The sequence below is a fragment of the Halichoeres trimaculatus genome, unplaced genomic scaffold (genome assembly GCF_033239565.1).
Source record: "Halichoeres trimaculatus isolate MK-OKI-2021-1 unplaced genomic scaffold, fHalTri1.1 fHalTri1_scaffold_10, whole genome shotgun sequence".
Classification (NCBI taxonomy): domain Eukaryota; kingdom Metazoa; phylum Chordata; class Actinopteri; order Labriformes; family Labridae; genus Halichoeres; species Halichoeres trimaculatus.
In genome coordinates, this window is record NW_027437187.1 from 26,671,453 (window position 1) to 26,815,631 (window position 144,179).

The 144,179-nt window shown below is 40.6% G+C and overlaps 6 protein-coding genes across 9 annotated transcripts; 3 read left to right on the forward strand and 3 right to left on the reverse strand.

The window, feature by feature from the left end:
• The first annotated feature begins 2,064 nt into the window (after positions 1-2,064).
• On the forward strand, positions 2,065-41,478 carry LOC141796513 (A-type voltage-gated potassium channel KCND2-like). Of its 2 annotated transcripts, XM_074677678.1 has the most exons (7): positions 2,065-2,508; positions 2,764-3,945; positions 34,953-35,115; positions 35,585-35,683; positions 36,624-36,722; positions 37,738-37,958; positions 39,851-41,478. In XM_074677678.1, the coding sequence occupies exons 2-7, from the start codon at positions 2,834-2,836 to the stop codon at positions 40,026-40,028; spliced, it is 1,872 nt and encodes a 623-aa protein (XP_074533779.1). In that variant the 5' UTR covers positions 2,065-2,508; positions 2,764-2,833; the 3' UTR covers positions 40,029-41,478. The 2 variants fall into 2 exon arrangements, with proteins under 2 accessions (XP_074533779.1, XP_074533780.1); XM_074677679.1 differs by lacking the exon at positions 35,585-35,683.
• A 281-nt stretch (positions 41,479-41,759) lies between these two features.
• Positions 41,760-43,941, reverse strand: LOC141796248 (uncharacterized). The gene is made up of 2 exons (XM_074677238.1): positions 42,397-43,941; positions 41,760-42,077 (listed from the first exon to the last, which is right to left on the reverse strand). Exons 1-2 carry the CDS (start codon positions 43,939-43,941, stop codon positions 41,922-41,924), a joined length of 1,701 nt encoding a protein of 566 aa, XP_074533339.1. The 3' UTR covers positions 41,760-41,921.
• A 3,805-nt stretch (positions 43,942-47,746) lies between these two features.
• LOC141796514 (parapinopsin-like) lies at positions 47,747-50,230 on the reverse strand. The gene is made up of 4 exons (XM_074677680.1): positions 49,852-50,230; positions 48,982-49,310; positions 48,644-48,889; positions 47,747-47,905 (listed from the first exon to the last, which is right to left on the reverse strand). Exons 1-4 carry the CDS (start codon positions 50,207-50,209, stop codon positions 47,747-47,749), a joined length of 1,092 nt encoding a protein of 363 aa, XP_074533781.1. The 5' UTR covers positions 50,210-50,230.
• A 530-nt stretch (positions 50,231-50,760) lies between these two features.
• On the reverse strand, positions 50,761-61,111 carry nt5dc3 (5'-nucleotidase domain containing 3). Its single transcript, XM_074677830.1, has 14 exons — positions 60,697-61,111; positions 59,170-59,354; positions 58,889-58,963; positions 58,736-58,791; positions 58,492-58,582; positions 58,262-58,399; positions 57,322-57,382; positions 57,037-57,139; positions 55,545-55,646; positions 55,314-55,395; positions 55,113-55,199; positions 52,214-52,354; positions 52,068-52,132; positions 50,761-51,977 (listed from the first exon to the last, which is right to left on the reverse strand). The coding sequence occupies exons 1-14, from the start codon at positions 60,980-60,982 to the stop codon at positions 51,710-51,712; spliced, it is 1,740 nt and encodes a 579-aa protein (XP_074533931.1). The 5' UTR covers positions 60,983-61,111; the 3' UTR covers positions 50,761-51,709.
• Positions 61,112-62,647: 1,536 nt separating this feature from the next.
• Positions 62,648-80,383, forward strand: hsp90b1 (heat shock protein 90, beta (grp94), member 1). Of its 2 annotated transcripts, XM_074677829.1 has the most exons (28): positions 62,648-62,813; positions 63,280-63,382; positions 63,669-63,810; positions 65,192-65,308; positions 65,405-65,736; positions 65,835-65,946; positions 66,068-66,196; positions 66,310-66,426; positions 66,523-66,660; positions 66,743-66,820; positions 66,927-66,992; positions 67,211-67,480; positions 67,567-67,812; positions 67,905-68,041; positions 68,138-68,216; positions 68,329-68,488; positions 68,707-68,771; positions 72,215-72,521; positions 73,443-73,478; positions 75,201-75,253; positions 75,379-75,462; positions 75,675-75,781; positions 75,901-76,054; positions 78,230-78,331; positions 78,418-78,492; positions 78,591-78,659; positions 78,749-78,884; positions 79,027-80,383. In XM_074677829.1, exons 1-28 carry the CDS (start codon positions 62,765-62,767, stop codon positions 79,164-79,166), a joined length of 3,603 nt encoding a protein of 1,200 aa, XP_074533930.1. In that variant the 5' UTR covers positions 62,648-62,764; the 3' UTR covers positions 79,167-80,383. The 2 variants fall into 2 exon arrangements, with proteins under 2 accessions (XP_074533930.1, XP_074533928.1); XM_074677827.1 differs by lacking the exons at positions 72,215-72,521; positions 73,443-73,478; positions 75,201-75,253; ... (6 more) ...; positions 78,749-78,884; positions 79,027-80,383 and adding an exon at positions 68,876-69,154 and having other exon boundaries at positions 62,653-62,813; positions 68,329-68,484; positions 68,676-68,777.
• A 432-nt stretch (positions 80,384-80,815) lies between these two features.
• hbp1 (HMG-box transcription factor 1) lies at positions 80,816-88,667 on the forward strand. Of its 2 annotated transcripts, none has more exons than XM_074677693.1 (11): positions 80,816-80,872; positions 82,142-82,300; positions 82,381-82,561; positions 83,125-83,245; positions 83,408-83,522; positions 84,142-84,260; positions 84,651-84,807; positions 84,916-85,060; positions 86,347-86,634; positions 87,512-87,653; positions 87,738-88,667. In XM_074677693.1, exons 2-11 carry the CDS (start codon positions 82,228-82,230, stop codon positions 87,753-87,755), a joined length of 1,359 nt encoding a protein of 452 aa, XP_074533794.1. In that variant the 5' UTR covers positions 80,816-80,872; positions 82,142-82,227; the 3' UTR covers positions 87,756-88,667. The 2 variants fall into 2 exon arrangements, with proteins under 2 accessions (XP_074533794.1, XP_074533795.1); XM_074677694.1 differs by lacking the exon at positions 80,816-80,872 and adding an exon at positions 81,866-81,885.
• Positions 88,668-144,179: the final 55,512 nt, after the last annotated feature.

Below are 144,179 nucleotides of genomic sequence, written 5' to 3' on the forward strand. Positions count from 1 at the left end.
AATTGATATGTAAGGAGTGAAAAACAAACATGCCATGTTTTTTTATTGTTATTTTCAGACCCAGTCTTATTTTCTTATGCAAATACCACCATGTTTTGCTCATCATACATTTGTGACAAATTGCTGTGCTCTGTGTAAATTACAGGATATGTGAACGCTAAATAACCACTCTGACTACCTTTTCAAGTGAAAACAGGGGCTATCTGTGCTCTGACAAGCTTTGCAGCTAGACTGGCAGCCCACTCAGCTGGGAGGCCTGCGTTTGGTGCCATTTGGCAACCGCTGGAATATTTAAATGCCCTGATGAATACATAGCCCCTGGGCCTGACTGCTCAAACAGAGTGTGCTCTGACATGCTCAGCATACACTAATGGGACTTCTGACAGTCCCGCGCATTCATCTTACAAAAAGTCTGCATCGTGCCAGAGGCGGAGGGAGGGTGTGGATGAGCTCTGGCTGAAGATCAGGGACGCAAAAGGGCACAACAGGTCTGACTGGTGCCACATTGAATGTGTTCATCGGCTGCTGCTTTTTCAGAGATGCCCTGATGCTGTTTTTCTTTCTCATACGTGACTTGAGTTTTGTTACAGAAAACAACTTTCATACACGTACAATAAAATAATTGTATATTTTTTTATGTATATATGTTTTTGTACAGTAAAAAAAGTGGTTGCTTACATATTGCTGCCTTGCATCCTGCTTGCAGCACACTCATGTTTATATTTGTGCTGACATTTTTATCCCATAATTTATATAAATTCAGTTGATATTTTAAATGGTTTCATGGTTATGATATAAGATGTCTAAATGGACAGCCATAAACACATCTCTTTTTTCTCTAAGCAGTAAGAGGCTGGTGTGACACTGATACACTTGCTTTTTGCAGCCCAGCATTTTGTTTTAAAACTGATTCTTGCTTTAAGAGAATTCTTACATTTACTGTCAAGCTGCCTTGAGATACACCATTTACTTTTACTTGTGGCAAATTTCGGTACATTGCTTCAGAAAAGAGCAACAGCTGGGTTGACATTTCTGGGGAGAATGAATCTACACCTCATTTCGTCGGGGGCCAGGACTCTGAGTTAATGGTCAAAGAAACGGTCCATTTTCTCGAAGCTCAGCAGCTGTGTGTGCTTAAGCATGACTCTGACCCCCTTGTGTGCTTAACTAAAGCTAGAGAAGATTTACAGCGGAAAGACCACTGCGTAAAACATGCCAGGAAACTAACCGGCACGCACACGGAGGCACGACAAAGTGACATCCGCAGGGATGTTGGATGCTGCGGTGCTGTCCATGGTGCTGAAAGTGAATAAAATGAAGGGAAGGCTGCTCCGGGTGGGGGTGAGAACGTGCTCCGTGCTTTATGCCCTAATACATAAATCTACTGATATGGTCCACGATGTATCACATGCCTCACAGTGGTCGCAGCTGTCTCTAATCCCCTTTGAGATGTCAGTGTTGTGTTATAGAGCACAAGAGACATTTCATTGATTATGGTTATTTTGGAAAATGTCAGTACGGCGGGCTAGTCCAATGATGTTGACCTTTTAAGCTGTGTAACTCCGCTGAAACGGCTTCACAGAACGGTGCAATCCAGGAAACATTATTGATCACGATTTGTAGCAGATCTTAAATCGTATATTTACTTCTCCTCAAAACCCGTTTGAGTGGCAACGATCAATAGATTTTGTCTGGAAACAGCGCGCATGGTTATCTTAAAAGGGGTTTTAACACGTAAGGCAAACATTAAAATCGCTCAAAACTCTCCAAACTGAGTGGGATTAACGGCTTAAAATCTCTGTATTATGGGTTATTAAAATAAAAAAGATGAAAACTTTACAGGACTTTGTCATTGGGAATGTGTTTATTAGGACCCTTATTGATGATGCTTTGTGGATCATGTGAATCATGCGCACAATATTGTCTTTTTTGGCAAAGTAATGGTCAGGGTTCAGCCGGAGCAGACACACAAACATACGCGTTAACTTGAGCTTTTTGAGATGCCGCCTACTTAGAGCACCGTTACGCATTGATTAGTCCCCCACAGTGAAGCAGCAGCGGAATTTCTGGGTGCAGATAGGACCACTCCTCTCTCTGCATATGATTTTTCCATCCCTCTCCCTCTCTCTCCTCTCTCCACAGTCGGGGCACAGTGGTGGTGAGGAGGGGGGAGGGTGGTCTTGCAGTCGACGAGAGGAACAGGAGTTTATTGAGGAGTAGCTGCAACGAGAGAGAAAAAACGCATGCAACTGAGCGCCGCTGCCTTGCGGATGGAGAAGAGAGAGAGGGAGAGGGGAGGAAAGATCGCGCTCGGACGAATGACCACTCTGTGCTGAGAGAAACTACCGCCTGAATTGTTTAACTTGTTGATGCGACGTATTTCTGCCGTTTCTCCTCTACCGTGAGGCTGCGGTGGCTGATAAATGGGAGGCAGAATCGCAAGTGTTCTCTTCCGAGGATTTTATGAAACTCACCCTGGATGCAGTTTAAATAGCAGCCTTCACTAAGGTGGGTGGTTTTTAATTTTTTACTGACAGAAAATTATCCTCGTGTGTTGATAGCAGACGCTTTTTTGACATTCAATTCATATTCTGCCGCAAAGTAGGCTTCCATAATAACTGAGAAAAAGGCTCGAGAGTGGCACTCAACAGTGCTATGCGCAGTGTCAGCACAACTAAATAGATTCTCGTGTTTTCAATCACAATCTGGAAAGCCATAGGTGACCATCAGTGTCTCTATGTGGTGCTTTTTCCTCCCCTGCAGATGCGATTCATCTCTGAGCCGTAGCACTGTGAGAACCGGACCAGGGTTGTATTAAACACTTCAGGTCAGCATGGCAGCAGGTGTAGCGGCATGGCTCCCGTTCGCCCGAGCGGCAGCCATAGGATGGATGCCCGTGGCGAGCACCCCGATGCCCATCCCTCCCCAAGAAAAGAGGAAAGCCCAGGACGGACTCATCATCCTGAACGTGAGCGGGACCAAGTTTCAGACGTGGCGGACCACTTTGGAGAGGTACCCGGACACTTTATTGGGGAGCACAGAGAGAGACTTCTTCTTCCACGAGGAGACAAATGAGTACTTTTTTGATCGTGACCCTGACATCTTTAGACATATCCTGAATTTTTACCGCACGGGGAAACTACACTATCCGCGCCAAGAATGCATATCTGCGTACGACGAGGAGCTGGCTTTCTTCGGTATTATCCCTGAGATCATTGGAGACTGCTGTTATGAGGAGTACAAGGACCGAAGGCGCGAAAATGCAGAGAGGCTTCAAGACGATGAGGACAATGACATGAACAATGACGTAACGCCGGTGAACCTGACGTACCGGGAGTTTCTGTGGCGGGCTTTTGAAAACCCTCACACCAGCACCTTAGCTCTGGTCTTCTACTACGTCACAGGCTTCTTCATCGCCATATCAGTGATGGCCAACGTGGTGGAGACGGTCCCATGCGGGTCGCTGCCCAACAGGTCGAAGGAGATTTCCTGTGGAGACCGTTACGCACTAGCTTTCTTTTGTTTGGACACGGCGTGCGTCATGATTTTCACTGTCGAGTATCTCCTGCGTTTGATCGCAGCTCCAAGCCGCTACAAGTTCATGAAAAGTGTGATGAGCGTCATTGACGTTGTCGCCATCATGCCTTACTACATCGGCCTGGTCATGACAGACAATGACCAGGTGAGCGGGGCTTTCGTCACGCTCAGAGTCTTCCGGGTCTTTCGGATTTTCAAGTTCTCTCGGCACTCTGCAGGACTGCGCATCCTGGGCTACACTTTGAAGAGCTGCGCCTCCGAGCTGGGCTTCCTCCTCTTCTCCCTCACCATGGCTATCATTATCTTTGCAACGGTCATGTTTTATGCAGAAAAAGGCTCTACAGCCAGCAAGTTCACCAGTATACCTGCTGCGTTTTGGTACACCATTGTCACCATGACAACACTGGGGTAGGTGGCTTTATAAAGTCCATAAAAACATATGGGTTTTTCCTAACCTAAACCACAGTCTTTATTTGGTTCACAGCGCTCATGAAACACATGCATTTTATCACAGCAACAAGTCAGGTTGTCACATGTTCAATCACAGAAGCACTAGGAACAAACAAGGTCTTATATTTTTAGATCTTTATGAGAAGTAAATAGGTAAGCTCCCTAAGCAACAGGGGCTAATTGTCACTTGGCCACAGGTGTGCTTTCATCGGGCACATTGAGCGCTGTTCAGCCGACTAAAGGTCAGGAAGATTCAGTTTTATAGAGGCGTGTGTGCACCACTCACTGCCATGTTCACTGCCTATCAATGAGCCTGCACCACACAGGCAGCCTTTGAGGTCGGGCCTCTTCCCTGCCTGTTTTCAAGGGTCTCTGTTTGAGCTGCTCTTTTGGAAAGGTTACTGCAATGGACAGACACACTCTGACCAATCAGGAAACACTGGAGGTATGTTCAAAAAAATAAAATAGAAAAAAAAACCCTCATAGGAGACCTTTAGGAGCAGAAAAGCAAACAATACACAGGCTAAACTGAAGCATGAGGGGATATTACATTCAGCTGCTACACACAAACACACACACCTTTCACCCCCCTCTCCTCTCTACTGCTCATCCACTCTCTTTCCCCTCCTTCAACGAGCTACTGTAAATATTTGAACGCTAATTTCATGCTCATGAACAACCTCAGCTGTACTTTGTGCTGATGTAGCATAAAATAATTAAACGTGGTTAAGACGATTACATCAAATTAATTTGTATTGATGAGCTCACTCAGCCGCTCAGCTGCTTGTCGTGGGTTATTATTAGTATTGTTATTATTACTGCTTTTCATTCCAGCTCAGCATTCTGGGCTTGAGTGCTTTCCAAGGTGCTGAAAAGTTGTGCAAATGAGTCCACTGGCATGTATTAGGGTTATGTATTTCACACATTAAAGGTGCAGTGTGTAGTGGCGGCATTTAGCAGAGCAGACTGAGCATAGTATGTTAAAACTATTGGAGTAAATTTGTTTTTGTTCACTTAGAATGAGACTTCTATGTCTACATGAAGCAGGTCCCTTCCAAGAAGACCAGCATCTTTCAGTGACATCTTTCTACAGTTTTACTGCAGAATACTGGAAACGTACACATTTTTACATTTGATTAGTGGCAGCATCAAATGCACCATTTAGACGACAGAGAAAAAAAGGAGTAGTTTTTGTTGTGCGCAAAAGACATTGAATTGCTAGACGCTTCTGATGGTGAAAACTACACAACTAACGTATCGTATAATTATGCATTCAGAGAGCTTCTAGTCCTCAGAGGTAACCATCGCTTCACCAGTGGGGGGGATGAGCAGGAGAGCGTTTCAGTCTGACATCTGACTGCGAGATATCGTTAAATGTTTCCATTTCTGTTGTTTGCTGTCGAGAGCGAGGTTTTATGTTCAACAGTTGCAACATGTTATATTTCCAATCCTGCAGAATCCTGTGGCATGTGTTCTGTATTCACTGCTGCACAAACAAGGTTAAACAGCTAATGTTAGTCCTCATGCCCTCCTCTACACTGATGACACACAAACGAGGTTCTGTTGAAATAATGTTGTTTTTCATTAGAAGTCAAAACAGCACACATCAAACATTTGGGAAACAAATCGCCTTTAGCTGTGTGCAGTCAGTGTGTGTGCTCCTCCGCGTGTCTGCATGTGTGTTTGTGCTCTGTTATACATGCATACATATGTGGGCTTGAGACGTGAGCACACTGTGAATACAGAGATTAAACGCGTGCTCTTCTACATTAACTTTGGTTGAGCAGGATTGTCTTTTCTTCATACGCACAAACTGAGTGATATTCTTGACTTTTCATGTGCTTCATACCCTCCCTCTTGTTTGTCTGCCTTCATATCTGCATTGATGCAGCCTCACTGCACCTGTTTCAGCTCTGCAGGCAACATATGTTTCATCCCTATTTCTGTGATTTTTATTTTTATTTGTTTTCACCACGACACCCTCCCTCTGTTTGGCGTCACGTTACGCATGAAGCAGGGTTAGTAGATTTCCTGTCTTCTCAGTGGCATACAGAGCTTCCCTCAGCAGTCATTCAATACCAGTCGAACCAGCACTCACGCGCAAAATGACCAATAAGGGCATAATTGGTAATATGCATGATGTAGTGAAGCTGCCACCTCAAAACTAATGCTGCATTGACTCTGCTTTCCATTTGGGTTTACATCACAGATGAAAGATGATTTGTGTGAGAGGGTACATTATTTATCTTTTGGGAGCAACAAAGATATTGCTGCATTCAGCTCGGAATCCCCTTTTTGTGTTGCTCAGGATTGATTTGAAAAAGATGTTCTGCCGCACAAGAACAGAACTGAAGCGTCCTTGGTAATGGGGACATTTCTGTCACTCTATTGTGAACCATGACAGCCTGGCTGACAGATTTGCAACCTAAACTGTAGCCTTGCAGTGGTGCAGGATGCTGCAGAGTAGACCACCGGAGGAGAGGCTGAATACCCATCACTGAGAGACAGAGTAGTCTCCTTCTCATGATCCATCTTTGTCCTCAGGTGTGGTTTAAAAAACATACCTCACACACACAGCAGAGCTGATTTGAAGCTGTCATTTTGCACCGAGCACACTAAAGTGCCGTTGTGCTCTCGTCCTGTAACCTTCAGGTTCTTATCTGATCGAGGAAAATGAGCTATTCTGGTTTGTTTCGGAACCCAGCGTGCAGAAAAATGGATCCTCATCCAACAAATAGTTATTTGAGTCACATTTGAAAGAGGTAGTCTTTTTCTTGGCTTGCAAATAAGCTCTTTAAAGCCCAACTCGGCGCTGCAGACTGAAACCTCAATTTGGAGCGTTTGAAAGCGTTTGATTTCAGTCTGATAGTCAATGATGCTTTTTCCTGCATGGTATCATGATGCGTTTCCACTACATATATTTTCAATTTCCCTGCCTCACACCCTGTGGAAGTAAAGACAGAGGCATTCGTTCCCTCCCCTGCTGATGGCCCATTGATTGTGCTTAAGCAGACGTGCAGACATTGGGGGAGCAGGGGCTCCTGTTCAGAGGCACTTGGCAGGCAGCCTGAATGAAAAGGAAGGGTGCCTGGAGACCAACGGAGAATCAATAGCTCTGTGCAGCTGCGTGTCACACCTCTGTGTGTCTACCGCTCTGTGCCACCAAACACAGGACGAGACCCACTTATCCCTCCTTTTTTATTGAGGCTAATCTCTGCGGCTGCTTTTGGATAGAGGACGCTGCCTCCAAAGAATTGAGTGACTGAGGTTAAAATATGTCATATTAATCTGCGCTGTGATTTGCAACCTCATTGAAAGATGCACAAACTTGAGGGAGTATAATTCAGTGACTTGATTCAATATTGTGCATTTAAGGCCGCAATGGATTCCAATTTAAAGATAGCGTTGCACTTTATTAGGCTGGAATCAGATGCTGCAGTGTTTTCTTGCCTTTGTTTTCTCTAGATGATCCTCACAGTCAGGGTGAATTAGCAGCAGAGGGAGTTTTTGGTGCTTCAGATCTTTTAAGTGATTTAAGGTGTAATGGAGTGCACTGCTGAGAGCAGCTGTGAAAACGGTGGAAGTCAAGCGCAACCCACCAGGGAAAGAGGAGTGGGGAGAACAAGGTTTAGTGTGGCGTGGACACACACACGTTCCCCTGGACACAAACACACATTACCTTTGGTAGACACTAAGGCCTCAGACGCCCATGCTCTCACTTTCCTCCCGCTCCTCTTATCAATACCCTCCTTTCAGCAGCTGCCCCCAGGTGATGTTACGAGGAATTATCGTTCTAATTACTGATTTGTCGTGACAACTACTCGGTGCATTGCCCTCGGTGCGGCACAACGCAGCTGTAGATTGAACCCACTCAACAGATGCAGTATTTATCACCATGTCGTTTGTCTGTGCTCCAGCTCCACCCACCAAATACGGCTGGAAAAGGCTTGACAAGTGAGCCCTATAAACCTCTCCAGTTAGGATTTATAAGACAGAGGAGGCAAGGTTAACAGACAGGAGGGTCACTGTAGGGCCCATAAACTAGCACAAGTATAACCATTATCATGCTTGCGACTTCTGACACCTCCACCCCATGGCAATCACGGAGTACAATGCAAAGTGTCGCCTCTGTGGATCGTTGTGTTGCAGATCAAAGCTTTTTGAAGTCCAAACCCTTTGCTGCATGTCAGATATAATTGAAAGACACAGGAACAATCTGGAGGGCCTCGACTGTATCTGTACCCAGAAGATAACAAATGCGTTCTTGATGATATACTCCTCATGTGCAGGGAGAAGTAAGCACGCCCCTGGCAGGCATTGCAGAGGATTTTCACTTCTTGTATTTTTTTCTTCATCTGAGCATGACAGTCATCAAGAACATTTGGTGTGTTTGATTATGAACTGCAATGGGTGTAATTTCTGTGTTCACTAGAATACATTACACCACTTGGCATTGTGTATGTTATGCACATTATGAAAATCAGCAATCCATTATGAGAGATGTGATGTATGACTGTGTGAAGCAGAAGTGGCTGCTGTGAGATGTGTAGGCTGCCATTAGCCTGCAGGCTCGCAGCGCCCCTCCAGGTGCTTTATTGGTGAGGAGAGGTGATGCTAATACGGGGCTGGTATAATGGTCCTGAAGTGACAGGTGACTTAATGAGGGGAACCTGGCACTGAAATGTGTTGAGTGTGAGCTCCCGTCTGCCCATGCAAATGTCTGTGAAATGGAGAAGTGAGAGTGAGGGGCAGGAAACAGGCAGCCTTCTTCAGGGGGAGATTAAGATCATTGTAAAAGACAGGATCAGTGTGGAAAAAACACGGAGACGTTTTTTTTTAATTCCCTCTAAATTGAAAATACGCAAGCTTGGCATTTTCTTTATTCTCTTTGTTTTCATCTCAGTGGAACGGCTTCACACCAGCAGAGAGAGATTTAAAAGGGTGATGTGGAGGTGTGGGATGAATGATTGAAAACATTTTATAGGCTTTCATATACCTCAGATTTATGACATCATATTTGTGTTCTTCAGGAACTTCAAAAGCTTTCATTTGCTCTTAAATTACATTTTAATGACAGACTTTTTTATTGTTAGATTAAACAGTGTCGAGGAGGAAATGTATTTGTGGTCAGTGAACCCTGAAGTGAAAACAGATCATGTGCAGCTGCTAGGTTGATGTGAGGATACTGTGTGTGTGAACTGACTCTTAAAGCAGGCATGCGTCACTGCGGATGGTCAGATTGATAAATAATCTATATGGCAAGGACAAATTGGCTGTCCTTCTTTTTGATTCGATTTCTCTGACAACCCCAGTCTTCGAGGCAGCACCAACAACACTCATTCCACGCACGGGCTTTTCATTAATTCACTTTGAATGTGCTGCATTAAGCAGGGAAATAGACTAGCATGTTCTGCTCTTGGGCCTGTGTAGCGTAGTGTGAGGACATAAAATATGGCATCAGTGTTTTTCTCTGCTCAGCACTTTTTATCTCCTACTTTGTATTGCGGGCAACAAACAAGATTAATGGAATTTCCCAGAACAAGATTAAAGTTAGTCTGAATGAATGCAGCATCACCGCATTAGGAAATAAGGAGATATGTGAGAAAAACCATCACCTCGATTTCATTGTTGTTAGAAAGCATTTGCTCTCCCTGACACTGCTTCCATCCAATCTACCAGCACAGAAACCCTGAGCCAGCTCCAGTCCATGAATGCAACGAGGAAATGTAGAACTCTTTGTGACGCTGTCCTATCCTGAAGGTTGATATGTTGTAAAAGATATCAGATGTAGAGTGTGTGATGAGATCAAATAGTGTGAAAATGATGAAGCCGGGCCCAACAGCTATCTCCTCCTATAGCCCTGCACAGCCTATTTACATACTCAGCATTTACATACAGATGGAAACTGCTTGTCTGGTCATGGGGATTGGTATTCAGACACACATAATGCCTCCTCATCACTTTGTAGAGATGTATCCAACAGTATTCAGAATAGATTCTTTTCACTTTAGTCCTCTAATTTACATTGTAAATGGAACAAAATCTACCGAGGTATCATGTTTGAATTACATTAAGAGTTTTGTGCCAAAAGAAAACATGATTTTAGGATCATTAACTCCATGTCTCACTTATTATGCTGAACATTAGGCTCTACTTAAACCAATTCTATTATTATACCTCTGTTTACAACAGCTCAAAGATTAAGGTGATTAAAGATCCTCCTCTATAGGCTGACAGTTCGCTGTAACAGTTTTGCTCAGGATGCAAAAAGAATATTTTGTACAATATAGACTTAGTTGAGCTGAACTCTGTGTATATCATAAACACATTTTCATGTGCATTTTGGAATGTATATTATAAGAACAGCTGAGGGTAGGAAAGGCTAAGATTTAGTGGCCAAGGATACATAAGTATCAATTCCTTAAGCCTAAAACTCTAACAAAAATTACCACCACAGCCAAAAATGCAACACATCATGTTCAAGCCTTTACCCGGTGTCGTCATACTAAGCTTACTCACTTGATTAATGCCACAAGTTCATTTGTGTTCCGTAAAACCCCATGTATCTGATAAACCCTCTTTAGTCCTGAAATAGCATTACAGCACTTTCCATTTTATTTGGTGATGATGTTAGGTGTAGCTACTGCCGCTTTGAAGTTTTCAACAAGTAATTTTTGTGACTTCACTGCAAAAAACTGAAATCTTATCAAGTGTTTTGTCTTGTTTTCAGAAGAAAATGTCTTTTTAGACTTAATGTGAGCCACATTCACCTGAAAAGTCCAGAAAACTGTCTTGTTTCAAGTCATTTAAAGACAAAAATGAGGTCTGAAATGCTTGTGACAAGTAAATAAAATCTGCCAATGTTCCAAGAGAAAAGTAACTTGTTGCAAATTTTCTTGCCAAGTTTTCTTCAATTGGTAGATTTTTTTTACTTGTTACAAGCAATTAAGACCTAATTTTGTCTTTAAATGCATCTGGACTGATCAGGTGAATGTGGCTCATTCGAGTATATAACAAGATAATTTAACTTAAAATAAGACAAAAACACTTGATAAGATTTTCTTTTTTCCAGTGTTTCAGGTGACTTCAACAATTTATTTTGTTAAAACTTGCCCCCCTGTGTATGTAGTTGTGTATCCCCTATCACCCATAGACATTATAATAAATAGACATTGTCTGTGATGTCATCTATCTGTTTCTGATACAGAGTTTTGAAGTGTGTTGTTGTCAGCATCCCTGTTACACTGGAAAAAAATCGAAATCTTACCAAGCGTTTTTGTCTTATTTTCAGTAGAAAATGTTTATTTATTCTTGATATGAGCCACATTCACCTGACCAGTCCAGAAAAATGTCTTGTTTCAAGTTATTCAAAGGCAAAAATTAGGTCTGAATTGCTTGTAACGAGTAAACGAAATCTGCCAATGGAACAAGAGAAAAGTTACTTTTATTGAGACATTATTCTAGTTTTAGCAAATTTTCAAGCATTTTTTTCTTGTTCCATTGGCAGATTAGTTTTACTTGTTACAAGCAATTCAGACCTTGTTTTTGTCTTTAAATAACTTGAAACAAGACATTTTTTTGGACAGACCAGTTGAATGTGGCTCATATCAAGAATAATAAGACAATTTTTCTTAAAGTAAGGCAAAAACACTTCATAAGATTTCAGTTTTTTGCAGTGTAAAATACTGAACTCAAGAAGTGGCTTTTGAGTGTCCTCATTAAAAACTACAGGTTGTCTTCTGCTTGTCTATGCCAGGTCGTCAAACTCGTAATCTTGTTCTATTAGAGAAATGAGCCATTCAAACTGAAATATTTTTTATACCAGGCTGTAAACACGTTTATATCTGATGTAAAAATAGTCTTTTTTTGTCTTGGAGTGTTTATGGTTTCCAGTACTTCTGGAGCCAGCCTCAAGCGGACACTCAACAAACTGCAGTTTTTAGCACTTCTTCATCCACTTAATTTTCCTCTCTGGAGGATGCTGCTTGGTATCGCTACCTACTATGTAGAAATTTGTAGACTCATAAAAAAAGCAAATAAAAGCAACCTATTAGAGCTAGTTCTACTTTGTAAACTCACACTGTCAAGTAATGATAAAACACGCCCATTAACAGCAAACTCATTCATTACCCAGATATACATTGTGCATCCCTAATAGGAAATAGTTGGATACTTAAAGAGACTAGATGGTTTTAAAATTAGTTAAAAGACTATCATAAATACAGATTTATATCATCTGCAGTAATTCCAGAGTTTTTCTTTCACCCTGGGTTTCTTTTTGTTTCTTAAATGTCACTGCAGTGAAGATCTTTGTTTTCTTGTGTTGCACCTCTTTGGATTTCATTGTCAGCCCATTTAGCCAGAAAAAAAAACAATGAGTTATTTTTACACTCCAGTTACTGTACAGATTAAAAAGCTAGATATGCAGTGTTGCAGCAATTAGAGGTGCTTGGAGGCACTTTTTGTTTCTTTTGGACACAGACAGGATCGCTTACATAATATCTGTGCAAGGCCAAGCAAAGCAGCTGCTGCTGGCTCTTCATTCTCTCCTAATATGACTTATTTTTAATTTCTCTTAATTGGTTTGAAGTCAGAGTTGTCTGATTTGTATTCATTTGTTTGGTGTATAGAATAATCTCTTTGCAAGGAAGCAGATAAACAATTTCTTTTGGATCTGCTCTTTTAAATGTGCTGAGCTCTTTCAGCCACTGAACTACCCTCTTAGTCAGAGATCTTCACATTCTTTCAGTGGTTTTTCTGCTGCGCTGTGTCACTTCATGTTCACTTACAGTCAGATCTCACAGCGAGTAGAACATTGTCACACTCAGCAGACATTAAAATAGTCAAGAACAGGCTCTGAAAGTTTCCTTCCACTCACTTGTTTGAATTTTCATAGTGAGGTTTTTTTTTCTTTCTGCAAGGTCAGAGAGCTAATTAATATCTCCACATAGTGTGGAAGCAACAGAGGGATAAAATGATACCCATAATTCCCACACGGTCACATTAGCATTGTGAGAAAATTCTCTGTAATGAAATGTAGCCCAAACATATGTGAGTCAGCGGCCTTGCACTTGTTACTTTTAACGTAGCACCGAGGCTAATCAGCATACAAACAACAGGCTGTAGTGTGTTGTCATGAGGAGCAGCTACATTTACCCTACACTGGCTTGTAATGAATGCTGAGTGAGGAAGAAACACTTCTTTTATTTTTAGATGCCCTTTTTGTGAGCCTGGTGCTCATTACGCAGCATTTCCCAGACATAAACCAGTGTTTGCACCTTTTTTTATTGACGTTAAAGTTATGTTTTAAGCATCGGTGAAGGTGAGCGGAAGGTGATGATAGTCCCACCAGCTCAATGTGAGGAGTTTAGGGAGGGTTATATTACTTATTGCGCTATTTATTCCTCAAGCACATGGGACAGCATTGCAAACACAACATCTTGAAATGGTACCAGCTTTTATAATGCCAGAGCACGAGTATCCCTCCCCCTGACATTTGTCTCTTTATCAAAAATGCCCCTCAGCCAACAAGCCAACATCTGTGATCAGCAGAGATTCAGAGATTATCGCCAACAGCAATCATCAGTCTGCTCTGCGAACAAAACAGAAAAGAATTCAAAGAGGGATGTAACTTCTGCTGGCTGACACCTCGTCTGAAGAGTGATGGGATATCACTGCAGATGCGGCTTTAAGAAGAAAGTTGTGCTGTTTTTAAAGCCTCTCAGCAAAACACGAACTAGGCTGAAATGAAAGAAATCCATTAACCTGACAGTTACCCTACATTTGAAGTACCTGCGCTTTAACACCGTGTAGCATGCATTTATTTCACTATGGCACACTTTTTGATGATATAGTAATGTGTAATTTTCAGCTTACATCTTGTACCCTGTGAGCGCTGAAATCAATACTGACTTTTTTCATCTACCAGAGACACTCTGAAGGATTCAGAGGGAAACAGGGAAACTTTGATGCACACACATTAATTGAAACTTGGTTTACAGCTCATTCATAATACTCGAACGTGAGCGGCTTCATGGCGAAGTCATGAATATTGATTCAGCCCATTTGTCAGCTTTAAGCTTCGTCTTCCCTGCTCGTGAAACGTCCCATTTATCGGAGTTGAGGAATCATGTGCCAGTTTGCAGCACCACGATACCACAATAAAAGCTCCTTATGATCAATACTGATCCCCCTTCAATGAGATTCACAGTGCCCGCTGTAGAGGCAGAATACTGATCTCTGTATTGAGACTTGTGCGGAGCTGCCCACACTCTCCACTGTTAACCCAGTTTCATTGTGAAGTCTTTGCCACAGGCTCCATAGATTATTAGTTTCTGTATGCAGAGCGAATGATAAGCGGCTATGTCCCATTTGAGTTTAGGTATAAAGAGCTTCCTCTCGTCTGCCTGGCAGGGAGGTCCTGCTGAGATGAGGGATGTCAGCCTGTCACCCTGACGCATGGCAGCTGTTTCCTGCCTGGCCCAGCTTCTATAAATAGCCAAATATATCACCTAATGTAGGCCATTTGGTCAAACTGAAACCAAACAGGGCATGTGTGGCTTGTGGGGCGATATTTTTCTCTTCACCTCTAACTGATTTTTCATGTTCAGGTGTATCAGTGCGACAATCACCGTCTCTGTACCATCGTCCTTTTTATCTGTCTCCTTGCTGTCTCAGGTGGATTGATGACACATTAAGTGGCGTTCTTTCTTTTATCATACGTCAAGTTCAGACCTTTAGACTCCTTCAGCAAGAGCAATGCTTGGTTTTAAAGATAAATATCATAAATGTTGTTTTTTATCATTTCTTTTCACATTATTTCTTTACCATTGGCTGTAATAACATCCCCACTCAGGGGCTGCACTGGACAATACCTGGATAATAAAAGCATTCTCCAACAAGGCTCTGCAATGCCTGGATTTTTATCATCAATGTGATTTTTTTTTTCTCGCTGTGTGTTGCAAAGTTGTCAGCTTTTGAACGACTCTTCAAAATTTCAAACACATATAACAGTATAATGCAATTGAATTACCTCAATCGTTGATCTTAAAGAGTTACCACTGTGTTAAATCAACACTTCACTGCCACAGTCTCAACAAGCAGAGAGCATTAAATCTCCACAAAGGGAAATGGTGCTGATGCTTTTATTGCGCCCACCTGCGGTAAATTCAGGGAAAGTCACATGACAGTTTGAAGGCAGCACATATCAGAACTTGTCTATTGTCTGTATTTCAGAGTAATTTACTACCCTCCAGGGATTTAACACTGTATTTTTCCTGCTTTCTGCACAAACCCAGATGCAGCCTGGCTTGTTGAATGACTTTGCCTTGAGTCTTTAGGCTAGTCTGCCCATCTGTTTGACAAATAATACAAGATCGCAACATCTTCTCAATGTATTTCCATTAATTTCGATCCTGATATTTGTGCTTCTCAAAGTACAAATCCTTCCTGACTTTAATGATCTCCTGACTTTTCCTTTATCACCACAATGAGGCTGAGATGAGCTGTTTTAAGTCTCTGTATTGATAGTCGTGAAATTTGGTGCGTGCATTTATGTCCCCCTCAGGATGACGTCTATTAACTTTAGTCATCCATTAACATTTTATCTAACACCATCATCAGGTCAAATAATTAAATTTTCCACTTCTTGGTTCTATGGCCCACTAAACTAATGTCAGTCCCATTAATCTCAGCTCTGTTCTTTGTTTAGGGCTAATTAGTAAATGTGGAACTGCCAACACACTCAGCTAAGTACAGGGAATGTCGTGTCTGCTCAGAACTGGCATTTTAGCTTTGTCATTTTGTCTTTGTGAGCATGCACACTTACTGACTGCAGCATTCGCTTCATCCGTAAATCCTCAGAGAGGGATTGCAGCAGTTTTGTTTAGGTAACTGTTTGAAAAGTCTTGTGATTTTAATTTGTGCTAATTCCAGTGATCATCAAGCAGAAACCTCTGATGTTAAAAAGAAGAGCATGCAGGAGGGCTGAACACAGCAGCTCTTCAGGTGCCCACTTGAGAACAGCTCCAAAAACCAAGAACCAAGAACACCCATGTTAAAATGCCACCTCCTGTACATGCAGTATTATGGGTGGTTTCATCTTTATGTCTTTCATTGTGAGGAACACAACTTCTGCATTATAAGGCTTACTTAAGCCGTGTTTCCATGAAGCAGACTGTTTCGTTTCGTCTCGGTATACGGCGCACATTTTTTGGCTTTTCCATTGACTTATCCCGGGACGGATCCCTGAAAACCGAGACGAGCCGGCCTACTCTTTTGGGGCCCTTCCGTATGGATGCCAGACTGAAAAGAATCGTCACTTACCCCGACAGCGGCTGCATTTCTCCTGGCAGCACACAGACCTCTCTGAAATAAAGCTTGATTGCACTTTGTAACAGAGAGCTACATGCCAATCACAGAGAGGGCGAAATGCTGCATGTCTCCCATGTATGCTCTTTATTTACCATGCCGCGTTTTTCTTCTTTGTTGGATTTATTAGCGGAGTTAACTGTGTTGCACTGCTACGGTGTCAAGCTATTGTTTAACAGCTGCGGCTTTTGGCATCTGGCTTACAGACCACCTACCACGAGACGGTACAGTTTGCTGTGGAAACGCAAACGGGATCAGGCTTAACTGTACCAAATCGTGCCAAATCGTACCGAACTGACCCGGACTGCTTGGTGGAAATGCAGCTTTTGCTTCTTTCCCTTGGCTTCACCTCTTAACCTCTTGCTCAGTTAAGCAAAAGTTTGGTTAAGTCCACCGCGGCGAATGTCGATGAAACTATGCTTCAAAAACTTACAGTGTATGGTGTCATTAGTGCAGGCTTTTAAATCCATTGGTTCAGACAGTCGGCTGTGATTGGTTTAGCCTTTAATTTGTGTTTCAGCATTCCAACCCTAAGATGGATCTCATGTGAGAAGAAATGGCTTTTTACTGCATTTCATTTTGTTTGATTTTTCTCATTTATTTGATATAAAGCTAATTTTTCCTTAAACTTTGGCAGCATATGAATTACACTCCACATTAGGGACACCCTAGTCCAATTCATGTGATCAGAAACTGGAGCCAATCACATAATTACAGAATTGGTCAGAATCAGACATTACATCCCAATCAGGAATATAGGGTATAGAAATATATATATTACTGAGTGAAATGTGAAGTGAAATTAACCTATTTACAGCCTGGTTCAAAAAATGTCTCCTGTGTGAGTCGCTAATTTTACTATCAGCACACACTGTAGGGGGGTGAATTTTTATCTAACTGGGCAGTTCAGAGGATATTCAGATAGCAAGCTTGCCCAATCAGAGGCACAGCTCAAGGTCACATGACCGACAGCGCCCTATGGCTGTTCGTGAAGCCCTTGCCACTACCAATACAGCTGAGATAGCCGATGTGCTTCATTTTCCATTTCAGATGCAGATGAGTGACGTCGGGGAGACTAGGTTCATGTTTGATACAGTCTATGAGCAGAACATGGCAGGAGTCTTGGACTCTGGGGCAAAAAAATACTTGGTCGGGACATCCCTCCTCCACATTGATAATGTAGCAGCTACAGTCAGCACCAAAAGTAAAGCAATTAGTATTTGGTAGATTTTTTTTTGTAACAATAGAAATTGATCATACACTGCTGGAAAGCCTGCAGTCAATCAACTTACCAAACAACACCAAACAAGAAGCTTCAGCAGAATGAGCTGTTTGGCATTGGCAGAGCAGATTTGGCAGTTTTTTCATTGATGCCATCCTCATACTAAACTCTGCTGCTCATCCTACAAATACACGTTCTTTATTAACATGGCAACATTTAAAAGGAAAATAAAAAAAACTTTTCAACAGTATAAGATTAATCTCTAAGATTTATTGTTACAACAAAGAAATAATTTACCAAACACAGATTTCCTTACTTTTTGTGAAATGTTTCTTTTGTTTGGAGTTGTGGTTCTGTATAGAGTTATATGTTGTCCTAAACAGGACAATGAGCCTGGATCTGGAGTAATGACCAAAGCATGCACACGAGCTGTGTTTACTAAATGTTCATTATTCCAGCTGCTGTTAACTGCTTTTCTCTCTGATCTCTCTATGAGCCTTGCCTTTTTAAGTCTGACGTGTTTGTTGTAGGTTCCATCACATTCAGCCAAAAATTGCATCCCAGTATGTATCCCTTGTTCCTTTGTTGTTGGGCATTACGTAGCCATCAAGGATGTTGACAGGCCAACACAGTTTGATGACAGTCTTACCCTTTGGATAATCAAAGCCAATTAAATGAGAGACATTGTGTAAATTTGCAGGATTAGAGATGAAAGTTGCAGGACAAAGCAGGACATCAGGTCACCCTGCTGGCTCGTCTTGAGGCGAAACTGTGAGATTTTCTTTGTGTAATAAGTTAGAAGTGTATGAAAACCTAGAGTGAGCACAGACTCAAAGAGGTAAGTTTGGCTAACAGCTAACAAGGCCATTGCAGGTAAGGACTTAAATCCTGAGCATATCCTTACAGTGGCTTCTGGTTGGATTTCATTGGTTTAAAAATAGCAACAATTGCACCCTTTCTTTTGAGTGAGACAGGTGAAAGCGACTTTGGATTGATATGTTTGTCTAGGTGTTATTGAAGTGTGGGTTCAGCCCCTACCTGGAGAATTCTGCTCCATTTCTCTCTGCATGAGTCTCACACAGGAGCATCTCTGCCGCTGAAGGATTGTGTTTCCATGTTTGGGTTTTAGCTCCTTTTTTAAGGTATTAATGGAAAAAAATCATAAACAGTTGATTATTATTTGTAGTTCTCCCCTTAGCCAATTGTCTATAATCCCTGTGGAGGAGCTTAAGAGTTTGATTTCTGGCATGCATGGCCTTATCTTTACATAACGGCCACACACAAATGGAATGTGTCTCGTTTTGACTAAGCCACACATTCAGGGCCGAAAGGCAAAGACAAGCGACCGAGTTGAGCAAAGAAGAAAGCCACACAGTTTACCGCATTAACAAAGCCAGACACTGCAATCAATTCCAGGGCCAGGATGCTCTCATTTTCCTGCACTCTCTGACATGCATGGTAACACACACACACACATCCCATCATTTACATTCCAGGTGTATCTGCTGGTGGCACATGTGGTGATTTTGAATCCTCTGGTCCTTCCTGTCCTCTGGAGGTTATTTGGGAGACAGATCCAGAATCAGCTTCTCTAATGTGACATTCAATTACCTCCAAAGGTGAAGTGGTCTCATTCAGATCCAAAAATCAATTTTGCATGGACAGGGCAGCAGTTTGCTCCTTCAGGCTCCTCTGCACAATTCTGTGTGCACACACATGTTGGTGACAGAAAAACAAGCCGCGCCGCCGCTACGTTTCGACTCCCTTCGTCTTTTCTACGAAACGGCATCCATCAAAGTTAATGGGCTGTAATCATCACCACAAATACACTGTCACACGTCCCACTGCTCGCTCCCAAGTATTCAACTCCCAGTCAATGGGATGTAAAGAGTGACAAGCTCCAGGAACACAATTTCGCATGTCATTAACAAACTCTGAGCGAGAAATGGAAGAAAATCAGAAAAACTTTGCCATTTTTCAGAGTGAAAATAAAAATCTCCTCTGTTGACTCAACATCTGTGGGGACTGCAGAGGAGAAACATTCATCAGGACTGCATGTGACATACAGTCAATATTACTGACACCGTGTTTTAGGCAGCCATCAACGTTGTCGTCCTGTGAAATAATTCTTATTAAAGTATGTCACCCGTGCTGACAGATCCGCCGTGTGGTAGATAGATTAATTTTCCAAGTAGCCAATCCTGCCAGCTCAAAATCAGAGTTCAGCGTATACTGTATATCTACTTATCTCCAGGCTGAAAGCTGCTGGACCTCTGATTATACATCACACAGACTCACACGCACACTGACTACTCTTTCAGTGCCTGGTATGGCAGCGCTCCAAGAAGACTGTCCCTGATGAATTTGAGTGTTTGATAGGATGTTTTAGCTGTAGCATCCCCACAAGACAATTTGTAGACCTCAACAGATGGAGAAGTCCAATTAGAAAACAGGCGAACGAATGAGAGCGATGGGAGGAGAACGTTCCAACTCTTCCCCTCTCCCCCCGGGACAAAGCAGCTAATCTTAGAGTACAGGTACAAAAACCAACATCACTTCTGTTTTGGAGGAGAAACATTTAAAAAGAGAAAGAGAGAAAGAGGGAGGGAATGAAAGCTCGAAGGCAGGCGGAGGGGAAGAAAAAGTGCCTGTGATTTGATTTCTTAACACTACACAGGCAAAGAGGAAAGCGCTGAATTTGATACAGCTTGCTCTCACTCCACATCTACAGTATGTAAAAATATCTCCTTCTGTTGTCTGATTCTTCAAGGGCAGACGTCCCACAAAGCAATTGCCTTGCCATCAGCCAAGACCAAAAGAGAAAAAAAAAAAAACGCAGAAGGAATGAAAAAGTGCTTAAATATAGCAAACCCCCCTGGGATGGTGGGAGGGAGGGCGTGCTGTAGTGTGATTAAAATGAATAACCTTCATTCAGTCACGATTGTTAACGGTGCGGTCTGTGCCGGAGCCAAAACTCCGCCTGTCCTCACTGTGTTAACATCGTTATTCATCAGCAGGCCTGTCCTCTGCATTGACAAAGATGCTCAAGTTCTAAATAATGGGCGTCGTGTCATTAAGTACACATAATTTCTCCCTCTGGCCCGGGGTCAGTTTAATTCAAGCTCCAGCCACTCCTGCTGTGAAAGCAGACAAAGCAATAAACCTGTTGATGACTGATAGATTGTGTGGACGAAAAGACCAATTTTCATGGGTAAAATGACCTTTCAGTGGTGGTGTTGTTGTTCCGCCCATGGCCCTGAGTTATTATTTTTCGTGTCTTTTTTAGATTTGACAGGAGAAGTATCGTAGAGCGAAATGGAAAAAGTAATGATGTCCCCCGTGTGCATGTGTGGGGCGCGGTTGCAGGTGGGTAGATGGTGGATACGGCTGCAGCTAGTAGCAGCTCTGCTTCGCCCTCGGGGGCCAGTCAGCAGCTGTTAGAGGAGATGCAGCTCTTCCTCAACGCTTCCCCCAAAGGTTCTCGCTGGTTCCTGGTACTCGCTGTTATCTGGTATGCGCTGCTGTCGCCAGTCTGGCTGCTGTCCACACTCTCTGAGAGAGCGCTCAGTACATTTTTACGCTTCAGCACTCTTTCTGTCTCATCCCAACCTCCGCTATTCCCCTCAGTTTCGCTGTGAGATTTTTGAAGTGCTTCTTTGAACTTGCAGCTGTTTTTTTTTTAAACGGCTGGAATTAGCACCGTGATGTTTATTTCAAAGACACTCCCTGAGAAATTTAAATCACCACTTTATCTGCTGTGACTAATAATATGCAGCATTTTCTGTTTAGATATCTGTCTACCTACAGAATCTCATGGGAGACGTTTACTACCCTGCACGTGACTGTAGTGTTGTTTATACAGGAAGCAAATTTGGAGATGAGAGGCTACAGCTGTTTGGGGTAAAAAAAACCAAAAAAAATAGCTGATGTAGACATTTTGAAGCTGCAACTCAAACAGAATTTAGAAGTTTTCTGGGGTCGAGCCGGAGAGAAAAAAAATCGATCTTACCCACAAGATGTGTATTATCCAGAGGCTTTCTGCTTTCTTCCAGTTCTGGGGATTTATTTGGCCTAAAAGGCGTTAAGTCTTAGCTTTTCTATGAACAGTAACACACCCAGAGACTGCATAATTAGGCTTTCACCATTTGTCTCTGCATCATTAGGGTTCATCTGCTCAATAGGAAAAGTATTCTGTCCAAACAGTCTTACTATAATGTCCAAATACGAACTTGTTTAGGAGCTTCCAATCCTCATAGTCTACGTCAGGGATGAAGTGAGCTAAGCACTCAGAGATTGATTTGTTACGATGTGAGCACGATGAATACCAAAAGCTTTCCTTTGGGAAGGAAACGCTGCACAACTTTTTCTTCCTTCGTTAGAAATTAAATAACCTTTTGGTTTTGACCTGCTGGTCAGAGCTTTAAACTTTAGATCTGAGAGATGGTGAGGGGCATTTTCAATTATTTTATGACATTTACACTGAATAGTTTAAACTGTTAGTAGGTTAAGGGATACTCCAGAGATTTATTAATGGATTTCCATAAAGTTGTAAGAGACGCATTACAAGTGACAAATTTTATGAGCAGAGGCTGAGGAGTCCTGACTCTTGGTCTCTTGGATTTCAAATCCCCAAAATGCAACTCTTTCATTAACCTTTCCATGAGCGGTGAATGAAACCCCGTATTTATAGTTTGCACTCAGGCTTTGCACCATGGCTTTGACACACTCCAGGGTATTTCTAGGTTTAAGAAAGTTTCTTTAGAGCCGCTGAAGACATTATGTACCTGTTTTTCTGCACCCTGTACTTCTCAGGCTGAGGATGTGTGCAATGTGGTTTGATACCTAGAGAAAAATCAATACTCAAACCAATCAGTAAATACAGTTGTAGATGACGACTGGCCAAAGCTGGGGGATTTAGAAGACTAGCGTGTAACTGTGGGTTTAATGTGGGTGCAGTATTACCAGGAACAGAAATTCACTGAACCCAAAATCTGGTGACACTGCCTCTAAGAAAAGCTGATTTTCAGATCCTGTAGCTTGTGGATGCACACGCTGCAAACTCCGAGTTAAGGGGCCATTTGGTGGAGGGAGCTGATATCCAGCGGCTGCTCTGTGTGGAATCGCACATCAAAGTTAATCTTTCACCGTCTGCTCTGGTGCCGCCGAGCACTAATCTGCTGTCAGTGTGATGAGGCTCCTGGACCAGTTCCCCTTCCCCAACACACAGGCACTAATCCACGAGACCTTTCACGTTTCCCCTCTTCTCTATCACCTGACCACACAACAAAGGGCACAGGGGTCATTTTGAATCCTCATCTTATGAGGGCGAGTTGACAATGTGCATTGATCCCTGTGTACAGTGTGTTCCAGTAAGAGGTGAAATGAGCAGCATCCTGATTGTGCCGTTCATGGAAATATTTCACAGCAGAAAACACCACCACAGCTTTTATTTCTTCATTTCTTCCGTCATTTGTTAATTTTTCCACTTTTAACCCCCTCCAGGCCGTCGCACCAGAGGTGAAGGAAACCCGCAGTTTGCTCGATCAAAGGTTTCTGTGTTCAAGAAAATGCCACCACTCCCTCGCCCACACGCCGATTAACCCGTGATGAATACGGAATGAGCTCATTAGCATAATCGCTTGAGTGTCTGATGATTTCTTTTTATTATCACGTTTCTCTTATAATCCATAGCTGCGGCGCCCCATCGAGCTCCCAGCCCCTCTTTCATGTTCCTTTGCCCTCCCCATTCAGCCGAAGCACTGTAATTGCATTATCAAGGCATTATACTGACGTGGAAGGAATGTATTTTTAGCCTCTGGCTCTTCTGAGCAACGTATAGAAGGATGGGCAACAATCTAAACATGGCATGACAAGTTAGACTCATGAAGTTTGAGTCTATTTATGTTTGTTTCATCACATCCTGCATGATCAGAGACTTGCATCATTCAGACCGCCTTCTGACACACAATGAATATCATTCCCACATTTATGTGTCCGCGGGATAGCGCACTGCTTTCCGATCCACACAGGTGCTTAACCCTTGTAAAACTCCCATAAATACAGAAAACACTATCATCTAGTAATTAAAGGAAATGGCCACAAGGATAGTTGTAACGATGACAAAGAGCTGGATTGTAGCGTGACTTGGCATATAATAGCAGAGAAATAGGACTGCTTTTTTGCATAGGACAGCAGTTGTTTCTTGAGTGTCAGCAGGTGTAGACTGAGAGACTGGAGAAGAGCTGGAGAAAAGAAAAATGTCAAGCAGGGCTGTGCTAGCACTGCATGATAATAGAAAAGGAGGAGGGGGGAAAAAAAGAAAGAGAATGAAGCGTTTCATCTTCGACTCATAGTTAGAGGCAGGCAGGTCCGGGCTGAGGAAGGGTGAGTCAAAGTCAGGAATGGAAGAGCGGTAGAGAGGAAAGCTTTTTATCATCCCTGACTCTTAAGAAGATCTCCCAAATGAGAGAGGGCGTGCATGCTAATGTCAGAGCGGCGATGATAACTAGCCGCCTAGTTTAGCGGGGTGAGGGTTAAGCTGGGATTTGGAGGGCTGAGGGAATACATGTTTGATATGTGAGCGAGGAAGAGCCGAGGTGCCTTTGCCGGAGCCATACGTGAGGGATTATTCTATATGGTTTATCTGTGTCTTCGTGGCTGAGAGAGAGAAATTGCACCGGCCTTTGGTGGTTCCGTGTCATTCCTGTGACTCCGAGGTGAACGTTCAGTTAGAGGATCAAAGCCGCGTTGACACCGCTTCGTCACAAAGTCTTCATTTACAATGCATTAACACCAGCTGGCAAGCAGCCTTGTGGGCCATGGCTGTTTCCTTGAACTTCACATGCTAACCTTCACATGCTAACCTTCACATGCTCCGCACAGTATTCTGCAGAGACCGAAACTCGACTGGATTGTGGGAAGCATACAAAACAATCCCCTGCATCGACTCCACACTTCATTTTCCTGCATTTTGAACATCCTCTTCCACCGCGATCTTGTCTGTGCATGTTTGCCCGCTGAGTCGGAGATGTTCACCTATCTCAAAGTTGTCCTTCCCCGTGGCTATTGTTCGCAGTTACTCATACTCGAGTGCTCTGTTTCTCCTACCACACGCATTACAGCAGGCAGTGCGGTCCTCCGGCTCCCTCCTATCTCAGCCTCCCTATCTCCCCATTATGTTGTGTAGTTCTGCCAGCCTCCCCTTCTCTCCCTTATCACCTGCAGTGAAAATCGGGCTAATCCCAGCGCCTGTGGGATTCCCCCCCTCGCTATAATGATGTATATCTGAGTGGATAGCATCAGAGCACAGTCCTATCAGCCCACACACTCCTAATCCCATCAGTCTTTGGTGTCCAAACCCAGGAGAGACAGTGTTTTGGATGTTGTGCTCCAAGGCTGAAGCCAGAGAAGCTGCGCAGAACATCAGGAATGATTCGTGGCGTTTGGGGATCATGTTGGAGATCATGTTCATTTATTGTGCCTCTGACACTTGACGCCTTTGTGCTATATCTCCCTGAGGATTGCATTGCAGCAGTACACGCTGAAGCTGTGCCAGTGCATTAAAAGATTCTTGCAGGGTGTTTGCCACCAGCATTGCTGCCAGTCTCCCTGGCATAACAAAGATAGTATTTAACAGTCTGTTCATGGTGGAGAGAAATACAGAATGTGCTTAATATTTGAACACGCTGACCCAAACACCAAAGACATTTACATTCGGTTCATCAATAAATAAATGAAACAGAGTTTCATATATCTCTTCAATTGTTTATCAGCGAATGCAGCAATCTTTGTTTGCTGCGTTTCTCTCCTCTCACTGGAAAGTCAGATTCATGATGCCCATTGGCAGAGAAAAGAACGATCCTATAGCCTTTCCTTTCTTGTTTTTACGAACTAAATTTTTTATGAGGCCTCAGACATAACCACCCTCAAGACCTCTACTGCTGCGCTCCATAAATTCCACCGTCTTCTCGAATACACACCAGAAAATGAATCTCTTCTTGTCACTCATGTTAGTATGCCTCCATGACACGCGGGCGGTGTAATCCATTTTCTTGAGATTCCGAATTCATAGTTGTATGAGCATGATGGAGTTCAGGGGGGAAAATTACATTTTTTTTGGTACATCTATTATTTAACTGTCAGCAAGGATGAATATTGTGCTCTTTCAGCCTTGCGGAGAAGGTACAGAGAGCCGTATTGTCGTGGAGCATTGCTCCATTTGCTCCTTGTCACAGCCTGTAAAAAATGGAGCCTTTCGTGGTTGGTCAGTGTAAGGCTTCATCACTTCTGTGTCAAATCCACAGATAAGATTTTAATGTTGTGTCCACTCTGACACTCTTTGATCCTCTGCTGCAGCTTAACGATTCACATCGGGCCTGCGGGAGGTGTCACTAGTTTCTGGATATGTGAAACTTCCTGACATTGCCACTGTCTCCGCTCAGTTTTAATGCCTCGCTCTGTCATGTAAAACTTTTGATGGGTACAGTAGGTGACAGTATCTGGTTTCAGGTTAATTGAAAGGTTTTGGTCTCACAGCTTTGGAGGGCTCGTCTGCGCTGTTCAAGCCGTCGATGTGTGAAACTGAGCATGTGAAATTACCCCGGGAGGCACTGATGGGGAGCCTGGTGTGCGATGGGATGGCTGCTGAAGGTCAAACAGGAAACCGTGCATTCAAGGAATTATCAGCGACATGCTGAGGATGCAGAGAGCATGTCTGGAATTCACCAATCTCCTCTTTTTGAAATGATAAAAAATGCTAATGCTGTGTCAGGCTACAAGTGGTTGACCTTGACAATTTTCCCTCAATTAAGGCCTTTTTCATCAAACATACGTCTTGTTTTAGAATCTCTCAGAGCATTTCAAAGAAAGTTCACTCTGACTCCTCACCATGGACTGTATAATTAGATTAAATGGATGTAGCCACCGTGACATTAACCATTAGATATCAGGCTGCCTTTGTAAAGCCTTGACTTCAGCACATTCTCACATTGATATTCTGGATCCATAATTAAGCACAGTAGAAAAAAAGTGACAGCCAAGAAGAAAGAGGAGCATGCAAACATTAATTTATAAAATCTGTAGCTAATTTATGAGCAGGTAAATGGATGGATAGCGACAGGTGAACAGCGTGTTGCGGGTTACTTCAGAACACAGAGTCCTCCACGTGGAGTTTTCTTTGTGCTGTAAAGCCCAAAACTCTCCTGAGTCCACACAAAGGCAGCCAGAAATTCATTAATGTATGACAAACATTGGGTGTGATTTCAAGGCAGGTACACTCAGTGCAGACACAAAGTAATTGCAAAGAAATCAGTAAAAGAAAACAAGATATTTACTCAATGAAAAACTGGAGAGCAGGTTTGATGGACAGTCTGTTTGTACAATAAATGCAGAGGGAGTTGAATTATTTGTCCACTTTAAGCCTGAAAATACAACAAATCACTAACAAACATTGCCCAGAGCTTAAGTTTACCAACTGTAGGAGGCCTTGACGTCAGTTTTTTCCCCACCTCTGTGTTGGTTCAATTGAGGCAGGAGTTTTAATGTTTTGAAGTCAGGAACAAAAGGAGCAAACACAACTACAGTGCAGCTCGTCTCAGAGTTGGTGGTCTAAACTTTAGTTTTGTGGCTGTTTATGAGCAAAGTCCCCATCATGTTTCAGAGTGAGTTTCCATTTGTTGCGTGCTGTAACTCTTTATACCAGGATGTTAAGTTAGGATGAATAAATCTCACATGAACACAGCTGAGATGTAAAGTTCGGTCACTGTGTTGGCTGTGCAATCTCAGAGCCCATCTGTGATCATCGGCTGTCATCGAGCAACGACACGAGGTGTTATATGCCTCTGGGAACAGATGCAAACTTTCAGTCATTCTTGGTGAAGCAAAAACAGCTCCAGCCAAGAGTTTCATGCTGTTTATTTTTGCAGCTAAGGGGCTGAATTTTTTGGTCCCTTATAGTTGTCGACTGATACCCGTTTTTCAGTGGTCAGTGCCAATCATTAGTGAGCTGGTCAGCTATGAGCTGCAGCCCTCAGTCTAAAAAATTGAAGCCTGTGTTAGAAACTGCAGTCTTTCCAGAATCCAAGCAGAAACACCAGAAACCACATACACACCAAGCAAAAAAGGGGGTTTTACAGCCAAAATAAGCATGTTGACAGCCTGGTCCAAAAAGCATGGGTCTGAATGGCTCATTTCTCTTTCAGCACACGCTGTACAGGGGGTGCTGTTTGTAAAACATGTCACTTTTAAAGTTCTTAAACTTCATAATTTGGCCATGACAGGGCATGGATGACTTGACAGACAGGCAGATACCCTGTAGCTGTTTGCAAAGAGGCCAAAGGCCTGCCTCTTTACTTCATCCAAACATGACAGACAGTGGTTTGACTAAAAACCACAATGATAACATGAAATGAAAACATGCAGGATAGATGAAAGATAAATGCTGAATAACAAAATGGACATGATGGAGAGTGCCAGCATCGCTCTACAGGAGCCACACTCACAGAGCTGGCTGCAGAAAATATTTGTTTAATTCTTTAATCGGCCTTGTGAGTGCAGCCATCGGCTGGTGCCAATTATTTCAAAATGCCAGTCATCATGGACTGATTAATTGGTCTATCTCTTTCCCATTACACCCTCCAGGACAGCGCCTGTTCATCTATTTTAAGCATCAGTCCAACCTTAGACTAACAGATGCTTGAGTCTGTTGTACTTCAGCTGTTCAAACCTGAAAACAAACCTATTTTCTTGCGTTTTAACTAGAATGTATGGGTCTCAAGTTTGTAGAAACACCGTGGTTGTGCAAATTTTATCATAACTTTTAAGACGTTTTGTTTCATAGTGGTGTGGTAGGTCAGCTGGATCATTTCTGATGCATAGCAGGTAGTCAGGAAATGTTTTCGTTGATTGGTTCTTGCAGAATAAAGCAAATTTGTTGAAGCACAGAATGGGAAAAAGTTAGCAGCACAAAATGCACCCGTTAGAGGATGAGGAAGATCATGGTTGTTGATAGACATACATCGATCAATCAGCCAGCTGTTTGATTGGTGCCGGTTTCCTTGATTTTGGGTGATTGGCGATCGGCCCATCCTTACGTAAGAAACTGATCTTATGTACCTCTGAGGAGGTCTGACAGCCAGCCATTGTTGCTTTTTGCTCTGAGAAAACTAAAACTAAAACTCAGTTAATACTTTATCGGTAGTTTCAGTTAAAACATAAAGGTTTATTGTTTCACAGGTATTGTTCAATGATTTTCAATAAAATAAGATTATAACATTGAAAGTATATGCTGTCAGTAATAAAAAAGAAAAATCGGTATTGGCCAAAACCAGTATTGGCAGGTCAGGCTCTTTAAAGATCGGTGATCGGTCTGAAAATTGTGATCAGTGCACCCCTAGTTGTTGACTTAATTGAGCTTTAAAAATGATTTTTTTGAGCCACCATCAAGCAGACACATGATAAGCTGAAGTTTCAGGTACGGATGCTCCGCTCCGACTTTTCTGGCTGATCCAATACCATTGTTTAACACTAACCTGCATGCCCTACTGTGGGATAAGCCTGGTTTTGGGTAAAAGGCAAAAAATGAGTATATGGAATTACTGAAATTGAAACTTATTTAAAAAAAACAAATATTAAAATGTTTACCAGCAGTTTGGTAAAAAAATAAAAATAAAAAAAATGAAAAAATAAAGTTTCAGAATGTACAAAAAATACTTTATAGTTGTAAACTTTATACCCTGTAGACTGGTACAAAAAAAGTGCATCAAAGGTAACTTTCCAAATCAAGTAGCCAAAAGTGCCAGTAAAAAAAGAATGCAGAACGCACCTGCTCCAAACCATCCACCACTTAAAGGTTTGACATAACTTTCGACAGCCAAGTTAGATTTGATTGACTTTTTGTACAGTTTTCATGAATGAAGTAGCTACAGAGATCTACACATTTTCTGACATCAAGCTTTTAGAATCAAAATTCTGTAAAATTGAGCTTTTAAAAACAGTACTCCACTGAAATTGTCATACTCTTGGAGCCAGCTCCAAGTGGCCACTAGAGGAACTGCAGTTTTTTTTTTTTTTTGGCACAGCTTCAATTTTCACCCTTTGTATTTGCAGAATACTTATCACACATGACAGAGACCAATCATGAAATTTCACTGTGCACACAATTATAGGGACGTGATGGGCTCCATATGAAGTCAAACCAATCTCACGGAAGAAGGTGAGATTGAATTTAATTTCATATTCAGATTAAGAGATTGCAGACCCCTCAGTAATTATTGGCATGAAACAACGTGGGTAGATGGAGCAGGAGATAGGACAGTGTGCTTAATTCATCCTGATTTTAATCAGATGATGAATCAAAATGCTTAATGTATTAATCAAATTAGTTCCATTTCGGGGCTTATTATTGAAATATCAAAGTGGAGTAGATCAAAGTGCACTTTGATGAGATTCTGTGTCTTTACCATGACGGATTTAATAGAAAGGCACCACTCAGTCCAGAGACTCTGCGGCCTCATAAGAGTTTTTTCTTTTCACTGAAACACTTTGACCTTGAGCGCTCAAGTCCCGAGAATCAAACACAGCGAGGCTGTTTTTCTGCCATTCATCCCCCTTTTGCTTCAGTTTCCTCATTCACTACTATTTATTCGACATAAGGTGAGTTAGTGCACAGGATGATAAAAAATAACAGGAAGAGGAAGCTGGAAGTAACATAACAGAGGTGGCAGTGGATGATGGGATTTAAACACTGTCGACAAAGCCCTCTGTGCTGAAAGATCTCCCTTCTTGGATCCTAATTGTCAGTTGTGCTAAGCTGTTGGCGGTGATCTCCGCTGGCATGTCAGTCCGTGGGACAGCAGGGCTTACTTTAGACCTCTTTGGTTACATCAGAAACTTGAGACGCGCTCACTTGAAAGTTTTTCTTTTTTACATAATTATTTCCTATCTCCTGCCAACATCCGAACACTTAAATAGGTCGGCGTGTTTGCGTGGAGCAGGCACAGCAGCACCAACGAACAGAAAAGGTCTAATCCCCTAAAATTAGGCACATTTTCCATGAAAGATTTCATTTCTTTTTGATTGATTTACAAAAAGACAGACTTGCCCTTACCCTGAGAGGAGAAATAAACAAATGACGTGTCTGTAAAGTCATCCAGATATCTTGTTTGTTTTTTTCTCCTCTCGCCTCTCACTAACCAGATGGCAGTCAGATTTCAGACACAGGGTTCTGGAAGACAATCAAGGAACAAGATTGCTTTTTCAGGAAGGAGGATTGGTTTAACTAGATGTCAAATTAAAGGCCTTTCTCACACACAGCGTGTTTCTGTGACTGCTTGTGTGTTCTTGTGCCTTCCTGTGTGTCCAGGCGTGTCTGTGTCTTTGGGTGTTGACTCGCGCTGTGAGGCGGTGAGGTCATCTACAGAAATCTGTCTGTGAACACCTCCTGATGGAATAGTGCACCGTTTCTAAGGTCAAGCACACAAACTTTGCCACTCAGGTTGACACAGGGATTCATGAATGTTTGATTGGTCTATTATCTGAAGCGGGCGGGGACGATCATCCTTTGCTTCTTGAATTCAAACACTCTTTCCAGCCTGATGCCGTCTGAGGCAAACCCCCAGTTTCTCTCTCTCCCCCCTTCTCTCTCTGCATGCCTGGCTTCATCTGCAGTGCTGTCATCTCACTGTAGGACAATTCTACACAATGCGCTGTTTTTAAGAGCGGAGCACGGTTTCAGGTGGGTGAAACTGGGGAATTGATACTCAGTCATTCCGACACTCCTCTTCCTCCTCTGCGGGGTGGATAAAGATCTGGCCATCCATCTTCTTGTCTCACCCATGTCAGCTCTGGGTAGCGAACGTGGCTACCTGTTAGCCAGAGACAACAAGAACAAAGCAGGAACATTACTTTAATCTCTGGCTGCTGCTAATTCCTACCTCTGCCGTCATCCAGGAGGCAGAGCTTTGTGTATCCCAGCCTCCCCCTTATGAACAATCCATCACTGTTAGTGCTTCTCTCCAGAGTGCGCTTGCTCCCTCCTCTTTTTTTTACCACTATGCTTTGCTTTCAAAAGACGATGCTCCCTGAAAGAACTGCAATATATTTCATTCCACAGTTGGCTGTTCAGGCTCATTTTCACATCTAGCAGCATCTTGACTCTCGACCTGCAGAATAAAACACATGTAAGCGGCTGCATTTATGTGAGAGAATGCAGCTCTGCATTTTTTACGTAGGGCTCTTAATAGGCTTTCAGAAGCACATCCAGAATCTATAATTGACACCTGCTGTCAGGCTCGCTCTGTGATTACACAGGAAAATGACTTGACCTGTAATGAACTGTAAAACTAATGACATCTGTGTGAGATTACTCAACTTGAAAGCAAACTGTTGTACATGAAGCCCCATCAAGCGTGATATTAAAATGTCCACTTTTACATCTTTCTGCCCAGGCTCCGTCGAAGCCCCGGCTGTTGGGCCCAACGTGATGGAAACCTGAGTCTAATGACTCAAGCAGACGGTCGTGGGCATTAGACAACTTCATTTATGAAATAGTCAACCTCCCGTGTAGCGATACATTCACATTAGCCCGCTTCACTTGAGAGACGCGCGGCTGTCACAGCCGCTGAGCAATGCTGATGTCCTCTCCTACCTGCATTCATCTTCCTCTCAGGAGCTAATGGTCTTCTCAGGTCATTTGCGCATCAGGCTCTCCATCATTCATCTCTCCCACCTGCAACCCTTTGGATAGCTGGTCCTCAGCTGCACACAGAGCCATGTTTAGAAGACAAGAAAAACAAAAATGCTCTGATTCATTCCTTTTCACTTCTCCTCGCTGCCTCGGTTCTGCCTGTTGACTCAAGTATCTGCAGAGGGCCATTCATAAACATGCAGGTTATGTACAAATGATTTGTTGCTGTAATTTGCAGGTTTGTGCCGGCTACTATTAATTGCCTGGGAGAAACCAGCCTGCCCTCTAATTATTTAATGATGGTAAATGATATTTACCTCTCTGTGTAGCAGCAATGTGTTTCCTGCTCAATGTGGACTCTGGTGGTCACAGTTGGTCTGACCAGTGAATTGTTGGATTGTTGAGAGTAGGCCTACACAAACCAAAATATGTCACATACTTCTTAGAGTATCCAAAACTTCAATCACATGAAGAAGATCATCACAAGATGAGTTTTTTTTTTTGTCCTATCATGAAAAAGTCTGGCTGAGGGCATCGCAGTGTTATGGCTTCCTATGTTTCAAACACAGAGTAACAACGCTGGAAGTCCATACAACGTGTGCAAATATTTGAACTGCTACATTTTCATTTGCTGTACAAATCTTTGAATCTGATCCTTTCAAATGCATGAGATCTTCATGAGATCTTCTTGAGACATGCTAAAACTAGAAAAGCAGTCCTTGAGCACAGACCTCTGCCAAGCATGTTGTGATTTTAACGCAACACTTTAGTCCTACTTTAATGTTATACTCCCTTTCAGCAGACTGTCTACTACAATTTGGTGTTAGTTGCAAGTTTGTACGATAATTTGTTACCTGACAGTGTTGAAAATTATGATGACCCAGTACATATTTCATATTCCAGATCTTAGTATCCAGAATATTGGATTGATCTGGACGGTACTTTTACATGTGTCAGAATTTATCCTGGCTTTGTCTCATATTGTTTTGCAAAGAAATCACACCATTTATTGTGGAGTTATTTGGTAAAACAACCCGATCACACAATGATAAAGAACACTTAAAAAAAATCCCGGCTCTAGACGGTGAACCGGATCACCTTCAAAATTTAATCACTTCTTCCTTATCCCATTTTGAACATTTCCTGAAAATTTCACCAAAATCTGTTTGATACTTTTTGAGTTATGTTGTTTACAGACAAACAGACAAACTCTCCCAAAAACATAACCTCCTTGGCGGAGGTAAAGATGAAGTCATTGCAAAACTATCAAATAACTGGTTTATGAAATGTTGGAGCAGTGGGCCTCAAACACCAAGGTCTACCTGTAGCTCTGCCCTTCAGGTCTCCAGAGGACTGGCCAATCAGAGGGAAGGAGGAGAAGATTTTTAGAAGCTCCAAATTGGGCTTTGAAATTTGTTTTAGAAACATTTTATGATTTACTCATTTTCACTGCACACTGACAAAGGCTTGAGACACTGCTGCTTGCAAGCATAAGAAACAAATCTTCTCAAAAAGTCTTTATAATTGACATTTCTGAATCCCTGATGTCACTGAAAGATTCATCAGCATGTAGCTTTTCTGCTGATTACTGTAAGTACTGTTGTCAGATCAGTTTGTTATTCTTTCAGTTCCTCATTAGAAGCAGTCGTGATATCTCAACATTTTCATGTAGCTGTCAGCCAAGACTGAACCCACAGACCGAACAAAGAAAACACTGTCTCGGTGTTAAATGTCGTGTGGTTTAGAATCATATTTTGCTCGTGTGTGAGTGTTGAACTTTCAGGCTTTTAGCCTGATCTAAGGAGACTGGCTCCCTCCCTGAGTAATTGGTGCTGCATGTGTCTGCTAACGCAAAGAAAGTGAGATCATGACGACGGCTTGATTTTCGCTTTACCTTACGCACAGACAGGTCCAACTGCCTGATAGAAGACAGGCGCATTAATCTCTTTAATGGGGATGATTCAGTCCCTATCTGACACATGCACAACCATTAATCTGTTCATGCTGAATGCAGTCTGTTCAACATTTAAGAGATGTTGAGAAATTACCTTCCTGAGCTCGGATACACTGATCGCATCAGTGTTGTGCTGGAATCTGTAACATGAACCACTTTAAAGAGCTTTCACTGCCTTTTCTCCTGCCTTCAATATTTAAGCTCTATTTTGATGTGGAAAAAGAACAAAACACAAAAGTGGCCCACAGACTTAAAGTGTTCCTCCAGGGCTCGGCGTCACGCTGCTCCCTTTCCCGTTTGCTTTTACTCGATGTGATACCGCTCGCTGTATCTTTCACAAGCTGTTTGGCTAACGCAGGTCACAGGGGATATGTAGTGCGTTTGGTCACGTTGTGAAAGCATTAGCCGGTGCCAGCAGGTGTGTAATTATATATGAAACAGCGTTTCAAAAGAGGAACATCATGATGACATGTAGAAAAGTAGGCCAGCAAGAAGAGACTTCACAAAAGTCCTATTTATTCCTCACCCACCTCAGATGTGTGACTTGCTTTTTGAAGCTGTGAAATAATCCAAGGTCACTGTAACTATTTCAAGACGAGTAAAAATAACATTAATCACACACAAACTTCACATGACGAAACTAGCCTCCGGTGCAGGTGCTTTTGTAGGGATGTGTTTTTTCTTTTCTTGTTTTCCTGCACAGTGTGCTCACTGTCGTCTGTTTTTCTCTGTTCCAGGTACGGTGACATGGTGCCAAAAACAATCGTGGGGAAGGTGTTTGGGTCCATATGCTCTCTGAGTGGGGTGCTGGTCATTGCCTTGCCTGTCCCTGTCATAGTGTCAAACTTCAGCCGTATCTACCACCAAAGCCAGCGGGCAGAGAAGCGACGAGCCCAGAGGGTACTGACTCACCCCCTTTCCTGTTTCCTCTCTCCCTTCCTTCCTTCCTTTCTCCCTGTTTCTGTCTCTTTTTCTGGCTTCTATCAGCCTCTCTCCTCTGTCCTCTTCTTATCCACACCTAACAGAATGACAGGGCAAACACTACCCTCCAGAATATTAATCTCTTATTGTATTCTGTGTATTTGGGAGGGCTAAACCCTCTTGAGTATGTTTCAGAGGGAGATGGAAATAAGAGAGTGAATGACAATGACTGAACAAATGATCTTCAGTGTATAGTGTCAGCAACTTTTCAATAGCAATGTGTTCATTTTTTCCTGAAAAGTGTTTGCTAAGGCAGATTTCTCTGTAATGGTACATTTAAGCAAAGCCTGTCCCTGCTAAATACTGTGGGTGCCAGAGGGAGACATAGCCAATTAGTGTGACAGACAAACCGTCAGAGGCTAAAACAGAGGTCTGTTTGTTTAAACAGAAAACTCGACTTGCTAGAATCCGTGCTGCGAAGATTCGAGGCACTAATGCCTATATGCGCTACAAACAAAACGGGCTCCTGATCGACTCGCTGGAGGAGGTAACGGGGACCAAGCGGCGGCTCGGGGGCTGATTGACCGGGGCCTCGCTGGCGCTTGCATGCCGCTCTGCTCGGGGTGGGGCGGGGGGGCCATGCCACCTCACACGGGGGGGGATTGAGGGGGGTGCTTCTCATGCTGTAACACAGGGGCTGCTGTCATTCCAGTGCTTCAGTGTGATCGTCCTTTCTCCTACATCACACCTCTCAGCCCCGGCATTGACATGCTTCGTCGACGCTCTCTCTCCGTCCATACAGCAGGAGTGGGGCCAGGCAGGCGCACTCGCCTTCTGGTGGAGCACGGCCATCTCAGTCACACTGACTCATGACCAAGCTCTGCATGTCTGTCCAACAGGGTTTGGAGGGGAAGAGGGGGGACCAAAGGCTTACGGGACAGTAGGTCGCCTGTGGAGACTGTCTGCGCAGCCTGCATCTCCTCTGAACTCTGTTTTTGATCTGCTGTGTGTGTACTGTGTGTGTTATTTCTAGAGCATCCGGATTGTAGTGCAGACTAACACAACATACCTTCCATCCAGAGCCGTGCAGAGCCTCATCAAAGTGTGTTGGTGGTGTTGTGGTCCAGAACTTGTGCTGTGTTTGGTGCAATCTGTTCGATCTGTGTCTAGGTGTGCCACTGCTGTTGCACTGAAATGAGCCCAGTCTCTAATTTGACTCTTCTGGTCTTTTTTTTCACTAAATCAGCGAAATGGAAAAACCAATTCTATCAGAGAAACATGTCGTAATCAGCTACCGTCTCTATGCACCTCTAAAACATCCCCATCTCACTAGGTTCTCAGTAGATTGGCTGCCGTGCTACAGATCTGCATTTCAACCGTCAATGCTTTGCCTCCATTACTAGCTGTTTGCCTGAGACTCAGCTTCTTTGCAGAGTCTGAAGCAGCTCATCTACACTGTTGTTTTCTCCCACTTTGTGTGTTCCAAGGCCTCCAAGGAGGCAGGACAAGCCCTGGTGGGGAAGAGCCCCAGCCCACCGTTTGAGAGCCAACATCATCACCTGCTGCACTGCCTGGAGAAGACCACGGTAAAATCCCTTTATTTCCCCCTGAAACTTCAAAGCTGTGTCCACTGGAAAACACACAGTCGCTCTGCTGTCTTTCATTCTTACTTTCTTTGTAGCGGATTAAAATAGCTATCTGGAAGAAAAAAAAAAAAACGGTTCCTTTTATGTAGGATTGCATTTGTGCTGTACCATCAGTAGTGCCAGCCTGGTACAGTGAATTACAAATAGAAACAAAGTGAGTTTTTTCATCCATGCACAAACTGTACCATCATTTGGTATGCAGCGGGAGTTAAAAATAGCTGTAAATGGGGCTGGGAAATGTTGAATCCCTTCTCCATGAACATGCTAAAGATAACATGACTCTGCTAGCCAGCAACATTACTCCTCCCAAACAAACCAGCATACTTAATTTTACAGTATGCATAATTCAGAGCTGTAAGAGCCTCTTTAATGCTCCGCTGTGACGTGAGTTTTACACTTGCAGCTCTGTACAGAGACACAGACAGGCAGCAAATCTGTGTTCCTTGTCGTATATCATCCTCCCCCCCAGTAAAAGCTTGCATGTCGTCTGGGAAAAGCTCCATAAAGGCTCCACGCCATTTAGATGGCAGTGCACATGTTTACATTAGGCTCCTCATATTGTGCATTATAGATGGAAGAGTGACGGGGGAAGGAAGAAGACAAGATGCATGATTCAAAGCTTATCACAAAGGCTGTGTGGCGACGCTGCCACCTGCTGGCAGAGCCTGAAGCACACTTTTATCTGACCTTCAAGTCCTGCTCGTTCGTCACAGGGATAACAGTTGTGAATGTTTTCACAGATGGCCCTTAATATGGACATCTGGGCCAATATATTTCTATTCCCATGATGATTCATTTTCCAATTATTAAACAATTTTGCTGTGGATTCTGTTCAGTCTGTTTAGTCTTTACTGTGAAACATCTTTAGTCATTATTTAGCAGAGCCCATCATTGATGTAATAGAGTGATTCATGAGTGGCGTTGACATCTGAATTCCCGCCACCTCCCTCTGCAGAACCACGAGTTTGTGGACGAGCAGACGTTCCAGGCCAACTGCATGGAGATCTCCGTGATGAACAAGTCGGGCTCGCGTGCATCCTCACTGTCCTCATCCCCGCACGGCCTCAGCTCATGCTGCTCCCGACGCCACAGGAAGAAGAGCAGCTTCAGTCTGCCCAGCACCAACAACCAGGAGCTCAGCACCATCCAGATCAGAGAGAGGCCCATGGCCAACAGGTAGTGCTGCTCCTACTCATACTTAAGTTTCCTCCATGGTTGGTTTATGTCTTGTTTTTCATCAGGCAGAGTTTGAAAATGATTGATCTGCATGATTAAAATTAAACGTAAACTGAATTCTAACAACCTACATTCACTGAATAATTCAAGCTTTTCTTTCTCATTTGTAAAAGATTAAATGAAGGTTTTTTCTTCATGGACAGACTGTGTGTTATTCGAATCCTTGGAAAAGATCTTACATTATAGGCTGAGATTTGTGCCGCTAGAAACTGAATTCAATAATAAAATTGAAAAGCATGATCTGGAATTGAAAGTAATGTTTTGAAAATGAATGTATTTGCTTTGAAATTGTTTTCTAACCTTCTTGAAAATCCAACTCATTATTCCTTACAAAATTCAATTTCAGTTTGTGCATTTGAGGTTGAGTTTTATAATTTAATTTCAGTACAGCTTTAAGTTTCGGTTTCTTTCACAGACATGAAGAAGATCTCTCTGAATCTGTGATTGATCCCTCTTCCTCACCAACGAAAATGACAAAATTGTTGTGCCACTCTGAACTCAAATTGAGGTTTGTTGTATTGATACATGAGTTTCAACGACCTCTGAAGTACAGTGTCATTGAAAACCTGTTTTAATAAAGTATTTTACCCCTTTGAGGATAATCAGACCACTACAGGCAGCTGAAGTTGTATTTTGGCTCTTTTCAAAATGACTCCTTTCTTGAAATTATCCACACACTTTTTTGGGGGAAAATCATCTCTAATACTAAAGAAGCTTTGGTAAGAATAACATTTCAGTTGTTAATTTTTTTTCAGATAAGTATTTTTTGCATTAAAAGAATGCATATTTACTAAAAACTTTACTAAAAAAGTTTCTACACTACAAAACCGCCCAGTGTGTCAAATAGGACACATTGTTTATCACAAACAAAAAGATACAGCAGTACTTTGTGTGTAGATTTTATTCCAAAACAGGATTTTCTGGCTGTTTTTTGATGGGTCAGGTTTTACTGGGTTAAATAAAACATTCATATAACCCTAACCATGCTTTTTGAATTCAGCACAAATCTCAGCCCAAATTAAATTGTCAGCTCATGCAATTTACACAAAAAATGTTGTCATATCCCTTTATCTCTGTTCTGGCACACACTTTAATATCATCGGGGATAATTTACTGTTTTTTTTTCTTTCAAATGAATTGAATTTTATTGAGCTGTCTTCAGTCGTTCGTGGTTTTTCACGTAAATAAAGCAAATAGCGACATGTCCTCTTAGTGTCCCCCGTTACTCTGGATAATCCACCAACATCACTCTGCGGTGGGTTTCGCTGGAAAAATCGACCCTTTTCACACATGAACAGCTTGTTCTGTAGATTATACAGAGAAAGCTGTATCTGTGAGGGGGCGTTGTAAACTATCTGATAAGATGAAGGGTTAGTGGGGGAAAGTGTTATTCTGTAAATTGGATGAATCAGTTTCTCGTTAATTTAAGTGTGAACATTTTTCCTGTGGTGGTGAGAATTACTTTTTTTTGCTGTACATTCTATTACATGTGGTAAAATACACTTCTGGTGTGATATTACTCATACATAAACATAAAGTCCGTTCATACTGTGTTCAGACACTCAGTGAGGGATTAAATGTGTGTTTAGTGAAGTTGATGTATGACTGGCTCTTTACACACAGACCTCATCTGCAGTTTATTCACTTAAGGCTCTCAAAGTTAACTCTGAAAATGAAAAAGCAAGTGCCTTTAGAGCTCCTTTGTGTGTAGGTTAATCTTAATAATCTTAATATCTGATCACTCTGTCTGAGAAGCTTTGAATGAACTCTGTGTAAATATCTAAAAGATTTGTACCCCCTCACCCTCTTACATCCCATGCTCTCTTTTACAGCCGCTCCAGCCTGAACGCCAAATTGGATGAGACTGTGCCCTTAAAAATCGACGAATCTTACATCACTCCCTCCATGGTCAGCCTCTCAGCCCCCGTTGTGACCTCATCAGACGGGCACGGCTCCACCACCACCACTGCATACTCTCAGAGCAACATTGTCCGAGTATCTGCCTTGTAGATGTCACGCCTATCCGATCAGCTAACTGGTCTCAAGAAAAAGCACCAGCTGCTGAGGAGAGGGACCACCGAGCATCAACCTGCCATAATCTAGTGGGATTATAAGCTTAGCAGAAGTCGGGGGTTTTTTGAAGTAGTGATCTCATCTGATGTCAAACTCTGCATGGTATTAGAGCGCAAGACGGCTGCCTTGGATATAAAGAGCAAAACCAGCAGATCCTGCTCCTTTAAAGCACAGCAGAGAGAGGAGGCGTGGGGATTGTGTTGGTTATCGTTGTTGCCTAAAACTACTGAGAAAAAAAACTTTATTTTTGAATATGTAATGTAGTCGTACTTGTTGTCTTCTGATTCCAAGGAGGAAAGGCAGATGTTACAAAGCTCATTCCCGATGGCCTCTGATGACAAAGCACACATATCCATTGACAGAAGGCCATCTTTGTGAATATTACACCCGTCGAACCACACTTTTCAAACATTCACCTCACATGCACATCTGATTATGTTGGAACCCCTCGATTGACTGGTTTCTATGAGTCCCCTCACTGTTGTAAATTCAGAAAACATTCACCCGAAGGAATGGAAAACTGTTGTGAATATTCATGAATGGACTCATTAACTGGTTGATGTCATCGCTCGATGAGTAAAATATTCTCCGCATCCCGACATGTTTGTGAAATGTGCAAGTGAAAATGACAAAATGATAAAATCTGTGTTAGCTTACATAACTTGACATTCTGATATGGATCTATGTGAAAGCCACTGTCATTAATTAACAATCAATATGGAGAACTATACAGGGTACATATTAGTTAGGTCACGAGGTAGAAATATGAGTGAGTGTTAACTAATACTAACCCTTATGTGGACTCTTAAGTATTGACCTGGAACAACCACTTTAAGAGTGTAAAACATCAAATTCATCATGTTCCTCTTGAATTACGATATTCCTAAGCGAGACTTGGTAGATTTCACTGTGTTAAAGGCCATTTTGTACATTTTTCATACTGTAAATATCTGGGTTAGAACTTTATCAGCTGCATTTGAAGTTGGCTCCTCTTCTTTCTAGATTTAGTTGACAGTCGTTGGCATACTCTTTCTGTCTGTTTCCTGGTTGAATTAAGGATTTGCATGCTGTCATTGCAGACTTCTGTTTTATTAAAAAAAAAAGTATGTCTCTGCTTCTTGTTGGAGGTTTGTCAGTAAACATGAGATTGATTAAAGGACATAGGAGGCTGGGATGTTATGATGTAAACACTTCGCTTTTAATAAAATACAAATCTTGTCATGGAGAACATATATAAGGGGTGAGGAAAAGGGAGAAATAATCACACATTGTGCATTTGGTGCAGTGGATAGAATAAATACTGTAGCTCTACTCAAACATCCTGCAATGACCCATGTCTTTTCTTTTCCACTCTTCTCTGAAGCGCATTTGGGAAGGTTTCATAATATTTTGCTTACATCACTAATGAGAGGATGAGATATTAACAAGGTGTTGCTGCAGGACGTGTGAGGACCTGACCAGCTCAGCGGTGGGTCCTGAGCGGTGCAGGGTCTCAGGAGACAGCCACAAGATTGTTTGACAGAGATGGTCTTCCTGCTGGGCTCTTTGCGTCTGCTCTGGCAGCCTGTCCCAGCATGCGGCGCCTCTGCTCTGTAGTGTTTAGAGACTGCTGAGAAGCCAGCCAATATTAAATTTCAGATATCACAGCAGCATATAAAATAATGGGCCTCCTATACCCACAGAGAAATTCCTGCCTTGACATCAGGGGTTCAATTCAGTTAATATTTGAACAAACTGGGCAAATGTTAACCATCTTAATATTCAGTTACACTGTGAATATTGAATCTGGTCATTTGGTCCAGTGTGACTTGGAGAGCAGTGGAAATGTGATCATTTCTTATTGAATATGGATTCAATCCTGTTTTTAATTCTGAAGAACTCTGTGCGAAACTGAGGGTTCACTGCAGCGTAGATGATGGGGTCACTCAGTGATGTGATGCAGGCGATAGACATGGACAAAATCTCCACATGCTGGGTGATTTTCATCTGTGAAACGATTGAAAATTATATAGTGTCAGAAAACAGACTTTATGTAACAGCTCTGAACTTACAGAAGAGAGGCTTTCAACATAGGGCTCTGGACCCAAATGTGGTCACAAGGCAGCGGTTAGGGACACAGATGTCATTTTTTATTATGTGAAAATGTATTTAAGTGAACCTGAAGCAAGAAACCTCCTCAGTAATTCATCAAACACACCTTCAGAGCAGAGATAATTACCCAATTCAGACAAACTCTTCATTTCACACATTTTGAAACACAAAATGCAAAAGCGCACCCAGCGTCCTCACCTCTCTGAGTACTTACCGGTGTGTTCTTGTTTCTGTGAACAGCCACATTCACCAGAATGGTTGTGATCAGCGGCAGCCAGAATAAGAGGAATGTTACACATATGTAGCCGGCACGCTTTGCCAGTTTACTCTCCTTCTTCTTGTTCGCTCTCTCTTTCTGTGCTTTCGAAGGCATCATGCAAACAGCTCCTATGCACTCGATGTTTGGTTGTGCAGCTTCTGGTTCAGGGGTGTTGATAGAGACCGGTGGTAACGAGGACACTGGATCTACTGTGATCACCGGCAGTGTGTTTCCAGTGTCGCTTTTCTTGGGTTGTTTTTGGTGGCTCTGTAAAACAGATGTGGATTCAGGATTCTCCACCTGTGGGGGTCGGGTTTCTTTCATTTCAGAGGGTGCTTTCTCAGTTTTAGATCCCTCTTTGGACTGCTTCTCTGTTTCCAAATTGCTTGACACTTTCTGAGCCTCTGTAGTTGAGCTCTTACTGCCAGCAGCTTTATTTACTGATGGGCTTTCTGCAGGTTTTGTATCAGATGAGTTGGAGCACTCTGTTTTTAAAGATTTCTCCTCTGTTGGTGCTTTAACCTTTGTGTCAGAAGGTTGGTGTTCTATTTCCAGGTCAGTTATCTCTATAGTACTTCTGATTTTTTTCTTATCCTCCAAACTGACGGGGACACTCTGAGGAGCTTCTGCCGAGGTCAGCAGAGCAGCTTTTGAATCTCTTTTTGATGAATCTGGTTCAACTTGTGTCAACACATCAGCATCACCATCTCTTCTGATCTGGCTCTGCTCAGGGTTTCCAGTTCCCATTTCCACAGTTGTGGTTGCTTCCTCATTAGGTTTCAAGTCTACTTTATCTTTCTTTGAAACCAAAAGTATGCCTTTGTCAAATATTTTGCGATTGTGAGATCTCACGAGGAGAAAAATGCATCCATAGAATCTGATAATAACAGCAAAGCAAATTGCCCAAAGTGGAAACAACATGTACAGTCCAAAGGTGTCATAAGAGTAGGTGGGTGATCTTTCTTCCAGTAAGCCTGTGCATTTTGCATGCACAGGTGAGTCCTTCAAAAATATGAGACAAAAACCAGCAACAAGAATAGCCACAGTCCACGTGAGAGGAATGAGAAGCATGATCCTCTTCTTTCTCTGGTTGGTTTTAAAGGGCTGAGCGATGGCCTGGTATCTCTCTGCACTGATACAAGCCAGTGTCAGCAGCTGAATGCAGCAGCTGAAGGAGAAAGAGGCCACCTGTGCATCACAGACCAGCTTGTCCAGGCGCCCTCTCAGATGCACGGTGATGATGATGGTGAAGAGGAGAGGACAGTCTATTGTGCATCTGAGAATGTCGATAACTGCAAGATTCACCACCAGCGCATTATTCCAAGACTGGAGAGATTTCTGGTTATAAACTGCGAGTATGACAAAAATATTCGCTCCAACCCCGACGACAGAGGTGATCAACAAAATCAGGCAGTTTGCAGCAACAAAGGCAATGTCAGTGTAGTCCTCATAGATGGTGCTGTTCCCAGAGTCCCATGCAGGTGTAGGATGCCCTCTCATCTCCAGATTCAAAGAGTCGACATGTTTACATCTGTTTGTTCAGTAACACTCAAATAAAACAAGCTTCTTGACTCATGGTTTATCACTGAATGGAAGAACCTGCGTCCTGGACAAGTTCTTCCTGAGTATCCGCCCTTTTCATTATCACTCCCCGGCAGCAGCAGGTCACCTGGGAGAGCTCCCTCTTCACATTCATTAAACACTGTGCTGTGTATTCACAGCACAGACAACAGGGGAGGGGGGCCATGTTGTTAATTGAAAATTGGTTATAGCACTACTCTCTTCGTCCTGATATGAATTTATACAAAGCCAAATGTAATGATGGTGATGGTATGGCTCCCTGATGCTCAGGTCATGCTTGTGCGTTTGACACGAACAGCTGTCCATTTCATTTCATACAGGACCTCACAAAGGTTAAAAGCTTTGCATTAAGCGGGCCAGATGGATGATTCAGGACTTTTCTGAATTGGCTGAGGAAATAAAGGGAGCCATGCTGCTGGATTAAAGCATGACACTGTGTAATCCTGTTTGGAGATAAAGTGTGAAATGCTCTTTGCCTCAAATGTGCAAGCTTACTGACTATGCCAAATCTGGGATTAGATCATCACAAAACATTTTCCCCCTGACCATCCTGCTTTTAACACTGATCAAAAAGTCAGTCAAAATAAAAGCAGAAAGAGAAAATGTTTTGAACTACAATAAAAACAGTCTGTTTTTTGTAAAACAGATGTTCAAATGACACCTCAGGGGGAGGATACATGAAAAAGAATAGAAGTGATGGACATTTAGACTTTGATTTTATGTAACAGTTAAATGATATCAAGCACGTAAAACTGTGTCGAGGATGTGAGAAAAAAATGGGACAACAAAACAAAAGTTGAGCCCAAAAATAATAACACAAACCTAAAAACTTTATAATACAGGAGCATCTGAAATATTTCTTCAGAGGCCTCAATTACAGTCGTTTGGATCCCTTCTGAATAAATGTGCCCAGAACTTGGTCCTCGAGTTTCTTTATTGACTCTTGTGCCTTTACTCAGAGAAAGTGCTGAGAGTGGAGAACGGCTGGAGCCTGCAGATTGGAATCAAACCCAGACTGCTCAGTCCAGGACTGTGGCCTTAATATATGAAATGCAAAGTTTTAACCACTAGTCTAAACCCACACCCTGGTCCAATCTAAAGTGCTGACTTTTTGAGCCTTTTATGCACCCTTTCCATAAGTGGCCATATTTTCAGACTTGGCGTGAGGGATTTACCCACAATTCATGACAAAGTGAAATGAAACCACAAGAATATGGGTTTCTCATGGGAAGGCTACAAAAACAGCAGGGTAAACGAACATGTAACACAGAAAATTAAACAAAAAGGAGGCAAACAAGAATTTTAGAAATTAAAAACCATTGTTGATGATTCAGAAATATATCTGCCTGTCTTCAAGAATTAACGTATGAAACAGCCTTGATCTGCCCAAATGTATATATTGACACACACTGTATGAGCAGTTCATTCAATGTAGTATAAATATTTTTTGTTCTGATGTTGCTTCAGTTTTGTGGATAAACTGTTCGACTCATAGGTGTGTATTGGAAGAAAATTCCATTATTTCAAACTAAAACCTGTGCAATACTAAATTCATAATGCTTCTGACATGGAGGTTATGTGAGAAGTTGCAAAGCGTTGTCCCATTCTGAGTTATACCATTTTATGCCCTTGCAGACTCTGAACACTGAACCACTTTCCAGGTGATTAAGTCCATCAGGGATGTGAGCAGGATACAGCCATGACATTTCTGTATTTAGAAAAATATGTGCAAAATGTGACTTTTTTTTAAGCGTATATAGTAATTTATCTAGTCTGGGTCTTTACATTTTGTTAAAGTTTGGGATATAAGGGTTATTGATGTATTGAAAAAAATGTATGCAAAAAATGACACTACAGCATGGAACAATGTAAAGATTTGCCCCGGCAGACTTGGTATAGTGGGTTAAAAAGGGTTTAAGGACTAAAAAAAAAATCTGTAGTGTATTGAGAGTCCCTGTATAAGGTTTTGTTTCTGAAAATTTAAAGTTAAACTAAAAGTCATATCAAGGGAAACCAGTTATCATCCAAGAGGGTTGTAGCAACAGCTGAGCCTCAGAGAGTGATGTAAAAAGCGCTCCATAAATCCTAACTCTATTTGCATGCAATGAGTTATGTGTGGTAATGAGCCCCCAACCCTTCCACCTGCCTATGTGGAATGCCACAGTCTGAGGTGGGGTTGAGCACATCTTCTCTAACTTCATGAGGGCAGGTAAAGCAGCAGCAACAAAGACTCCCAGGTACAGAACAGGGTGAGTTTTAGTAACCGTATGTATGACACTGATAAAATCAGACACAGCATAAGAGGAGGTGCTGAGCTGGAAGTAGGTTGCAAAGAGGTTTGCAGTAACCAACTGCATTAGAATCAAACTGATGATAGAGATTACAAGTTGAATAATGATTTAATATCCCACTTTGATCAAATCACAGAGCAGTCAGTGACTTTCAACAGAACTTCATACCCCAGATGCTGTGCTAACTTAAAAACTTTAAAACTTCCCCGTCACCGTGTCCTCAGCCTTCATCTTTATTCAGTGATGCACATTAATCTTGATTTGTGGTGACCCAGTGTGACCTCAGGCGTCAGGCTTTGAATCAGGCTGTAGTGACATTGTCATTATGTCATCCTTCTCTGAACCGTCTAATCCCCATCTGAACTGTCTACAGAGATTAAAAAACAAGTAAGATCAAGAAGGCAAGCCAGTCAAAACAAATACATGTTTCCCAAAATTACCCGTTGCTGATTTTGTTGGTGTTGTTATATGTGCCCTGGAACGTATTACCCTGTAACAACCTTAGGGACAGCAGATTACGATGCAATTTCTCAACAACTGATAAAGAATTGCGCCAAGAAAATCAGCATTCAGACAGGTGCTTACATATCTAACCATGTTTTACTTAATGTAGCAATCAAATGTGATGTTTCTTTTAGTCTGGGCGGTGTGAGCTGAGGGGAAGGCCACAACTGACCCACAGCAAGGATATTATGCAGCCTCAGGGTGAGTGTTGATGTAACAAGAGAGCTTGTTTTCATTGATTTTGTTTATTGAAATGATATTCTATAGAAAGGGGAGTGCAACATGTGTCAGACTTACGTAAATGATACAGGTATTTGTGTCCAGAGAAAGGTCTCATAAAACAAAAAGGGGTTGCATGAAAACAGGTCAAGTGCATTTTATTTATCTGCAAAATGATAAGGAGGGAAAAGGTCAGCTGTCACTTCTCTGCAGTGTATCTCTGCATCTTAGTTTTATTTCAACTTTTTCTTGTGAAAAATACACAAAGATGGAGGAAATGGATACAATCTCTCATACAAGACAACTCTGTCAGTTTTTATCACCTCTTTCAACATCTTTTGGCTCATCCTCACACGCACACAGCACTCACCTGCAAATGTTACCATGTCAAGATCGCCACAGACAAAATATATAAAACTAAAACAGAATAGTTGTATTATTCTAGAAAAAAGAGTTGCGTGATAACTACAAAAAACACTATTCAGCACATTAATATGCTATAATATACAAAAACTAACTCCTCTTAGATAATCCTAATAACAAAGAATGCACTCTTCAGGATATCAGTCTTCAGTCTCTGCGCTGACCAGGTTTCCCCTGGCCCCCCAGTGCAGATGTCCCTCAGAGACCTGGGGTTGTGCAGGTCTGTGTCCCCGACAAGGCATCGGTCGACACTGACAACCGTGCATGGCAGCTTCTTGTCGTTTTAGTCACAGGGGCAACACCTTGCTGTGCGTGTTGACACTCCTGCTTAATGAGGTCAGCCGGCTCCTCCTGCTTAAAGGGCGCATGTTGATGCTGATGGAGGCGGTAGGCGCGTGGGGGATGTAGCGACCGCAGGACAGAACCTCCAGAGCTGCATCACGAAACTGTGGGACATGGAAACATTACAATTGATAACACTTCAGTTAGCTTCTTAACTTTGAAATATGTTTTTTTCCATCCATATAATTACTAATGTAAAGAATAATATGGGAGGTATAAACTTTGGTATTCAGCTCTTTTTCCTTAGCAACCATCTAACACATAGGGTCTCAAGGGCAAACATGTTCTCCTCTTAACCCTAAGGCAAGGAGTAGTCTTGAAACTTTTGTGACATTCATTTCTGATACAGGTCATGGTTAGGGCTGGCTCAGGGCTGCCATGAACAAGACTATCAATGCTGCTATCAGCTTAGACTGCTATATTAAGATACTCTCCTCCCATTGCACTGATGTATCATTTGCAGACTACTTATAGTTCAAAGAGATTTTGTGCCCATTTGCTACGCCAATTTCCTTTAAGAGGACTCAAAATGTAATAAAAAAACGTTATAAAACCAAATATGTATGTAACGTTTTGCCATTTTTTGCCGTTACAACATTTTGGTTTTTATAACATTTTTTTAATTACATTTCGAGCTCAGAACTTTTGCTACATTATCAACCAGTTATTACGTCTCAGGTTTTATTACATAATTTTTTTAAATTACATTTTGGGTCGTTGGTATGTTTTGGGTCATTATGTTTCAGGTTCTGACATGCTTTTTTAAAGTTTTTTTCTTCTTCAAAGATTACATGTTAGCTCTCTATAAATAATGCTGCAAACAAGTCAGTCTTCACTCAGACCTGCTTGTTGGACATGAAGTAGATGATCGGGTTGTAGACAGGGCTGGTCTTGGCAAAGTACATCGGCATGGTAGCAACAATCGGTGGGATGTAGAGCTCTGGATCCACAACTACCACCACAGACAGAGCAGTGTAGGGCAGCCAGCAGACGAAGAAAGCTGTAACCATAGCAAGGACCATACTAATGGCGTGTTGGTTCTCCTCCTGGCTGGATCGCCCACCCTGGAGCTCCACACTCCTGTTCAGCTACAAGCAGAAAGGTAACACAACACTCACTGAAAGCTTGTCTAGGTTTATAAAGTTTAACAACCAGGTGAAAAATGTGATCTTGAACACACCCTGTTCATGGATTTTAGCACTTGGGAGTAGCAGTAGATGATGACTGCTACAGGAAAGATGAAGCACAGGAGTGTGTAGAGGATGAGGTAGCTGTAGTTGCTCCATGATCTCTCCTCCCAGGCCAGAGAGCAGGAGGTCTGGACTCCCTCTGGGCCATAGGAGCTCCAGCCGAACAGTGGAGCCACGGCCCAGAACAAGCAGAAGATCCAGATGAACAGCAGCCCCATGATGCTTCTTCTCATGCTCAACCTGAGGCCAGCTCTGGGCTTGCACACCACATTGTAGCGCTCATAGGCAAGGAGGGTTAGAGTCCACAGTGACACCAGACCTGTGACAGGGAAAATCAAGGCTAAAAGTCCACTTTTCAGCTTTTTATATCCTTTTAATGTCATTTTTAATAGACATTTTAAACTTATTTACCTACGATTTAAAAGGAGGTTACACAGTTTAACTGTTTTCAACATATCATATAGACTTTATACAGAGGTATCAATCAAAGGCTCTGAACATCCCTCTGACAAGCTGTTGAGCGTGATCTACCTTTATTTAAAAAGAAAATATTTGAGAAGTTTGTCTCTAACAAAAAAAAACATTAAATGTGAAACCTTGCAAAATTGTTGCACTTTTGCATTTTTTTAGTCTTATTTTTTTCTCATATACCACTTTCCATTCTCTTACCTTTACCTGAACTCTCCAGATTTAAATCCTGTGACCTGATGGAATTAGCTGTGAGCTTTAAAGAGTGTAACTCAAACTTAAACATCCTGGAGTGTACAGATATTTTAGAGTTGTGAAGGATCGACACCCAGAAAAAATAATATCAAAGGTTTTTTAAAATACAAAAACTGTTTGTTCGCTGCTCAACTTACCAAAATAATTGACGGCAAACCCCTGAAAGACGCAGGCTGCGTGTCCAATGAAGAAGGATCCCTGGTAGTTGGTGATGGTGACCACCAGGGATCCACAGAGGCCGATCATGAGGTCAGACACCGCCAGACTGAGGATGAAGACGTTCATGGGCTGCAGCAGAGACGGGTTCCTCATCATGACAGCTATGACCAGGCTGTTGTTGAGCACCGTTAGCACCGTGTTGATGAACATCAGGAAAGACAGCACGCTGTAGCCCACGCGAGGAAAGATGGTGGGCGCCACCGTCCCCGGTCCGGCGGGGAGGTGGATGGATGGAGGCTGAGGGCCGGAGCCCCACAGCGTGCTGTTTCTGTCCATGGTGCTGATATGAAGTCCAGGTCCAGAGGAGCAAAGTCTGAGCCCTGGTTCTGAACCCACAGGCACTCTGCTCGGCTCAGGACACGGCGTCAGCGATCTTATCATTTCTGATCCCGTTAAACCACCCGGCTTTGTTCATTTTCCAAGATCTCTGATGGTGCACCTGCCTGATAGAGAAAGCCTCGAATGCATTTTGGGATATTATTTCGTAACAAGATTAAGAGGGATTATAAATCAAGGCCTATTATTGTAATGACAATTGGAAAGTGGAGGCAGGATAAGTAGCCTAGAAAATTAACTTCCAAATTGTTCATTATTTCTCCTTTATAGACTTAATGTAATTAACAGTTATCCAACCATATTTAGTTGTTTTAAAACTGAAATAAACACTTGGCACACGTTATTCAGCCATGTACATTTTAATAAATAGTGAAATAAAAAGAGACATCATCAAGAAATGTTTAAACTAACACAGACAAATACAAATAAACCGTGAAGTCATATTATGGCCACCAGTATTGAAGAATTCCCTTTTTTTTCATTTAGTTAAAAACTCAAAGATTCCAGCTCATTATTTAAATAGTTTCCTCTCCAGCACAACAGGATATTTAACAATATCTGCAAAAAGTGTCTAACACACCAAACCCAGTGCTGCCTTCACAGACCAAATAAAAACACTCTGTGCTAAATATAGACATGATGCTCTATTTTTTCCCCAGACAAATATTAAACATTTCTCACTGCTCAGATGAAAGTTTACAGGCTGTGGAGTGGAACTGGATCAAACAGTTAAATCTCTGCGCAGAAATGAGTGGAGTGTGTTATGTGTGCAGTTTGAACTGAGATGAACTAGGCCGCTGCACGGCAAGATATTGAAAAGCTTGCTCATTCAATTAGACCGTTACAAAAATATATACATCAGAGTAATGTGGGATTAAGGCAACAAAGTTTGACATTTAAATGTGATTTCCCAGTGTCCCCACATTACCTACAATCTAAGAGATCCCCAGGAGCAGAGGATAAAAGAGTCTTAAAAGCGTGGAGTTTTACAACATAGACTTGGAGTATGGCTGCCCCCTATTGTTTTAACTATGTAACTGCAGTAAATTTCAACAATTTCTCCTTATTTCTCCATCACACACACACACACATACACACAATGACCCCCCAACCCCAAAACAAAAGTATGCAAACCTAAAATAATCAGTGCATTCAGTTTTTTCATAAATCTGTGTAATAAAATGAAAATAAGAGGAGTGCATATTCTCTTTAAAATGACAAACACTCATTGTGTGAAGAGTCATTTGGCTGAAAAGCTAAACCTAGCCCCTCTTAAACACCAACTAACTTACCCACTAGTTTAAAGCTTAATGAACAACTGTGCTCAAGTTTAACACATATCTCAAAACCCAGCATGCACCCTCTATGTATGCCATGTCTCAAAATGTGAAAGTAAACCTGATTTTAGTCTGCTTATATAAAACCCTAGTCTGTACTATTCTAATCGGACTCTAACTTGGAGCTGCTGAGCTGTGAGGAGAGGCTGCCCATACTGGCAGGGCTGTGCTCAGGCCAGAAGGGGGACTCGTGCTGCAGTGGGGTACGGCGAGGGAAAAAGGTATGCTGGAAGTCGTAGTTGAGCAGGCAGCTGATGGAGGCCATGTAGATGTCAGCAAAGCGGGAGAGTCGGCGGGAGAAGTATGTGGGGTTGTGGTATGTCCGGAAGAGACTCCCGAACTGAATGTTGAAGATGTCCTTTGTCTGTGGCCTAAAAGGAAAAAAACACATGAACCAGGCCCATAAAACTTCAGAGACTCTTAAGGGCTGCTATCAAACTTTATTCAAATGATATCATTACCTCATTGCATCTCTTTCTCTGATCCATTCCTTTACCACAGCCTGAGACTCTGGATCCCTGTGTACCTGTTTGAAAGCAGCATAAATTGTGAGAAAATAAAAGAAACAACTGATTAATTGTCCCAAAGCTTCATATTTCCTTCTGACCTGCATCTGTTCGATGAGTCCGGTCAGCGCCTGTAACCAGGCCATCATGTGCATATACTGCTCCGTGTTCATGATCTTAATCTCCTTCCTCAGCTCAGGTATGATTGCACCTGTTCTCCAGCCATGCTTCAGAGTCAGATCCTACAAAACAAAAGGGGAAGTCCAAAGAAATGAAGCCTACATTGATGCTGTGATGTGTGAACACCTCTGCTTCATATCAGGTCTAAAGGTCAAAGGTCAAAGAAAGACTCTGTTTAGGTGTACCTGTTTACCATTGTGGCTATCAATCCTCTATATGATTCCAAAATCATAGTGTTGTGAATTTTGGACTGTGGAGCTGTGTTGTTGTTTTTCACTGCCAAGTTTAACTCTTCCACCTTTTTGCCTTTTTTATGTATTGAAACAAACGGGAACCACAGATAACACAGATCATTCTTTTAGGATTTGGGATTTTTGTGTTCTTTTCTTGAATAAAACCAATTCTGGAATTAAAAATTATTTTAAATTAAGAATTAGAATTCTGTCAAATTTTAAAACTCAGTCTAAATTTAGTGGGTATTTTATTTGACCTTTGTAAATCCAGGATAAGAACTCACTGACATTATTATTTATCTTTTTTTTAATGTGTGCTGTTTCAAGAGATAGGAGCAAAATTAAATGGGCTGTGAGCACTATCTTGAAAAGCTAGTGTTTTTTCTGGGATAAAGACTCTGTTTCCTATTAGCACTTGCATCCACTGTCATGAGGACATGACTTTTACCAAAGCATGCGTTGTAAAGCAAATGAAGGGAGAGCCAATCTTCTTTTTAATTGATACTACATTTCTTTGGTCAAGGCAACTTTTTACCCGATTACAAAGCCACGAGGTAACATATACATTAAGAGTTACGTAGTGCTATTGTTTGAAACGGGACAACAGGTAAACCTTGTAAACTCAGTTTGTACTGTAGTTTAGTAACGGCTATATGTAGTGCAACTTACAGCCCAGAGCTCTGGGGCATCCATAACATGTAACATTCGTGAATTCTGGTTATGTCCTACCAGTGCTCATCTACCAACTCCAACCTCACCAAACAGAACAAACGTAACCTCACTCTCCATTTTATTGATAGACTCTCAAGTTTGAACAGACCACTGCCGAATAACTGCTGCATGTGGGTTGGAATGAACATTTTCACTAACAACTCAACCCGTTTTTTAGCCTGTGCTCTATCACTCTCTATTCTAACTTTCTGCTGCCCTTCTGTCCTTTTTCTTTTTGACAGTGCAGCTCCAGTGTCCAGATTTCCCCTATCACTACTAAACTTTGTTGACCAGTGTAGGGACCCTTTGCCATGCATCAAACCTGTCTGAAGCTGAGAAGTAGCATTTAGAAATAACTTCCTTTGGCTCTTATAATCTCATTTTAAATTGGGGGATATGATCAAGCATATATCTGGAAGTGAGACTTTTTCAAGATCACTTAGAAAGTCTTCACAGGGACTTAAACAATGTTTCAGACAGACAGCAAGCAGCCACAAATACAACACTACAAAATCAGTGTCTTAAAATTACTCAACTTTTGACATAAAAGAGTAAAAGTGAAAATGTTTCCTCAAATTAATTAGTACACTAAGAAGAACACCAACACCACCAAATCACCAGCTATAGTCCATATTTTTCATGTTAACATTGCTCATGAGTAGCAAGGCATCTTCAGTGATACACTCAATCAAGGAATATTTGCTAGTGCCCAAACCCCACTGGTAACAGTTAAATTACAGACTGACTTTTTCTTTTTTCATGAGCCCTTAAACCATCTTATATCAGTTAATCTGTTTTATTTTACCTTTTTGCGCTGGCATTTGAGTTTAATATGTTGTATGTGTCTTTCCATATACTTAAGTATTTTTGTCTGCTTTAATTCTACTATGTGGCAGTGAGGGTTTTTCAATACTGTCACTTCCGCTGGTGTATCTAGATGGAAAATTGTTAATGGACTTGTTAAACTCTTCTCTGTTGTTTTGAGCGCTTAAACACATTAATAATACTTTTAGCATTCATCCATCCACGTACGGATAGCAGCTTTAGTAGGAGACCACACTTGCATACTGTTGACTATCCCGATAAATCCAGCAAAGTAAGAACATTATTGGGTGATTTTTTAATTTGCATTCTTCGTAAGGCATAGGTGCATTAACCCTGCCCCCTCCCTAACTCCCCTGTAAATGCTTATTAACTCAGAGAAGCTCCAGCTCTATGTCCTCTTGCCTGGCAGTAACAATCTCACTCTACCGACAGTGCGGCTGTCTCTAAGTGTGGTCACTGTAAACCGCAAACGCCATGTTCCATCTGCGACATAATAAGCGAGGCGACATGTTGGACAGCTGGCTGCCTTCATCATGGAGGCATTAAACCCAAGATGTAAACTCTGTGTTTCATTATCACCATTTACAGCTTATCAAACATGAACACATCAAAGGCGCTTTAACTCATCATGACACAATAATAAACAGAAAAACATTGATGCTTATTAGTTTGTTCAGAGAAGATAAGGAGGAAGCTGTTTCTAAGATACAGGTATGACAAGTAGTGACAGTCTGCTCTGTAGGTGTGATATACCAGGAGACAGTGACACTCATTAAAATGCTGTCAAGCAGTCCCAATGCAGAGTGACAGTAATGTGGTTTCATGCAATAAGAGTAACATCCTACATGCTGGTTATTTTAAGATCTTTGTTCTAGTTTGGAGCCTCCAGGTGTGAAACTTCCAGCATCTAGAAACTAAGACTTCCTGAAACACACTCATGTTAAATGAAGCATAATTGCAGCTGTGTTCCACTATATGTTTATAAAATCTGTGATACAACAGTGCGTTTATGAAGGCTCCTTTGTTGTAAATCTGTTTGAATGTTACTTACTGCCAAGTCACTGTAGATGTGATCACCAAAGTAGAGCACTTTGGATCCTCTCCAGCCGGTCAGCCTCAGGAACTCATAAAGGTTTCCCTGCAACACAAACGCAAACATGAAGGCGCATTAAAAGACAAACCAATTGCGGGTTATATGAGCTGTAATCATCATTTTAATTAAGTGTGTCATGGTGACTCCCTGACACAACACCTGTTTGTAGATCTGCCCCTTTTCCAGCTTGTGAATCCGGTCCCACAGCAGAGCACCTCTGTCTGTCACACGCCTGAAAGGCCTGAGGAAAAATCAACAAAGGCATATCTTATCTGCTTGTAATATTGTGAGCTCTTTAACACATAGACACTTCACAGGGAGTGTAACAGCTCTATTTATAAATGCTACATGTGTGGCCCAGTGAGGCAGAGTGTGGACAGAGACACCTACTTCCTCCTGTCATTGAAGAAACCGGGTTTATCCGCCTGGACTATCACAACATCAAACAGGTCTCTCCAGTCCTTCCCTACGATGTAGCTCATTCCTCGGTCCCTGTGAAGGACAAAGATTCAGAGATTAGAGAGTCAGCAGGATCTCAGAGCTCATCATGAGGACTCATCACTACATCAGCAAAACACCTAAGTACTATGTATAAATTTAGTCACAATCGAACAACATGCTTTTCCAAAAAAGAGGTTTAACTTGTTTGTGCAAGCCTGGTTGGGTTCAGGTTGTAAAAAAGAAAATTAAAGCCTGCCGGCACCCTCGAAAGTGTTGAATCTGCAATGTCTGCTTCTGGAAGTTCTAACAGAACGACAAATCTATATAGAGCATGTTACAATAAACATTTTTTCTTTTGTAAGCATTTAAAATTATGGAGCAAGCACCTGTTTCCCCAAATTAGATTAGGAAAAGAACACATGCAGTAAGGAGAAACATTTGTCGAATATAACAAACTAAAGACTTAACATGAGAGCAGCAGAGGGGCACTCTTATTTGACAAATAAATGGATTTTGTGCTGACATTTTAGACTCGAATGAGAAATAATATTACAGAAACATACAGACGGTATATAACTTTAGAGATATTTTGGGGCTTTTTTTCCTTTACTCGACAGGACAGCAGAAGAGAGGCACGTAACATGAGGAGGAGAGTTTGAGGGGGAGACATGCAGCTAACAGTCAGGACTAAGAGTCCAAGCAGCAAACACTGCACACTTAAACCACCAGGCCAATATTAGCTCATCAGATACATTTGTTGGAGTTATCACGTGTAAAGTTTATAGAGCAAAGTCAAAACATTTGGAAGAATAATGCATTCGAAAACTTGGACATTTGTAAATTCCATCATGTTGACAGCAGCTGTGATTCTGCTTCTCTGGAGACTTGTCTCTTTTTTTCTGGACTTCTTACAGAGTAACAACAAAGACAGGCTGATATCAGAAGGCTTTAATTTGTTTGTGTAGTTCTGTTTGTCAAGATTTAATCTGTCAAGTCCTCAGAAGTCAGAACTACTCTTGTCAAAATAATGAATTATGTGCATGCAGTAACTTAAATTTGGCTGTATGGCTCTGCTCTGGGAGTTCCCTGCTTTTCCATGTGCCTATGTGGAATGTCGGAACCTGATGCAGGGGGAGCACACCTCCCCTCTCTTTTGTGACAATGGATTCATGCAAAATCAATCAGTTCAGAATGACATTGTTATGAACTCTGAGCCTTTTCAGGTTGGAAACATCAAGCGGATGATTTTTTGCTTGGCTTAAATAGATGCTAATTGTCTCTGACTTACAAATAACTACATAATTAATGTGGATACAAAGCCCTCAATGCACGTTTACCTCTTTATATATGTTAGGGCTTTAAACCGCAGCAGCAGTAAAACATAAGCACACTAACTCATGACATTTTTAATTAATCATGCACACAGCTTTCTTGCACTTACACAAAGTCAAATGGGCTGTTGGTAATGAGGAACATCTTTTTTCCATGCTCTGACAGCTTCTTCAGCACAGCGTGGCTCTGCTCACCGTAACAAATATATTTCTCTGCAAAATATGAAAACAGACAGAAAAAGACATTGGGGAAGGTTGGGAGAAAGTGAGAGCGTTTGCCCAGACATAACTTTTTTTTCATATCACTGGCTTTTTAACAATGAAAGTTTTTTTATGATGTGGTTTTATAATGTCTTATGTACCAGTTCAAAGAGATAGAAATCAGAGAACATTACCGATATCTGCCTCCACAGCGCGGTACATTATACCCTTGACGTGAACGTCTCTAATGGCTTCCTGTGAAGAGGGAAACGTAAACAGCCCTCAGCCAAGAAGTCGTCACATCACTGACACAATGTTAGCATTCATCTCCAGTAGCAACACTTTTAGCCTGCGTATAAACGGTTGACTCTGTGGCACAAAGGAAAGCACATATCTGAATACAAATGAAACATGAAAAGCAAAGCCCTGGAGTTTTGCACTTTGGTGACACAGGGAGAACATTTGTAGCAAGTTTCCAGCAGAGAAACTTAGCTTTTTGAATCAGTGCATGAGTAAATAGGCTCGTCTGTGCAGAGCTGCTCTTTTAAGGACACATCTGAAGGAGCTTTATCATATGCAGTGATTATTTGATGCACTGAAATTAAAAGAAAAAAAAGAGAAGGTTGATGCTGCATAATAAATCAGGCTTGGTGAGAGAAGAAAAGAACAAGCAGGGTGTCCTTGAATAGATATGAGAGGCACTCGTAGAACAGTGAGTGAGTGTGAGGGCTTTTAATGACAGCAATCTGTCAAAAACACTGCAGCGTCACACAGAAGAGACAGGACCAGCATGACAGCTGCCCTCAAAAGAGGAGAAGAAGACGGCACTCATCCCCCCGCCCCCTCTTTCTCTCCCCCTCTGAAGCAGTAGAGCCACCAGAGAACACACGCAGATGGCTGGAGGCGCGCGCTTGTTGACTAAAATTAGACACCGGTTTTTCAGAGCTAAAAATAAAACAGCGCAGAATGGATGAAGTAACACGGCACACTGCAAACATGTAAATACTGAACAATTTCTGTTTTTCACACCTGAGACAGACAAAACAAAGAAAGCAGATGGGGCCTTTCAAGTATTGAGCGCACAGTTCCTTTAAAAACTCATTAAAGTTGTTCAAAGAAGTCAAGACAACTCACCTTTACATCTTTGTAAAGGTGGACGGGCTCATAGTCGATGTTGTGGCTCATGAAGAAGTCATTTACACAAGAGAGGAGTGTCATCTCAGGCAGGGAGAAAATATCCATGAACTGTTTCATTGTGTGGCCATGAGAGCTCTGCAGAACAATCACTAAAGTCAATAAATTCTGTTGATTTTAAATGTGTTTGTCTAATTAAAAGCCATAAAAAAGAAGGGAGTGATAATCACCTTTCCGTAGAAGTCGCTCATGATCTCGAGAGGTACGTGACAGCCTTCGTACATGGCGATCACTTCCTCATCGGGAACTGGATGAAGACCCCTGAAGAAGAGTTCAAAGTTTCAAAATCATTGGACAATTCAAATCATTATTTCAAGCATGTGCGATGGCCTAAGAGTGAGGGGAATTACACAAAAGCTCTAAAAAATGTTGCATGTAATGATCAATGCTGTATATGTAAGTCAGCTACAGTACCTGTATACTGTCCCCAGCTGAATGTAGTGAAAAGCATCTATCTTCATCAGCAGTGCCTATGACAAATATTCAATATTTACACAAAAAATGATCTTTACCCTCAGACTGAAGCCCTGTGACAGTTTTTGTGCTGTAAAGGAAAGACCCCCTCACCTTCTGAACGTCATAGTGAAGTCCTCTTACAGCAAAATTAGGAACATACTCGTACTTTCGCAGACCCTCAGGGTACTGAAAAATAACAATATAACAATAAATTGAGACGGACTGAGGTTTTTAGAGACAAAAAGGGCATCTATTCACTGATCTGTAAACAAGTCAGAATATTAAAGCAATGAAACAAAAGGCCTATACTGGGTCTAAACTGTGGTAAAAAGCTCTGTATCAAAAACTAACTCTGTTTGAAATACCAGGAAGAGAAAAGATAATGCACCCACCCTGTGCTTGGAGATGAGGATGTCCCGTGCGATGTTGAAGATGAGAGTGTGGAGGTGGCGGGAGTAAAAGGCGAGTGTGTAGTCATAGTCAAAGCCATAGATTTCGATGTCTCTCAGGCTCATCTCATTGTTGGCAAAGATGATGTCAGGGTCGATGGAGTTGGTGGATATGACGGGGATCAAATCTGAGAGGAGAGAAAGGTGAGGTTAGATTTCATCTGTGTCATTACGTGAAACGTTAATGGGAAAAGTGATTTCATACTACTATAACTTTTTGTTGTGTATTTATAGATTGATGGATTGATTTTGGATGTGTAAATGAAAAAAAAATCATTAAATAAAAAAAACAACAACAACAAAAAAACAATCAAGTAATTCAATTGGCATGCTCTAAAACGTTTTAATTTACTTGTTGGAGAAGGATTAGAAATTTGTAAAAACTTTTTAATCGTATACCTTAAGTTACAGTAACACAGAGGCAAACACAGCCCAGTGTCATACTGAAGTAAGCTTCAAAACCCTTTTCACAACTGAGTTATCTTTAATAAGAATCTCAAAACCCCGCGACCCTGAACAGGATAAGCGGTTGAGAAAATGAATGAATGAATGAAGAATCTCAAAACATTTAAGTCATATATTGTCTCAAAATCTTGGTGTTGTTTTGTAGTCACGACTAACTAGTTAACTATTTGTTTTAAGTAGTTACCAGGTTTATTAGTTTCATTACTGATCACTTCATGTTAGCTGTACTGACAAGCCATATTATAAATCTTTTCTCAATATTTTGAGTCATTTATTAGGAATTTAATGTTATTTATGTGTATTTATAGCTGTTGATGCAGGGCAAAACTTTCTTGATAAGTTTCTTGAAACAAGACATACAATCAATCAAGTCTTTCACTTCGGCTTGCAATATCCTAAACATACACATGGACTTCCTGTTTAATGGGACTATATATAAAGTGTTACAATATATCATACACAGAAAAAAAACACTAGGAGAATTTTGTTTTTTTATTGTAGTATGAAAGTTGCTGATTTTAGGGACTGAACCTTGTCTGATTTAAATCTGCTCACTTTTTACAGGAGTATAAAAACTTTAAAAAGAAAATTCTAGTACATCTTCACATGCACAACAGCATGATCCATTTTCTTTGTTCACTTTATTTTCAAAGTACTTGATTTGAAACAAACCAAGTTCCTTAAAGGTTGATAAATGACTTTTGTGCCGCAATATTAGAGTTGGACAAAATACCAAATATGTCTGACATTAACACAGTATATAACATCAAAATTTCCATAAATGTCCATATATTCTGCTCTACATCAAGTCAATGAAATGTTTGAGATGTAAGTTTTGACTACCATATGTGCTGTGCCTGTTTGTTTTAAGAAGGCTGAGTAAGTATAGTGCAGTTTATTCTGCAATAACCATTAGTCATTACAGGGTCATAAGGCAGATACGGGCATAGATGACCGCATTGATACATCTGATTGGCCTATTTAGAGTTTTAACAGAGTCCATACCTTCAGTCTGCCTCTTGGTTTCATTGTAAATAGACCACAGCCTCTCTGCTGCGTCCGGACCGCTTGAGGAGCTCCTACAAACAGATGCTGCGTAGTTTTTGGGTCTGTTCTGGCTTGTCAGGAATTCACCGACTGCCTGTGTTGCTGCACCGAAATTCCGTTTCCATAAGCGAGATCTGAGCGGCCGCTGACGTAAACTCTGAGCTGCATTACAGAAAACATTCACCCTCTGCAGACAGTCTCTGTGCTTTAGCAGAGACGACAGGGGCACAGACAAGGGCGCCATGGCTCCGGATAATGTGTGGCGGCCCGTTTGTAGGTCGCGGAGGGCTCTCACACGATCGCATGGAGTTGACAGGCTCCCTGTAAATACCGAGAGAGTCCCTGGACGGGTGCGTTGTACGTCACTTCCGCATTAGGGATAGTCCCAGCAGGGCAGCCAATCAGAGACCGATGCGTCTCGAGTTGAAGTCTTCCTGCTTTCCACTCAGTCACTGAAATCAGTGTTACCTGGTACATGAATCAAATGTGCATGGTGCAGAAAGAGAGCAGCCTTTTCAATAGTCAGATGGTGTAACTCTGTGAAACGACAGGATTTTCTCTTTAAAATACAAAATGTGAAGATTATAAACGAAAATATTTGAAATACACAAAACCTGATAACAAAGTGTGTTTACTAGTGTATGACGGAAAGTCAGATTTTTGACTCGAGATTTTGATTTAATAGGAGAGATAATGATAAATATGAATCATAAATATAGTCATATACAATATGAAGTTAGATTATAGCTGACAGTTCCTGTAAGTAGACCATTGTGACCAGCCTCAAATGGTAACATTATGTTCAACATTATAGGCAACATTATATGAATAAATAAAGGCGTTAAACCAAATGAGTCTTTTTGGACTACGAAATGAGATATAAACATCTTGTGTCTTATTGATTTCCATTATTATTGATATCAACGAGAGAGTCCAGAATATCACTTGATCAGCTTTATAGCTATTACTAAGTACAATTTTAGAATGAAAAGTCACATTCATTTCAGAAAATATTTCATGTAGACTGAATGCCTAAAGCTACGGTATTTTGAACAACTATCACATTGTTGCATCATGGAAAATTAAACTTTCTTCTCTAATTCTTAATTTCTTAACTTTGCAGTTGGCTTTTGAATACTTGATTGTTTGAATCCGATTGGAGATTTAGAAAACTTTAACTTCTACTTTGAAAGATCCCTGTAGCTTCAACCTTTGCGTACGTAACCACTTCAATACCCATCAGACTTGCTGAGCAAGCAGCACAATAATGTGCACATTTCTACTTAGTCATTGTGTGCAGTGTTATTAACCAGTCTGTGTTTTGAAGATGACAAAAATCCACATTTCATCGATTTGATTAATTTAGTTAAATTTAAAATGTAAAAAAGAAAGAAAGAAAGGGTGTCACACTTTTACTTTCCAGCCTAATAGCGCTTCCTAGTGGAAAAGGATAGAAAGTTCAGGAACCGTCTTATCATTTGGTGTTTGCTGCGCAGAAGCTTAGCTAAATATGATGAATGAAACCTATATAGAAAGGTTAGTACTGGTCAGAATCATACCACACACTTGGAGGAATACAAGTACTCATTTAGACTGCACCACAATGCAACTTTAAGTGATTTAAAAGCCATAAACAATAGATAGTTGTCGTCTAGCTTCAGAGAGTCTCTTGGCCATAAGAAAGTCAAACTTCAAGCTGGCTGTTTTGCTCAGCTTTTTCACAATGAGGGGTCATTTTTAGGAAGTGATGTGCTGGTAATTCATTCTTGGCCAATAGTGTCGGGCCACGATTTTCGGGTATTGACTTATGTTGAAGAATCTGATTGGACAACATGTGCCAGAGTCTGAGCTGTGATTGGCTGAAGGTTGTGCGTGGTGCGCAGCCATTGGTCGGTTGTCACGGGTTTAGCAGAGTGGGTTCTTTCGGTGGCAGAGGTTGCTTGTCAGTCTCTCTAGTAAAGGCAGTGCTGTGTGCACTGATATCCCGGCTTTTGTCTCTGGAGTGAAAGACACACGTCGTCTCAAAATGAAACGAGCTTGGGTTGTAGGTCTTCTCTTCACGCTGTTAGCGTTTGGTGAGTATCAGGAAACCCACGATATTTCATTCCTTTTATCACCCAATATTTAAGCTAATATTAGCAAGTAAGCTAGCATTGACGTGCTTTTGTGCTTCTTCTCTGCTCATTCGTGACTACAGCCTATAGTTATGTACAGTTCAGCTTCATTTCGACTACTTCTTGATAGTATGCAGCATGGTTCAGTGGTCATTTCTACGTTTCTTTGTGGAAATCTGTGATTTCTTCACGCCATTCTAGAATTTTCTACTGGAAATACCATGCATATTAAGGCTGCCTGGTGCTAGCTAACATCCTCATGAAGAAAACCTTCTATGTTGCATGTTAATCCTCAAATGTCGAACTACCTAAGATTACACTTTACAGAAACAGAGAGAATTTTTGGCTTCAATGAAATGGTTTTAGTAGCTTAGAAGTGCTCGGTACCTGCATAAGATTTTTCTAACAACTTTTTGTTCCTTGGCAGCTGCCGTAAAGGCGGAGGATGAAGTTGACATCGATGGGACAGTAGAGGAGGATCTTGGGAAAAGCAGAGATGGCTCAAGAACAGATGATGAGGTGGTGAAGAGGTGGGTGTCACTCTTACAATGTACATGTAGACTCACAACTCTTTGTATGTTCCAATCAAGATACAGGTCAGTATAACCTGCAGTGAAGTGCAACAGTCAGCATGACCAGGCCCATGCACACAAAGATCCAAAGTAATACTTGAATTGTTGTAACAGCAAAACTTCACACAGATTGCTGCACCACCTTCACTTGGGGGCGGGAATCTTATTTCTCCTTGGATCTAAAAGGAGGAGTAACGCATTGCATGTCTGTCATTAACACCTGTGATTTCTTGTGTGTCCTCAGAGAGGAGGAGGCTATCCAGCTGGATGGATTGAACGCAGCTCAAATCAAAGAAATCAGAGAGAAGTCTGAGAAACATGCCTTTCAAGCAGAAGTCAACAGAATGATGAAGCTGATCATCAATTCTCTCTACAAGAACAAGGAGGTGAGCGATGACGAAGAGTTAATCAATGTACAGTCAGTTTTACAAGATTCTTTTCATGACTTCACTTAAATAGTCATCAGATGCAGGTCAGTGTAGATCTGAGGCTCAGTCCTGCAGCCTTTGGATGAGACTGAAACCATCCATCAAATATTAGCAAGCTTAATGTGAGCAAAGAACTTTACAATTACATTACATTAATTTGCTCATTAAAATCCATTGCAAAAGAGAAAGTCAAATTGAATATCATTTAATCAGAATTATCACTTTTAATTGTCATAAAATAATAAGTTATAATGTCGGCAGTAATAAGTTAATTTGGCACCATCAATAATTTTTGTAATCAAAGCATTGCTTTACATTAACAAATGACAAAGAAATAAAAAGCAAAATTAAAAATACAAAACAAAGTCAGAGGGAAACACACACACACACTCGCACAAAAATACCACACCCAGAGCAAACTGAAACCACCAGCTGTACCAGACCATGACACAGATATTTAAGGAGGACTACAGTTGTTTCAGTTTTTCAGCAAATAAAGCCTGTAGTGAAATCCCACCCTCCTTTACTCCAGTTACACGCACTGGAACGCTCTAAGTAAGCTATATTTAGAAAAATGAGAACCAAACACTTGACCAACGGCTCATCACAACCATTTTCTTGGCAGCAGTGAGGTTGGCATAAAGAAAAAAAAAGTATTTTCTGTTGCCTGACAACAGGAATAGATCATTCAACAGAAAGTGGTTGATACAGCCATAAGCAAGGAGGACATCATGGATAACTGAGAGGATATTCTGTTCCAAAAATGAGCAAACAGAGGGCAACCACAAAACTTATGAATGAGTGTTCCTTTATCTCCAAGAGAGCACAGCTTACATCTGTCAGGTAGGAGGCCCATCAAATTAAGCCTTCTGGGAGCACAAGATGAAGATGAAGATGAATTTGTTACAATTCAGAATTTCCAGAGGTCTGCAAAATGTTAATCAAAACAGATGCCCCTTTTTATTCAGAATAGTATTGGGCATTTGTCTGTGAGGGAGGAAACCTGCTAACTTTCATCATCATCTTGCGGGTCTTTCTCTCCTCTGATTGTGGTGTTGCTCTCAAATCTGAGGGAGGGAATGAGTCAAATAATCTGCTGATGGAGGGTGACCCGTGGCAACTCCGTCACTTCAGAAGACAGTATCTGATGCACTATTCAGCTCCAGCTCTAAGATATTTAAATTCTCAGATCTTGATTACTCATGATTTATTTTATTTTGAATCAGTCTCTATGTTCATGTAGACCCACTTTAGGTCTGTGCTGCTTGTTTGTTTGGCACACAGACCTTTGTGTCTCAGGCTGAGCCAGCAGTCTCATTACTTGTGCTTTATTTTTCAGATCTTCCTCAGGGAGCTGATTTCCAATGCTTCAGATGCTCTGGATAAGATCCGCCTGCTGTCTTTGACCAATGAAGAAGCACTGGCCTCTAATGAAGAGCTGACAATCAAAATTAAAGTAAGCACGGATGAAGTTTCTCTAGTTTCTTCTTGTTATTAGAAATATCAAAAGTTCTTCTCTGAAGCAACCCTGCATTGTGATTGTTCTCCTCAGTCTGATAAGGAGAAGAACATGCTGCACATCACTGACACCGGTGTAGGAATGACCAAAGAAGAACTGGTGAAGAACTTGGGCACCATCGCCAAATCAGGCACCAGTGAGTTCCTCAACAAGATGACAGAGATGCAGTCGGAGGATCAGTCCACCTCAGAGCTGATTGGTCAGTTTGGTGTGGGATTCTACTCGGCTTTCCTTGTCGCTGACAAAGTCATCGTGACATCCAAGCACAACAATGACAGCCAGCACATCTGGGAGTCTGATTCCAACCAGTTCTCCGTCATCGAGGACCCACGTGGGGACACTCTGGGCAGAGGAACCACCATCACGTAGGTTTACATTTTGTTTTCATCAACTAATGATACTTTTTCCCATTTAGTTTCGTAATCAAAAAGCTTTTACACTAAATCTTTATTTCCGTCCTTAGACTGGTCCTGAAAGAGGAGGCCTCAGACTACCTGGAGCTGGAGACCATCAAAAACCTTGTCAAGAAATATTCTCAGTTCATCAACTTCCCCATCTACGTCTGGGCCAGCAAGGTGATCACTCAAGAAACTTTCTCTTGCACATTTACTCAAATGTAATCCTAGTGTCGTTGTATAACAAAACTAAGAAATGGACAAACTTAAAGGTTTTTTAATCTTTTTCTCAAATTGACAGACCGAGACAGTCGAAGAGCCAATTGAGGAAGATGCTGAGGCAGCAGAGGAGCCAGAGAAGGAGGCTTCTGAGGATGACGTAGAGGTCGAGGAAGAGGAGGAGGACAAGGACAAGCCAAAGACAAAGAAGGTAGGCGTTTCATTCAGCCTGATGATATCAGATCTGTGAAGACTTGTTGATGTGTAACGTCCACATTTTTATCACATACAGTGGTGATAATTTTCTTGTCTTGTTTTCTGTAGGTTGAGAAGACCGTGTGGGACTGGGAGCTGATGAACGACATCAAGCCCATCTGGCAGAGACCCGCGAAGGAGGTTGAGGATGATGAGTACAAAGCGTTCTACAAGACCTTCTCCAAGGTGGGCGCCTGAACAGTGTAGGAGATGGTGTGTTTTACTTTGAATGTTTAATGAATTTGATCTCATTATTTCTTGCTGTGTTGTCTTCTGTAACAGGACAGCGACGATCCTCTGGCCCACATCCACTTCATGGCTGAGGGTGAGGTTACCTTCAAGTCTATCCTGTTTGTGCCAACCTCAGCTCCACGTGGCCTGTTTGACGAGTATGGATCCAAGAAGAACGACTACATCAAGGTATGTTCCCAAAGCCTTTCATTGATAAGGTTTTATTTTTCTAGAGTGATACTCAGGAAGTAACATCCCTTTCCCTTCACAGCTGTTTGTGAGGAGAGTTTTCATCACAGACGACTTCAACGACATGATGCCCAAGTACCTGAACTTTGTCAAGGGAGTGGTGAGTGGCTGATTTTGCCAGACACTGTTTGTTGCATGCATGTGAGCTGTTCTGTCTTTGCTCACGCAGCTGCAGCACTCTGATTAATGGAAATTTATTTTTTTAGGTTGACTCTGACGACCTCCCACTGAATGTATCCAGAGAGACTCTGCAGCAGCACAAACTGCTCAAGGTGAGTTTCACATCTAGCATTTACCAAATGCCATCTAAATACCAAACAATGTTCAATGTCTTTCAATGCACCGCTTGAGGATTAGTTTCTCAACATTTTATTCATCATTCAGTCTAAATGCATAAGCAACTTTTGAATAAGGTGTAAAACTTAGAAAAGACAAAACAGACTTTAAAATGCTTGAGAATAACAGACTTTATTTGATGTGCTGCTTTTAGGTTATTCGCAAGAAGCTGGTGCGTAAGACTTTGGACATGATCAAGAAGATCGCAGAGGAACAGTACAATGAGAAGTTCTGGAAAGAGTTTGGAACCAACATCAAGCTTGGCGTCATCGAAGATCACTCCAACAGGACCCGTCTGGCCAAACTGCTCCGCTTCCAGACCTCTAACAGTGAGAAGGACCTGTCCAGCTTGGAGGAGTATGTGGAGCGCATGAAGGAGAAACAGGACAAGATCTACTTCATGGCTGGAACCAGCAGAAAAGAGGTGAGTGATCTCTATTCCAAATGTTTCATACAACTCGTAAAGAAGAAAATAGTGTGGCATTGATATATGTATATTCCTCTGTGTAGGCTGAGTCTTCCCCCTTCGTGGAGAAGCTGCTGAAGAAGGGCTACGAGGTGATCTACCTCACAGAGCCTGTGGATGAGTACTGCATCCAGGCTCTGCCCGAGTTTGACGGAAAACGCTTCCAGAACGTGGCGAAGGAGGGCATCAAATTCGATGAGAGCGACAAAGCAAAGGAGGCGAGGGAGGCCCTGGAGAAGGAATACGAACCTCTCACCACTTGGCTGAAGGACAAGGCGCTGAAGGACAAGGTAGCTGATCGTTTCACCAGGAACAGAAGTGATAAGAAGCGTTATGTCTGAACCAAAGGTCAAATTTTCTAACATGCTGCACTCTGTCACAGGTTGAGAAGGCCATCCTCTCCCAGAGACTCACCAAATCCCCCTGTGCTCTGGTTGCCAGTCAGTACGGCTGGTCAGGAAACATGGAGAGGATCATGAAGGCACAGGCCTACCAGACAGGAAAAGACATTTCCACAAAGTGAGTCATGATTCAGGCTCTGTCAGTAATATTGAACGTTATTTTCACATGTTGTGGCATGTCTAATGACTGATGTTATTCTTTTCCTCCTTTTAGTTACTACGCAAGTCAGAAGAAAACATTAGAAATCAACCCCAAACATCCGCTCATCAAGCAGATGCTGAAAAGAGTCAATGTAAGTCCAACCACACTTTAATTCCACGCTTCATTGCGGCATATCTTTAATTTTTGTGATAAACCAAACAGGACATGCAGCTGATCAGTTCCTTTCCCTTTGTGTCCTTCAGGAAGACCCTGAGGACCAGACTGCGTCAGATCTGGCCGTGGTCCTCTTTGAGACAGCCACCCTGCGCTCAGGATACCAGCTGGCTGACACAAAGGCTTACGGAGACAGGATAGAGCGCATGCTCCGACTCAGCATGAATGTAGATCTGGATGAACAGGCAAGTCAAACTCAGCTGTCATCACTCAGAAGCATTAGTAGAGAAACTATTCTCAGTTTCAGAGGCAGCCTGTCAGTGAAAATAGGCTTTTATCAGACCTGACTGAAGTGTTTTTTCTGCTTTGGAAGCACTTACACCACATTCCTCCTCTTTGAATGTTTTGATGGTAATCCTTATGCTTCTTTTAACAGATTGAAGAAGAGCCAGAGGAGGAGCCAGAAGAGCCAGCAGAGGATGATGACTCTGAAGATAAAGAGGAAGTTATGGACGATGAGGATGATGATGAAGAATCGGTAAGAACTTTTGAAAAGTTTTGGCACATTAATGATAGAAAGGAAAGTATGCACACCTTTTGATCGATCATTGCTTTTATTTTTTTTCCCCTGTTCAGACAAAAACAGACAAGGACGAACTGTGAAGCACTGAATAAAGAGCGTGTATCAACAGAGCTTGGAACAGTTTTGAGTCTTGTTCCAGCTCCACTGTGGTCAACGTTTTCCTGGAGGGGGTCCCTGGGTTGGGGTTTTTTAAGGCGAACATTGTTTGTTTTTGTTTATTTTTTTTATCACATTCCTCATGACTGTAAATTTGTTAATATTTAACTGACCTGTTTATGGAAAGATACGATCCTGTCTCATGATCGAATAAATGTTTCCTGGAAAATGGAGAAGTAGTGTCTGTGTGTTTCAAGTGCTTGAGCGACCAATATGAAGTTTTTGTGTTAATTGAAGATAGCATGTCAACATGTGCAGAAAGACAAAAGAAAAGAGATGGATGTTAAATCAAAACTATTTTTAATCAAGTAAAATTTGAAAATGTGGCAGTGTGATATTATCAGCAATTGTTTGATGGGTACAAAGGAATGTGAACTGGAGCAGTTTATTAAGTCAGAGTTAAACAGCATCTTAAAAAAAAGATTGTTACTGATGGCTATTGAGATTTGACCCCCCCCCCCCCAGGTTTAAGGACAGCGGTTTTAGCTCCTATCAAAAAAAAAAAAAACTTTGAAAAGTCTGAACTTGGTTCATCAAAGTTTAGTTTTTAAACCAGAAAAGATACAAGTTTTTTTGTTTTTTTTAATCTCTCTATATATATTCCCCTTAAAAAATTGAGTCCAACAGAGCATAGTCTCCATAATTTTGATGAAGTAGCTGTCAATCATGGGCTCTTACAATTGTTCTAACTCGTCTCCCCATACAGTACTCCTAATATTTACCTATGTATTTATCTATCTGTGTTTGTCTCTCCTTATTGGACTATCACTGTACAAATTATTCTGCTCCTGGTGCCAAACCAGGATAAGATTTCTGAAAAGCAAAGCTGTAAGTTAGAAAAGTTACATTTGGATAAAATGGTGAAACAATTTTCTTATCTAGATGTTTAATGTTGTGATCCTGCAAAATTTTAGGAAACTTGCCGAGAAAACAGAAGGTTTATTGCTTCCCCTGGTTTATCTTGTTTGTTTTCCTCATTTCTTAATTGTGCAGACTCACTTAAGAACACACTCCATCTTTAACTAAGCCTGAATACCCGGAACAGCTCCTCTGGTGTATTGTCACATTTCTTCAAAAGTACAACCAACAGCTTACAGGTAAGTCCTGATTTACAGTGGAGGACATCTGCTGTATGTCTTCATCAGACAGTTTTACTGTTCTTGTTGCACTTGAACAGAACTCTTTCTTTCATTTGTAGGAAGAGACGAAAATCAATACTGAGTTAAATGGCCTAACAGTGAATCAAGGTAAGAGTCACTCAGCTATTGACTGAGTTGTTTGATGCTGTGGTTTTACAGATGGTGCTGTTGTTTGTGACAACAGACACAAGAAAAGAAGCTAAAAGACCTCTGTGTGAAACATTGTTGAGTGTGTGGTATGTAATTCTGGCACTAAACACTAGGTAGCGCTTTAGCTCATGGTTTGATTGAAACCAAGAAGTTAGGTGTGAATGGGAGGAAATGTGACCTTATCAGTGTGTTATATTTTATTGTTTATTTTTTGTTATTATTAAATCATGGCCAACCTAAAACAAATACTGCTTTTGTAGCCAAGCTTATATTTTATCTTACTTCACTCTCCACTTTTTATTGTTATCATTATTTTTGTTTTATTTTGTAACTCACTAGTTGAAGACCTAAAGCCACCTTTAGTGTTTGAGAACTATCTGTCACTATGTAGTGTAATAACACCACAGCTGCGAGCTCCTTCAATACTTAGTCTGTAGGGAAGCATTAAACACCAACACTGTTCAGGATATACGGTTCAGAGAGCAGGGCTGATGCAAGGCATACTCCCTGCAAACCATTCTTAATGTCTTACAGGAGGTACCATGACGTGGTAATGGATGATGCAAATCCAAATAATCCCTTCTCTGTGATCAGCTTGCAGTTGGAGAGTTAACAGCAGTGTTGACCGATGATCTTGTGAGTAAGAAAACATTGCTCCTTAACAAACACTGACAGATGTGGGCCGCAGCAGGGGGAGGGGTCTCTCAGCAGAGGGTTGACAAACACTGCAGATAATAGCTATGAGCTTAAGGTAGATTTTTACAACCAGAAGTGATTCCCTGCTGCTGCTGCTGCTAACCTGTAGAATGTTTTTCCTCTCATATCTCTTTGCTCTACACAATCAGATAACAGCGTGATAAATCCTGCAACATGGCACCCAGGAGGAGAGTTTCTGAACATTTTGTAGCCTCAGCTCACCTTATCTGCCCCCTACTCAGGATTAATGTTTGTTCAGAACATATAGTTTTTATCATATCTTTCTTATTGGGTCCCCTTTTTGTGTTCAGCTGTATTTTGTAATAGATGTGCTGTTTCAAGGACACCAAAGTGAAAGTTTCCGATTGACCAGGTTAAAGGGGCACATTGACACCAAGACATTTACTTTTCCTTTGCTGTAATTAAGTTGAAAAACATATCTACAGGTCATGTTTAAAAAGAAAAATAAAGACAAATAATCAAACAAAAACTAGTCACAGATTTCAGTAGTAAATAAAAAATTCTGCCTTTTTCTTCTAAAATCCAGAATTCAAATCATAAAGTCATAAAGTTTTAATCTTAAGTCAGAATTCTGATATTACCCCTAAAAGTCTAACCCTAAAATGTGTTAAAATGGGGGTGTTTAAAAAAGTCGAACTCAAATTTAAAATAAAAATAAATAAAGGGAAATAAAATGAGTAAAAAAATGGTGACATAAAAATGATAATGATAAAAAAATGGCCCTCATCCTTTACCGTATATTTTTATTGTGATACTTTGTAGGCTATTCGAAGTGCTGCGGGGTATGTAGCCACATGCCAGTGAGAATAAATATCAAAATAAGATTTAATATTACATTTCACCCCCTCATTGTATTGTACATTATGAGAAACATACTGAGCCACTTGTCCAATATCTGTGAGTGAACATCTCTGTCGAGCACAAACCCTGGAGGGTCTCTTCATCATTTGTATTTTGTGACTGACTGCAGTCTCGCGCTGCTGCTGCTCATACGCAATCCCTGGATAGGTGGTTGCCATGGTTTCCTGGGTCACATGCGTGGGTTTCCTGTAGCCAGCAGCAGCAGCAGAAGATGCTCGGACTAAAAACCAAGAGCCATTTTCATTGAAGAAAAAAAAAAGACCGGCTGTAGAGGGCTTATTGACTGGGTGTCCTTACCAACACACCCGTCTGCTTATTCCGTCTTGTTTTTCACTCTCATCTGTATCTTTTTGATTCATTTGAATTCGCAGTAAAACCGGTTTAGTCCACATCCATAGACTGAAAACAGGAATGAGTATAGAAATTCCTGAAGGACTGACGGAGCTGTTACAGAGCTTTACCGTGGAAGTGTTGAGGAATCAGCCCAGGGATTTGCTCGAGTTTGCGCTGCAGTATTTCACCCAGCTGAAGGAAAGAGAGACCAAAGAGGCCTCGTTTGGCAATGACCAAAATTCGGCCCCGAGACCTGGAAAAGCGGTCAATTTCATCGACGAAGCCATGCAGATCGATTCTGAAAACGGGGAGGAGGAGGACGACGACGACGAGGAATTCATAGGTGAGCTAACCTAAAATGTGTAGGTTTAATAAGAGTCTGAATTTATCCTGAATGTGAGCATGTGTCGTGTGTGAGCTACGGTGGGAGAGGATAAGAAGCACACTGGGTGCAGTGATGCTTGGCGCGCGCCACCTTGCATTCACCATGGCTCTGTCATTTACCAAATATGGTCACCGAGGCTGAGTGATGGTCCGTAAACGCGTCCTTGTCTTCTCTTCACATTCACTTCATGGGAAAAAGGGCGATGGAGCACAGCAGCTGCAGAAAATATGCAGCTCTGTATGCACCTCGAGGTTATATTTTCAGTGTCATGTGCAGGCCTGATGGGCCTGACACTATCAAAAATATCACAAAGCAGTCAAATCAGAAGAAGCTCTTTAGTAATGCTTGCAATGCTAAACAAATGGTTTAACCGCCCTGTGCCGTTTAAAACAGCTTATACTGAATACAATGGCCGGTGCAGCAAGTAGCATAGCAACCACAGCTCTGACACAGCATCCCAATGAGAGCTGGGGTCTGCAATGCATGCACAAGGACAAGAACACCACTTTATTCATATTAATGTGAGAGCAGCACCGTCATACCTCCAGTGCACATGAGTCCAATGAGCTTTGTCTGCTAACAATGGGCTCTATTCCTTTCCAAACAAGACCTCCTATCTAATGTTTATTTCATCGCCAGCTATTATGTGGAAGCCTGCCTCTATGCTTTCTCATTTAAATGAGATGCAAAGAGACAAATGTACTTCAAAGCAGCTGTCCTTTTTCAGGTTTCACCAAAATGAACATGGATCATGTATGAGCACAGGGCTGGGTGCTGCAGCACACATGCTTAAGATGAAGAGGAGTGTAATCATTCAGTAAATCCTACTGTATAAGATTTGAGGCTCACACATTAATGAGTGTTTTGTTTTCTTTGCAGCCCCGGTTATAAACAGATTCATCAGGAGAGCATCAGGTGAGTCTGAAGCCTGTTTGTCATTGAAAAGTAAAGTTCCTCAAGTGTGCACACAAGTAATTCCCACCACCCTGTCTCCCTGTTTTTGTTTTATTGATGCTGTGTTGATTTATAACAGTTTGCAAAACCACCTTTGTCTCTACTCTGATTAATAATGTCAGGGTGAAACGTGGGCGGGGAAACCGGGACATGCACTACTACTACTACTACTACTAACTTAAAAAAACCTGCATGAGATAATAGTAAGGTTGTGGCTTCTCATGAATAACAGCAGTTTAAGGAATGATATCTGCATGTTTGGCTGTCTGAATGGAAAATAGGGCAAAGATTCAGTGACACTTGAGATATTTTAAGACCTTTTATCTCTTCAAATGAGAAATGTAGGCCAACATCTGCTAAATAGGACACTACAGTGGCAGTAGACTAAAGAAAGAATGTGCCTTTATTAATTCAAACTAGCCTAAATCACATGTTTAGACCAGAGTGTATAGTGTATGTTGTATCTGCACGTTTTTCCATCACTGGGAGGAAAGGCGTTCAACTACCTAACCTCTCATGGAGAGAGGATAAACTCATATTCATTAAGCTGTGCTTTCTGCAAGCATAATGGCCGTTAGGATTCTTATAGGAGAACAAAACAAAAAAACAAAAAAACAAACAAAAAACCTAAAAAGGTGAGCCGTGATTACAAAAATAATATTATTCAAGCTTATTTAAAAATTAAATCCACTCTCAAAGGAAAATTAATGTTGTATGAAAAGATGTGAGGACCTTTTTACCATTTTGGTACATGGTGATATGGATTATGTGCACACTGAAGGAGATAAGCTTGGCAGAAAATTTTTCCTCTTTCCTGTATTTTTCTGTATTTTTTATGTGTGCATTCTGTTATCAGCAAAGACATGTTAGGGAGTATAGGGAAAAATATGTATTTTTAAGCCTTGCACTCATTAATATGTAAATAATAAAAACATTGTTTTGTCCCTGGCAGTATTTTTTTAATTTTAATTTTCATTCTTTCAAATATTTAACATTTTTACATCTCCTCAGGGTAACAAGGTTTTTGTTTTTTATAATAGAGAAAGGAAGAAAAAAAAACTGAACAAACAAAAAACATATATAAAAATCTTCAAGCAATTTAGAAAAAAATGAATATACAAGTAAAAAGAGCAAGTAATAAATAAATAAATTGAGGAGTGGGGAGAAAAATGAATTGATTAAAAAGTGCAGTAAGTATAAATGGATGCTAGTATTTACAAAGTTGTGTTATCCATATGGATCTGCTCATATATGTGAAATATGTGCAAATAAAATATAATAAATTCAAATTAAGAGAGTTCTAGTAAAATATCAATATATCAAATTGTCCTTATAGGGACCACAAAAGGAAAAAATGGAAAAATATAAAAATATTCCAGGCTACATTGATGGCTCAACAGTGTCTCCTGTGCTGGGCATATTATCTTTTACCTTAAGTTTCCCCATCTCCCTTAAGTCTCACTCTACAGGTAAGGAAACTACTGAAAGCTGAGTGGAAGTTGCTAGACCAAGTCTGGGGTTTCACTTTTATTCTAGAGTAAAGTGTGCTGTGTGTCACTTAAGTAAGACACTTTATTTTTTAAATTCAGAGAACAAAATGTGATTCTGCAAGTTGTCATAATTGTAACGTGAACTTGATGTTGTGAATGTCCAGTTTTTCACTTGTGGATCTCTACCATACAGTCTGTGCTGAAGCATTCAACCCTGATGAAGATGAGGAGGAAAAAGAGCCATTGGTAAACCAGGTTTCACACCATCAAATATTATATATGGATAATGATGCTGATATTAAAATAAAACTGACCCTCTTCATATGAATCAGAGATTGACATTTTTAACAAGTCTGTGATTCAATTTGCAGATCACTCACCCAAAAACTGATGAGCAGAGACAGAGACTGCAGGAAGCATGCAGGGATATTCTTCTGTTTAAGAATCTGGATCCTGTAAGTGATTTTTTCTAAATTCTCTCTTTTCTCTTCTTGTCTGGTTTGTGCTCGGCCCTCTTCATGCACACAGCTTGAGGCCAGCAGCTTTTTTTGCCACAGCTCAGTGCTCTTTGCACGATTATAAATGTGATTATTTTTCAGTGGTTGGATCAGCAGGCTGAGTTTGTTCTGCGTGGTTGTTCAAACGTGAATATTTCATGCCATGACAGGAGGAGATGTCTCAGGTGCTGGATGCCATGTTTGAGAAGTTCTGCACTGAAGGGGAACACATCATTGACCAAGATGATGATGGAGACAACTTTTATGTCATTGAAAGGTGATTTTTTTTTCCTGACATTTTCACATGAATTTATTCTTAATTGTTAATGATCTTTTCAAGGTTTTCTTCAACATCTCTTTCCTGCTGACGAGACATTTCTGTTATTACTCATTCAGCGGGACATTTAACATTTTCGTGAAGGTTGATGGTACAGAGAAGCTGGTTGGTTGCTATGACAACCGAGGGAGCTTTGGAGAACTGGCGCTGATGTACAACACCCCCAGGGCAGCCACAATAATTGCCACCTCGCCTGGAGCCCTTTGGTGCCTAGTGAGTAAACCATTAAATCCCCATGTAAGCGCACAGTTTGCTCCGTGCTCGGGTTTTTATAGCACGCTGTGCTGCCACTGATCATGACTTACAGTAAATATATCCAGGTTGTCTGTGGCAGGGTTTGTACCTAATAGCACAGGTTAGATAACGTCTTCTGACTGAGATAACAGTCTGTGTAAACCAGACGGATGAATGCAACACCCAGGAATGTGCAGAACAAATATGCAGATAAAGATATTTATAAATGAGACACAAGCCTCTCAGAAAAACCTTTTTGATGCTCGTTCTTTACACAGCATTGCACTCAGCCATCACACCTGAGAGAGATAAGAGATGAACTGAGATACCTGAGTGCTCATGATGTTATGAATTATAAAAAAAGGTGAGAGTTACTGCTGAAAAACAATTTAAGGTGAAATATTTGTTCTCTTAAAATTCACTTTAATTGCTTGAAGCTTTAAGAAAATCCATCAAATGTATGAAAAGTATCTGTGCTGAATATTAAGTTCCTCCTCTGTCAGTAAAGCAGTGTGTTTATTAATAACTCAGAAAGGGTTGTGTGTCCTTAAACTCTGGTTGACAGATCTGTTATGTCATCTGTGTGCAGACCGAGCAGGTTGCAGCTGTATCCCCTGGTGAACTTGTAGTGAGTGTCTGTGAGTTAGTGAACAAGCAGCAGGCCCTCTTTAACAAACACTTCAGAGCTGAGGGGCCTCTGAGAGAGCAGCAGTCCATAGAATGAGCTTTAATTGGAGACAGATTCAGGATTAAAGTTGTTTACAGTTTAGACTATGGCTCCGGCAGACTCTACCCAGCTCATAACAAGGCTAAGGCTGTGCTGGCTTCTGCTTGTTTGGTTGGCTACTTATTTTCTCAGCCTGCAGTACAGAATGTAACCATCTACCTCTGCAGGCTGTCATCTTTTGCTAGTTGTTATTTCAGTCTAATCTGTATGCCATTTTACAGCAATAAAAAACAGCTGAGAGATACATAAAGATTTATCACTGCTAGCTGCAAGATGTTACGAGCATATGAACGCTACTGTATTGGTATGCAAAGTATTTAGATCATAGCAGTTTGTAGGGGACTGTTAGCTAACCTGAGATCTGGCTTACAGTAACACCCTTACAGAAATATATTCAAAGTTACTTGCTGGATTGGAATTCCCTCAACAGTGGAACATGTTGAGGGAGAAATAAATGTTTATTGATCATTGAGAAAGGTAAAGGTTTTTTTTGGGGTCATCCGACATCTGAAAATCTGAGCAGCTGATAATCTTTATCTTTTTAGTTTAGTTATACTTAATTATTAATTAATTTGATAAAATGTTTATTAGTTTGTATGCTGCTGGACCTGGATAACATAACGTTCCTTCAGGTTTTTAACATGTTTGAATGACAATAATTTGAACCTTTGACTTTTCAAACAGGTTAATGTTTTTGTTTTGAATTTTGTTTTGAATTTTGTAGGTCATAACTATGTAAGCGGCAATTACCCAACAAAACTAGAACTATACCATTAGGTCTCAAAATAAAAAAAAACCCAAAAAAACTTAAAAAAAAAAAATAGCATTCACCAAGAGAAACAGATTTAATTTCACATATCAGCACCCCTCAACTCTAACCAGCTTATATTGCGCAAATGACATTATTTAGAAAAAAGTGTATCCACATGATCAGATTTTTTAAATTGCTGGCTAATAATTGTCATTTTAATGGTAATTGGTTTATTTAATGCTGCATTCACAAAAACATGTGTGCAGATGAGGGAAAGGATCACTTCAAGGGGCTCCAGAGACTTCATAGAAATTATATACGATTGTATACACACGACAGCCTGATCGATATAGATTTTTTGAGACTGTTTCACGTTATTAGAGAAACCTCAAGCATTATAGGATTGGTACAAGACACCAAATTCTTCTGGGGATAACATGCATAAAGAAGAGCTCATGATTTTTGAGCTATAGCAAAAAAAACCTTGCTTTATGTGCTGCATACCTTGGCCCTGTGTTTTAGCAGGCATGGAGCCACGCAGCTCTCAGTTTGTTCCTTATTTTCTACACTTTGCAATTTGTATTCTGTATCTGTATTTATGATAAGCTCCAGTTGGCCTGATAAAATCAGGTACCAAATACACTTGTTGGGCTCAAGAATATTTACTCTGTAACAGGATCGTCTGACATTCAGGAGGATCATCGTGAAGAACAATGCCAAGAAGAGGAAGCTGTACGAGGCGTTTATTGAAACTCTACCACTGCTTACGTCATTGGAGGTAAATACCAGCTCTGTCATCCAACTCTGTTTTCAGTTTGCATTTACAGTGAAGTTGTCATCACACAAATATCCTTTCCTCCTCAGCTCTCAGAGAGGATGAAGGTAGTAGACGTACTATCCTCCAAGGTATTTGGTGATACACAGCAGATCATCGCTCAGGTGAAGAATCTTTTTGTCATGTTAATACTTTGAACAGTCTCATTTTCTTATGTAAAAAATCTCATTATCCAACGTAACCATGTGACTTAATATTACAGGGTGATTTAGCAGATTGCTTCTACATTGTTGAGTCTGGCCAGGTTAGAATCACCATGAGAAGAAGCAGGGTACGTTTCCCACAGTCCACACCCTCTGACTCATTTTATAGTGTCTTGTGGTGTCTTCTGTCTCTTACTGTGCCTCTCTTTATTACTAGACAAAAAAAGAGCAGGAAGAGGAGGAGGTGGATATTGCCACATGCTCAAGGGGCCAGTATTTTGGGGAGCTGGCACTAGTTACAAACAAACCAAGAGCTGCATCCGCCTATGCTGTTGGGAGCGTCAAATGCTTGGGTACATTTTATGATATTTAAAAAAATCTTTTTCTCATGTTTTCCCACCATGGCAATCCCCTGGACAAGCACTCATTCTCTCTCTATAACTCTATTTTTACTCTTCTCAACCATGTTTGACTCTTCTTTTCGTCTCTCCTCAGTCTTGGATGTAAAAGCCTTCGAGAGACTGCTGGGCCCATGCATGGACATCATGAAGAGGAACATTGCTAACTACGAGGAGCAGCTTGTAACCCTGTTTGGAAGTAGCACTGAGATTGAGATTGAGCAACATAGTGCATAAAACGGCTCCAACGGACCATAAGTTGATGGATGATTTTATTGTTATCACTTTGACAGCTTTTTATTACCAGAAATGTGAATATTCACAACAGCATTTGTGTGCCAGGTAAATAATTCAGATGCCATTATCAGACAGGGTTCATTTTAGGAAGGTTTTCCACAGAGTGTTATAAGCCAAAGCGGAGTTGCTTAAAGCTTGTTTGAATTCAATTTCTCACAACTAAAACCTTAAAAATGTGTGTATGCGTTTACTTTTCATTGTATAATTTGTCATTCAAACACTTTTGTTTACACACCTTTTCTCTGCAGTGTTGTAATTACACCTACAGTATTTTGTCTTTTGCACAGTTATGACAATTTTCTGCCAAAATCAGATGCCAAAGCTATTCTTATTACAAGATAGTTGTGAGCAAACTTCATACTCTCTTGTCATTCTGTGGCATGAGCACTAACACTTGCAGTATTAGGTGCAGAGAGTTCAGACAATTTGGAAAGAAGTCAACTGGATCTGAGTGTGTAAACATCACTTACATTTTGTTCACAACAAACTCTAGTATTTAAACATTTTTCTTAAACACCCTTTTGAATATCGTCAGATTTGATCCTCAGAACACACATTCATTATCTGTACATCATTATTGGTAAGTGATTGTGGCTGTTAGCCTTACACTATGCTTTTGCAAAAAAATGAAAAATAAAATAAATCAAAAACAAACACCAGATAGCTGATAGTTTTGTAAGATTATACAACACATCACTGTAAAATTTAAAAATCAGTATTTACTGCTGTTGTATAGGCCCACTTTATTTGATAAGTTGCCTCACTAGACTGTAGTCTTTATTGGCGTTGTCCTAAGACAATTGCTTTTCCTGTGTTTAAATGTAAAATTTAAGTCATACTGTCATGTGTCAGTGAAACATATATTATGATTATGACATCCATTATTGTTGCCTACCTCTGCCACCAACTGTTTGGAAACACATTATGCTGTTTCCTTTACAAGCGAATCTTAAGTGGGACTTTCTTTGTCTCTCTCTCTCTCTCTATTTAAAATTTACAGAGTATTCTGTGTTTCTGTAACCTGGATCAAGCTGTTTGACATTTAAATGTTCTGGATTTTTCCCCCCCTTTTGTGAAAGCACTTTTGGAGGCAAACAGAAAACTGGTGGAAAGTGCTGTATGTTTCACTTTTCATGTCAATAAAGATCCTTTTTATATTTGCGTGTTATGTAATAAGTTATTTCAACACAGGAATGGCACAGTTTCAAAGCCCTCCATTCATCAAACAGCTACTCATTCATTCTCTGTCTTAGTAGTTTGCATTTGGTCATTCATTGGATTTTTTTTCCAGATTAGGACAACGTATTGAGAAAATAACGTAGGAAAAAGAAAATAATTTAGTAATAAGTGTGAATAAGTCGGTCTTGCTGTAGTTGCAACATTGAATATAAAAAATAACCATGTATTGTTCCTGTTATTGCCAATCAGCTGTTACTGGGTAGTAACAGGCATGTACTTTCAGCCAATGATACAATGAACAACAAACTAGGCCCCGCCCTCTTTGTTTTTCTCAACTGTACGAACCACTAGAGTGTCCTCATTCTTGTTTTTGACGTCCTCTCCAGCCAATGAGAGGGCTCCTCTGGAACGATTCATTCCCACCCCTCGAGTGAATGCCAGATAGTTTCTTGATGGCGACAGGTTTGGTAAGTGGGAAGTTGGCTACTTTTTCAAAGAAATAAATTGTTAAAACAGTAATTTCACTCGAGCATTGTGTAATCCGCTGCTTTGCAACTCTAACATGCTGATTTGACGGTGTTGTCATGCGTCCATTTGATGTCGAAAAGCAGATTTTGCTCGATAATGTTTTTTTCACAGCGAGGCTTGTTGTTTTGCTGATAACCAACCCATCCGATTAAAGTTTTACGTATTAAAATGAGTCATTCGACTCACAAAATCTGAGCAGTTCAATGTGAAAGTGTCGTTTAAACGCTATGAGTTGTTTTTGTGTCATTCATTTTGAACGGGTAGAGAGGTTGCGTCATGCCTCAACTTGTTGACATTCTTTTGTTTACAGTGAGAGACCCTACAGCTTCTGGGTTGAACTAAAGATACTACTTCTGCTTTTAAATTGTTGGAGAACCGCAGGTCTGGCCTTTAAATGGTCCAATTTGACACGATATTACTTTTGAAGCCTGATATTAACAATGTGTTAGGTAATAGTGGGCTTTATCTGTGTCAACGAAGTCGAATCAACGGTTCGTTACAGCGCGCGACAAACGTTGATGAGTTGTCAGGACGTGATGATCCGTTACTCCCTCCGTGATTTATTCGTTTTTTGGGAGTCATTTACATTTTTAACGATTTTTTTAGCATGCATGTCGCTGCAAACTACGCTATTTTCACAAAAGAAAAACTTTGGATATTTATTCAAATACATTTTCTTTCACACCTTTATCAACTTTGTCTTTTCGTGCATTTATTCGTCACTTTTATAAGCGAATATCTGCTATTTTGCACTTCTGCTGCGCAGTTATGAATGAATGAGCTCTCGTACGCATGCGCCAAATCCTTTTAAGTTTATAAACAAGGCCTCCACGCAGCTGGTCACATGACTCGTCCCAGGGGTATATTGTGTCGTTTCAGAGACAAAGGATTCCCGGAAGGTTGTCTATATTTCCTGATATTAATATGAAGGACGTGACACGTCCGTACAACGGTATCTTACCTCTTCAACGGTTTTATTTTGCAGTTATCTTTAATGGGTCTGTGTCCATTATGTTTAATTTCCTTGATCGTTAATGATAATACTGCACCAAAAATCCAATACTCAGCAAAATATACATCAACCACATCAGAGGCAATTATGAGAGTTTATTCTACAAAATAGAATTGGCATTTATAAGTAGGACTTTGCAGCTGTTTCCCTTTTGATTGCGAAAGTGCTTATTGTATGCTTTTTGGCTTAATACCAGATGGTGGGGCAGGATATGATGGTGGAAACAGTGTGAACTGACCTGAAGCCTGTGAAAAAAAAAGGAAACAGAGGAACGTTATTAGAATGGACGAATCATTTGATCCGCTCAAGTGCACTGAGGACCTGCCTTCCTCTCCTGGGTGCAATATGGATTATGGTAAAATCCTACAGATAACACATTTTGCATATAATCAATGTGTGCCTTATTTATTAATGATGAATAACACCTCTTCCTAGATGACATGCCAGAGTTGCAGGAGGTGGAGGAGGACCAGAGGTCTCCGGGGTTATTTCAGGTTGGAGCAGGAGTGTCTCACCAGGAGCTCAGCTGTTCCCCCCGCACCAACTGGCTCACTGAGCTGGCCAACATTGCCACCAGTCCTCAAAGCCCTCTGCTGAAGAATGCTCCACACAAGAGGTTTGTACTAGGAAGTGAGTTGAGACGCAGGGGAAGACTTATGCATTTGACATGAACTCAAACAAAGATTCAAAGAAATTATTATTAAGTAGGTCTTAACCTCTTGAGATGCATTAACTTGGGAATTTCCATTAATTCTCACAAGGTCTGAGCTGGTCACCATTGCAGTTCTCTTTTCTGTTCTGATTTTATTGGCATGATAAAAATCAGTGCTGTCAAATCAATAAAATTTCATATTTGATTTTAAACCCATCCTACCCTTTCTGGTATTTCCATGACTTTTCAATTGTGTGACAAGATAGCTTCATAACTGAATATATTTTGAATGTATTCCAAAATGTCTGCCTGGGATACGATTCTGGCTCATTTTTTGTGATTTAAACAAAGATATAGCTTGTTTATGATTGGAACTTCTGCTATCCATTAGCCCTACTAATTCTACTACTAATAAAACAACGCTTAGCTACTTTTGGATATATAAGTTAAATTTAAATATAGAATATACCCCTTAATTTTGCATGTCTTACAATGATATATCTGTGTGAAAATTATATTTTGTTCAGATCTTCTCCAGTCCACATCTTTGGCAACAGTAACAGTTTACATTCCTACGCTCGGCCCCCATTAGCCAGTAGCGCACCCAACCCGTCAAGAGGCCACCTCAGGGAGCGCAGGCGTGTCAGGGTAACCTTTCACTTTTCTTTCTCTCCTCTTCTTCAATATCTTTCTCTGTGGATTACACAATCAACCACTTCTTTGCACCTTGTGATTATTTCTGAATATAATTCTGTACACAAAGCATGCTGAAATGATCAAATTTACTGGGGTATTTTTTTATCAATACAGGCCAGCAGTGAATCAGAGTCTGGAGTTTTCTCTATGTCCTCATCCTTTTCTGATGATGAAGACATGGCCTGGTCACACTCCTGGCCCTCCACAGCTTGGCATTGCTTCCTTAAAGGTGTGTGCTTCCTGTTTGCCTTCCCCAGTAATCTTACACAGAAGTAAACAGTGCGCTTTCTTGAGAATGTAATACAAAATTGCCTGCTCTGACAGTTTTAACTTTCTATGACTGAAACACACATTTTTTATTGAATTACATGTTATTTGTAATAGTATTGTTTTTTGAATGGAACTGTTAAAAACGTGATGATTTTAATTAACTGAAAAAATGCATTTTTTGTTGAATTTGTCTTTTTTTTTTTTAGGCCAAATAGAGTCTGATTGTGTGATTGAATTCTCTTCCTTTAAAGAACTAGACAAAAGGTCCAACTGATAATATAATTGTAGTAGAACGGTTTGAAAAATCAGGTCTACAAAACTGACAGTAATTATTCTCCTTTTAGAAGTAATACTGTCGCCCCTGCAATGAGAGCTTGCTAATGTTTATTCATTTTCACCACACCGAATAATTGTGGTGTAGTTGTATCACCAGGAGAAAAGCGCCCGCCTTTTATCAGGATGACCGTGAATTTATTTGCAGAAATTCTGACCTCAGGTGTCTTGTTTATTCCAGCACTCTCTGATCAGTTTCAGCACATCTGCTAAGTCATCTGTCACATTGTTATGATCATATTCAGGAACACGCCTGCGCTTCCACAGAGGTCCGAATGTTGAGTGGCAAGAGGCTGATGAGCTCGGGGATTCTGATGATGAGTCAGATGATGAAAGCATGATGCCGTCCTCTTCCTCTCTGAGAGTAAGATGAATAAACTGGAGTTTTATTTTTTTTTTTTTTTGTCACAGTCTGCTGTACTCTAAAATGCCCACCAGTATGTGCTATGATGCAGCAATTGTAACTATAGATGGGGGTTTTGGTTTGGTGTAGTTCTAGAAGTCATTACAATGACTTATAACCGCCACAAGGTGGCAGCCATGGCCACAGCTGATGTGCCAGAAAACATTAATGAGCATATGAGGGGTTTGAAAGTCACAACAACAAAAACTTTGAAGCCAAAAGAGATAGTTTCATTTTCCTATTAAATCAGGAAGGAAATAAGTTGTTTCCATATCAGTTTTTTTTTTATTTTCACTTTTATTGTCCTGATGAGCAAGGTCTCCTCTGATTGTTTTTTTGATTTACTCACAGAGATATGGTTCAGAGGGGCTGAAGTTGGTGAGCCATGAGGAGACAGTATCTTTTACTCAGGCAGTTCTGAAACTGACCTTTGACCCTGGCTCACCTGATGACAGCCTTTTGACAGCTGAGTGCCGACTGGATCACCCATTTTTTGTAAAAAATAAAGGTAAAATTATGTTTTTACCCGTCTTGCTTATTAAAAAAAAATCAAATTTCTTGCCATAAACAACTTTATGATCAAAGTAATTTATCATTTATCATCTGTGTTTCTCAGGGTGGTCTTCTTTTTATCCGAGCCTTACTGTGGTGCACCATGGGATCCCATGCTATGAGATGCAGTTGGGTGATGTGTGTCTGCCACCAAACCACCCAGATGCCATTAACTGCGATGATTCTGTCGTCTTTGACACTTTCAGAAGGTAAAGGATTTTAAAAACTTTAAGGAATAAAGGAACTTAAAGTAGATACAAGAATGTTTTTTACAGCATTGGACAAAGTTAGTTCACTTCAACAGCTTCATAAATTACAGAAGATTTCCACATTCTGAAGAGAATTATTTACTCCCCCCACCTCCCCTTCAAGTTAGGCAGTTTTACTGCAAGCTCATCTTTTAGCTGAGCGCTCCACAGCTGCTCTGATTAGATTCACTCTCACCACTAGCATAGAGTTGGCTTGAGCCACAGCAGCAAGCTGTTCTGAGAGAAGGAGGAGACAAGACTGCAGGTCTACTTCTATACAACTGTGTTACAAACAAATACCAGATATTTCCCTCAGGAGTTTGAAGAGACCAAAAATAGTTTTAAGAGAAGAGTCTGTTTTGGACTTCAGGTGACCAGAAACAATAAGTCCAGATTAATGGTAATGTAACGGAAACTTTTTCTGAAATATGATGTATGACCTATTGCTGGGGTCTGCAGACTTAACTATCAAAGGAGCCATTTTGCCTCATCTCACCTGGACTGAAGTCATTCCAGAGCCATTAAGTCTTCTTACCTTCACAACAAAGACTATGCGGTGTATAAAATTCTGGTTAGTAGTTAATATGTATTGAACAACAAGTAACTTGAATTTATGAAACTGTAAAACTACAAACTAGAACTATTTTTCTTCCAGATTTATGTATTTTTTTAAATAATTTAATAATTCTTACTAGGGTATAAAACTTGAGGTTAGCCACAGGCACAAGAAAGTTAGTCAGTTATTGATGTTGGAGCAGGTAAAGCAGAGAGCTTTACTGCAAGGCGTGATGAATATTTAGTTCAACAAAATGTTTAATTGTGATTTTGTTTAGTGTCACTGTCTCTGATCATTAATACCCCCTGAAAAGAAAAATAAAACTTCTTTGTTTCAGTAAGATTTTTTTAATCTACAAGGAGCCACTGCAAATGAGTCAAAGAGACGCACAAGGCTCCAGAGCCACAGGTTGAAGACCCCTGAGCTATAAAGACATAGGGATATGAAAAACAGTAACAGCAAATTAATAACATGTTACTTAAACTTTCAGTCAGACAATGTTATGCTGAAGGCAGCAGGGGACTGCAGACTTATGCGATCATCAACAATCAAAGCAGAAACCGTCTTTCCCATTGATACAATAACCTGAAGTGACAAGGGGAAAGATCCCAAAACACAATTCACCATCTTTAAAAGATGCTAATGAAAAGTTGAACTTCTTCTAACGTTTCTGACTTTCTTCTCTCTGCAGCTATGACTTCACCCCTTTGGATTCCTCAGCCGTGTACGTTCTCAGCAGCATGGCTCGCCAGCGCAGGACTTCCCTGTCTAGTGGGGGCGCTGTCAGTCCAGACTGTGATAAACTGGAGCGTTCCTGCTCCCCACAATCCTCCGCAAGCAAATCACACCGGAGCCACACCTCAGGGACAGCCAGCAGTGCCACGCCCACTAAATGCAAGCGGCCAATGAATGCCTTTATGCTCTTTGCCAAGAAGTACAGAGTGGAGTACACGCAGATGTACCCTGGGAAGGACAACAGGTATGCAAGATCAATGAGACAGAGTGCTCTCATTCAAACTAGTGTGAATCAGGAAGTGTTGTGGAAACTTAGGAACACACAGGAGCCGTTGGATAAAAGTAAAAAAAGTACAACAAAGAACTTTGTTGATCATTGATCATAACTGCAGGTTAAAAAAAAGTACTGCTCAGATGTAAAGTTTGTATATGAACTCTTGAAAGTGAATATAAAGTAATCTAGAGCAGAATAAGTTAAAATAACGAAGTGCACAGGGACTGTTTGGCTCATATTATCATGTCCAACACCAGCTGTTGAGCTTGCTAGCCAAACACAGAGTAATGATCTTACCTCCTCCTCCTTTGATGTTTAAGAGTTGAATAATGAATTATCTCCAAACTAGAGAGCCAAGTCTTTTCACAGCTTGTTGGATTTAAGCTTTCCTTTAGAGTATTTTTTTGTAGTTAAAGAACCATATTTCTGGGGTGGCGTTGGTGCATTGAACATCTGATGTTGTGCACATTTCAACACAGGATCCAGGAATCTATTCCAAAAAAATGAATTCAGTACTTTTTTTTTTTGATGCTTCCGTTTAAATTAATCAAAGGAATAATATTAACAATCGAAATAGTCGGAAGGTTTACAGTAGTCGCTTTAGTAGCTTTATTTTTCCACCAGAATGTTTACCAGTTGAGTGAGTATCATTAAGTTCTGGGTTAATCCCCAGTTTAAAGCCAAAGGTGTCAGTTTTGACCTCCAGGGTTGGCAAGCCAGTGTCAAAACAAAACCAAAAATGTAAATGTATGAATGGCAGAGATGACCATTTAGCTTTCTCTTTTTATTCCAAGTGTTCAGAAAAGTTTGGTCCTTGATCTTTTGTCTGTAATTTTCTCCCTTGTAGAGCCATCAGTGTCATCCTGGGTGACAAGTGGAAGAAGATGAAGAGTGAGGAGAGGAGGATGTACACCATGGAGGCCAAGGCTCTGGCAGAGGAGCAGAAAAGACTCAACCCAGACTGCTGGAAACGCAAAAGAACCAACTCAGTAAGCATCACAGAATAACATCATGAACATCACTTTTTTTAATATGCAAACATCTCATAAAAAGCTTGTTTTGTCTTTTAACAGGGTTCCCAGCAGACCTAGATAATCCCAGAGAATCCCCAGCTGTTGGTGTTTTGCCATGGAGAGGTGCCGGACAGAGTCTGATGGACCGCTTGATGCCTCTTTGCTCTCCTGTATTATCAAGACTCAACTGTGATGCTGAATTCACTTGCTTTTTGTAACCTTGAAACAATATTAGAGGACAAAAAAAAGAGAATTATGACCTATAAACAAACCATGTAATCTAGTCACTAACAGTGCATATATTTTCTTGTATCTTTAATGTCAAAGATGTCTTACTCCCCTGACACGAGGATGAACCTTGACAGATATTCAGGTTATTTTATATTCAAGGTTAGAGTATGAGAGCCTGTGGTGCTATGCTCGAGTGTAGACAGAGCAGTAAACAACACGTGTATTTATAAATGTAAAAAGGGGAATTTAAACTTTTTTCACAACTGTTCCATCAGATTATATTTGTAACATTCAGTATATTGCAGATTGGTAACCCTTTCATACATTTTATAATACAGTATATATTCTGCAGATCAACTGTGTCCAACAGTTTGAGATACTGACCTGCCAAGTCTTTACAGTGATGTTTCCCCAACCACCAGGCCATATGATGAGACGGCTTCAGCATGTGGTGGTGGGTTTACACTCAGTCACAAATCACTTCAGGCCTCACTGTAAGTGTTTGTTTCTTATGCACTTTATATAAATATGTAATCTAATCCTATACAGCCGTTGTATACTGGTGGAAACCATTTGTATAATACTGCTAGTTGCTTGATAGTCCTCTGTTTGACACAATCATGGCCCAGTCGCCATGTTCTGCTTTCAGGTTGCCACTGAATTTTTTAGAGCTTTGTTCATAATGTACAGGTTTCACAGCCCAAACAACCTCTTGCACAGATATCCTTGTACCATATTATAAATAATTTTTTAAACTGGCTTCTTATCTCAGTGTTTGTTTCTTTTTTATAAACTGTAATCTCAACTTGTGGGTGCTTGGCTTTATGTCTGAATACTGTCACTGTGCTTTTGTCTCCTTTGCTTTGAACGCTCTTATCTCCTTCCAAGTGTGCGACCAAGTGTGAGTCCTTGAATGACACACTAAACCAGAACAGATTTTCTTTCAAGCTTTCAAGAGCTCTCCACTATCTAAACATCTAAATAGTAAAGGCTGATGTTTCTAGGTAACAGCACAGTAGGAGTGCACCTCTGTTTCTCTGCCGTCTGCTGCATCAAAACGAGCATCTTGAGCAGATGTTATCAAAGGCTTCTGAGGGCGGGCTTATTCACTCCTGGGCTGTATGAGCACAACATTTTGGGTTTTAATTGAATCTTGCATTCACTGAAATCCTGGCATCTGGAGATGAATGAAGGAGCAGAAAGGGAATGAAAATGAAGGAAGACATTATCATGAGCTCTAAAGGGGAGACTTTATTCCTGAAGAACACTTGAATTTTCACAAAACATAAAAAGATAACATGTACCTTTGAATATTTTTACTTCTCATCAGGCAAGTGCTTGTTTATTGTCAGAGCCAGAGGGCGCTGTCACTCTGTGTTAGCACCACAGATGCTTTGATGCTTTTTAGTTTTTTACATTTACATCAGTCTCCTCTTTTTTAAAAAAAGATAACATGATCATCACGTCCACGCTGAGGAAGCATAAATGATAGTTTTTCTATTTTTAAAGAGATGACAACATTTAATTTGATTACATGGCTGCAGTGAATGTCACTTAACCTTTAAAAAAAACTGCATAAAAACATTTCACAATTATTTTTAGGACTGCTTGTCTCAAAGTAAAATTGGCAGTGCTTGCTTCATGAAATAACAACGATCCACAACGTGCGAACCCCTCATGCAAAGGAATCTAATTATAGCAGCTCTGCAACAGGCCAGTCCAGAATGATCCGAGTTGAATACTTTATGGACTATTTGAGTTTGATATGCCTCTGGCTGAACACTATTTTAGGTTTAACAGCACGGCTAAAGACTGCAGCCGTTATTGCGGGCAGAAATTAAAAGCATTTTTCAATACATGTCACAATTTTGTAAATTAAAACAATGTATCACTGTCAGGGGGAAGATTACATAATACGGAGACAGAATTGTTCATTTATTAGCTACACAGCGTGGACACTGTAGAAACACGGTGTACTGCTTTAGGAACACAGCTCACGTGTTTTTATTTGCTGAGGTTTGAGTGAGGAGGTCTCATCCAATGATGAATGTAAGCCAAGGGAAGTCAGATTTTTAAAGGGTAATTGTAATTATTATGAATTTCATATTGTTGACTTCAGAGCTGCAGAAATAATCTCTAATTCATTGGGATCATCGAGTAACAATGTGCAGGGAAAGGTGTAATTTTGCACAAATGGCTTGCATTTATGCACAAGGTCTTTTGACAGGAACAATTAAAGAGGAAGTGAATACAAAAATGAACAATTAGGACAGAGAGAGACTCTGAGACAGGGATCATCTCTGCTGGCTTCCTCCTAAATCAGAAGCTGCACCTTAATCAAGGCTTTTTAATTAGGGGCAATTAGCTTCAGTAATTCACAGAGAGATAGCAGACTCTCGCTGTCTTTGTGGGAGCAAAGTGTTTGTGTTTGTGTCTGGCAGTCAGCTCCAAATTGCATTTTCTTATGGATAGATTATTGTGTGCTTCTTGAAACTGGATGCTATAATTACTGCACACTTTATGTATGATCTGTTGAAACAGAGGAATGATTCACAGCACTCTTCTTCATTTTTAATGGTATCATTCACTCGAAACATTGCAAAGTGAAGTACTTAGAGATTCTCTTTGCAGGATCGTGCTCATTTGTCACTTGTCTGACAGAAGGTGTATCACTTCAGAGAGATGGCGTTGAGATTAAATGGTGGATGTCTTCCCGGCTGTCAGTGACAGCTCACTGGTGCTGTGACATTTAAAAGAGCCGAAGATTTCTCTAGGTTCATTGAAGTGTCAGTGGTGACAGAGAAGAGGAACACGGCAAAGGAGTGAGCGACAGAAGGGTTTAATTTTCCATTTTTGTTTACCCATAATCAATTCTCATGTGAATCTCTGTCTCTTTTTTTGAGCTGTCAGAGGTGACGGCTCGACACTACACCTGAAAACCTTCCATCAATAATCCACTTTATGTCAGGCTGTCAACAGACCAGCAACATGCGCCGAGCGTTATCTTGTCACTTTTTTATCAGTTAAGTAGAGACTTAGTCATGCCCTGATTTAAGACCTGCTGCTGTAGCACAGAGGTGCAGAGGGTCTGCCTGTCAGAGCTGCAAGGCATCCACAGCCCACTCCTGAGTGGGCTGTGGATGCAGACTGCTCACTGAAGTGACAGGATGTGATTTAAAATTGTCTGATGATGAAGAGCAGGTCACATAGCTGAAGCAAAAAAACAGATTTTTGATGAGCCGAGAGACTATTTTCTGAACAAACTCAAAGTCATACAACACACGTAATGCAACCCACTTCCTTCTTCCCTACACTAGAGTTCTACGTTAGGTAATCTGCCATGTTTACTTTGCATGTACACCTTTTTATTTTCAGCGAGCAAACAGTTTAATGAAAGGACTCAGTAAGAAATTTGCAGCTGATCTAAAGTTTGTTTAGTCGATAGCTCGGATCTGAAACATTAGACGATGAGACTGTGGTTGTGATTCTGCCACAAACTTTTTACAACATGGTTTAGCAAATGTAATCTTTAAACTTTGATGTTTTATTTGTTTTGCTCAGTGTTTTTCTTTTGATTTCAGGATGTTAAAACTATTCAAGACTTAACATCCTATTGGTTAACATATTCTAGTTTCCCTGGGCCTACATATGGTTATGTGAGGTGTATTTTCTTCTGCCAAGGAGGATTATGATTTTGGGAGAGTTTGTCTGTTTGTGAACAACACGACTCAAAAACTAACAAACGGATCTTAAAGAAATTTTCAGGAAATGTTCAAAATGGGATAAGGAAGAAGTGATTACATTTTGGAGCTTATCTGGATCACTGTCTTGAACCAGGACTTTTTTAAAGGATTCTTTGCCACTTTGAGATAGGGCCGTTTTCACCATATGTGTATATAACGCCACGATAAATGGTCGGATTTCTTTACAAAACAATAAAAGACAAGGTCACCATAATTTCTGACAGATGTAAAAGTACGATCCAGATCCTGGCAATATTCTGGATACGAAGAATATTAAATATATACTGGGTCATCAGAATTTTCATCACTGTCAGGCACCTAATTATTGTACAAACCAGTCTGCTGAAAGAGAGTATAACATCAAAGTAAGACCAAAGTGTTGCGTGACAATCACAATATGCTTGGTGGAGGTCTGCGCTCTCTGAGTGCTTTTCTAGTACATGGTTGTGCTCTAGTTCTGTGAGTGTAGACATGCTTTTTTACAACAGGCTCAAAGCCAGGTGTCTAAAAATGGGAGAAAAATGCCTTTGATAGACCTCTGAAAGCAAAAATAATGAATGGGTGTGAAACATCTTGACAAACAGTCATCAAAATTAGCTAACTTTTAACAAGTATGCACCACTGACTATATAGTACAGTGTAATTAATGTACAACATCACTTTATTTCCATGTGTTGTGAGCTTTGAGGACACTGATGCCACAGCCCTGACGCTAACCAAAACACATTAATTGCAGCGATAAAACACTAAAAATCCCTTAGGTGGGTTCAGTCCACAGCAGAACAGATTTGTGTGTTGATTTGAGCCTGACTGGAAGCTTAATGCTGCGTTCCATCTGTACTTGGAACTGGGATGTCAGGAGTGGGAGTGATGTCATCTCCAAGTTCAGTGTTCCAGTTGCAAGGTCAGAAAAACTTGCCTTTACAGCAGTATTTCTGTATATAAACATCAAATAATAATATATTTACGGCTGATTTGTTGTGACAAACATTAGTGAAAAATTCTAAAATGAAAAGAATATAATTTTTTAAATTACTGTTTACCCCCCTACTAGGAACTCAGGGGTGGTGTGGGTGCTCCAACTTACAAGTAGGAAATTCCAACCTCAAGGGGCGTTCCCACTCAGAACTTGGAAATTCCAACTTCCCAGTACAATAGGAATGCATCATTGAAGATGAAGTGGGGAGATAGACACTTGATTCTGGCAGCCCCGCATTCACAGGGAGGCATCTGCTTTTGAAAACTACAGCTCAAGAAATACATATAAATTTCATAACACTGTATGCAAGAAAGAAAACAACTATCAAACTAGAAAAGCACTCAGAGAGCACAGACCTCCGCCAAGCATATTGTGATTGTCACGCAACACTTTAGACCTGCTTTAATTTTATTCTCCCTTTCAGCAGACTGTCTGCTACAATTTGGTGTTAGTTGCAGGTTTGTACGATAATTTGTTACCTGACAGTGTTGAAAATTATGATGACCCAGTACATATTTCATATTCAGGATCTTAGTATTCAGAATATTGCCAGGAAGTGGATCATACTTTACATCTGTCAGAAATTATCCTGACCTTGTCTTGTATTGTTTTGCAAAGCAATCCGACCCTTTATCGTGGGTTTATATACACATATGGTGAAAACGGCCCTGTCTCACAATGATAAAAAATCCTTTAAAAAAGTGCTTGATCTAGACAGTGATCCGAATCACCACCAAAATTTAATCACTTCTTCCTTATCCCATTTTGAACATTTCCTGAACATTTCATCAAGATCTGTTTGTTACTGTTTGTGTTATGTTGTTCACAAACAAACAGATAAACTCTCCCAAAAACAAAACCTCCTTAGCGAAGGTAAATATCTAATTTTGACATTGTTTATTTTCAGAACAAGGATAGCTTTAATCATTTTCTAATATTTCGAAGATCCAAGTGATTGAGTTATCCAGAAAACAACTGACGGATGAGAAACACTCATTCATATGTATATATGGAGTCTCTTTTCTCTTTGTCTACAAGCTGTCACCCTGACGTTCTTCTTTGTCCATTCACACCATCAGCCTCTCTGCCTTCCTGTTGTTCTCTCTCGCTTGTCTTTCTCAGCTCTAATTGGATGGTGTGTGAAAATGGTGGAAGAGGGTAAATCGCTCCTTTTTCCTGGTCTACAGGTTTCAGAAAATGGAGAGCTGAATTGAATAAACCCCCCGCTGATAGAATTTGCACTTTAGTCTGACAGCTGAACAACAGAAACCTCGACAGAGTCAAACAACGCTCTGAGCTGGAGAGAAGCCGCTGACACGATCGCTGCTTGGCTAAAGCAATCCAGGCGAGTGCTCAGACTGAAGGTGCTGAGCTGGATTACACAGCTGTTAATGTCGACACACAAATAAATTCAGGCGGAGTCACTTCCAGGTGACTGCTCCTGTAATCCAATAGAGGAAGCTGAGTCATAACTTCGTGACGTAACTTTTTAATATCACGTAATGCAGTGCTGAAAGGATTAGTCAACTTATCAATTTATGGATTGATATAAAAAGACCAAATGATCTTCAACAAATAATAATGATTACGAAATATATGTAAACAATAACATGACAATCCTGATGTTGAGGAGGTTAAAACGTATGATATTTACAATTTTAGCCAGGATTAAATCAAAGTTTTGGGAAAAAAATGAATCCATTATGGCGTTAGATTTAAAGCCAGAGGATTTTCAAAGAGCTTCTATAGTTCATCTGAGTTCAACATGAATTTTTCCTGGAATATTGAGCCGACATCAAGGGTGACTTTTTTTTTTTTTCTTTGTGTGTGTGTGTGTGTGTGTGTGTGTGTCAGGTCTATAGATGCTGGATTATTTCACAGAATGACTGATCACTCACACCTCATAAAGGGAATAAAGAAGAGAAAGTAGATTCCAGTAGAAGCCATTAGGTTTTGTCCACAGGGGACAGCTGACATTTACACAAGATTTAAAACTTTTGCTAATGGTTGTTGTGCTGTAATTAAAATGCCAAAAAAAAAACAAGCTTGATCCAAGTTTTGTGAAATCTATTTTTATCCAGTTGTCTTCACCAATTTCATCCCCCAACTCCACATCACACAGATTAGATCAAATCAATCCAAAAAGACGTTACAACAGGGTTTAACTCTGCCTGTTGACTATGTGGCAAAAGGCATGGAGGACGTTTCAAAACTGGATACTTTCCTGCAATCCAGGCAAAGGCAGTAAGGCTGGTGAGTGCATCTTTAGGTTGCTGATCACTGTAAGGTAAGGTGAACAATGACATATGGTAAAAGTAGTGACAACGTTAAAAAGTTTTCACTTTTAGTTCATTTATTTTTTACCTATTCCATTTCTAGTCTGGCTTTTGGTCGAGTTTTACTCTGCCCGTATATTTATGTACTGCATGTTCTAAATTTTTGCCCATTTTGATGTCATATACTATTTAAATCAATAAGCAATACAAACATATATACTTCATTTTAATTTTTTATTTAAAACTCAGTAATCTTTCGATATTTTCAACTACTTCTTGATTCATTCACTGGTTACTTATTTATCTTATCTCAGCACTTTTGTCTTACTCTATTAACTTTGCTGTTATTTGTAATGTAGCATCTTTAAGTATTTTATCATGTTATTAGTTTCTTTAATTCTAGTGGATGTGGTTTATTATCTTGAGTTTTGAAGTATTATTCCTCCCTCTGTGATTCAAGCTCAAGATCTCATGAAAGTCTGACCTCAGGTTGTCAGCATAGTCAATATCATTCTTATCAAACATTTGCTTCATTATTTTTTCTTATCATAAAAAAAAAACCTGTATGCACAGCACTTTGTGTAACTCCTTTGTTTGTTTGTTTCTTTCTTTTTCACCATTTCCCTCAATGAGAATATTCACTTTATGTTAAATCCTAACAAAGACCAAAAGCAGCAGAGAACAGTCTGACCATGAATTGAAAAGTTCAGTTCAAAGTTAATTTATTTATCCTGCAAGGACACTGATTAGAATCTGCCGCTGTGGAAGTGTTCCCGACAGTGGAATTAGAGGGACTAATCATCAATAATTCATCACCAGATCAATATTTTGTGTCAACTTGTTATGGCTTTAGTTGGTGGCTGGGTAATAAGCTGCATAAAGCACAGTAAGTGGGCGGTTATGTGGATAAAAATCCCCTCAGGGTTACACAAGATCCATGATGTCTGACCTGAGGGCAGAGCATTGTTTAGATTCTTAGGACAACAAATGACCTCATGTAAAAACTGTTGTGTACGTCCTAAGCCTCTGAAAAGGATCGGGAATAAACTGCTAAATTGACAGCTTTTCAACCTTTTAAGCTTCTGCTTTCAGGAAGTTACAAAGCGTAGGTTCGGTTACCAAAAGAGGAAGCTGGATTTGAAGCCATAAAACCACAACAGGACTAAAAAAACAGCATCATATTTGTATTTTCCTAAAGCCCTTGGATAATGGAAACAAAAGATGGGCAGCTGGAAAGAAAAAAGGTTGTAAAATGAGATGTAATGAGCTTTTATTAGTGTCCCTACATTAATCGATTATTAACTGCTGCAATAATAAAGTCCTGGTTTAAGATGGAGGCTCGAGCCAGGGCATGAGTGAAAACGGAAAACAGCCTCAGATCCTCATTTCCTGTGTTTACTTTAGCCAAAGATACAACTCAAGCTTTGATAATATAATTAACGTTTCTCATAGATCAATAACCCCAGAGCACGCTCTAATGAGACATCAAGACTAGAGAGAAGGGGGAGACAGAGAGACACCTGACTCCACTCATCATGTGCTCCAGAGAGCTACTGAGACTACATGCTAGAATATTTCATATGTTTTGTTCAATAAGGCATCATAAAGCGTTGGCTATCTCAGCAGGAAATTATTCACTGATTGCAGTCATACTTGAATGTGAATCAAAAGATAATTAGATTGTTATTACTAACTGTTCCTTTTATCTATTGTCTGTGCCTTCCTGTTTGCTCAGGAGCAGCATAGTGACTAATTTCAGCGTGTAAAATAAGTAGCAGTGATATCAGGGGACAGAAGTAACATTTCGATTATTTAGCAGAACAAATCACTAAACCAGAACAGACACCTGATCTAATGGGACATTCACTCTAACAGGACAGCTGTACACTGAGTTACAGAGCTGATTACACCACTTAACAAACCTTTACCTCATTAAACTACAGAGATCAAAGAAAGGTGGGAGACAAATGCCAAGTTTCGGTGATATCTAATTGTTGTACAACACATGAAAGACCTGGTTACAACCCATACAGACACAAACTCATTTACTGTGACGGAAAAACATTGATTGGAACAAAATCCCACCTGTGTCTTCTCTACATGACACTGTACAGTATACATGATTTAACAATAATGTAATTTTTATGATGAAGTCCTGAAAATCAGTCTTGGACATCTCGCTACACTATCATACAGATGCAAATAAATAAATAAACAAACAAACAAACAAACAAACTAAGTAGGGTGCAAGTAGGCTGCATGGTGGCACATTGGTTAGCGGTGCAGCCTCCCTGTGCATGCGTGGGTTCTCTCCGGGGCTTCCTGGTTCCTCCCACAGTCCCAAAAACATGCTTATCAGGTTAATTACTCACTTGAAATTGTCCCTAATTGTGAGTGTGTTAGTGAATGGTTGTCTGTCTTTGTGTCAGCCCTGCGATTGACTGGCGACCAGTCCAGGGTGCACCCCACCTCTCGCCAAATGACAGCTGGGATAGGCTCCAGCCACCCGCGACCCTGAACAGGATGAGCGGCTCAGAAAATGAATGAATAAAACAAGTCTGGAAATCAGCAGTTTAGAAATAAGCTCTGTGAGGCTCAACTTAGGCACTGCAGTATACCTTTCTTGCTCATGGTCAGAATGAACACATTTATGACAAGCTGCATTGACAGATCATCTTATCTTCACTTTTAACATCAGCAACTAGCTTATAAAATCCCAAGGCATTCAGTCCATTCCAATGTGTGTTGGAAAACAAAGCATGATTGGCAATAGTAACACCATCTTAATTTAGCATGTTAGCAGTTAACAGTTGCTAATTAAAACTTTGGACAGCTGATGCTGATAGGACTGCTGATGTGAAGATCCTCCCCTTCACACTTCTCAAGAGTGGTATGTGAGGATCTGCCATTTAGAGCATCCTGGAGCAGAGTTTACAAACTCCATGGCTAATCGACAGGTGTGCCCCAAGGGTCACTGCTTGGTCCCCTTTTCTTCTAAATATGCGCCTCCCCACATGGTGCTGTTATCTGCTCTCATGGGAACTTAAATCACTGCTATGCAGACGCCTTCCCATAAGTCCCACCAGATGACACAACTGCCTCAGCTCTGATCACATCATGCCTTACTGATAATCTCAAATGGATAAAGTTTGTTGTCATTCTAACCATCTCCTTTTACACAAACTCAGATCAACATCCAGCTTGGATCAAACAAACGCATTTCCAGAGAATCTGCCTGGACTCTGGTTTTCGAGATTGACGATCAGCTAACCTTTAAGGTTCAGGCTGCCTTGACCTCTCAGTCATGATGACAAAAATGTTCGCTATGACATGAGGAGGATCAGATCCAGCCTCCATTTGCTGCCCTCCGCAAATTAAAAACCCTACAACCTGGATGCCACCCTTTACCATTGAAAGGAGCCAGGTAATCCCCTGTCAAAGTCACTGGCCAGAGTGTTCGCCTCTTTTGTGGTGAAATGAGTCCCTCAATAGCAACTCTCAGAGTCCTGGTCTACTTCTGAGAAGTTTTGAGAAGATGTGCAAGAACCCTGCCACACCAGCCTTGTGTTGTTGTTGCTGTTGAGGTGGTCCTCTATTTCCTCTTGCATGCTGCTTTGGCTTAAAGCACTGATTCAGGTCAAAACATTTGTCGAACAGAGGTTTTTAAATGAATAATGTAGCTGATGGGAAACTAATGAGCTCAGTTATATTATTATAATTCATCTTGCTCCTGTGTCTACAAATCAAGGTAAAGATCTATGAAGTGTCCAAGTTTCACTTGACAAGGAATAAAAAATGACAGGTTTGAAGCACTATAAGAAAACTAAGAAGCAAGAAATCACCAAATTTTGCAGATTTCATCCCCAGGGCAGCATAGATCTCTGCGACAAACTTCAGAGCAATCCATGAAATAGCTATTGAGGTATGAAACCAGAGTTTCAGACCGTCTAATGTTGCTGTAAACAGAGCCAACCATTAGCTGAGCGTAAATCCAATAAAGTTACCACTTACTGATATGTTACACTGCCTTAGAAAACCTAATACAGCCAAATATATTAAAGGAGAAAAATACTTCCATATAAACTAGGTCAAAACCTCTCACGACTAACTCGTTATATCTTAACAGTTCATTAAATTTATAGAGCTGAATAAACTTTCTCCACATCCCCCCACACAGAACTTTCCAAGCAGCAGCCGAGTTACCTGGCAGTCACCATGGGCTTTACACCTTGAATGAGCCACCATGAGTGAGAATTAGCCCACGCCAAGGACACAGAAGAAGAAAAGTGAGCGCTGCTTTGAATGTGGGCACCTTATCTTTTATTGAATCTTTGGAGACATCAATGAAAACCTAATCGGCTGCTGCTCTAAGCCTGCTTGTGGTGCAGCCAAAATCCCTGATATCTGGTGCGCACATCACAGGAGTATATTACACTGGTCCTCCAAAAGACACACTGCAATCTGTTCACAGTTAAATGTTTTTCTCCATTATTAACTTCAGACGTTCTAACCAAGGATAAATTGTGATTTTAAAACTTGAGGATACTTTTTTTTATTGTAAATTTAAATAATACTGAAGTGCCAGTTAAAGTACAGCTGCAGTGACAGAATATTTAAGTGGCAACTATTCAAGGGATTGACAAAGTTATCTTATTAATTCAACATGTTCAGCAAATGTTGTTTTTGTAAAGCATAGTTTAACTATTGTGTTAAGCTATAATGGCCTGAATACACCAGACTGTCTTGGGTCTGTCACTGCATGGCAAGTCATGTGTCAACTTACACTGGATCCACTCCGTTGCAGTCTAGCTGCATCCCTGCTCTGGACAGGTTGCAGCAGCAGATATGCAACAATCCTATTTGGGCCAGATGCCAAAGCTGTGATGCGTCAATTCACTGTGCAGGACAGGAAGTCCAACACTGAAATTACCTAATAACAGCCAGTGACTTTCAAAACCAAGTCGAAACCAGATAATATTTAGCTTGATGACATCAAGACATGCACATCATGAGCACAGCCAGGCTATGAGTCAACAGGTTTGAGGCTTTACAGCCCAAATTGAACAAGAAGGAGATCATCAATGTAGTGGGAAGCGGTCTTGTGACCCAAGCTGTGTGGTTGTCCTGCACACAGCTGGTGAGAGTTAATGTACGCAATCAACACGCAGTGGAGCGCACTGGAGACACATCTGGTGTAATTTGGCTGTTAAAATGCAAATTTTGTTTTAGTAACGATAAACTTAGGACAAAAAGCAAGGACATTTGTGTTTGGTAGATTCTTTGTTGTAACAATGCTTCTTTGCTTTCTTCAGACCTCAATCACCCAAACCACTAAACAACACCAAAGTATAAGCTGTTATGCATTGGCCGAGAAGATTCTGCAAAGTTTTCACAGGCGCACTCGAAAAAAAAACTTCGCTCTGCTGCTCCTCCCACAAAAGCATGTTCCTTCCAAATGTAGCACCAGTTAGAACAGGAATAAACAGGCTTTCTAGTGGTGTCAACTTTATAGCTGGAAAACATTTTTACACCAAACGCAATTTGATAATCTTATCTTGTCTCATTCCTTACACTTAACTAATAGTTGTCAAAGTTGATAGGGAAGACAGAGAGGGTATGTAAATACTAACAACCTGGCCATCTCTACCTTAGTTGGTGACACCATAAGCCCCGTTTTCACCAAGCAGTCTGGTGTAGATTAGTACAGTTTTTGGTATGGGTCAAATAAGTACAGCCTAATCCTGTTTTCATTTCCACAGCCAACTGTGCCCCCTTGTGGTAGGGGGCGTGTAAGCTAGATGCCGATAGCTGAGTCAGTTACGTAATAGCAGGACACCAGCAATGCGACACAGTGTACTGGCTAGTAAATCAAACAAAGAAGAAAAATGCAACATAGTAAACAAAGGGCAAAAATAAGAGACATCCAGCAATCCGACTTCTTTGTTATTTTCATGTGGCTCTTTGTTAAAAAGCGCAATCAAGCTTTGTTCCAGAGAATGCTACTGTAAAATACCAAATAAACGCCGAGTTCCAATTAATCGCCGGGTTCCAAATAAACGCTGAGTGTAGCAGCACATTTAGAAAAATAGACGCCCGTTCCAAATAAACGCCGGGGGTATGGTAAGTTATTCGGCGCAGCCTACGAGCCGAGGTCTATTTCTTTTGTTCTTTTTTTTCATTCCGCAGTCATAGTTACAGAACACACATGCAAAAGCTGAGCTCACAACTGACAGTTGACTCTTGAAAACTGATTTTTGTAAAAGAAACATAATCAGACTGTACCTTATTAGTAGTGGTGCAACGGATCATCATTGATCCGTGATCTGTTCGAATCAACGTAATCGGTTCGGCACACACATGACCCTACAGCAGTGTTTTTTGTGCAGCAGAAGCCCAGAGCGCTCGCACCAAACACCCCCTCCCTGCTCGTCTGCCGTCTGCTCGTCTGCCCCGCCTGAGTGCAGACTCAGACAGGGCCATATTTTACTTGACCCAAAACACAAATAAACAGACTCCCACCGATAAAAAATCTGATATCGGTCTGCATTCACGCTTTATTTAGAGAATTTTCAGCGTGTTACTTTCACACAAAAACACCGCTAAATAAGGCTCTAGTTCTCATCGTGTTGTAAAATGGCACTACCTCCGCTGCAGAGCCACAGCTGGCTTAGTGTATCAGTCCACGCACGGCGTGCCAGATATAAACAAATGCAGGTAGTCTGCCAGGACGAATTATGCAATAACAACGTTAAGATGAGGAGGCTTTGAAGAGTCAAAGAAGAAGACGTTACCACTTCCGCAGAATGTTATTTGCTGGGAAAGGAATTAAACGCCTGTCCCAAATAGTCGCCTGGTCCTGAATAAACGCCTGGTCTGCTCAGCGATTGAAACAAATAAACGCCCCGGCTAATCTTTGGTATTTTACGGTATTTGCTATGAGGTGAAATACAACTACTGCCAAATGGCGTGATGATTCTTTTGACCAATCAACGGTCTACAGTGTTGTAGCTTTACCCTCTGGAAGCGGATTGGTTTAGTCTGGCACCCCAACGGAAGAGCCCCAAAAAGTGTGACAGTTCGTCTCGGTTATTTGGAGATCTGTCCATAGAAAATGCCACAAAATGTGCGAGTACTGAAACAAACCAAACTGAACTACTTGTTGGAAATAAAGTCTGGACACACCCCTACACAGCGGCTGTCGAGTTTGTTCCACAAAAGCTCCAGAAAAAGACTTCTTTTGTTTTCAATGAATGGGGGAAAACAAAGCAAAACTTCAACTTCAGTTCTTTAAGACAATAAAAACTTTTAACTTACCTTGAGGCTTTTCAGAAATCTATGCAGTTGAGTTGAGAAACTGTTCAGCCCTGAATTATTGTTATTGTTATATGCCCCAAAGCTTGAAAATGATTGTTGTTTTTAAACTCAGCAGAAGTCAATGTTGCAAAGTTACTTCAAAACTATAAACACTACTATCAGTTTCTTTGATAAGCAAAACACCAACAATTTCTAAAAAGATAAATGACAACACTGGAAATGCAGATGTAAGTGTTGAAAAATACACTGCATAAGATAACCGTTTCATTCATACACTGATGTGTTTTAATACAAGGTTTGAGTGTTTTATAAAGCTCTTAATGTGGTTTTAATAAGCGCTGTATACAAAACATTATCTAGTAATAAAAGCAGACCATCTTCGAGCAGCTTTATGCAACGTGTTTCATTTTTGTAGCTACAAAGAGTATTAGTAGAAGTATCAAGTATTTTATTATGTGCTTTTGATTTGTATGTATTAACACCAAACACAAAAGCTTTCAAAGGAGCAGAGTAGAGACAGAACGAGCATGTTACGAGGGTTTAGTCACTTGTTTTGTTCTGCAGGTGCACACAGATGAAATAAAACATCTGTGATGGCTGAGTCGATCCTCTGAGACATTCATGCCCTCAAAACCCAGTGACATTTAGACGAGCTGCAGTTCTTTTTGTGGAATGGTCTTATAGATTTATGACACCACAGGCTGACATCTTCTGCAGCTGCCAACATGCCCCCTTGTTTATTCTTCCCTGACATCCGAGGTGGATTTATTTTGCATTAAAAAAATTTATGATTTTAACATCAATCTGTCCAAGCAGCATTTGAACACGACAGACAAAACAATCAGATACCTCAAGAGCTGAAAATCCTTAAAAGGTAGTTTTTAAATAGATGTTATCAGGGAGGAACAGCATGTGAATGTCAGCATGTCGACTTTACATCTTTGTTCTCCAGCACATTAACAGAAAAGTGCTTTCACAGAGAGATATCATCACTCAAATGTCATCTCTATCCTGAACTGATGCTTACCTTTGGATAATAACTTCCACTTTCAACCATTAATATTTGCTGTCCTGGTTATTAAATATTTAATCCCAGGCAGACATCTCATATTATTACTCCATTTATCAGGGAATGAAGGCAGTGAGCCCAGGAGTGGATTTATCATTTTTTTAATGTGACACGCTGTTCTTGTAAAACACAGACAGATAAATTAAGAGAAGGACCTGTGTAATATAAGGTCATTTAACACAATAAAACTTCAATAAACACTCAAGTGAAGAGTTTGTTAACACACTCTCTCTGCCACACATGCACTGCTACCCAATGAGCTGGATTATTGAGGTAGAGAGGTACTGTGCAGGTTTATATTTGAGGTTTTTACTGCACCTGATGCATTTTGATAGAAGACTAACCTAAAAGGTCTTCAAGGATCAAATTCACTTTGTGCACAGCAGATAAAAAAACCACTTATTATGACCTCAAATATGACCACTGTTGAATCACTGTCACTTATGTACCCTCAGCAAAGAGCAAAACTTTCATTTCTTGCTCTTTTCCCATTTTGCTTTTTTATTACTGAATACAGCGGCATGTTCTCATCCCCTAATCTGACCTTCTGCTATTTCTTGAGTGAGCAGAGGAGGCTCACTAATACCAAAGGAGAGAGGAGTCACAGGAGGACACCAGAGCTGAATTTTTAACCAACCAACCAGATATCCAGTCCCCAGTTCCACATTTCACCTTCAGTTAAAACAGTTTTGTGTGATTTATTAACTATTTGTAGGCAACAGAATGTATGCACTTTTATTTCAGCTGTTTTTGACTGACTGAAAAAACATTCAGTGAAAAACTATCACACTGTTGCACCGATTATCAGAATGGTTCAAATCCTTCACTTTCTTATTAGTACAGCTACCACCTACTGAAGCTGCAGACTTTGGGTGTTCAAGCTTTTTTCTAAAAAGGCCGTATTAGATTTTGTGAAGATGACCAAGGATCAGCACCAGGTATCAATCATCTCTTGGCAGTAGATGATAGGTGGTCAGTTTTCTGCAGTTTTGCGTGCGGCGTAAACATTGGTAAACTCTGCTTCTTCTCAAGGAAAATATTCTCCATTAGGGGGCGGTATGGAGATAATGTGTCAGGGTTTTTTTTTTTTAAGGCAGGACCTGGATTTTATCCATAGACTTTATGATAAATGAACGTAGTATCTGTGAGGTGAACACAGTTTGAAGTAAATCGTTGACAAGGGCTTCATTGGAAATGAGGCGGGCTTTGAGCTCCCATACTAACAGCTATGGGGCGACCGTCAGTAAGCTGAGCTGGGCTTCTGATTGGGCAAACTTGTGTTTTAAATATCTTCTAAAGAACCTTGTTAGAAATGAATTCACCCCCATACAGTGTGTGCTGATAGAGAAATAAGCTTTTAAGATGGGGGACATTTTTTTGTATCAGGCTGTAAAAGTGTTTATTTCTGCTGTGAAAATGGCTTTTCTTGGGGCTTGGTGTGTTTGTGGTTCCAGGTACTTAAGGAGCCAGCCTCGAGTGGAAACTCCACAAACTGCAGATTTTAGCACTTCAGCATTGCCCCATATTTACAGACCGAAGGTTGCAGCTTGAATTTATCATGTTTTTTTTTTTTTTTCATGACGTGTTTTTAGACCTGCAAACAACACTTTTAGCACCAAGTATTTTTTATCTTGCATTCTGAACCATTCTTATGCACCAGATGTTGCTCTTTCTGCTGCATGTCAAAGTCTTAATCTGTGTTTTTTAACTCTGGATGCTCATGAAGGATATTTGTATGTCATGATAAATACTTGAGAGCTGCAAGAGTTCTTGAGTTTCTGTTTAATGTACAGAGCTTTAGCTTGAAACAAGGACTCTATGTACAGTCCAGATGTAGTTTTGTGAGATGTTACCAAATGTACTTTGCTTTTTGTGCACTTCATAGAAAATGTAAATGAACACATGCTTTTGAACCTGATTTATTTCAGTGCCATCATTCATACATTTTAAGATGGAAGCAGGGGGAGAAAATGGACTTTGAACATAGCAGTTGTAGACTAACCTGATCTCTTACAAGTGAACATGTCACTTATTTTGGTGCATTTCACTGCATGATCTAACACTTCTTTCTTACTCTCTCCTTCTCTGCTTCACCTTTATAAATCCTTCTTTCCATTTCCACTGGTGAAAATTCTGTCCAGCGTCAAAAAGCGGTCACATGGTTGCCATACGTATTGTAGGACGCATTGATGACATACTTTGCAGACAGCAGCCAGGACACTACAGCAGCTGGCTTTTAGCACCGTAAACCAACCGTGAGAGTCACACTTGCATATGATGATGTGTGCATTCAGCGATGTCAATCCTCTTATTGCTGCTGGTCACACTGGCTACTCAAGGCATGCCAAACACAGCCCCGGGCCACCAGAAAAATGTCCTGATGTACAAACCGTGCCTGGTAAAAGCAAAACATCATCATATCTTTTCTTGCAGGTTCTGCTTGAAATTACAGAATCTATGTGCTGGGGACCAGATTTAGGTATCCAGGTGTTCCAGTTTTGAGTCAGAGAAGTATTGTTCACCAGCATTTCAAAAGAAATTGACTACATTCAGGAGAAAAAAACACTGTAAAGAGCAAAGACGAGGGAAGGGGATCAATCTTCTGATGGGTTTAGTTCAGTGAGACAGCTTTAATTATCGTCTTTAAACATATACCCCCATGCAGGTGCAGCTTACATCTGTTCTAAGATGTTAAGTCTCTGCACCAACATGGTCCTTGCTTCTCAAATTGCTGGTCTTCCATCTCTATATGTGGATTATAGATTTCAAGTATACCATGCCTGTCCTTTATATCACAAAAGCTGTAAAAAAAGGCTTTTGCAAAAGATTCACTGGCAACTCCTTGCTCATAGCTCTTCTGTCAAGCCTCCCCTCTCCTCCTCTTCCTCTCTCCACTCTCCACTCTTTGTCTCTCCTGGTGCTGCATTTTAAGAATTGAGACATAGTTCAGAACAGCATGCTGGCTCACATCGCTCGCTGGGTCACAAGGAGGAGATTAGAGGAGAGAAAAGACAAAGAGGCACAGTAGGAGAGAAAAGACAAGGAGGCACAGTTGGAGATTTTTTTCCCTCTACATGCCATATTGTGTTTTCACGCCTGTTTTTTTTTTTTCTTTTTTAGCACCTTCCACCGTGACTGGCTCCACCTGTTTCCTATTACCTGCCTGTCCTACTGTATATAATCTGTGCCCTTTTCTGAATTGGAGCCAGTTTGCCTCTGCTCCTTCTGCCAGAGGAGTCCCAGCAGTTACTTCAGGTGATTTTTGTCTGATGCCATTGGCTTGTATTTTTGGCTTTACTCTGCTTTTTACCTGTCAGATTAGTTTTATCTGATTCACCCACCTGATCTTAACAACACTTTCATCTACTTCCTGCTTTGAGCTGCACCTCTAAGGTTTCCTTTCATAGATTACAGCTTACGAAAGAAAGGCCTTGCAAAAAAGCAAGTTAAAAGTAATCCTAGTGTCTCCCACACTAACTGCAAACCATGAGTTAGATATTGTTAGCATGATAGCATAATTGCTTGTCATTTATTGTAAATGCTTAAATTATTATTTTGTGATCCACACAACATGGCTGCCAGAGTCAAAGAAATTTAAATAATAAAAAAATACATGATAATCATATAAATAATTTAAACATATACTTGAAGATAGTAATAAAATAATATTTGTACATAAAATGTATTTTTTTCTGCTTTTTTTTGGTTAACTTTGAAACATGACTTACGCAGGAATGCTATTAGGCTATCAATATAGCAGAATGGCTTTGCTCCCCCACATGTCTACATGGAATGCAAGCCTAAGAAGAGAGACCTTCCCTCTTGATCATGTGCATACATGAAAGCCAAATGTAGGGGGAGCAGCAGCAGAGACCTCCGGGAGAACAGAGCAGAATGAGCATCAGGGACAATATATATATAAGACGGTCCCAAAGTCAGACACAAGATTCAAGAAGATGCTGGGTTGGAGGTGGGTTGCAACTATGGATGGGTACAGAATTAAGTACTTTTATAGGTACCAACCAACTTCTGTCAAAAGTACTTTGAATGATTCAAGTAAAATCAAAAGGTATCATGTTTAGGAACCTAAATGCATCCCTGGACTGTGAGGGAGTGGAAGAACAGGCGATTTTCCAAGCTGGACATGAACACTGCATTGCAAATTCATATATTGAGAAATAAAAATGTTACATTGTGAAGTTTTAAAATGTTATTATTTAACAAGTTTATATATATTTTTTTACCACATAAACACACAAAAAAAGTAACAATTGCCAGGTACTGGGCATCAGGACCTCATTGTTTTTTAAATGTGAAAGGTACCCATCCCTAAACACAGCATTGCAAGATTACATATTTGAGAATAAATTTGTCAAATTTAAAAACTTTGAGGTTTTATTATGAAACAAAATAATAATTATTACTACATAAACACACACAAGTACCAAAAATTGGTACTGTTGAGCACTAATACTGTTTGCAAGGTACTGGCTATTGGCACTTGTAGTCTCAAATGTGAAAGGTACCCATCCCTAGTTGCAACTAACACTTCCAAAACAAACAAAAATTAAATTATTCCTTTAACAGTTTGATATGAAGTTATTTCTAATTATTTTAACTAAATAAAGTAGATAAGATACAAGACCACAAAATGATCCTTCCATGCTCAGTGCACAGCTTAAAAATAGGATTAAAACCTTGAAAACCCTGTTAAAAAACAGCGGCTACACTTTGAGGAACAAACTGGTGAAAAAATGCTGACTGACAGGGCTGTAAATCATCCGCCACAGGACTGGATATCAGCGTCAATAAAGCTACAAAATTGAATTTACTCACTGGCTTGCTGCACAAACAGACCTGTCCTTTTATTCACACAAACATCGAGTAAACTGCAGCGGACTGAAGTGGACAGCACATGTCACCCTCACACTCTGCAGATAGATGACAGCTGAGACGCTGGGCTGCAGCTGCAGTTATACCTGCAGGCCACAGCCCACCGGGCAGAGTGTGTGACCTGATCTGACCATGATGGATGGCTCTGTCACACTGCCAGGACTACCTCTGACTCATGAACACACTCACACACAAACACACACACACACACACACACACACACACACACACACACACACACACACACACACACACACACACACACACACACACACACACACACACACACACACACACATTTACACAGGTGTGTGAGGTGGAAGAATTTCACGTTCAGTGCATTCCCACTGCATGTTTTGAAACACTGCATGCTTAATGTAATAAAGGAAGACAATAGCGAGTAAGCTAACACATAGCTGGAGGGAAAAGAGACACTGGAAGTAGGTGTGAGAAAAAAAAGGTGAGAAGATAGAGACAGACAGAGAGAGAGCTGTCATGGCAACGATCTAAAAATGGCAAAGCAACAGTTAATTACCACCTCCACCCACAGGTATGATGCATACATAATGGTGAGGGTGACAGGACACCTGCTACAAAATCTCAGCTAGTTATCACCTGCAGGTATTTCTGGAGCACAGTGTGCCGGGAGACTCGCCCAGATATTTTTTTTTTATTTCACAGAAATGTGAAAGTGTGAGGGAAATACCAAGAGATGTGCTGCTGGATCTGTCAGAGATTCAGCTTGACATTAGGTCCCAGCAGAGTTTAGTCAGAGACCATTTAGAGGCTGCAGGTTGTACTATCATCACTTCCCGGTGTGCTTTCAGTTTCACATATGGAGTGCCTCGTTTTCCCCAACAGACCTTTACAACTTAATATAGCATTAAAGAGGAAACACTGTTAATTCAATCAAAAAAGTGTGAGTTGTAGCACTATTTACCCTCACATGTGTGTTGTTGGCACCTACCGATGTATTGTTAAAAAGCAGCAGAGGTGAGGTTAAGCTATTTGAATTCACATCACAGTTACACTTCACAGTTTTTTTTTACTACCCGAAGAAAAACTTTTAGTGCATCAAAGGTTGTTGGGAGCACTGGTATCATTACAACAGCAGGCATCAAAGTGGAATTGACCTGACTCCTTGAAGCGACCCAAAGCTTGCAAAATGCAGACAAAGCATCCTGCACTGGAGAAAAGAAAAACAGAACAGTAAGATCAGATTACGCTCTCAGCTAAAAGAGGGAGATTTCGCAGCACTGATGAAACCTGTGCCAGACACCACACAAAGTAATCAGACTGAATAACCATGAAATTAAAGGTACAACTACTTGGGCTGCTTTTTACATCTTAGGGCAACAGAATTTCAGAGATCCTCTGCCGCCCAGTAACAGCAAAGTTGACTCAGCTCTGTTGTTTTCAAACTCCTCTCACCTGCATCAATGCTTCAAACAGCGACCAAATATAACTGACGGTACACAGTGACAGACTCACAACTGATCGTACACTGTGTGACACTGTCTTAAAAACTGAAAGATGAAAAAGGACAGGTCACACACACCTGTCACACTCATGAAAGTCAGCTCACTCACTTTTATATATCTGAGGCTGGAGATGGAGTGTGATGAATGTTGTGACACACACCTCTTAAGGAGATTGATTCAGAAGTTTTATATAGAAATATTTCATGCTCAGGTCTGTTGGTTATAAAACTTTTGCTTGTTTTATCAGAACAGGAAATCTCCCTGCACATCATAATGATTATGTTTTAAAACAGTAGTATACATTTTAGAGCAACATGTCACAAAGCAGGAGGAATTAAACATCAAAACATATTTACATTTTCTAAGGGAATGGTCTAAGGTGACTTGCGGCTAAAAGCAGCATTTTCCACTTTCCTCTACAAGCAGCTGAATGAGCTGAACTGAAAGAGAGTTTCTATGATCAAGGTCAGGAAACTCCACTCTGTAGACAGGGCAGAAACATATTGCAGACCACCTTTACAGAGCCGAGAAGATGAAAAATCAATACTTCCAACATTTGTATTGTTGCTTTTTTTCTGAATGAATCAAGCTCCAGCTTCTTTTGGGGATATAATGAAAACATATGATGAAATTCAGGATCAACAATAGTGGGCAACATTTATTCATTTTATTCCCATGTTGTGAGGTTGTGTCTTCATAGAGCTTTTATTTAATGCTTTTATTCAGCCATTTTTACCACCATATACGCTTACTGAGGACTTTAATTTGAAAGAAACCAACCTGTAATAGTGCTAGATATTGTGGTGAATGAAAACAGCTAACAGCATGATCAAATGTTAAGGCAGGAATGATTATGGATCTCATATGGATAGAAAAGGAAACATGCCCGAAAAACTTTGCAACTATATTCCAGGGGTGGTCCTAGAGTTTATTTTGCATTGTCTAAGTATTGCCCGTTTTTTTTGGTTCATATTGGATTTGAATCCTCAACTGCAGAGAAGTAACCTACTGATGCCACATTTGCAAAAATAAGAGCCATCTTTACACATAAAAAAAGGGGGTAAGTGTAGATGGCGCCCCCTTCTGTTGGAAAATTATACACAGTCTTTAAGGTATTTGCTTCTTACCCCCCGCCAAGAAGGTTATGTTTTTGGGAGAGTTTGTCTGTCTGTCTGTCTCTTTTTGTCTGTTTGTCTGTGAACAACATAACTCAAAAAGTAGAGAATAGATCTTGATGAAATTTTCAGGAAATGTTCTAAAATGGTATAAGGAAGAAGTGATGAAATTTGGAGGTGATCCAGATCACCGTCTGGATCCAGGACTTCTTTAAAGGATTCTTTATCATTGTAAGATACAGCCATTTTCACCATATGTGTATATAACTCTACAGTAAATGGCTGGATTGCTTTGCAAAACCATACAAGACAAGATCACCATAATTTCTGACTGATGTAAAAGTACGATCCAGATCCTGGCAATATTCTGGATACTAAGATGCAGAATATGAAATATGTACTGGGTCATCATACTTTTCAACACTGTCAGGTAACAAATTATTGTACAAACCTGCAACTAACACCAAATTGTAGAAGAAAGTCTGCTGAAAGGGAGTATAACATTAAAGTAGGACTAAAGCGTTGCGTTACAATCTCAATATGCTTGGTGGAGGTCTGTGCTCTATGGGTGCTTTTCTAGTTTGCGTTGTGCAGTTCCACAAATTTGACTGACTGATTTTAGAGTTATGCTTGTGTTACGTTGGTTTCTGACCGCTACTAACTACCTTCGCAGACAATGCACCCTCAACCAAGTGATGTTTTGGCCAAACAAACATGGCAGCGGAAACGAGAGTGTCTTACTTCTGAAGTAAGAAACTGAGCTTGTCTTACGTCCGTCTCCTCCTATTGCTCCCTTCACCGACGCATCAGCAGTCTCAGCTGATGTGTTAAGTATGTGCTGTCTCTACCTTCCCCCCTTACAGGAAATGAGGTGGATACTCCATATCTGCAATGTAATGTTGTTATAATAAGCCACACTCATCTCCTTTTGCTCTGGTTTCAGATTTGTTGTGATGTACACAAGGAAATAAAAAAACAGGTTTCTCTGTGTGTTCAGACCCCATGTCCCTGAAATGACCAGAAACCTTGACAGGCGTATGTAAGGGAGCACCAGGCCAGAATTTTTGACAAACAGGAGGACCAATTTGTTTGTTTGACAGCTTTTTATGGATGAAAGTGGAGACCAAGTCAACGAGGGATGTTTGTAAAAGTGTCCAATTCAGCAATTTACAGATGACTAAGAGGCTGGTTGGTTGGTTGCTTTTGCCAAGAGGCTGATGGCAATCAACACGTCAATGTAGTTAACACAGTGATTCTATTGTAACTGAACCCATCATTGTCATTACTCAACTGAGAAGTTAGATCAGACACCCTCTTTCTGCTGCCAATTGGTCTAAAGGTTGTAGAGTTCAGAGCTGTGCAGAAGAAGCATGAAAAATGAAACACTCATCTGCCCTTCTCGTGGGGAAAATGAGATCATCTCAGCTCTGAAACTAAGCTCAGGCCACAGATGACAGTAACGCTCTGGGGATGAGAAAGACGGGAAAAGTTAGAGGGATCAGTGGCAGACCAGGAGACGGCGCGGGCGCCCTCACTTGTAATCGGACTCTCACTGATGGTACATCAAAATCAAACAACAGAGCACTCGGGGGATGGTCCAGAGAGGTTGGTTTTCAAGAGGTCAGATGTCAGTTTATCTTGAAAGAGGCGGTGATATGATTCTTTTTTGTGAAAGGAAAATACAATCCTAACTAATATGGCACTTTAAGACTAGCAGCCTGACCGTTCATCTTTAAACACATGGATATTTGGCCGGCTTACACAGTGGTAAGAACTCTTGCACAAGCTAATAATCACTGTTCCCTCCCAACAGATGGAGCAGCATGTCTGGACTTTCACACTTACAATAGGTGGTGATCTAACTTTCAGCTAGAAGGGGAAGCACTTCACAGACTCAGGCAGAGGCTTCTTCACTGCTGCTGAGGAAGTCTCTCCCGATGTCTGTACTTCAGAAGCTAAAGTCGAACAGCGGGGACAACTACTGGAGTGTCCTCAGAGTTTTAGATGTGAAAACTGGAGGTAAAGGAGAGGGCAAACAGAATACCTCCATGTAAGTCAGAGGTTCATATCCACTCTCTTCAGCTCTCCAAAGAATGCTCCTCTCCATGACAACCTGACTTCAACTAAGAAAGACAGTCTCATGTGAGTATGACAAGAGCATTTAGCTAACATTAAAGGAGGCCAAGGTGACCTGTTCCTTTTTCAAATCTTTGTGACCTTTTCCCAGAAGTCCTCTGTCTTGTAAAGGTCAGAGCAAAATACAAGAAGAAGCTCACAGGCGACTGGGACTTTGTTTTTACAGTTTGATTTTTTTTTTAATCTAAAACTCACGGGCTTTATACACTCATCTGTTTTTCTTAGGTGCACCTGTTCAGCTGCTTGTTAAAACAATGATGCAATCAGCCAATCACATAGCAGGAACTTGACAGATTTAAACTCAAACTGAGCATCAGAAGGGAGAGGAAAGGTTATTATGGGGATTTTTATTTTACTAACTGCTACACTACTGGGATTTTCATAAACATCCTTCTTACAGAGAATAGTCCAAAAAAAGAGTTATCCATTGAGCAGGAGTTCTCTAGGTAAAAGAATACAAATGCCAGAGGAGGATGGACAAAGTGGTTGGAGATGATAGAGGGGAACAATAACTCAAATAACCACCCATTACAACCAAGGCTGGAGAAAACCATCTCTGGATGCACAACATGTTCAACCTTGAAGCAAATGGGTTCGGTGGTCGGTGGGTGTCACACGATTTGCAAAAGCTATAACATGAATACAAGAGCAAAAATATGAATGCAAAAGCCACAACACGAATGCAAGAGCAAAATATCAAATACAAAAGCAAAAACGCGAATGCAAAGGCCACAACACAAATGCAAACACCACAACACAACGGAAGTACACCCACAACAGAAGTTAGGGCCACGTTTACACGGAGACTCCTGCAAAGATTCTTCCTTTGCGTTTCGAAAAGCCAACCGCGTTTACTCGAGGCCAGCATGAAAATGATCCGCGTTCACACGACTCCAAGAGGACAAGTCACAACAATGTAGTGGCCATGCCAGGCCAGTAGTTGGCGATATGGATATATGTGTATATATGCTACTCGGAAATCAGCCATTATTGTTGTGGTTGTTCTTTCTTTTTCTGTCATTTTATTGTGTGAGACGGTTGGCATTCCAAGCTTGAGGCGCATTACTGCCACCAACTGGACCTGAATGGCTTACCTGGAAGTTGTGGCTGTGCGTGCAACCTTCCCCTGAAACTGCGAGTGGGCATGCGGTGACGCCAGCGTTTCACCCTGAAACGCTCTGCTCTGTGTTTATACGAGGCTGGCTGGAGGAGGGTTTTGAAAACTCTCCACTCTGGAGAGCGTTTTCAAAAGTTTCCGTTTCCAGACGTTTTGGTGTAGTGTAAACGCAGCCTAAAAGAGGTTACTTATCCAAACAGACACAGAGAGTTGTAAAAGTAAGTAAATTATCACTTTCATCTATGATAAACATTGCTTCGTCGGGGTGTCACCTTGTGATATCCTTCATAGTACTTGCATTTTTTTTTTTTACGTAAGCATTAGAACTATATTTGTCATGGCTGAAGTTATAAAAGAAAACAATCAACTTACTTTCACGACTTTTCTGTGTCTGTTCGGATAACTGACCTTTTAATTCCATTGTGTTATGGCTTTTGCATTTGGGTTGTTGCGTTAGCATTCGTGTTGTTTCTTTTGCAAATTATCTGACACTTACTGGCCACCGTAGATGGGCTACAGCAGTAGAAGTAACACTCCTGTTAGCTAAGAACAGAGAACTGAGACTAGAGGTTGCGTTGCCTGGTCTGACAAGTCTGGATTTTCTGCTGTCACATTCAGATGGTAGGGTCAGAATTTGACATAAACACCATGAAAGCATAGATTCATCCTGCCTGGTTCAATGGTTCAGACTGCTGGCGGTGTAATAGTGTGATGGATATTTTCTTGGCACACATCCCTTAGCACCAATTAAGCATGGTTCAAAGGCCACAGCCGACCTGAGTATTGTTGCTGACCACGTGACAAAGTGCTCCAACAAAAGTCAGAGCGTTTAAAGAACACTATGACCTGTATTTTCAGATGGAAAGAAAAAAAAACAAGGATTTTGAAGGTAATGCTATAGTTGGGACATTATCTAAAAATGTTTATACTGCCTGCTTTGTGGGATGTGATTGCCCTGAACATCTACAGACTGATGGTTGATGTAAGTAATTAAATACAAATCTTTACAGGTTTTGTTTTAACAACCCATTTGATATTTAAAGCATCAGAATAAAGTAACACAAGCTGTCCCTGTCACATTCATCTGAATTCATGTGGAAGCCTCAGCATCCCACCAAGTGACAGAGTGAAGAAGCCACTGAGGAGTGCTGGCACTGCTGCTCCACACTGCTCATTCTGCTAGAAGATGTGGTGTGCCAAATTGCTTTGCTATGGAGTTTCCCCGCCATGCTGCTGGAAAGTGACACATGCTCACGATTAGCAAAAAGAGAAGTCTAAGTCTCATCTAAAACAGCTGACAGGACCACATTGGATGGAACACATACAGAATAATCAGTAAAAGTTAAGCCTCCCCTAGTGATGCAGGCGGAGATAAAGGAAATGGGAAAAGAAAATGGAACACAGTATTGTGTAAAGATTGCCAGCAAAAACAAATAAGATGTGAAGGGAAGTTTAATGCTTTTTTTTTTTTTCTACTAGCAGCTTGTTCTCTTGGGTTTTGTAATCTTCCAAATGACTTCAACTCCCCGAAGAACCAGTAAAGAGAAAAAAAATGATCACAGATTTGCTTTGTCAACCACAAAATTCTTGTTTTTTCTTCAATTAATAATTCATTGCTGTAATGTGTGAGAGAAACAAACTGTTGCATTCACAGGGTGAGTTTTTATTCAGAGTAAATTTAAGCAGCAGAGAAAATCACTGCCAAGGACAAAAACATTTTGTGTCTGGAACATTACGTTACGTTCCTGGTCAAAATTTTGGATGCATGCATATTTTTCCTATTTGAATGGTAGATTCCCACACAGAAGTCACATTTTCAGAATGGACGTTTGAGATTTTTTTTTTTAAAGGTAATAAAATAGAAAGAGGAGGGGGGATTTATAATCCAACGGGGCCAAATGGTGAAATATAAAAAGGTTTCATCTTTATTAACAGTAGTTGGAAATCCAATGAGCTGGAGTGCAGCCAAACCACCAGAAATCATATCACTGTCCTACTTTCTGACAGCGCTGGATCCGTCAGGGAGGGGAATATATTATGCGAGAGCAGAGCATCACAACATGGATAATAACACGGCAGAGTTGGGTGACTTGTGTTTAGTCTCTGAATCTTGGAAATAACATGTCCCTGCTTTCAAGATCTAATTATGATATGAATGTCATAACTGTATATACAGTGTGAATAGCACTGTGTTTGCGCTTCCACTACTTATAACAGATGAAGCATGGCAGCTGTGTGAGTTTAATCACAAAAAAAGAAATGTTCAAGCAACTTATTTCCTAATTTTTCACATGGAAAATTTACATCCACATGTTGTCGCCATTCTAACCTGACACAGCCTACATTAACTTCATCTCCATATTATGGATTTAATGGGGCTGTGAGGAGTTTGAAAGTGATCTTGAAAAGTCTCCCTTCTATTGATTGTAACCCACACTTCAAAATGAGATTATCAGCGCCAATATTGCTGGTTACAGGTTATTTTAAATTGCTACATCTTAGCTTCCAGTTTGGGTTGTCCAAAACCAGATTGATCTACGGTCAACTACGTCTCTATGACAACACCACACCAGCTGGCACCACACTTCGCTTAGAAGTGAGAAGAGATGAAACACAGAGATCTGTGTTTTTTTCTGCTAAAAACAATTTCTAAGACTAATGTTGTAGTGATGGTGGACACAGGAGCCTAACTGTCAAACGGAAAAAGGACAGAAGAGCAGAAGAAGGCTAAATGGGAGAGTGATACAGCCTGAGCTTAAGGCTAATTAGCCTTTAGTTTGGGCTGTATCACTCTATAACACAGGGGCTAAGGTGTTTGTGCTAATGTCCATTCCAGCCCACAGTCAGCAGTTATTCTGCAGTGGTCTGTTCAAACTTGAGAGTCTATCAATAAAATGAAGAGTGAGGTTACGTTAGCTCAGCTTGGTAGATGACTGGCAGGACATAGCGAACCAGGATTTACTGACGTTACAAATTACGGACATGTCTTAGAGCACCAAACTGCCAGCTGCGCTAAATATAAACGGCTATGATGGTACCTACAAACTGACAGCGTTTACTTGTTGTCACGTTAGCCTACAGGAACGTTGGTGTATCGGGCTAACATATAACTAGCTGCTAGATTTGCTTGATGTCACGTTTCAAACCGTAGGGTTACATAACTGTGCTGATAAATACCTTAGCTCTGTGCGTTGTAGACAGTAAAAAGTTGTCTTGAACAAAGAAAATTTGTTTTGATCCAATCTCCATGTAATTCCAAAACAAATACATGCCTCACTAAAACTATTTTACGACAGTGTGCAGAGACTCTAGGCCACGAGGTGACAAGGGAGTGCAATCAGAACAGATCCGCCTCATAGCATCTTTAAAGTACTAGGTGTGTTGGTATAATCTAGTGAGCTAAGCCCCATTAGGCTAGCCCTTGCCAGGCAACCTGGGTTCAAATCCAACCTGCCGTGCCTTTCTCACGTCAGTCTCCACTCTCACCCTGTTTCTAGTTATTTCCACTGTCCCCTTTTCTATCTAACCCTCCTCTCTAAATGAAGGGACAACAACTTACTAAAGAAAAAAACAGATAGAAACCCTACAAAACCATACAGTGTTTTAAAATGCCAACTATGCTTGTTTACATCAGGGTAGTAGAAAGCTGGGGCTCTGGAGCTTGAGCCTCTGGTTGGCAGTTGATGGGTGGTCATCCTACTTCTGCACAACAAAAGACCGGCATCTTAGGCATACAATAATAACAAATATGACAATAAAACAAAATATGGTGATAAAAAAGAATAGCAATAAAAATATGAACGTTTGTGATTCTGCTGATAACTAGTGAGAGTAAAATGCACACATTTCTACAGAAGACCACTACGCTGCAAAAACTGAATTGACAAGTGACTGTTAAAGTAAAAACTGTCTTCTCAGTCAAAGTATGAGCAACCTTCACCCTCCAGAAAATGTCTTATTTCATGATCTTGAAAGACTAAAACGCCTGATTTCTTGAACAGACTAAAAAAAATAGTTTCTTTATTAAGACATTTTATTTTCTTTCAAGAAAATTGACAAGCTAATCTTAGTGGCATCCAGTAAAAGAGTTCCAATCAGTAAAAATAAAGAGGAAGATGAATGTGTCTTAGGTAAAAAACCCCCAAATTTTAATGTCTTATTAAAAAATGTACGAATGTTACATTACACAAAAACTTACTGTATAAAGAGCTTTGTGATCTGCCAGGATAAATAATTCATGAACACATAACTGTGACTTTTATAACCAAGTATAAAGATCCTGGGAGCTGCTGAGTACATTAAAATCAGATCCTGTGTTATAGTGTCATAAAAAAAACAAGTAAAGGGCAGTGCCACCTAATTTTAAAGCAGGTGTTTGGTCTATTTCCTCAGAGTAAGTCAATATTTTATTACATTGGCTACTAAATCCTCTGCTGTGTCTGACAGGTGCATTACTGACTGTATTAAACAATGCTAAGGTCTTGCAGGAGGTTATGGCACCATCACTCAGAAATAAAACATAAATGTCCCTTGAATGCCACCAAGTTCATAACTCATGCAGTCGTAATTCCAAGATTTCAGATGGGTTCCTTTGGGTTTGTTTGCTCATAATTGAAAATAATGTACTCTGTCTGCTTTACAGACAGTACTCTGTCTGCTTTGTGGAAAACAACAGGGGTCCTTCTTGGCATAACAGTAACACTCTTTTTATTCCTCCCCTCGACCTGGATGCTGCAGACTTTCTGCTTGTCTTGCACCGGCTCTCTCTTAAAAGGTTAATGTCGACCCTTTTTACAGTCCATTAGATACCAGCAAACCATTTCTCTGCAGCACCGGTAGAAATAGCTACTGTAAAATGTTCTACCCATCTGTTAGGTAATCTCGGTGATGAGTCTAAGCAGGTGGTCTTAAAAGATAATTGCTGTTGCTTCTTTGTGTCTATACGAACCAGCCTTTGATGGCTCCTTTCTTTGCTGTGGCCCACTTTCACCGTCTCTTCCTCCACAAAGCTCCATACAGCAGGGTTATTAATGAGACGTGAGGAGTAATGCATCACCACAGGGCCAAAGATGGAGGTGTGTGTTTGTAATGGGTCGTTGTGACGCTCCGCTCAGGCCTGAATTAATGGCGGCAGCAGCCTCAAACCTGGGGCACAGAGGGAGGAACATAATACACTGGTTGCCCTGTGAAAAATAAGGCACAGAGACGCTGCTTTCCAGTAGATCTGGGTTCTGCAGGAATGAAACCTCACTGGTTAGACTGGGGACTGTAATGTATTTACATTAGAGAGGACGTCAGCTTGATACCACCGAGCCTGAAGAAGAATAGATACCATTAAGAACCCCTATAGCACTGTTAGGGTTCAGACAGTGTTCACAGCAATGCACAAATGGCCGGGGTTAATCGGGTAACTGGGATGTGCTCTGTCACATTCTGAAGACAGAGCACCACCAAATATCACCAGAGAAAAAACACTTTCAGGATAAGCAACTGACAGCAACTGACAGCAAGGCTCTGGAGAGAGCTACTGGTAAACCCAAATGATTCTGTTTATGATCCTTTTTGATTCAGTACAATTAAGTTTTGCTTCTTGAGGCATCAATGCATTTCAAAGTCAGCTCTCGATTCAAAACAATCATTAATATAAGGGTGCCTAACACAGGATAAAATTCAAAATGTTACATGGAAGCAAAATATAGTGACATTTATGAAGCTTTTATATGATGAAATATTTTTCACATTATGAAAAAAATGTAACCACAAAGGCAAAGCTAACACAACGGGTATTTTCAGTTTTAAGCTAAACTTGCAAAAAAAAAAAGCTTTATTTGGTCTTTAGTTTTAGATGCTTCAAGAAACAAATATTCAGGTCCATAGCATGGCACATACACTTCAATGAATAGATTTTTCAAAACCATTTGAAATACTTTTACAATGTGAGACCAGCGTGTTTTAATACTTTACATAACTCTGGACTACTGTCTACTGTTTGCATTTTCTGGATCTTTTTCTGCTTAGTAAGTCAGCGGAGGCAAACAATGCTAGCTATGGGCTTACTGTGCATACCTGGCTGCTAGTGGAGCAAACAAAACAAATAAAATATTTATTCTTTTGACATTAAAAGTATTCCAAATTGTCGGAATTGTGAATTCTAATTCTGGCTTGAATGAAATGCTCTCTTGACCCCTGATATCTACAATATCTTTTACAATGTGATAATGATTCATCATTGATTCTCAAAGTGGGGTCTGTAGATTGGGGGACTGCAGAATAATTTAAAAACCATTGAAAAAGTTTGCTATATCAATGAAGAAGTGTGTCAACAAACTGGAATCTCCTGAAGCAATGAAAACACATTTTTTTCTACTACTGCAAAATTTAGTTTGGTGACATGGGATCAATTCTGATATGATTGTGACATGTCTATCACTTCACAGTGCGCAATGGTAGAAAAAGTACCATCAGGCCAACGTTTTCTCAAAGTTCACAAGATGAATTACGAGTAAAGTATAAATAAGGCCTAATGCTATTTTGCTAATCAATTTTACGATAATGGAAGGTTCCTTGAAAGTGGGTCATGGTCTAAATAAGTTTGTGAACCCTGATCTACATCACATAGTAATAACACACACAAAAGGGAACAGGTCTTGCTTTGGATAATGCGGAAAACTTTGGGATCTTAAAGCAGAAACAAAGCAACTTTTATAAACAAATAGTAAACAAATATTCAAATCCTGTGGTTTTCTATGGCGAGTCAATGTGTAGGATAGATTATATAACGTGAATTAAAGAACGGTGTCTGAAATGTATATGTTTACGTCCTGAAGAAGCTATGTCTTTGTTTTGGTTGCTTCCTACTTATCTAATACTCCCATCTCTGTGGTTTGCTGCTGAAGTAGATGTTGTAAGTCTCACAAGGCTTCATATCATATACATCTTAAACCAATAAATGAGCTGTTATTATTTAAACACAAAAAAATTATAGTGAAAGATATCCTGGGACACTGTACAAACGCAATAAGTCTGGACTGCACTGTTACACTAGTCAGCGTCTCAACATGAATCCACCATGAAAAGCACTTGGTAGACAGCAACATTGGTCCAACACTCTCACCAGCTCTCCTCTTGTTACGAGAGCTATTGACAAAGATAACCCAGAGTATGAGGTAACTTCTGTTTCATCATTTGTTTATCAACCTGTGGGAATATTTCCTCTCTGTTGATTTCTAATCCCAAACATTGTTATCTGTCTGAGTTGCTTCAGCTCTCACTAAGAAAGAGGAGTTAGAAATCAAACAGTGTTGTTGTGTCTTGATAGGCAAGAGATCCTTGCCCTTTTGATTAATGTATGGACCTTTGTAAGGATTAATCACTGCTACAGATTTTGCATCAGTGTAATTACACCGAATACTGTTCAATCTTACAAAATTACTCCTCAGAGAGTTTTGTTTCAGTGCAGATAAATATAACAGAATAAATGAAGGGGCATGTTTGTGTAGAGTAAGAACAATCCTGTCTGTGAAGGTGACAGGGACACAAACTTGAGTCCTCAGGGAGGGAAATCACACAGACACATTATCCCAAGAGCAACATGTCATGCATCAAAGTCAGGTGAAGGACCTGGCTTCACAGGTAACGCAATTAAATCTGCATCAAACACAGAAGCATCACATTCCAGCATCAAACGCAAACCCCACTATGGTGTGCAGGTGCTGGGAAACGCTGTGAGTCATTAGAGTCATGGCAAGGACCAACAGCAGGTCTCACTCCCAGAGAATCTCATTCACTAATGGCTGACCTGCGTGTCTGTTTGGATTTTTATCTGCACTGTCACTTCACTGTCATAAACTTACAACCAGGGCATTCTTCTGCTGAAAGCCCTGTTTGTAACATGCCAGAGTGGATGCATTTTTGTGCATTTCTTTTTCTTTTTTGTGCAGTAAGTGAAAGTGATGGCAACAGATGTTGAATCAACAATCCTAATTGGTGAAGCTTTGTAAAGAAAAGTTATTCCAAGCACAGGTCAAAACACTGGAAAAAATGATTTTCTAGACTAAAGCCTGGGGTTTCACAGCTCCACTGTGCTGTTTATACAGACACTGTCATCGGTTTCCACAGAGGCACCAAGGCACAGGGCAACAGAAGCACTTGGTCTGCATGCAAAAGAGGCCAACACAGATTTTCTCAGGTCACAAACAAACAAGAGGAGGGAAATGGAAAGACTCACATGTATATGGAAATTATACTCGTGGAGACAAATTTGATTTAAGTACAGATCTTTTGCACTCTGTCATTGCACAACAGAGGATATGGTTTGACACTTTTTGAGCTCACAGACTTTTGATTTTGTTGTAAATTTTATGTTGTCATCTTATTTTTAATGTGCATATCTGGAATATCTATTATGTCTTACTTCCCACCTCAAAATCCAAATATAGCTCAAAGAACTCCAACCAAATAACTGCTCTGCTGCCAGACTCCAGATTAAAATATGGTAATATATGGTAAGGTATGAAGATGACCTGGCCCAACATATGCTTATGTCTTTAAGCAAGCTGTCACATTGTTTCCACTGACAAAAAATCCCACAATAGAGCCACAACCCTCCACAGTATTATGCAGATATGCAACAAGCTGGATAAATATGGATGATGGTGTCAGAGGTAGAAGATGTAAACAGATGAGTGTGGGTTGGTAAGTGTGAGCACACACTGATGTACATGAGGCTGAAAATGAGTTTCCTGCTTTAATAACTGTGCGGCACCGAATCACTCTACCAGGTACACTGGGTTATTTTGATCAGCTGCAGGCAGGTTAAGCTGAATTCATATTCATAATAAATTAATTCAAATTGTAGTTGATTTTTTAACTGATGCAGAAAATGGTGATCCCTTCTTAAGGTGTAAAATGTTGGAAATTATGGACATTTGTGTGCCCCGTTGTTGACATTTATGAGCCCCAAAAGGTATTTTAAGGTTTTTTTTTCTGCACTGCGAATCTTTTTGGATCTACAGCAGAGAAGGTAGAGGTATGAGGGGAGGTTTGTAAAAGTCTGCTGTCTTACTATGCTTCTATTTGATGACTCATTGTTTTCATTCCTTGAGTTAGGTTGTGAGAGAATAGGTCAAAAAATGACAGGGTATTCAATGCCATGCTGATGACAACCACACTTTATCATGTTATATCAAAACTGACAAGCGCTCAGTGCTACAAAACAAAAATAAAATCAAAATGCAATAATTTGCAATAGTTGACATTTGCAAGACATGCATGCTGTTAATAAATCACAATATCTGATCAACTGAATAATGCAAGATGCCCCGCAGTATTTAAGTACAGCATTAGTGCCATTAGTACCACCACATTGAGTAATGGAGATGTGCCTCTGTAAGTCAAATCCAGAAGGGAAATCAGTTTGAAACTCCATCTGATCTTAAAAAAAAGATTGCACCTTCTGTGATGTTTACTGAAGATGACAAACTGTCAACATTTGGTGTTTGTTTATCATAAAAAGTGTTTTTTCCTCTTAACAGATGGGCACTTGATATTGGGTTACATATTGCCATCAATGGTATAATCCCTCATACTGAAGGATTAAAGAAGAGGGGAGTTGTAGGGTAACTCAGGCCATAGAAAACATATGGTTTAGTATAATACAGTGAGAAAGTTAAAGACATGCATAAGAGACTTAAAAAGCTTATCATCAAGCTAAAATGTGTGAAAGACGTTAAAATGTTTTGCAAAACATAAAAGGAAATGACTTTTTTTCATGCCCTAAAAAGAATCAAAACACTGACAAGGGCTTTCATATTTCATCAGAAGGTTAAAGAGGGGGTAGTATTCCTTCTTATAATACTAAAATGGATATAAAATAACAAATCTGGATGTTTATACTAAACATGCAAATTTTCAAGCTGCTGCAAACTAGTTTGTTGTAGAAATCCCTTAACCTGTCGGTAAACTGCTCAAAACTGGCTGTTCTTAAAACAGCATAGGATCTTTACCTCTCCCGATTACAAAAGGATCCCTTAACTGGTTCATGTCATGCTGGAGGGGTGGGCCACAAACACAAAAGTCTGCCCATAGCTCTGCTCCAACCAGGCCTCCAGATGGCTGGCCAATCAGAGCGAAGGGGGTTTGTTGAGTGCGGCGCTTTAAAGACACAGCAGCAAAAATGAAACGTTTCAAACAGAGGCTGAAATGAAGGTTTTCTAAAACACCAGTGTGACAAAATGAGATTTTGTCTATCTGTAAATCATGCAAAGCTAACAAAAGGGTACCAGAGAGACAGTAGAAAGCCTAGAAAAGCCTGAGACCCCCTCTTTAAGATAAAGTTTATTTTATTAACATAGCTCTGTGATAGCCACCTGTTAATACACAAGTGAACTTGCAACGTTCAGTCATTTACAGTATTTAGCTGGACTGGTTTAGTAGTAATGTGATGCAATATCTACAAGTGTGTTTCAGTAAGTGCATGATAAGCTAAAAATGAAATTCATTTTGTTATAATGACACTTCAACACCAACATAAGGAGCAGATGACCTTTGACAGAGGCTGCCATCACCTCACCAACTTAATCTAGCCTCTGGATGCTGGATGTTGCTAAATACTCACAGTTCTACCCACAAACAAAAGCCAGGAAATAAAAGTGGGTCTTATAGTGTTTCTAAATCCTAAATGTAATTTGCTCTCTAAAGACATCTGGCAGGTAATTTCAGAGCTGAGGAGCTGCGATGGAGATACCCTGTCATAATGTAACTTTTGCTCCCATGAAGGGGTCACAGTCAATACGCCTTCATCTGAAATATCTAAAATAACCTCATGTCAGCAGATAATATCTGTGTGATTTATCAGCCCAGACACATTTTAAGTTGTATAAAAGTATACACGGCATAAGTTTATGATGTTGATTAGTTTTCATTTGTGAATGATGGCTGTTATAAAATCCAGTAACACCCCATGGCACAAAAACTAAACCAGAGACAATCAGCAGCCCCTGTCTGAGACATGGAACAAAAAGTTATTACTGTAGGTTCAGTTCAATATGTGACCCGCGGCAGAGCAGAAATAACTACCCAAACAAGCTGTGTGTGCAAACATTTCCTCAGCCCAGTGGAGGAAGAAAAAGGAGGAGGACAACAAGCACGAGAACACAAATGCAGAAATCGATTGTTACAACGGCTGCTGGATCACCGGGGCTTTATGGATCAAAAAGACGTGCTTAAACAGCTCTAACACCACAGGCACGACTAACAATCACTTCTTTTGACACTAACGTTGCTTCTGGGAGACAGCACTGAGCCAATATAAGATATTATAAAACACAAAATCCATTCTTTTACTCATACCTATAACTTTGTAGTTAGAGGCTATAAATCAAACTCCTTCAAAAGACAAAGATTAAGTCAATCAATGATGATACAAATGACACAGGTAAAATCAGACACAGCATAAAAGGAGGCGCTGTTACAATATGTTCAATTATTGGTGTTAGGAAGTGCAGAAGAAATTGGGATATCACGACTGAAAATATTGTCATGAATTCATTAACTTTTGGTTCCTTTTTACATGCAAATACTATCAACAGTTTGACTGTTTTTGTACCATGGGACTGAAATCGCATCCTTGCCCTATTTGAGGACCCGGTTCTGCATAAATGTTGCCATCAAAATTCAAGATGTGGTGTTTTGCTAGAAGAGGAAACTAAAATAGGGTGGAATGACTCTGGCACCAACCAGCTGCATACAATACTGAGAGATCATTTGACGCCTATCATTGATCAGAGGTGAAAGTTTTACAAACAAAGAAAAGACGATTTCCCACAAGGTTAGGAGAAGGAGGTGAGGACGACATGCTGGTTCTCAGGTGTGAGCTAAGAAGCGACAACATCGACCTGTCCTTCCATCCGTTGTTATTGGAAATGTTTGATGGAGATGGAGATATTGGAGATGTTTCTTCAATAAGCTGGACGAGCTTGCTGTGCTAACCAAGTGGCAACCTCCGGTCTAAGAATATGAGACAATGCAGAAGTGCTAAAATCTGTTGTTTCTCGAATGTTCGCTTGAGGCTGGCTCTGGAAGTACTGGAAGTCACACACACACCAAGCCAATAAAAGGACATTTTCAAAGCAGAAATTAACCTATTTACAGCCTGGTTCAAAAAACGTCTCCTGTCTGAGTCGCTAATTTTACTACCAGCACCCACTGTACGGGGGATGAATTTTTTTCTAATTCAGCCGCTCAGAGAACATAAAGATCGCAAGCTCCCCCAATAAGAGGCACAGCTGAGGGTCACGTGACCGACAAGCGCCCTATGGCTGTACGCGAAGCCCTTGCCACTACCAATATGGCTGCTATAGCAGATGCGCTTCATTTTCAGAAGCAGACGGGTGACGTCGGTGAGACTACGTTTTATACAGTCTATGTTCCTAAACCAGCAACACAGGGAATACCAGAAGGAAGGGTAGCATCATGCTATTCGCAGACATGGCTCACAGAGCTAACACTATACAACATATGAAGAAGTTCACCTGCTGTGAGCAGACAAGACACAGGAGACAGAGACTGAACAGACTGCTGAAGTAGCTCAGTCCTGGACCCTGTGGGGATGGAGGCTGGCTGACTGGAGAATGATGGTCACGTTGGCACCATCTATTTTGTTCTGGACCTTTTTGCACTCTCTATACACTTTCTTACTTTTGTTTTCTTGATTGCTGCTGTGACTACTCCTGAATTTACCCTCTGGAATAAATAAAGTATTTTCTATTTTATTCTAACAAGCATTTTCCTTTGGTGGCTGGAAATATTCCTGTGCCATCCCAGTGTCCTGAATGAAGACAATGGAAAGTGGTATTGATTTTTTCTTTACCCTCAAAGCCTTGGTTGTTAAGGAGTCTTGGTATCAAAAACAATGAAATGAATGATCCTCAACCCTACCTGTGTTGAGGTTGATTCAGTGCTGTCCCAGTATGAACTGAAACAATATGGCCTCTGCTGTGCTGCTCACCATGAGATGTGTTATGTTTGAGGACAAAGGCGAAAGTGAAATGGGACGCCTTTGTCTGCTGCGTGAACCAAATAAATGTCAGTGGTTAGAGTTGCCCAGAAGTAAAGTTTGTGATGGAGTTTTGTTCTGGGGTAGCTGTGCTCATATTCTAAATCATAATGCAGCACAGGACTAGAAATGTCAAAAGTTGCATTGTCAGACTGTGCAGCAACTCTTCTCTGTGCTTCTGCGAGCTCCGTCTCTGCATACCAGTTACCCTACACTGCCTTCTGTCACTACGCCAAATAACAGCCAAAATGCTTTTGGCAGAGCAGGAGGGTGTAAAGGATTTAAATACGTGATGAGTTTGAAGTCAGCTGAAAATCAGGCCCTTGCACAACCTTTCCACTTGAAGGAAAACTGTTTTACTTCCATGGCACATTAAAACTGATTCGCTACAATCAGGCTGTAAATGAAAAATGAGAGCAGCAGACTGTGTATTGAGTGACAGCATCGGAATGAGGGCTGTCAAAAGACGACACAGCTTAGACTAAAAAACTATATTAGCACATTGGAGTGGGTTGATGAGTATGCAGTGGACCTAAAAACAGCTGTTTGGTTTACATCCAGACTGAAGTGTGTATAAAGTGTCTATTCAGTAATATGAGAGGCAGCGGAGCATCTGTACAGGGACAAAGCAGACTCCTGCAGGAGCGCGGGCAGAATGCTAATGCTGTTAGCCTCACCTCCGTCCTCTCTCCTCTCTGAAAGATACAAGGGCAACGCTGCATTAATCATGGATTCACAGTCCTCCTCCTTCTTTCACACCTCCCTCCAAACAAACACACTTAGGCACCTCTCTGCATTACCGCTCACACTCAAACACACATGTACTCATGTGCATGCATGCTCTCTTAACTGTCATGTGCAACAACATGTAAGTGAGCTGTAAAGCATGGAGTAAAAGCAACAGTTTTTCAAATCAATGTTATTAGATTCTCCGGGACTGATGAACTTAACGTCTCTGAAAGACAGCTGAAAACTGCCTAATTCACATGCACGTAATCTCACATATCTCTGCAACAACACCTACTCTGAGTATGCACAAGTACATACACCCCCTCAAACACACACACGCAGTCACACACACACAAGCACACAGACCCGTGGTACAATGCAGTGCACTCTTATTTTCTGCTTCACCGCTCAGAGCGAAATGAGTGGGAAAGAGATACAGAGGCAGGCGGTTGTATGTGTGAATTCCATTTCAAAAAAACACTTCAAGAGACACCGAATTATCAAATGTGCATAATAGCCAAGGACCTGCGCAGAAAAACGTTGTTTCAAACTGTGTTCCAGATATTCAAAGAGTTGTCTCGATAAAGAGGAGCAGGTTCCGCATAAGAGTTTCACACATTTTATTACAAAGGAGCCAGTAGCCCAGTGGACAGAATGGTGCGAGTAGGAGGTGAAATATGAGCAGTGACACTATGAGATCTCATTTTATTCATAATTAATAGATGTTACAGAAGGAGACAAATAGCTCTGTGCCAGACACGAGAGTGGGCAATTAGCTGCGTTAACCCAGACATGAAATGTCAACACGAGGACGGTGTGTACAACACTGCAGCTGAAAAAAGAAATGAATCAAACTTTGTCCCATCTCTAGGAGCGTGTACAGAATAATTGCTAATAATAGACTGTGAGTAGGAATGTGAGGAGTTATGTTAGCTATAAATTATGAGGGATGTTTCCAGCCTATTCTAAAGATCAAATGAGGACATTTAAAAAGATTCAAATACCAATCATTTGAAAAACACTCAAAACACTTAGTGCCAGCAGGTTTCTGTACATTCAGGTCAACCCCACCCTCTGGTTTAAGCTAAAGGTGGGTACCCCAGTGTTAATCTTCCAGGCAAGGTAACGACTCTTTTGTCTGTGTCTCTTCATGGGCGACTTAAATCATTCTCTATCCGAAAGCTCCCTTGGGATCCATCCTCAGGTGACCCTTCCAGGGGCTGATGCCTTGGACAGCACAGCTGTTTCACACAGACTTAAAACCCCTCAAGCTTGTTGAGGTGGCTACTCTTCTCTCGAAGGGTGCTCAGTCGCATTTTTAACAAGCAAGCAGGTTTGGTTTTGAAAGTCAATCCACCACTTTTTATTTTATAGCACTGAGTCATAACAAAAGCCATCTCAGGTCCCATTATAAAAGAGAGTGGGTCTAGACTGCACTCTGATACTTGATTTTCACAGGGCCACCTTTGACAAGATGGTAACAGTGTTGAGGAAAAACCTCCTTTTCACAGACAGAGGTGAGCTATGCTGGTGACTGGGAACTTACAGTGCCAAGAATGGGGCAAGGAAATGAGATGGAGGGATATCTATAACAACCAAGCTTTGTCTTGTCTGTCTCTATTTCGTTGTGAATTAGCTCTGTGCTTCCTCGTCCATCAGAACCCAATGGCTACGATTTTAGATAGCTGGACAGCTGGAGCGATGTGACCCAGGATATCCAACATTCATATTTGAATCAAAGATTTCCCCTCCGAAATGATGAGCCACTTCTCACTCATGCTGTCTTTATTAGATTCTCGCTGGGAATACACCAGGTCATAAAGACTGTGTGCTCTCTCATCCATCAATTCAGAGTTCCAGTGATCCCCGTGCAAATGGTGGGACTCTCCTCATTCATGTTGGGTTGTAAAATCTCAAACTGGTTGACCCCTGGCCTGGCTCTCCTCATTATGTCAGTTTGTTAGTTTCATACAACTAAACACCATCTGATTGGAAATCAACAGCTGCTTTAATGTAGTTTCAGCGTATGACTTCCTGTCCCACTCAATCTGCTTTGTTCAAATCGATGCATCAGCATCCAGCAAAAATAGAAAGCTTATGTATCTGATCTGGAGAGCTCCGACTTCCTGGTGCTGAGACGCAGCCAGAACAGAGCAGAGCCAGAGTGAGTTGACACTGACTTCGATAGAAACCTACCACATCCGATGCTGCGACAAAGCGCAGATGCATCTGGTGTAATTTGGCCATATGTGACTAACTTCATTCATAACGATAGTGTTTTGCTGTAATTCAGTGGATTCCAATTTGATGTTTAGACAAGGTGTTTTATTCTGAAAATCAATTGGATGTTTGAAATTTGTTTTAGTAGCTGTGTTTCCATTACACTTTTTCGCAAATTAAAGCGATATTTCTGAAGTATCAATAAAGAAAAATTCTGCTATGCCAGTTTTTCCATCACAACTAGAATTGTGCACAACTTGAGTTAAGTAAAATGTAACGTCCGTAACGGACCCTGCACTCATGAAGATGCCAATTCAAGGCCATTAGTGTTTTTATTCAGTGGTCAAAAAGTTTTACGTTTTGTGCAATTCTCGGTGTAATGTAAACACAGCTATTGCCTGACTTCCTGTACCACTTATTTTGCTATGTGTGGATTGAGAGGTGTTGTTTCAACAGCCAGCAAAATAAAACACAATGGAGTGGATACAGATACAAAAAACATTGGTCAGAGTTTAAGCTACCTAAGCTTTAGTACCTTGACCGAGAAGAGATGCACTGGACAAGAATCTGGTGGAATTTAGCTCCATCAATCAAACTGTTTGGCCCCTATTGTTTTCTATAGACGGGATTGGGTGCATGAAATGTTTCTGTCTTACAACAGAGCATGAATTGTTGCTCAGGGAGCAGCAAAGCACAAAAGCAACAGTTGATAACATTACTGAAGCAACAGCTCACCTTGTACAATTAAACCACACGCTCCGATTTCACAGCAGTCAGCTGTCAGAGTGATCAATAAGCGTTTAATGCTTTACTAGACCAAGAGTCAGAGTCCATGTTTAGGTACTGATGCACTCAACACTCTGATCAATACAGAGCTGCTGATTTGACTACAGAGGAAAGAGGAGAGCTGGAATGAGATCTAATGGCTATAAATGTTTTGGCTGAATGATCCAACAACAAAAACAAAAATATAAGAGTCGATAGGAGAAATCTCCGAGGTGATATTGGTGATGAAGCTGGTGTCCTTCAGTCTGGTCAGAGAAGAGGGAGGCTTTTAAAAGGCCACGAATAGATGGAGATGAGGAGAGCGCTCTAAAACGAGAGCCCTGTGAGGGAATGATAATGGAAAGTGGAAAATGGACTTCAGAGTGGGATATTGGAAAGAAGATTGGAGCTGGTAAGAGGCTCTGCAAAAAGCAGGGTGCAGAGAAATGCGTTGTAAGGAGTAATGAGACGCTTGGAGGGAAAGTTAAAGATGGACAGGTTTTGGTGAAAAATTGCAAAGAAGTTTTAATGCTCTGATGCAGACAGCTGTGCAAAATCAAATTTATTTATTTATCCAAAAAGCTCCACCTTGATACTTTAATCTAATCCATTTTTATTTGGTTTTGCAGACCAGAACAGAGTCAGGTGTTGGTTATAAATTGAAATAGCAGCGTCTAATACATTATTCCTACTTTATGCATTTTACTCGCTTTTCCATCATCAGTGAAGAGAGAGTGAAAGAAAATCTATTTGTGAAAAATGTGCTCACCATTTCAAACAAACTACAATGTGTGATTTGAAATCGTAACAATGCACAAAAGCAAGAGTACGTCTATTGGGATGATTACCTTTTAATGCTCTTAGCAGCCAGTTTGACTCAAATAGAGGTCAGAGCTGAACAGCTTGGCACGGATGATGTGAAGCAGTGGGGTGAAAACCAGATACAGACTAGGGGTGACACTTGTCAAATGAGGTCACTGGATCCTGCTGCTCTTTCTTGGACATCAAATAACAGGAATAAAATCACTACAGAATACTGGATTTCTGTGCCCTGCCCATTTTGCTTCATTGTAACCTCCACAAACAGGTACACCACCTGTTGAGACTCAATTAGAAAGACATTTGCTGCTGACAGACTGAGGGCTAATTGCTGCCTAAAGGGAATACAGAAACGATGAACTGCAATGTACAAGGACAGGGACATACCGTGAAACCCATCATTCAGCAGCGTACTCTATAAGAACAGGAAGATGTCTTATATTTTACTGGAACTGTATTACTGCAGCCAATAAGAAAGCCAACAATATAAATCTTTTTTTTACTGTCAGAGAAGAGAGGATGAAAGAAAATCTATTAGTGAAAAAAAACGTGCCTAAAATTCAAAAAATATTGTGTTCATATAATATGTTTAATCTGCTTTTTAATTAATGACAGGAACCAGCCAAGTCATAGCCAAAGATACAGTCATAAGCTTAACAAAACAATATTAACCTGTGATCACGTTGGGATAGTGTAATATTTTTGTATGCAGCGAGAGAAGAGTACATAAAATCACTCCAAGTCTCAAACCAATAAAATCCAATGATTGATATTGTACCATATAAACTTAATTAACAGTTACACATGACCAAATCAAGACCAATTCACCAAATTCTGGCATTGTTTGGATGACTGCTTTGCCAAGAACTCCCTCAAAAGCCGCATTTCCACCAAGCAGACTGGTTCAGTTCATCTTGGTACGGCGCGCATTTTGTGACGTTTCCACTGACTCATCCCGGGGAAGATCCCCAAATAACAGAGACGAGCCATCTCACTTTTTGGGACCCTTCCGTATGGGTGCCAGTCTGAACCAATCTGCTCTTGGAAGGTGGAGCAACACACTGCAGACCGTTGATTGGTCAAAAGAATCGACACTTACCTCGACAGCAGCTGCATTTCTCCAGGCCGCACCCAGACTTCTCTGGAAAGCTTGATTACACTTTGTATGAAAGAGCTACATGCCAATCACAGAGAGGATGAAATGCTGCATGTCTTCCATCTATGCTTTTTGTTTACTATGTCACATTTTTCTTCTCCGTTGGATTTATTGGCGGGGTTGCTATGGCGTCACGCTAGTGTCTAACAGCTGCGACTTTCGGCATCCGGCTTACACACAGCCTACCACAAGAGGGCACAGTTTTGCTGTGGAAGCGCAAACGGGATCAGGCTTAACTGTACCAAACCGTGCCAAATCGTACTGAACCGAACCGGACTGCTTGGTGGAAATGCGGCTAAAGGCTCAGTAAGGTGAGCCTACAACAGTTTATGCAGTGCTTATTTGCCAGTCTCAAGTTGAGATGAGTAGACAACAAAGTTCTGATACTTTCTTTGACTCAACAACTCTGTATGTTGTTTTTCTTGCTTTTTTAAACTTTGCTAACTTTAACTCCCATCTGACGCTAACATCAGTTGAGGGAGATTATCAGATTTCACACAGCTCTCTCAAGAGCCACAAAATACGCTGTATTAGTACTTTAGCCTGGCATCTAGAGGTATGTCTGCAAAAGTGGCATTCTGATCCATTTCCCACAAATCTCAGGGGTAACTGACCATTTTTTTTGCCTCTACTTAGTAATGGGGCAGGTTCTATAAAATGATGACACAGGACCACAGCTAAGACTACCCAAGAGTGATGCTGCAGACGGCCTGCTGCTGTGGACCCTCCCGCTGCTGCAGATATTGCAGTCTCCCTCATCTTATCACTTCAACACCTCCAATTAGGGCTGAACGATTTTGGAGAATAATCTAATTGTGATTATTCTGGACCAATATTGCAATTGCAATTTAGGATACGATTTTTGTGTGGGGTAGTTTATCTTCAGCATTATTCACCAAACACAAGCAATAAATCATTCTACAGTATGACCAACACAACAAAGGATACAGTCAATATATAAACAGTTTTTTCCTGCAGTTTTTAATTAAAATATAAAAAGGAACTCTGTGAAATTTTACTGACTTCAAGTTGTCAGTAAAAGTAAATAACAATACACAATAAAGTGAACAAGGGGTATGGCTCTGCACACAATCATTCTACTGTATGGATCTCTGCAGCTCACAGGGTTTTTACCAGAAAAAACAGCATGTTAACTATTGTTGGTTTCAAGGAAGAACAAAGTACAAGTTACGCTATTTCCTACAGGTCTGTGTACATTAACCTTTTTTTGTGCAGCCTTTGTGATTTGAAAATTATATTCTAATACATTGCAATATCGGTTTCAATTCGACAAACTGTTCATCCCTAACTCCAATGTTAATTCTCAAACTCTGTCCGTCTCTCTTTATTCTACTTATGTCTCTCATTCAGCATCTCTAACTGATCTCAAACCCAACACAGTCAAAGTAACATGAGTTAGTTAGCTGGCTGCTTCACTGTCTGTCTTATGGTTTGGAGTTTGTTAATCAAACCTACATTAGGACTTTGACACAGTAAGAGTGAAATTAATTGAACTGATCCAGATCATTCACCATTATGAAAGTTACAGCTAAGGAATTACCAGAAACTCCGAAAGAATACTTGTTTCCTTTTTTTTGGATTACTTATTTCATCCCATCAAATTTCAGGGCATTCAAAATGCCTAACACTAAATATCAGTCTGTTTCTTATCCATAATATACAGGTGTATATGAACACTTAAATTGGTGTATATAGGTTTAACATGAGGACAGAGTCTGCTGTGGCACAACTGATCCTCAGCACACAGGTCCACAGAGGGTGCTGTTACTGGAATTATATTTTAATGGCTCAATTGAAAAAGATATTACTATAGCCATAGGTTGGGTATCTTTCTCTACAGGCTAATATCTGGGGGTAGTTATGTTTACTCATACAGAAAGAATACTCTGTAGAAAACTAAGGAGAAATTCAAGTCACACCAGACTGAAAGAAGAGCCACAGTGGGGCTTTTGGATCAGTCATAATCATGACAATTCAGGCTGATACTGAGATCGTTATTTCACATAATACCTAGTTATCTTGATTCCAGCTCGACTCATCATCAGCGGCATCACTGTGGACCTTTTTAAGTGGAAAAAAACAGAATGTAATAACACGGCACAATAGTCCCTTTTTATCTTGATTTTCCAGTTTTTACAAGGGTGACTGTAACTGAAATAAAAGCTCAGCTCTGAACTAAAGTCAACAAAACTCACTTCCTTTCTGCTTCTGCAGTGAGGAGGACTCTCCCTGGAGTCTTCTTAGGCAGAGTGTGTCCCCAGGCAATAAATCATTTCAACAAGCTCTGTGGCTTGTTTTAGAGAACCAGTTATAAATACAGACCTTGTTGGTCACAGTAATATTTAACAGGGTTATTAAACTAGTTTTGTAGACAAAGATCATTCTGCTAATGAGATGAAATAAACAGGTGAGCATTAACAGGGAAATTAGATCTTATAATGTGTGTTATTGCAGCTACTCATCTATCAGTAAATACTTTAATAACCTATTAAGATTGTCGAATCAAATCTATGAAGTGACTGCAGTGAAAGACTGCAACAGACCAGTGAAATCATCCACTTTGAATTTTATATGCTGTTGAGGTTGAGAGACGCTAAGCCTTCAAACAACATGTTCCCCAAACTCTGCAGTCTGCACCGGCTCCCAAAATCTTCACAGATGTCTTCCTTCATGCTGAAGCTGTCAGGCCTCCAGCGTTTTCAGCTGTGACGTCAGAAAAACGCAAGTAATCTCCTCAAACTGGGTCATATTCAAATCTTTCCCTGCAACCGGCCAATAATAGCTGGTAACAGTGTGATTATTGTCTGAGCTTTATACATTGTGGTCATTTTGTTTCTGCTCAGTAAGGGATTCATTGTGGGAGTATTTGGGTACTATAATTGGTTTCTTTTCATGCTGTTAGTGTCTACAGGAGCAAAATAGCCTCTGCAGTATGGCACTCCTGCTCAGAGCTCACTGACAAGACAAACTCCAGAGAGACAAAAAGCGGTTTTACAACTGATCCCAAAAGTAAAAGCTGCCATTTGTCAAAAAATAAGTCAGAATAATTGTTTTTAATATGCATGGATTTAACTAAATTGTTAATCATCAGTTAGTCAGTGAACATGCATGTCCAGTCTGACATTGTTTCATTGATATTCCACGTCATGCATCTTAATTAGTCTTAATTATTAAGAACCGTCACACAAGACAGAACACACAGACGTTTGCCCTTTCTAATTATCCCTGCTTTTTCTTCTCTCTCTGCTCATCTTTTACACATGACACAACCTCTGTGTTTAACAATGCAGAAAATGCTTATTATTAAAAATAACAGTATTGTCTCAGTTATTGCAACCAAAGGAGAAAACAAGATGGTATGGTCAGATGACGTGAACATGTAAAAGATTCAGTGATGGTGTGTTATTCTGCTACAAAGGGATATTTGCTGCCTGAAAAAAACAGCATTCAAAAGCAGTCAGGGTCATACTTAATGCAAGAAAAGTATCTGCTTATGTAAACTCTGGTAAAAAAAAAAAACCAAATAAATAAACTAACTCTCTCTGTTTCACTTCGTTTAGTTCCATTTTGCTTCTGAACTGTCAGTACTGCATCTTGATCGCAGATATAACAATTACACTTGTATACCCTTAAGGCCAGATGCTATGTTTTGGCTTTTGTCCCTTTAAGACTGGATATGATGTGTAGGTCATTTACAAGTCAGGTCAGATGTGTCATCCACCTTAGCTGTCAAAAGACATTTCCTTAAAAAGAAAAATAAAGAACAACACAGACTCTCCACGTGCATTTCAGCAAATCACAGCACATTTCAGTAGTCGCATGTCTTGAAAATGATGACCTAAATGTTGCACCCAAAGGTACAAAGACATAGATGTTGCACCTGGTCTAAATAGGTTAAAATATGAAGCAACTGCCAAAGTGCTAAAACCTGCTGTTCATACAGTGTCCTCTTGAGGCTTGATGCAGAAATGATGGAAACCAAATACACAACAGTTCAAAAATGCCAATCTAAACATGTTTACAGCCTGGCTCAAGACACGGCTCTGGTTTGAGTACACATTGTATGTATGGGTGGTAAATTTTTACATAACGTGTTTATTTGAAATTAGTAAACCTTCGGGTTACAGAGGGGGTGGCTGACTTGACTCTCAGGTGGGTACATTGCAATTTTCAGTGAAGACACTAAAGCAACTTCATCCCCATTGTGTTATCCTCACTCAAACAAAGCTAGGTTGAGTACAGTATCTCCAATGTGATCCCTTGTTGGTGACAGGCTTTAAACTCTATATGAGAAAAAAATAGGCTGAAAGGCAAAAGTTACAGAGGACTGTGTATTTTGGTGAAACCTTTAGCCAAACATTCAGCCAGAAAAACTAGAGTTATATGTGTTAATGGTTTTTTTTTTTTTGAAGCCGTCGACATTTTCAAATGTTCAATTCTGGTTTTATTGGCTTTCAAACTTAACATCTTTCTTTGATTGCGTTGTGAGATACAGTGATTCCATTAGTTTTTCGAAATGTCAACTATGGAGGGTAGGGGTTGAGGCAGAGAAAGCTCAACTGAAAAATAAGTTAGGTGCAGCTGAAAAACTGAGCGTGAACTAGTTCATTTTTTGGACTATGAACTTTCTTCAAATTAAAAATCATAAAGCATGAACGTGAAATAGTTCATTTTAATCTGTGTGAACTGAACTTCAAGCTAACTGTGAAGTGTGAATTAAAAACTTCCTGGGTGTATGAGAGGATGTGATATTCTTCTTTTTGTTTTTATCATGGATTTACAGCAGGATAAAGCTCCTGAAACTGAAAAAGAGAAACTGATAAAAATTATAATGATTTTACTGTTTTTTTTTTGTCTCACTTTTTGTGGCTGCTCGTTATTTTTGCTTTTTTTCTAGTCCTATGTTGCTAATGTAAGGCACTATGGTCAACTCTGTTGTTTTTAACATGTGGTATAGATGGGTGGGTGAGAGAGACTAGAAGTCTAAAAGTGCTTTCAGTGGTAAGAAAGACTAGAAAAGCACTTTATAAGTACTGGTCCATTTACCATTTACAAGGTTAAGACACTACACTGCCGTATCTGAAATACCGATTCATAGAGCATAACCCACTCAAGCATTGTTCATTTCTGTTCGTGGTATCAATACCATGGTGAGACGGCTTTTGAGGGTTTCAGTTTCCTTTATGTAGGTGCTAATAACAGGTAAAGGTTCTGGCCTACAATTAGTTCATCCTGAGAGCAAGAGGAGGACCTTTGAAGAATAAAGAGGACCTTTAATTAGATCACTCAGTGTGGGGACTTCACCCTGAGGAAGCTTTTGTGATTTTAAAGCCTCTGTACAGCTCAAAGTGAATTTAAAGCAGGGCTCTTATTCCAAGCCAACATTATGCAGCTAACGTAATGAAATAAGGCAATTTTCTTGATTTTACTGCACATTTCTCTGACACTTAATGTGAGATTACCATCATGATGTTACATCTCTTGGACAAAGCCCATCTTTTATTGTCTCCACAAAATCTCCCTCACTTTCTCTGTCCATCTGCCTCATCCTCTTTCTATCTCCTTTCTCTCCCAGCATTGTGCTTGTGAGATGGGTTGATAGAGACATGCATTATTCATCCGCGTGTCCTTTCTGTCATTGCGGAGCGGAGCCCTGAGCAGAGGGGTGCAAAGCAGAACTACAATCAATCAACCTGGGTCTGACACTCGGCACAATGGGATATGTTGATTGGATGTCACAGGATATCCATGCAAATAGGAAAGTCTTCTGGGCTATTTTGTAAACACTGAGATTGTCTGGAGTCTTTTTCAAAACAGCTAAAGTTGGTGTTTATTGGTATTCTACTCCTCAGCCAATGAAATGCCTAAACCACCTGTTTGAGAAGACACCTGATGCTCTCCATAGTAATGGCTTGGCTTCTGTCAGACACAATATGATGCGTTCTGCAGGTGTCTGTGTGCGTATGGTCTGTGTATGGTCTGGTATGGAATGGATTCCTATTACGCTCACTTGTATTGGTGTGCTGAGTTAAATTAAACACATCTTCAACAGCTTATTTTCTCTTGATAAATACCTTGTGTTTATGCATTGTTGTTATGCCTGTCTACATTAACTTGACCCTAAAAGATGCCCTTAAGACCATGTCTGAACCCAAATTCCTCCCATAGTATCTGCATCCACAGTGTGTCCAGAAAAATATAGACATGCAATTAAGCCTTAATTGCTTAAAGTGGGTACAAAGGAATCTGCCAGTGGGGAAAGGTACTAACCTGACACGCCAGACGGACAGTTTCATATATCCGCCACAGAAATATTTCACTTGTCCATCTGGGTAGCAGCTCTCCCGATATTTTTTCTGAGGCGGGACTTAAAAAAATTCACAGCTGGTGATTGGACCACCGCTCTGATTAACACACTCACCACGGACCAATCCACATCAAGCCACGGTATGACGTAGCTTATGTGAGCCGATGCTTCTAAGAAACAATAGATGAACAACTACTGAATCACGAAAAACAGCTGTGAAAAAGGCGTTAGATGACAGCTTCCGTTTTTATAAATTTAACTTAAGAATCAAAGGAACGCTGACAAGTACTAAAGTCTGCTGACGTCTGCTCCCACAGCTCCTGCCTCTCTTCCCTGATTGGGCCGGTTAGAATTTAGCTGAGTGAAATTGTTGGTCATTGGAGCCTGGCAAGATGGACCTGCAGGAGTTCAGAAACTGAATCAGGCAGGTCCATCTGCTCTGCAAGGTTAGAAAGGTACCTTGGCTGGTCAAATTTCTTAAAAACAAAACGTATTGTTAAGTTCAAAAAGCGTTACCATTTACAGTTTTTTTTTTCTTTTTAAACTAACTTGAAGCAAGTATGTTCACTTTTTTGTCATTCAATATTTTGAACTTGAACATTTCATGGGCTTAAATGTTTTTAAAGAAATAAGAGTTAACACTTGCTTGAATATACGTTTTTGCAGTGTAACAAATATATATGTTAAAAAGGAAGCTGAGTCCATTTTATTCAGGGAGCCCGAAAAAGAACAATGCCATCACACTTATTTGGTCTCCAATGATTTCTTATGTTACATGCAGATAGAAAACATGCTCAAGCAGGAAGAATATACGTTTTTGCAGTGTACAAGTTTGACATAGCATCTTTGGGGAAAAATACAAAGGCCCTGTGAGGACTTGTAAGTGAACTTGAAATTGCAAACTGCTCAAAACTGGCTGTTAGGAAAAATAGTTTGGGATCCTCATGAGACCAATAATTGCGAAATAATGAGATTAACACAGAAGGTTGAGCCAAACTAGTTAAAAAAATGTTGCAGGGGCGGGCCTCAAACACCAAAGTTTGCCCATAGCTCCGCCTCTTACAGGGCACTAGAAGACTGGCCAATCATAGAGAGGTGGAGAAAGAGCATTAACAAAAAAGCAGCTAAAAGATGAAGCATCAAAGACAGAGGGTGAAAAAAACGGTTTTACACAACATCAGCTTGAGAATAACAGGGATTTTTCTAAAGCTGTACGTCTACGAATGGGGTACCAGAGGCAGAGTATAAAACCTAAAAAGTGGCCCAATATCGTCTCTTTAAGTTTGCTTTTCCATTGTTTCATAGGTTTTTAATTTATTCATTTAACTAAAAATAAAAAAAGAGTAGGAATTGTGTTTTATGTTATAGAAAATGGACGTAGGTGTCTTGTTTGATACTGTAACCTCTTTGGTGATCTCAATGCCATTAGTCACCTTTTTAGATTGTGTGTGATGGACAGACCAAAGAAGTAGAAAAGGAGAAATATATATGTTAAAAAGGAAGCTGAGTCCATTTTATTCAGGGAGCCCGAAAAAGAACAATGCCATCACACTTATTTGGTCGCCAATGATTTCTTATGTTACATGCAGATAGAAAACATGCTCAAGCAGGAAGATGAAGAAGGAGAGGTGGCTGCCACAAATATTGGAGACACTTAATAACAAATCAAGTCATTCCTGCTGGAGGGGCAGTGATGCTCTTTCTTCTTCAACTTTCAGAACGACTGCCTGTTCGTCATCTGAACCAGCAGGACAACAAATCAAGTTCATCTTTAAGCAGTGATTAAAGGCAGACATTTCCACCATGAGGTCTTCAATTCTGAGTGTCATCACAGCGGTTGATTAAAGTGTTATTTCAGGACGTGGGGAAGTTTGCTGTAGCTGATGAGTCATGTGCAGATTCACGGCCTTGGCTGTGAGTCTCTTATTTACAAAGTTTGGACTCTGTCTTAACACTGGTTATGCTCTGCTGTTGATGCTTTTACCCATAAAATTAGTCTAATCATTTTTCTGCAGTGTACTTACAAGAGGAAGCTAAGTAGAAGGCTTGGTGATGAAAATAAAGTGCCTATGCTGAAATGTAATCATGAATTTCAAACAAAAGGCTTGAAATGCAAAATTGGTCCCCTTAACTCTCCTCTGTTCCTCATTTATCAGAAAAGTCAATTTCATGGCTAATAGGTTCATTACTGTGGTCATGCTTGAAGGCGTCTCTCAGATAAAACTCACTCAGGAGTTGGGAGCTAATCCGTAAGAAGAACACAGGTCGAATTAAGGTCCTCTCTCTGTCTTTCTGCTTCTTTCACGTGATAATGACACAGGGGAGCTCTGTTTTTACTCTTATTATTTCATCGCAACTCCTTCATTTTTGACATTGTCTCACCATGTGTGGAGCAAATCTTACAATGATTGAAATTTGGTGTAGAAAGGGCACAGGTTTGCCTTATGGACTCATTTCACCACGGACAGTTCATCTGCTGTTCAGGGCGAGAGACTTTCTGCAAAAGGTCCAGCTAGACAAGACGACTATGCGCTGCATACTAATGACAGCCGACTGTTTCCACCACACGGCCTCGTCATCCCGCATTCTAGCCATGTTCTCCTGTTGTCATGCTGCAGTGGAGATGGACCGCTTTATTGAGTGATGCTCCGGTGCAGCACGTGCAGAGCCCCGACTTGTGCTGGAAATTAAATTCTGTATTGTCATGCAGATGGGCTCAGGCCTGACCCTCGTCAGCCTGTCTTTTTTTTGTGTCCTGCCAACTCATCGTACCACACCCAGAAATCCTGATTCAGCAGAAAGCCCTGACCTGACAGGAGCTGCTGATTGTGAAAGCACAGCGGCACTGCCTGCACTTCCACCTGCCTAATCCTACATGCATGTGGGAGGTGCATTAATATCAGATGCCTACGACAGAGAAAGCCAGAATTTCACCTTCCTCTTTTTCTAACCTTGCACTGCAATTAAAACTGCATCCCCCTGCAGAGTGCAATTACACCTACATCATATTAATGCACAACTCTGCAGGATTCCTTTCATCTGTTATAATCTAACACTCTCATACAATATTCACCAGAAGGCTTCAGGCTGATCCTGATGAACCATGAGGGCTAAATAATCCACTCTTTTGTTCTCAATCTGATTATTTCCTCGTTTCCTCTCCAGCTCAAACTTCCAGCACTCTCTTTTTTGTCAGTCACACTGTTTTCTTTCGACCTTCAAGGGCACCGTTCAAGATTTAACAGACCATGCCAAGTACGACACATCTCCATATATGCAGTAAAACTAATGGGGCATGCGATGTTGTGGTCAGGATGAACAAATGAACAGTTGTTTGTGTGTTTGCAGAGCCTGTGTGCAATCCTGCAGAATGGTGCCTGACTCTGTGGGTCCTATTGATTTTCAACTTAGGTGGGAGAGAGATCCTTTAGAAGAGAGATGGAGTTAATATCTCTGTCTGCCAGCGATAGAGAATTAGATATATTTAAACTCTGGCTCCTAACTGTTGGAGAGACTTCAGCTGGAAGAGGTGAGCTCAAAGAGCTGGAATCAATACCTTACACGTGTCTCTTTATTTATCACACCAGCAAAGTGTGTGAATGTGTGTGAGTGTGTGTGTTTGAGGGCAAATAAAAGCAACCAAAGGTCAAGTACTTTATTAGAAGCCTCATGAAAAGTAAACCTTATGTTTTTTTCTCAGTGGGATAAAGTAAAAAAAGAAACACAAAACGCCTTCAGAGTTAGTGCACTTTGGCGATACAGCAATCAGCTCTTTAAATAGCTCCCTCAGACGTTGACGCCAATTATTTATGAATAATAATGAAATGACTTGCATGGAGACATGTCACAGTTCAAAACAACATCATCCATCTCTCCTTTCCCTTGGTGCTCATTGCTTGGGGGGGAGGTGGAGGGAGTGGGGCGGAAAAAGGGGGGTGGGGTGTAAGAGGAAAAAAATGATTTAAAAAAAGGATGAAAAGCTGGGAAAATCTGTTGTTTTGAGCAATGTGTGAGGTGGATGCCTGCTTTGCTGAACAACGCTGTCTCTTGACACATCAACATTCACAGGAAGGAGAGGATCCAGGAATAGCAGGGGGTCAAATATCTCAATCAAACAGTGTTTCAGGGTCAGAGGAGATTTGGTGGGGGAATTATTTCTGGATCAAAGATGTATCACCGGTTCCTGCTTCGCACAGGAAAACAAGAATAACACAACTGCTATTGAGGATTGAGAGGTTTCAGCGAACATATTGGTTTCCTCATCACCACAACATCTCACAAGCGATGATAAAGACAGAGACAGAGCAAGAGATGCACTTTTAAATGCAGATATATTTAAATCACCTCAATGAAAGTGTGAGCAGTACAGTAAATCAAAGCTATATGGCGAGGGCTGTGACAACCAAATGATATTCTGTGAGAAATCAACGAGCAGTAACGACTACATGTGACAGTAATACAATAACTTCTTATAGTGGATTAAATCAGAGCTGTGTCGTTAAAAGCGCTTTCTAAAGCATGCACCATCTGAGTGTAATGACCTCAGCCACTGAAGCGTGTCACATTTTGGGATTGGACAGGCTTGGCCCATCATCAAACATTACTCAGCATCTGTGTTTAGTTTTGAGTAAATATCAGTCGCGGGGCTCAGAGAAAGACCTGGGTCATCTTTCAGGAACCGCCTCATTTGTATTACAGAGAGAGTAAAGATGAAGCTTGATTGTGACAGTCATGATGACACAAATGAGTGGGTGTATTTGTATATTTTGCGGCACTGCGTTGTATACTTTCCTAACACAGATGATAACCATCATTTGTCAAGCTACAGCTAAGTCCCTCAACCCTGATTGGTCAATTAATGTATTCCACAATCTGTTATTTCTCGATGACAACAGCTGCTGTTAATAATGAGCCTCTTCTATTCCACTGTCTGATCATATCTTAATTTATACCACCATTATTTCAAATGATTAGATTAATGTAAAAGATAACATGTTGGCTAATTTGAGGATGGTTTTGGATTAGCATTGCTTTGGCTGAAATTCAATGCATTGGTAGATGTTTCACAAATCAAGAG

Bases quoted from the DNA above. Each gene is read 5' to 3' on its own strand.
- LOC141796513 (XM_074677678.1), top strand. From the start codon at position 2,834: ATGGCAGCAGGTGTAGCGGCATGGCTCCCGTTCGCCCGAGCGGCAGCC. The intron at 35,116-35,584 runs GTACTGACTCAC...TTGTTTAAACAG, and splicing joins AGAAGCGACGAGCCCAGAGG to AAAACTCGACTTGCTAGAAT. The intron at 36,723-37,737 runs GTAAAATCCCTT...CTCCCTCTGCAG, and splicing joins ACTGCCTGGAGAAGACCACG to AACCACGAGTTTGTGGACGA.
- LOC141796248 (XM_074677238.1), bottom strand. From the start codon at position 43,941: ATGAGAGGGCATCCTACACCTGCATGGGACTCTGGGAACAGCACCATC. The intron at 42,078-42,396 runs GTAAGTACTCAG...ATCGTTTCACAG, and splicing joins ACAGAAACAAGAACACACCG to ATGAAAATCACCCAGCATGT.
- LOC141796514 (XM_074677680.1), bottom strand. From the start codon at position 50,209: ATGGACAGAAACAGCACGCTGTGGGGCTCCGGCCCTCAGCCTCCATCC. The intron at 49,311-49,851 runs GTAAGTTGAGCA...TCCCTGTCACAG, and splicing joins GTTTGCCGTCAATTATTTTG to GTCTGGTGTCACTGTGGACT. The intron at 48,890-48,981 runs GTGTGTTCAAGA...TTCTGCTTGTAG, and splicing joins TGCTAAAATCCATGAACAGG to CTGAACAGGAGTGTGGAGCT.
- nt5dc3 (XM_074677830.1), bottom strand. From the start codon at position 60,982: ATGGCGCCCTTGTCTGTGCCCCTGTCGTCTCTGCTAAAGCACAGAGAC. The intron at 58,792-58,888 runs GTGAGGGGGTCT...TATTTGTCATAG, and splicing joins TTCACTATGACGTTCAGAAG to GCACTGCTGATGAAGATAGA. The intron at 55,200-55,313 runs GTGTTGTGTCAG...TTTGTGTTGCAG, and splicing joins AGGGGCAGATCTACAAACAG to GGAAACCTTTATGAGTTCCT.
- hsp90b1 (XM_074677829.1), top strand. From the start codon at position 62,765: ATGAAACGAGCTTGGGTTGTAGGTCTTCTCTTCACGCTGTTAGCGTTT. The intron at 75,782-75,900 runs GTGATTTTTTTT...TTACTCATTCAG, and splicing joins AACTTTTATGTCATTGAAAG to CGGGACATTTAACATTTTCG. The intron at 78,332-78,417 runs GTAAATACCAGC...TTTCCTCCTCAG, and splicing joins CACTGCTTACGTCATTGGAG to CTCTCAGAGAGGATGAAGGT.
- hbp1 (XM_074677693.1), top strand. From the start codon at position 82,228: ATGGACGAATCATTTGATCCGCTCAAGTGCACTGAGGACCTGCCTTCC. The intron at 82,301-82,380 runs GTAAAATCCTAC...ACCTCTTCCTAG, and splicing joins TGGGTGCAATATGGATTATG to ATGACATGCCAGAGTTGCAG. The intron at 86,635-87,511 runs GTATGCAAGATC...TCTCCCTTGTAG, and splicing joins TACCCTGGGAAGGACAACAG to AGCCATCAGTGTCATCCTGG.